Here is a 144,179-nt window from a genome sequence, read left to right as displayed (position 1 = left end):
GACTTACACAACATATTAGGTAACATATACACTCTTGGAAATGGAAAAAAGAACACATTGACACCGGTGTGTCAGACCCACCATACTTGCTCCGGACACTCCGAGAGGGCTGTACAAGCAATGATCACACGCACGGCACAGATATAAATATCTCTGGACATAGGACTTACACAACAGAAAAATATAAATGAACAACATTTACATACAAATTTATACATATTAGGTAACATATACACTCCTGGAAGTGGAAAAAAGAACACATTGACACCGGTGTGTCAGACCCACCATACTTGCTCCGGACACTCCAAGAGGGCTGTACAAGCAATGATCACACGCACGGCACAGCGGACACACCAGGAACCGCGGTGTTGGCCGTCGAATGGCGCTAGCTGCGCAGCATTTGTGCACCGCCGCCGTCAGTGTCAGCCAGTTTGCCGTGGCATACGGAGCTCCATCGCAGTCTTTAACACTGCTAGCATGCCGCGACAGCGTGGACGTGAACCGTATGTGCAGTTGACGGACTTTGAGCGAGGGCGTATAGTGGGCATGCGGGAGGCCGGGTGGACGTACCGCCGAATTGCTCAACACGTGGGGCGTGAGGTCTCCACAGTACATCGATGTTGTCGCCAGTGGTCGGCGGAAGGTGCACGTGCCCGTCGACCTGGGACCGGACCGCAGCGACGCACGGATGCACGCCAAGACCGTAGGATCCTACGCAGTGCCGTAGGGGACCGCACCGCCACTTCCCAGCAAATTAGGGACACTGTTGCTCCTGGGGTATCGGCGAGGACCATTCGCAACCGTCTCCATGAAGCTGGGCTACGGTCCCGCACACCGTTAGGCCGTCATCCGCTCACGCCCCAACATCGTGCAGCCCGCCTCCAGTGGTGTCGCGACAGGCGTGAATGGAGGGACGAATGGAGACGTGTCGTCTTCAGCGATGAGAGTCGCTTCTGCCTTGGTGCCAATGATGGTCGTATGCGTGTTTGGCGCCGTGCAGGTGAGCGCCACAATCAGGACTGCATACGACCGATGCACACAGGGCCAACACCCGTCATCATGGTGTGGGGAGCGATCTCCTACACTGGCCGTACACCACTGGTGATCGTCGAGGGGACACTGAATAGTGCACGGTACATCCAAACCGTCATCGAACCCATCGTTCTACCATTCCTAGACCGGCAAGGGAACTTGCTGTTCCAACAGGACAATGCACGTCCGCATGTATCCCGTGCCACCCAAAGTGCTCTAGAAGGTGTAAGTCAACTACCCTGGCCAGCAAGATCTCCGGATCCGTCCCCCATTGAGCATGTTTGGGACTGGATGAAGCGTCGTCTCACGCGGTGTGCACGTCCAGCACGAACGCTGGTCCAACTGAGGCGCCAGGTGGAAATGGCATGGCAAGCCGTTCCACAGGACTACATCCAGCATCTCTACGATCGTCTCCATAGGAGAATAGCAGCCTGCATTGCTGCGAACGTGGATATACACTGTACTAATGCCGACATTGTGCATGCTCTGTTGCCTGTGTCTATGTGCCTGTGGTTCTGTCAGTGTGATCATGTGATGTATCTGACCCCAGGAATGTGTCAATAAAGTTTCCCCTTCCTGGGACAATGAATTCACGGTGTTCTTATTTCAATTTCCAGGAGTGTATAATATTCATTAAAACCAAGGAAAGAAAAAGATATAAATAAACACGCCAGGGAAACTGCGTCACAGGAGGGTGATTACGGTTGTAATGGTTCTTTATTTGCGAAACCATTACCACCCGCCAACCCTATCTTTCGATACCGTAGATTAATGAATATTTTTCTGCGTAATGTCTCATGTTTTTCACTCTATTCAAACTTGGTTTCATTTTTATATGTATGTATGTCGATATTTTGAGATGTTGAAATCGATATAATATCTAGTGTGAATATCTTAGTACTTATTGTTACCTTTGAGGCTGGCTTGTGTCTTTTGGCGCGGAAGCGTACAGAGTAGTCAAGTTTTTGTGTTGGAAATGGAAAGATGAGTCTGACTTGTTGACAATGAAAAATGTTGTGAGTTTTATTAATAGCAGTAACGGCTGCGAAATTGTATGATGAAGTAATGTTTTGAATATGCGAAAGTATAAAAAGTTTAATAAATGTGAATTTTTGTGAAAAGTGAGTGTCAAGAATTATTTTCAAGTGACCATTGTTTAAAAAAGTATGAGGCACACTGCAATGAAGAACATAAATCATCAAATTAATCCTGAAAGATTGTCTTCGTAAGTTCTTCAAGTTGGCGCAATTAACATCCGAGTGCCTTTCGCACCAACAGCGGTAGTCATGCTACCTAGACAACAGTTTTAATTACGAGCCAAAGCCAGAGCGAGATCGTCGTTGGATTGCAAATACAAGGTAAATGATACTATTGTTGATTTTCCTCAGTGACTGCAATCAATTGGTGTAGCAATACTTTGTAATGTCCCCACAGCAAATACCCTCTACCACGCACCAATTAATCATTTTCAATCAAACCATCCACATTCATTCACTTGGGAAAAGTTATCTGATCTGATTTTCTCGTAATACACTCCTGGAAATTGAAATAAGAACACCGTGAATTCATTGTCCCAGGAAGGGGAAACTTTATTGACACATTCCTGGGGTCAGATACATCACATGATCACACTGACAGAACCACAGGCACATCGACACAGGCAACAGAGCATGCACAATGTCGGCACTAGTACAGTGTATATCCACCTTTCGCAGCAATGCAGGCTGCTATTCTCCCATGGAGACGATCGTAGAGATGCTGGATGTAGTCCTGTGGAACGGCTTGCCATGCCATTTCCACCTGGCGCCTCAGTTGGACCAGCGTTCATGCTGGACGTGCAGACCGCGTGAGACGACGCTTCATCCAGTCCCAAACATGCTCAATGGGGGACAGATCCGGAGATCTTGCTGGCCAGGGTAGTTGACTTACACCTTCTAGAGCACGTTGTGTGGCACGGGATACATGCGGACGTGCATTGTCCTGTTGGAACAGCAAGTTCCCTTTCCGGTCTAGGAATGGTAGAACGATGGGTTCGATGACGGTTTGGATGTACCGTGCACTATTCAGTGTCCCCTCGACGATCACCTGTGGTGTACGGCCAGTGTAGGAGATCGCTCCCCACACCATGATGCCGGGTGTTGGCCCTGTGTGCCTCGGTCGTATGCAGTCCTGATTGTGGCGCTCACCTGCACGGCGCCAAACACGCATACGACCATCATTGGCACCAAGGCAGAAGCGACAGTCATCGCTGAAGACGACACGTCTCCATTCGTCTCTCCATTCACGCCTGTCGCGACACCACTGGAGGCGGGCTGCACGATGTTGGGGCGTGAGCGGAAGACGGCCTAACGGTGTGCGGGACCGTAGCCCAGCTTCATGGAGACGGTTGCGAATGGTCCTCGCCGATACCCCAGGAGCAACAGTGTCCCTGATTTGCTGGGAAGTGGCGGTGCGGTCCCCTACGGCACTGCGTAGGATCCTACGGTCTTGGCGTGCATCCGTGCGTCGCTGCGGTCCGGTCCCAGGTCGACGGGCACGTGCACCTTCCGCCGACCACTGGCGACAACATCGATGTACTGTGGAGACCTCACGCCCCACGTGTTGAGCAATTCGGCGGTACGTCCACCCGGCCTCCCGCATGCCCACTATACGCCCTCGCTCAAAGTCCGTCAACTGCACATACGGTTCACGTCCACGCTGTCGCGGCATGCTACCAGTGTTAAAGACTGCGATGGAGCTCCGTATGCCACGGCAAACTGGCTGACACTGACGGCGGCGGTGCACAAATGCTGCGCAGCTAGCGCCATTCGACGGCCAACACCGCGGTTCCTGGTGTGTCCGCTGTGCCGTGCGTGTGATCATTGCTTGTACAGCCCTCTTGCAGTGTCCGGAGCAAGTATGGTGGGTCTGACACACCGGTGTCAATGTGTTCTTTTTTCCATTTCCAGAAGTGTATATGCCTCGACAGCTTGTCGACGCCAAAGTATTTTCTAGTGCATTTATTCTTTGAAATAAGGGAGATGCATATATACATTCTCCATGGTTGTTAGAGTGGTAACTAGGACAGCTTCTGGAGTATCTGTTGAGGGATTGACGTGTTTCTGAGAGACACACATTCTGCTTTCCTTCTCGCTAAAGCGAGACAATTAACATTTGTACCGCTAGCGGATTGTTTTGAAGAGAAAGTGATTGTAAAAGGAAAATAATTAAGGCGTGGAATCACCGGAGATCTGGACATGTAATGGAGATGGATTTAATACACGATTTCCTCCATAAATAAGGTTTGTGACTTTTTTGTTCTGGAGTGAATGAACGAATGAGTTTTTTCTGAATCATTTGTTGATCACGTTGGCCCTGTAATTAGTGGAGAAGTTTCAGCTGTGTCGAAGAGAGCCTGCAATCACTGAGTCTGTGCTAAATCGTCCAAAAAGGCTTCGTACACATCTGAAATCGCAATCTTTCTAAAAGGAACAAATTGTCCAAACGATTGATTCTCCCGACTAACTGCAGTGTTTAACAGTAATAATAAATGTAAAGAACTCTTACAGCAAGCCAGTCGCTGATTACCAAAACGAGGGACTCCACCAAAGATTCTATTTGGCTGATTCCTTTCATCACTATATCACGTAATGACATCTTATATTAAAAACTATACATAGATAAAGGAGAGAGAGAGAGAGAGCGCGCGAATGAAAATAGAGATAATACTAATAATCCTCCGTTAGTCTAATTTTTCGCCTGTCTTATCACGGATCAGCCAAGAACTGGGAGGGTCTTACTTTACTGTACAGACTTATGTATGAAGGTGAAGGTGTAAGTAGGCTGTTTATGTTTTCTTATTGGCAACGTTACGTAGCGCTCTGTACGAAAATCACTGGCTGTGATGTGCAGTCTGTGGCTAGTTTGCATTGTTGTCTGCCATTGTAGTGTTGGGCAGCGGCAGCTGGATGTGAACAGCGCGTAGCGTTGCGCAGTTGGAGGTGAGCCGCCAGCAGTGGTGGATGTGGGGAGAGAGATGGCGGAGTTTTGAAATTTGTAATACTGGATATTATGAACTGCTATGTATATTATGATTTTTAAACACTATTAAGGTAAATACATTGTTTGTTCTCTATTAAAATCTTTCATTTGCTAACTATGCCTATCAGTAGTTAGTGCCTTCCGTAGTTTGAATCTTTTATTTAGCTGGCAGTAGTGGTGCTCGCTGTATTGCAGTAGTTCGAGTAACGGAGATTTTTGGTGAGGTAAGTGATTTGTGAAAGGTATAGGTTAATGTTAGTCAGGGCCATTCTTTTGCAGGGATTTATGAAAGTCAGATTGCGTTGCGCTAAAAAAAAAATATTGTGTGTCAGTTTGAGCACAGTCATGTACAATTTTTCTAAGGGGACGTTTCAAAGGGATCTTAAAGACAACAGATACACGCCTATACAGACAAGACATTACACAGAGATAGCGGCTAGTTGCATTGATCATCTATTCTTAGATTAAAGAGACGGCAACTTATTATCCGAACATTAAAATGTTAAAACCTGACACATAAAAGACCTTTTAACTGCACAATAAAAAGATCATACTTTGAGAGCGCGACGTGATAATTTTTGAACTTATTTATTTAAATTGATTCTCACTTATTGTTCAGTCTCAGTTGCACATTTTCTTTTTAATTAAATGACATGTTTCGTTCACTCTGGATCATCAGATCTAAGTAAATGCGGCAGCAGCTCGTCTTATCTATTCAGAACCTCATGTCAAGAGTGATACAGAAGGATCTGAAGATGTCATTTAACTTTAAAAAATATGCAACAGAAAGTGAGCAGTAAAATTCAATTATTTTAAATATCAGTGCCGTTGTCGATTCTCCCCAGATGAGTTTGTTGGCTATAGTCATTTTTATTATACATCAAAGCGCTTGAGCGCCGGGGGAAATATTGGCTGAGGTGTCACAATATGGGCGAAGTTTTTCGAGTTAGTTCAACGGGAGAGACGCGAAAGGGGAGGCGGACCGCATCAGGATTGGCGGCGGCGCGCCCTCGCCGCTGCGGCGTCAGCAGCCGGGCTGCCCTGCAGTGATTGCGGGAGCTGACCTGACCCGGGGCTCCCCCACGACCGCTGGACCGCGAACACTTCTCGGTAGTCCTGCATTCCGGCGCCGAGTGGTGGTGTGACGGCGCTCGATGGACTGAAAAATTGAGTGCTGTTCTCCACTGTTAAAGGGAAAGTTTTCTGCTTCAGTGAGGAACAACTGCGGATCTCCTACACTGCTGTCGTCTCCGGCTGCGCATTAAGCACTGACAAAGAAAGGAAAAGAAGATATTGTCGCCGAAGTGCAGCCGGTCGTCCTTTACTACCACAGACTTTTCGTCTGGGGACTTGCGAAGCACCGTCAGCTGAGCGGTGGACGATTAACGTCGGCCACCCACGTCGAACACAGCGAGACACATGCGTTGCGCACATGAGTCGCGACAATAAATCCAAGAACGCCCACACTACCACCGAGAAGTGCCCTTAATGGCGAAATGAGTCTCCTACCTTTTTCTTCTTTTTCTTCTTCTTCTTATTATCATCAGCATTTGATCCATCAGTCTTCCACTGGTTTCATGCGGCCAGCGACGAATCCCTCTCCCTTGCCAACCTCTTCATCTCAAAGCAGCACTTGCAACCTACTTGCAGCCTATTTGCTGGATTTATCCCTATCTCTGCCTTCCTCTACGGTTTTTGCCCTCTGCAGCTCGTTCTAGTACGATGGACGTTATTCCCTGATGTGTTAACGCATGTCCTATCATCTTGTCCCTTTTCCATGTCAGTGTTATCCACACATTCCTTTCCTCTCCGATCTGCGCAGAACCTCCTCATTCCTTACCTTATCACTCGATGTAATTTTCCACATTCGTCTGCAGTACCACATCTCAAATGCTTCGATTCTCTTCCGTTCCTCTTTTTTCTCAGTCCATATTTTACTACCATACAATGGTTTGCTTCAAATGTAAATTCTCAGAAATTTCTTCCCCAAATCAAGGCCTATGTTTCGACTTCTCTTGGCCAGGAATACCCATTTTTTTTCATTGCTAGTCTGCTTTCAATGTCCTCTTTGCTCCATCCGTCATTGTTCATTTTGACGCCTATGAAGTAGAATTCCTTAACTTCATCTACATTTACATCTACATCTACATGACTACTCTGCAATTCACATTTAAGTGCTTGGCAGAGGGTTCGTCGAACCACAATCATACTATCTCTCTATCATTCCACTCCCGAACAGCGCACGGGAAAAACGAACACCTAAACCTTTGTGTTCGAGCTCTGATTTCTCTTATTTTATTTTGATGATCATTCCTACCTATGTAGGTTGGGCTCAACAAAATATTTTCGCATTCGGAAGAGAAAGTTGGTGACTGAAATTTCGTAAATAGATCTCGCCGCGACGAAAAACGTCTTTGCTGTAATTACTTCCATCCCAATTCGCATATCATATCTGCCACACTCTCTCCCCTACTACGTGATAATACAAAACGAGCTGCCCTTTTTTGCACCCTTTCGATGTCCTTCGTCAATCCCACCTGGTAAGGATCCCACACCGCGCAGCAATATTCTAACAGAGGACGAACGAGTGTAGTGTAAGCTGTCTCTTTAGTGGACTTGTTGCATCTTCTAAGTGTCCTGCCAATGAAACGCAACCTTTGGCTCGCCTTCCCCACTAAATTATCTATGTGGTCTTTCAAACTGAAGTGGTTCGTAATTTTAACACCCAGGTACTTAGTTGAATTGACAGCCTTGAGAATTGTACTATTTATCGAGTAATCGAATTCCAACGGATTTCTTTTGGAACTCAAGTGGATCACCTCACACTTTTCGTTATTTAGCGTCAACTGCCACCTGCCACACCATACGGCAATCTCTTCTAAATCGCTTTGCAACTGATACTGGTCTTCGGATGACTTTACTAGACGGTAAATTACAATATCATCTGCGAACAACCTAAGAGAACTGCTCAGATTGTCACCCAGGTCATTTATATAGATCAGGAACAGCAGAGGTCCCAGGACGCTTCCTTGGGGAACACCTGATATCACTTCAGTTTTATTCGATGATTTGTCGTCTATTACTACGAACTGCGACCTTCCTGACAGGAAATCACGAATCCAGTCGCACAATTGAGACGATACCCCATAGGCCCGCAGCTTGATTAGAAGTCGCTACTTCGTGACCATCAGTTCTGATGTTAATTTTCTCGCTGTTCTCATTTCTGCTATTTCTCATTACTTTCTTCTTTCTTCAATTTACTCTCAAATCATATTCTGTACTGAGCTACTTTACTGCTCAAATTACATGCTAGAGAAACCAGATTGCAATTTAACCACAGCTACTCAAAGGAGATAGGAAGGTAGAGATCTTTGCTGATGGACAACTCGTGGTTGATACATAATTTTAATTTCAACTCCAGGATAAATTTCATAATTGCACAATTACAGATCAGAATAACAGTATGAAAATTTAATTCGGACCTTTGTCCTCTTAAGAAAATATACAACTGACTTCAAGCAGAAAAACTATGTGATTGTTGAGCTTCTCTAAGGCAAATATAACTGCCAGGGCCTAGAGTTCATAAACCGAATAATTAGACTCGGGACCAGATAAACGGCGTGACGTGTAGGCCAAGGGCCTCCTTTCTCCCTCCTTTACCTCCTGGAATAAGACCTGCATGGGAAGCGTCAGTTTGTACGACCCAGTTCTTATCGAAATTCGGTACACCCAATAAGGGTAGATTAGAAAGGGTAGTCTTGAGTTCTTGGAAGGCAATTTGCTGGGCCTCACCCCAAACAAACTCCCTATCCTTCTTAGAAAGATCGTTGAGGGGAGCAGTTAATTGGGCAAAATACGTTATGAACTTTAGAAAGAGATTCACCATTCCCACAAAACGGGCGATTTTCTTCTTATTCCGTGGAGAGGGGAACACGCGCTAAACCTTAGTTCTTTCCTGATCAATGCTGACCCCCTTGGCCGAGACCAAGTGTCCCAAAAACGAAACCTGCGACCAACAAAGGGTTTGACGGTCAGCCATGCCGAACGTAAACGGGCAAAATCTTGATCCAAATGACCTATGTGATCCTATAGGGTTGGACTATAGACCACTACATCGTGAAGGTAATTATACAGACAGACAAATTTCAAATCGCCCAGAACGGCATCTAGTAAACGAGATAATACAGCTGCACCCGTGGCTAAAGCAAAGGGAACTCGATTGAATTCTAAAAGGTTCCAGTCGGTGCAAAATGCTGTGACCGACTTCGACACTTCCGATAAGGGAATCTGGTAATACCCCTGGTTGGAATCGAGGAAGGTAAGCACGGTCGCGCAAGAAAACCATGTGAAACAATTGTGAAAATCTGGAACTGGCACAGATCGAAGGACTACCTTCTTCTTAAGACGACGGTAGTATATAACACGAAAGTCCTTGTCTTGTTCTATCGGAACCAAGAAAACGGGTGCAGCATACGGCGAGGTGGATGGTCTAATTACTCCTTCCTTAAGCATTTCATTAATTTTTCGCTTTAATATCCCAATCTTCGGAGGTGGATCTATATGGCGCCTGGCGGACAGGAACACTGTCAGTCAAGATTATCTCGCACTCAAACAGTTTCGTCTCGCCTAACCGTTCGGACAATACCTCTGGGTACCGCTCTAGGATCTGTCTCAAACCCCGCACTTGCTAGGTTGAAGGATCCATTCTCACCTGCAGATTACCCAAACATTTGACACTGGTCCCCCTTCACTGATTACACGAACAAAGCGACATGACAGAATCAGGAGTAAATTTAATATGGAAATCACCGGCGCATAATCGATAACCAACATGGTACATCGCGCAAAATCGCGTCCCTATATCACGGGAAGCTTCAAATTACACTACTGGCCATTAAAATTGCTACACCAAGAAGAAATGTAGATGATAAAAGGGTATTCATTGGACAAATATATTATACTAGAACTGACATGTTATTACATTTCCACGTTATTTGGGTGCACAGATCCTGAGAAATCAGTACCCAGAACAACCACCTCTGGCCGTAATAACGGCCGTGATACGCCGGGGCATTCAGTCAACCAGAGCTTGAATGGCGTGTACAGGTACAGCTGCACATGCAGCTTCAACACGATGCCACAGTTCATCAAGAGTAGTGACTGGCGTATTGTGACGAGCCAATTGCTCGGCCACCATTGACCGCACGTTTGAAGTTGGTGAGAGATCTGGAGAATGTGCTGGCCAGGGCAGCAGTCGAACATTTTCTGTAACCAGAAAGGCCCGTTCAGGACCTGCAACATGCGGTCGTGCATTATCCTGCTGAAATGTAGGGTATCGCAGGGATCGAATGAAGGGTAGAGCCACGGGTCGTAACACATCTGAAATGTAACGTCCACTGTTCAAAGTGCCGTCAATGCGAACAAGAGGTGACCGAGACATGTAACCAATGGCACCCCATACCATCATGCCGGGTGATACGCCAGTATGGCGATGACGAATAAACGCTTCCAATGTGCGTTCACCACGATGTCGCCAAACACGAATGCGACCATCACGATGCTGTAAACAGAACCTGGATTCATCCGAAAAAATGACGTTTTGCCATTCGTGCACCCAGGTTCGTCGTTCAGTACACCATCGCAGGCGCTCCTGTCTGTGATGCAGCGTCTAGGGTAACCGCAGCCATGGTCTCCGAGCTGATAGTCCATGCTGCAGCAAACGCCGTCGAACTGTTAGTGCAGATGGTTGTTGTCTTGGAAACGTCTCCATCTGTTGACTCAGCGATCGAGACGTGGCTGCACGACCCGTTACAGCCATGCGGATAAGATGCCTGTCATCTCGACTGCTAGTGATACGAGACCGTTGGGATACAGCACGGCATTCCGTATTACCCTCCTGAACCCACCGATTCCATATTCTGCTAACAGTCATTGGATCTCGACCAACGCGACCAGCAATGTCGAGATACGATAAACCGCAATGGCGATAGGCTACAATCCGACCTTTATCAAAGTCGGAAACGTGATCGTACGCATTTCTCCTCCTTACACGAGGTATCACAACAACATTTCACGAGGCAACGCCGGTCAACTGGTGTTTGTGTATGAGAAATCGGTTGGAAACTTTCATGTCAGCACGTTGTAGGTGTCGCCACCGACGCCAAACTTGTGTGAATGCTCTGAAAAGCTAATCATTTGCATATCACAGCATCTTCTACCTATCGGTTAAATTTCGTGTCTATAGCAGGTCATCTTCGAGGTGTAGCAATTTTAATGGCCAGTAGTGTACTAGCAATGATACAGTTATGTGGCCAGGAAAACCCCGCACCTCCCCTGTCACAGGCAACTCACGGCCGTCTGCAACCCGATATCTTTGCGCAGGAGGGAGCGGTAAGGAAAATTTACACAGGTGACGGAAATCTAGATACCACGTCTGGTCAATTAGAGATACGAACTACCGGAATCAACTAAAGCACAAATCGGCTCATCTCCAATCCGAGCACAAGCATATGGCAAGGTAGAATGACTCACACCCGTAATCGCCTTACAATTCAAAGGCCAGTTACGGTCTTTGCTACCCTTGCCTCGCTTCTGGCGTCAGCTATTCGTCCTAGGGCTCCTGGACGCGGCACACGGCCGCACTAAGTGATCAGTAGCTTGGCAACCAACACGCGAGGACTATAGGACCCCCTTTCTCTATCACCACTAGAATTTTCCACGCAATTCTGTTTAATTTGGCATTTCGGACGTTGATCATCAACTAGGGAGACTTTCTACGAAATCAGTTAGCTGCTGGAACTATACCAATGAAATTACCCTCAAGCAGATGTTCAATATTATCTATTTCTGATACATGTCAAGAGCAACAACTGCAGTACGCAGTCGATCAAAGTATTGGGATTGCGTCTCATCATCTGCTTCTATCTTCCAATAGAAATCACGCTCAAACTTACTCCTAGTCGATGCGAGAGGTTTCTCTCTAAAAATTTCCGATAGAGTTCAACCAATGTTCCTTGATTCTGCAACTCCTCCGCTAAGATCTTACCAAAAGACCCTCGAGCCATTGGATACAATAAAGACAAAATTACGCAATGCTCCACCCGCAATGCATCAGTATGAACTTGTGACCGGACTAACAACCGCAACAATTCCTGAATATGATCTAAGGTCTCAATATGTAATTCTGAAATCCCTTCAAACAATCTTATAAAAGGATTGTGCAATTTGAAAAAACAATCAGGATACACAGTTTTACATTGCGCTCCCACAACTTTAACTTTACTCTGTACGACAGGCTAGCCTCGCAAACCCCCCTCACCCAAGGCAAGCGCGACGGTAGGAACTTGCAAACCACGAGCGTCACAAATAATCTGATTTGGAACTTCCTGCACTGCGTCACTGATATCAACAGTCGATAAATCCGCTAAACAGATATTATAGTGATGCCTGCACGCGGCAAATTTGCTTCTGCGTGACTTGAGAAGAGCTTAAAAAGTCGAGTGTACGACCAACGTCGTCCACCGACGCTTTAATGCCACTCACCCACATCAGGAAGGTAATCAAGATGAAGGGAGACCGGAGTATCTACCACCGCCCGAAACCGCGCCGCCAGTTCGTCAAGATTGCCCTCCACGGGCAAACCGCGTACCCGCAGCTCGTAAATTAAATGCTCGCGGCGCAAATATGAAATTCCGGGGCAGCTCCGTCCACTCATGTTGCGCAACTTCATGAAACAGCAAAACGTACTAGCTAAATTTACCAGACACTTATCACGAGTAGTGACCATCAACACTAAGGGTAAGAAGGAACCCCGCATTTATTAGTTCTACTGCCAGTTGAGCTATGTTACTGCTCAAATTACGTGCTAGAGAAACCAAGTTGCAATTTAACCACAGCTACTCAAAGGAATAGGATGCTAGGGGACCTTTGCTGCTGGAAAAACTCGTGGTTGGCGCGTAATTTTAATTTCAACTACAGACCAAGAATGAATATAACAAACAGTATTTTAAAAATAATAATTAGATTTGATTGCAAAAAGACCACAGACAGTCACCACTATAAGCAGACTATTAAGTTCATTGCTTTTGTAACCAAAATTTACACAACACTAATGGTTCAGCTTGAGTTACTTAGGAAAAGATTCGTCCGTCCCGGCGGACAGCAAGGATACTCTACTAAAGGATGGAAGCGCGGCTTATACACGGTCATTATATATATATACACTCCTGGAAATTGAAATAAGAACACCGTGAATTCATTGTCCCAGGAAGGGGAAACTTTATTGACACATTCCTGGGGTCAGATACATCACATGATCACACTGACAGAACCACAGGCACATAGACACAGGCAACAGAGCATGCACAATGTCGGCACTAGTACAGTGTATATCCACCTTTCACAGCAATGCAGGCTGCTATTCTCCCAGGGAGACGATCGTAGAGATGCTGGATGTAGTCCTGTGGAACGGCTTGCCATGCCATTTCCACCTGGCGCCTCAGCTGGACCAGCGTTCGTGCTGGACGTGCAGACCGCGTGAGACGACGCTTCATCCAGTCCCAAACATGCTCAATGGGGGACAGATCCGGAGATCTTGCTGGCCAGGGTAGTTGACTTACACCTTCTAGAGCACGTTGGGTGGCACGGGATACATGCGGACGTGCATTGTCCTGTTGGAACAGCAAGTTCCCTTGCCGGTCTAGGAATGGTAGAACGATGGGTTCGATGACGGTTTGGATGTACCATGCACTATTCAGTGTCCCCTCGACGATCACCAGTGGTGTACGGCCAGTGTAGGAGATCGCTCCCCACACCATGATGCCGGGTGTTGGCCCTGTGTGCCTCGGTCGTATGCAGTCCTGATTGTGGCGCTCACCTGCACGGCGCCAAACACGCTTACGACCATCATTGGCACCAAGGCAGAAGCGACTCTCATCGCTGAAGACGACACGTCTCCATTCGTCCCTCCATTCACGCCTGTCGCGACACCACTGGAGGCGGGCTGCACGACGTTGGGGCGTGAGCGGAAGACGGCCTAACGGTGTGCGGGACCGTAGCCCAGCTTCATGGAGACGGTTGCGAATGGTCCTCGCCGATATCCCAGGAGCAACAGTGTCCCTAATTTGCTGGGAAGTGGCGGTGCGGTCCCCTACGGCACTGCGTAGGATCCTACGGTCTTGGCGTGCATCCGTGCGTCGCTGCGGTCCGGTCCCAGGTCGACGGGCACGTGCACCTTCCGCCGACCACTGGGACAACATCGATGTACTGTGGAGACCTCACGCCCCACGTGTTGAGCAATTCGGCGGTACGTCCACCCGGCCTCCCGCATGCCCACTATACGCCCTCGCTCAAAGTCCGTCAACTGCACATACGGTTCACGTCCACGCTGTCGCGGCATGCTACCAGTGTTAAAGACTGCGATGGAGCTCCGTATGCCACGGCAAACTGGCTGACACTGACGGCGGCGGTGCACAAATGCTGCGCAGCTAGTGCCATTCGACGGCCAACACCGCGGTTCCTGGTGTGTCCGCTGTGCCGTGCGTGTGATCATTCCTTGTACAGCCCTCTCGCAGTGTCCGGAGCATGTATGGTGGGTCTGACACACCGGTGTCAATGTGTTCTTTTTTCCATTTCCAGGAGTATATATATATATATATATATATATATATATATATATATATATATATATATATAATGACTTTTGGACACTATTAAGGTAAATACATTGTTTGTTCTCTATCAAAATCTTTCATTTGCTTAGTATGCCTATCAGTAGTTAGTGCAAATAATTCACTTGGCAGACACATGCAACACTTGATTCACCTTTTTCAAGACCATGCAAGACTTACTAACTACGTTACCATCTGTAACATGACTGAAAACCAAACTGAGACATTTACCGACTAAAAGAACAATTAAAATTACACTGACTAGACAAAAGCTCGGGCCTTCATATTAAAAGAAAGTCTAAAACCAAAACTGGGTGAAGAGCACACTAATTATCATACTGCATCAAATTAACACTGCAAGGAACCTTTAAAATAGGCAGTAAGACTTTAGACTTCACAAGTTCAGTATAATGCTTAAATGATCTCCGGTAGATACAATGTGCCACCGTAAGTTTCACAATTCTTCACAAGTTAACAGCAGAATATGAATAATACGTAACTTCATGCTTCCAGTTGCGCGATGAGATGTCGAGTATGAGATGACGGACACGCCACCGTTTCGTACCCAAGGGCGGCGACTAATCAGCACCGTACACCCGGCGCGCGGCAAAACGGCGAGGACGGCGAGGACGGAAAGGCCCAGGCACAGTGGATAGCGACGAGGGCCTGCTTTCAAAACATTTTGCCTCGTTGAACGCCGACCGGAGAGAGCCCCCGGCCACACGCCAAGCCGGGAAACCAAGGTCGAACCGTCAGAGATACACGAGCAGACGTCGATATCAGCAACGCAAGTGGAGACTAACTAGCGCCAGTCGCCACGACTCATGCACTCATTAGACTATTAATTCTCTTCAGCACATCATGTAATTCTTCTTCACTTTCTCTGGGAATAGCAGTGTCATCAGCCAAACATATTGTGGGTCCTTTCACTCTGAATTTTAATTACACTCCTCAACCCTTTTTTATTTGCATAATTGCTTCTCTTATGTATAGACTGAACAGAAGGGGCGAAAAACTACATCCATGCCTTACACGCTTTTTAATCCAAGCACTTCTTTCTTGGTTATCCACTATTATCATTCCCTCCTCCTGGCTGTAGTATATATTTTATGTTGCCCGTCTCCCCACAATAGCTTGCCCCTATGAGCCAGATCGCTGGTCGATCACCAGCGATCGGCTTGTTATCCTTGGCGCGTCCCCGGGCATGATCATCTTTGCGTTTTCGGCTGGGGCGCGCGGGACGGCGAGAGGCAGTCGGTTTGGGGCGGCCGGTGAGACTGGCGCAGTTGTGGCTCGGCCGTAAGCACATGTGGTGATGTCTATTACGTTGGGGCTGTTTGCTAACAGTGAAACTCCTGCGGCGGTTACTGGTTGCCTGGAAGGCATTTCATATAAACTTTGCCAAGCCTCGCAGTGAGAGGGGAGTCCGGAGTTGGTGTTGGCCTAGATGTTTGTACAAATTGAGGTGCCTGTGTGAGAAGCACGGCGTGGGCCTGTTGGTTGCTTCGTCCTTCTGGCAGCCACAGCAAGCGGATGTTCGGCCGGAATGTCTGCAGTTTGTAGTGAGCATAGTGTGAACAAGTTCTCGTAGCATGTGCAACCAGCCTGACTCTTAGCCTGTGTTATTTGTGGGTGTCGACCCCTTGTCTGTTACTGCTTCCGGCTGTCCTGTAAGATTTCACAGCAAAACTGTGTTTTTGTGGCATTCTGTGTTTCTGGCTCAGCCTCCGCCTAGAAAGGGGAAGGATTTGGAATTCCATAATGCTGTAATTTAAACATATAAAAAAATTGTTCTTTCAGAATAAGCGCCTGTTCCTTTGGGACACTGCAGTTCAAACAGAAGTCGCGAATTAATGAAAATTAATGAGAATTTGTTAATCGTCAAATGAAGTGCATTTAATGTCTTGCTATTTTCTGGGGCACGCAGCTGTGTTATTGAACTAATTTTTAAGTGTTCTGTCGGTTGAATGACTGCTCCCCACTTCAGTGTATTTTTTAAAGTAGTATTGTAAGGTTTTTTGGATATTTGTCAGTGGGGTGTATTGATTCAATTTTGTTTTTCTCTTTCTTTTGAATTACGGTGAATTGTTTAGTTTATCTGGTTATCGGCTCAACTTGCGCTTCACGCACTAAATAAGCTGATATTGAACTTTTTTTTTTTTTAATTCCTGTTTAATGTCAGACACATTCAAATGTAACTTCATTTATGTTATTTGAAATAAATGTGTTTGATTGACCTTAATGAATTATGTGAAATCGAAGTAAGGGACCAAGTTCTTCATTAGTTCTTAAAAGTGGCGTGTGATTCGGGTTGTGAACCCCGTGCTCAGATCACCCTACTTTCCTACTTTCCTCAGAATTTCGAATATCTTCCACGGTTAGACATTGTAGAACACTTTTTCCTGGTCGAACGTGTCTTTATTTTCCTTTAATATTCTTTCCATTATCAACCACAATGTCAGGATTGCCTCAGTAGTAGTGCAATGTTCGTGTCACCCGAAAGTACAGTTATCCAAGACGGCGGCGATGACTTCATCCAAGATGGCGGCCTGTAGATTTGACAACAGCAAATGACGTCATCCAAGATGGCAGCCGTGACGTCAGGTGATGATGCAAGTGCCTTTACCCAAGATGGCGGCTTTTGGCGGGAAGTTTGAATTTTGGCGGTAAGATAGGTCAATTGGGCTACCTCCACTAACATAACTCCTCCCCTCCTCTAACCCAGAAAATGGCGGGAAGTTCAAATTCCATCAGGACAAATCAACACACCACAGCTACCTCTACTAACCAAAGAAAATGGCGGGAAATAAGTCACTTGGGCTACCTTGTGAGTGTGTGGGTTTTATTTTGTCAAGTTGCGCAATGGATTGATCCAACAAGTACCCTTTGGCTCCTGCAAGAAATAATTTCCACCTCACACTACTACAGAAGTCAGACAGATGCTCATAATGTGCCAACAAGAACTGTTTGAAAAACATTCAGCAACAAATATCTTCTGGAGTCGTCTGCTCTAAGGAAGAGACACAAAAATATTCTATATTCTTATGTAACTAGTGGATTAGTTGGGTACTGGAGTAGTGCTAGTTAGTGTAAGAAAAACAATAAACGAACGAAAAACATTATTTATTGCGATAAAATTCTGAGAAATCAGGTGAAACTTTTCTTATAAATAAATAAACAAAACTCGCTCTCGTTATGTGTTCCCACTCCAAGAGTGACAACTGAACAGCCACTTTATCTGGAAAAGTTGCAAGGGTATATCATTCGCTGTCTCCCCTCAATCCTCTGGCCCTTTGCGTCAGAAATATTCCGCCAATCAGCGTTTGGTTTAAGTCGACCAATGCAGAAAGATGTAGCATCTCAGTTAGGCATATACTGTCCTCCTGTGAGAACTTTGTATCTACGCAGTCAGTCCATCAAAAAATGTGTCTTCTGGGCATACCCACACAATGTATTGGAATTTGCTTTTAAGTCAAACACAGGTGTCGTTATCCTTTCGCTCTGGGAAAAGCTGTCCTCACTCTGGGCGGTAGTTCCGGCTGAAGTAGGTGTGCACCAACCCTTCGGAAGGGATGGGCCTCCCTAGAATGAAAATTCCTGTGGCCGTCATGTTGTGTACGTCAGCCTCCACTTTTTCAGCCTTGGTGCACACTTGCGATTTACTTATTAGATTTGCATATCACTTACATGAATTCATACAAAACTGACTCTACCTTATCGAGTTTGGGTTCGAATTAAGCGTCTTGATGTGCAGAATACGATTGTGAGGACAGAATATGTAAGAAATGAAGGTTAGGAGACCACACTACCTTACAACCTTCACTAACCCTAGTAATCCGACTGCCACCTCATCCTAGGAATTGGTGGGAAAAGGACTCGACCTGTGCTGGATAAGACGGACATAAGTCTTTGTTTTGCTTGCAGTCTTTACTTAAACAATTAGAGACAGTACCACCATCAAGTGTGTTCGGCATAAGGTCTGGAGTTCAACTGACCAAGTACGCAGTACTGTCTCCAGAGGATACTGTTGTTCCTTTCGTGACATAATCTAAGATGGCGGTCTGGGGTGGGGAAAAAATCTTTGGAAAGGGCTCAACATGTACTGGATGTAAGTCTTTATTTTGCATGCAGTACTTCCATCAAGTGTGTTCTCCACGTGATCCAGAGTCCAACTGACCCAGTACACAGTACCACCACCAGAGGGCACTGTCATCCCTTCTGTCACATAGTCCAAGATGGCGGTCTGACGCTCTGATGTGCTTGGGTCGCAATTCACAACCTACAGACCCGCAAACTACTCGTAAATTACCAAAAGAACGCATGTTAAACACTCATCAGACTCACTCACTAATCCTAAACTGTTCAAATAATTCACTACACAGCACACAGACAAGCAGACTACTCGTAAATTATCAAACACTGATGTACAGACACGAAATCAACTCGCAAATTACCGAAATAATGCATATATAAATCTCTGCCAACACGCCCACAGCGCTTAAACAGCCGAAAATAATGCACAGCACAAACACTCAGTGAACATAAAAATCGCTTTAGAACTAAAGTCAATCAGGGACTCCAATGCATGCACATATGAATGCTACTGCCAATTCTGAGCCACGCACAGGTGTCCATAAGGGATGCGCAAGTATGAGGTGGCGGTTTCCGTTTCATACTTGAAAGGGATGCTGCCACCTCATGCTTGCAGAACCCGAACTGACACATGTGTGTGGCCCAGAAGTGGCAGTGGCTCACGGCGGCGTCGATGAGTGCATGCACTGGAGCCTCTGATATGTCGTGATTGACTTTAGTTAAGCGTGTTTTATGTGCACTGAGTGTTTGTACAGTGCATTACTTTCGGATGTTTAAGCATTGTGAGCATGTTGGCAGTGATTTATATATGCATTATTTCGGTAATTTATGAACTGATTTCGTGTCTGTACATCGGTGTACTGCATTGTTATGATAATTTACGAATGGTTTGCGTGACTGTGTGCTGTGTAGTGCATTATTTGAACAGTTTGGAATTGTGAGCATGTCTGCAGAGCTTTGAACATGGGTTATTTTGATAATTTACGAGTAGTTTGCGGGTCTGTAGGCTGTGAATTGCTACCCTAAGCATGTCACAGCATGTGTTTTGTATCAGTGTAATAAATAAACTACATGAAATAGGTCCCTAAATAAACTGTTCCAAGAATAAATAAAGTACACAACTTCCTCTCTCCAGCAACCCAGCACAGGTTGAGTCATTTTTACCCCATTTCTACCCTTCCAGACCGCCATCTTAGATAACATCATGGTAGGGATGGCAGCACTCTCTGTTGGCGGTACTTTTGTAAGTGTGTGGGTATTATGTTGACGAGTTGCACAACGGATTGATCTGACAAGTACCCTTTGGCTCCTGCAAGAAGCAATTTCCACCCCGCACTACTACAGAAGTCAGACAGACGCTCCTAATGTACCAAAAAGAAATGCCTGAGACACTTTCAGCAATAAATATCTTCTGGAGTCGTCCACTGTAAGGAAAAGACACAAAATATTCTATTTTCTTACATAACTAGTGGGATACTTGGGTACTGGGTATTGCTAGTTAGTGTAAGAAAAATATTAAACGAACGGAAAATATTATTTATTGCAAAATCTGAGAAAATCAAGTGAAACTTTATTTATAAACTGATACAAAAATTTCTGGGTTCTTTTCGGAATAAGAGGTAACCTCTTATGGATAGGAATCCTGTTAATGAAATTTATAAATAAAGTGTGGGAGAGCTCTTTTATCCCTTTTCTTTAAAAATGTTATTTACTCGGTAGAATGGCTGAGAGCCGCACCTACTCAACTTGAATAATTATCCGTTTGAATTTTTCTAAGTACGGTCGAGGCTGTCGCGTGAGAAATGTAATGTAGTGATGTTAATGAAGTATGTTATTTCTCATGGAGGAAAGCTGGGGCTCGCCTACGCTGTAGCGCACAAAAGCTATCTCTCTCTATCTGGATTGACCTTCGACAATCAAACTCTCACTACGTCTTGATGAAGTCAAGGACTCCTATCTGTCTATAAATTAACTATTGGCGTAGTACACTGGTCAGGTAACCAGTCCACCGCGATGCCACTCAATGTTCGCTCGCAAGCGCTAACTAATACTCTGCCTGTGTTCACATCACACATTTAGTGTCCCGGCCAACACAGTGAAAAAACATTTAATCGTGAGCGACTCAATATACAGTGTCACTCCGATTTGCTAGCGACAGAGGTGCTCTCTCAACAATTATTTCTTTATAGCCGTTGTTTCTAGTTTCTAATTATATAATTTGTGTTTTGTTGCTAGGCAGAAATGGACTTTATAAAAATTAGTTTTCTTTGCCGTTGCCATTACGTGTCTCTGTTTTTCTTTTTCATTTTCAAAAGTTGTTTTACAATCCTTTTTTATCAAAACTCGTTAGTGTACAGTGTATTATGCCTTGGAGAGGTTATCTCTTTTCTTCAGTTAGGCTTTGCTTAAATGTTCGAAAAATTTCTGTTGTGGTACTTTGTTTTATGTATTTAGGCATTATCTTTTCTTTTGTGTCACTGTTTTTTTTTAATAATAAATTCTATCCTCGGCATTAATATTATTACCCCAAAAAAATTTTTTTGAATGTTACTTAAAGAAGAAAAATCCTGCATAAATCCTTTCCTAACTTTACATGTAAAAGAAATAAATAGACTTTCCATGAGTTTGTGAAATTATATAACTATATTAACTAAGTTTCTTTACAAAAGGTTTTAAGGTGTCTACATCTACAAATTATGGACTTAACATATATAATAAAATAATTACTTTTACAAAGAAAGAGAAGAAAAATATCATATTACAAATGTATATAATTTTCATAATCTATGCTTGTTTTAGTATAGAGAGAACTTATTTATTTATTTATTTTCGATATAGTCTTTTCGTTTTTTGCTGCTCTGTCAGTTTCTGTGTTCAACGATCCCCACTGAAGTACTGGAAGGTGTCGACTTATTTATATGGGTGTCACAAATCATGTGAGAAGCATTATAGCATGCGATGCCAAGTCTTATTTGTTGACGTTGTCATCATCAAGCGGTACTTATAACCGATGGTTGTTGGTGACTGTGGTTTACTTAATATAAAGTGATGTCCTTTTACTCCTTTACTGTCACACCTGGTGCAGTATGGCAGTTGGATGATTGTAGTAAGTTGATGATTGCCGACGACTGTCACACATTATATGTGCAATATAAAAAAAAATGGAAATGTCGTGTGGCTAGGGCCTCCTGTTGGGTAGACCTCGAATGACCACAACAACTTCTCTATTGTATATAAAGAAAGATTAATATGGAACTTGTATACCAATAAATGTATTATATTCTTTCTTATTTAATCTTTCTTTTCACTAATAATAAAGAAAGATTAAATAATATAATAAATATATTTTATACAATTATGTAAATTAATGTAATATGTTATTAATATAAAATTAACTTTATATTAAGTTAACTTAAATATTAATTAGTTAAATAATTTAATTATAGAAAATATATATAATTATATTATTATAATTAATATAATTATCTATATTAATATAATATTTTATATTTAATAATATAAATTATATTTAATATATCCAATTATAGTAATATTTAATATTAATTTACGTATTATTATATAATTTATAATACAATAACCTATTTTAAGCTAAAAACATAAGTAGCTATAATCCTAGGTAAATAAATGTATTAAAATAATCATTTAATAATAATAAAATAACATTATAGGTATTTAAATTTAATTAAATGTAATATATTAATATAAATTACTTATTATATATAATATATGTTCAAATTATCCAAACCGAGATAAATTAATTAGAAATAACCAAAATAATACATAAACAAATTTTTTAAAAAAAATTTAATTTATATATTAAATATAAATGAAGTGCCTGATTAAAGGGTTACCTTGATAGGGTAAATCAAGTAAATAAAAATTACCTTCATTAAAAATTACATAAGACAGAATTAAACTGCCTCCTTTAGTATCAAAAACTAACATGCATCATACACCTTAATGTAAAAAGGTAAGCTAACCAAGCTAATGGGTTCATACCCCATTTATAGAGGTATCAATCCTCTCCTTTTTAATGACCAACAACTCTACAAAAGTTCTCTTCCTATCAACATTAATGATAGGAACGATCCTGTCCATTTCATCAAACTCCTGATTTGGAGTTTGAATAGGACTTGAGATCAACTTACTTTCATTTATTCCGCTCCTAACAAGAAATAAAAATATAATAATAAATGAGTCATCAATTAAATATTTTATTGTCCAAGCAATAGCATCGACATTACTATTATTTTCAGTTTTGCTGATTCAAATAAAATATCCAATAGGATGAGAAACAGAATTTATTCCATCAATAATAATTAGATCTAGATTATTATTAAAGATTGGGGCTGCACCTTTTCATTTCTGATTTCCAGAAGTAACAGGAGCTTCAAGATGAAATAACTGTTTAACACTAATAACACGACAAAAAATTGCCCCAATAATGGTATTATCTTATTGTATTCAACTAAGAACTTTCATTTGAACAAATATCATCCTAAGAATTATTATTGGGGCAATAGGTGGTTTAAATCAAACATCTCTACGACAACTTCTAGCATATTCCTCAATTAGACATTTAGGGTGAATAATTAGATCCCTAACAGTTAGAGAAAACATCTGAGAACTATACTTTATTATTTACTCACTATTAAGATTAATTATGGTCTTATTATTTAAGCAAATAAATCTATTTTTTATAAACCAAATTTATTCAGCCAGAAATATAAAAACTTAAATTAAATTCATAATATTTTTATCTCTCCTATCATTAGGTGGTTTGTCACCATTCCTTGGATTTCTACCAAAATGAATTGTAATACTATCATTAATAGAAAATAACATAATAACTATTATAACCATTATGGTTGTATTAACTACAATTACACTTTACTATTATATACGTATTAGATTCTCAGCCCTAATTATGTTATACACAGAAAATTCATGATCTATAAAAATAAAGTCTCAAAAATCAAGAATTATTCTCCCTATAACAGTAATAATTTCAACAATAGGATTAATCTCAACATCAGCCTTAATCTCATTATACTAAGGACTTAAGTTAACTAAACTAATAACCTTCAAAGCTATAATTAAAAGAATAATCTTTTAGGCCTTAGTAAAATTTCACACCTCTAGAATTGCAGTCTAGAATCATAATTGAATATAAGGCCTAAAACATGGTAAGCGAGAAACATCTCATAAGTAGATTTACAGTCTACCACCTTAAATTCAGCCATCTTACTGCAAAAATGATTATTCTCAACAAACCATAAGGATATTGGTACTTTATACTTCTTATTTGGAGCGTGAGCAGGAATAGTAGGAACATCAATAAGAATGCTTATTCGTGCCGAACTTGGTCAACCAGGATCTCTAATTGGAGATGACCAAATTTATAATGTTATTATTACAGCCCACGCATTTGTAATAATTTTTTTATAGTAATACCTATTATAATTGGTGGATTTGGTAATTGACTCGTACCATTAATAATTGGTGCACCAGATATAGCATTCCCACGAATAAATAATATAAGTTTTTGATTACTACCGCCTTCACTAACCCTTCTTCTTACATCTTCTATAGTAGATAACGGTGCTGGTACAGGGTGAACAGTTTACCCCCCTCTTGCAGGAGCTATCGCACATGGAGGAGCATCTGTAGACCTGCCTATTTTCTCGCTTCACTTAGCAGGTGTATCATCTATTCTTGATGCAATAAACTTTATTACAACAGCAATTAATATACGATCAGAAAGTATAACTCTAGATCAAACACCTTTATTTGTATGATCTGTAGCTATTAAGCCCTTCTCCTCCTTTTATTGCTTCCAGTATTAGCAGGAGCTATTACTATACTATTAACAGATCGAAATTTAAATACATCATTCTTTGACCCTGCTGGAGGAGGTGACCCAATTCTATATCAACACCTATTTTGATTCTTTGGACACCCAGAAGTTTACATTTTAATTCTTCCAGGATTTGGAATCATCTCTCACATTGTATGTCAAGAAAGAGGAAAAATTGAATCATTTGGAACATTAGGTATAATTTATGCTATATTATCAATTGGACTAATAGGATTTATTGTATGAGCACATCACATATTCACAGTAGGAATAGATGTTGACACACGAGCTTACTTTACATCAGCAACAATAGTTATTGCTGTACCTACAGGAATTAAGGTATTCAGATGATTAGCTACACTATATGGAACTAAATTCAAATTCAATCCACCACTATTATGAGCTTTAGGATTTATTTTTCTATTCACAATTGGTGGGCTAACAGGATTAGTATTAGCAAATTCATCACCTGACATCGTATTACATGATACATATTATGTAGTAGCCCACTTCCATTATGTATTATCCATAGGAGCAGTATTTGCAATCATAGGAGGTGTTATTCAATGATATCCATTATTTACAGGATTAACTATAAATAATACATGATTAAAAATCCAATTTACAATCATATTTATTGGAGTAAACTTAACATTTTTCCCTCAACACTTCCTAGGACTAGCAGGAATACCACGACGATATTCAGATTATCCAGATGCATATACATCATGAAACGTAGTGTCAAGAATTGAGTCTACAATTTCTATTGTAGGAATCATTATATTCATTGTAATTATATGAGAAAGAATGGTTACAAACCGAGCAATCATATTTAGAGCTAATATAAGAAGATCAACAGAATGACTACAAAATAACCCGCCTGCAGAACACAGCTACTCAGAACTACCATTAATTTCTAGATTCTAATATGGCAGATTAGTGCAGTAGATTTAAGCTCTACAAATAAAGGTTTGACCTTTTATTAGAAAAATTCATTAATGGCAACATGATCAAATTTATCCCTTCAAGATGGAACTTCCCCATTAATGGAGCAACTATCATTCTTCCATGATCATATTATAGTCGTATTATTATTAATTACAGTAATTGTAGGTTATGCTCTAAGTTATATATTATTTATTGCCTATACAAACCGAAACATACTTCACGGACATTTAATTGAAACAATCTGAACAGCACTACCAGCAATTACACTAATTTTTATTGCACTCCCATCATTACAACTACTATATTTACTTGATGATTCAGTAGATGCAATAATCACAATTAAAACAATTGGACGACAATGATACTGAAGATATGAATATTCAGACTTTATAGACGTAGAATTTGACACTTATATAACACCAGAGCAAGACCTAGAAAACGACGGATTTCGACTTCTAGATGTAGATAACCGAACAATTCTACCAATAAATGCAGAAGTACGAGTATTAACAAGAGCATCAGACGTTCTACACTCATGAGCAGTACCTGCATTAGGGGTTAAAATTGACGCAACGCCAGGTCGACTAAACCAAGGAACATTTACAATAAACCGGCCTGGGCTGTTCTTTGGACAATGTTCAGAAATCTGTGGAGCAAACCACAGATTCATACCAATTGTAATTGAAAGAACTTCAGTAAACTTATTTATCAAGTGATTATCTAAGATAATCTAAGGAGTTAGTTAAAATATATAACATTAGAGTGTCAATCTAAAATAACTAAATAATTAGTACACCTTGAAATACATCAGATGACTGAAAGTAAGTAATGGTCTCTTAAACCAAAAAATAGTAAATTAACGACTACTTCTGATGGGGAAACTTAATCCAAATCCCTCAAATATCCCCTCTCATATGATTATCCCTATTCATTATATTTTCGGCTACATTAATTTTATTTAATCAAATGAAGTTTTTCTCATTTAAACCAAATCTTATTAAAAGAGCAGAAAAAAGAACAATTGATATAAAAAACTTAAATTGAAAATGATAACAAATTTATTTTCAACATTTGATCCATCAACTAATATCTTCAATTTATCATTAAATTGAACTAGAACATTCTTAGGATTATTATTAATCCCATCAATATTTTGACCTACACCATCACGAATTAATATTATTTGAAATAAACTAAACTTAACCTTACACAATGAATTTAAAACATTACTAGGACCAAAATCATTTAATGGAACGACATTCATCTTTATTTCAATCTTTATTATAATACTATTTAATAATTTCATAGGATTATTCCCTTACATCTTTACTAGAACAAGACATTTAGCATTAACATTCGCACTCGCTCTACCTATATGATTAAGATTTATGTTATTTGGATGAATTAATCATACCAATCACATATTTACACACCTTGTTCCTCAAGGAACACCACCTGCATTAATATCATTTATAGTATTAATTGAAACAATTAGAAATGTCATTCGGCCAGGTACACTAGCAGTACGACTAGCAGCAAATATAATTGCAGGACACTTACTATTAACATTACTAGGAAATACAGGACCAATTATAGCAATAAACTTAATTTCACTATTAATTATTGGACAAATACTTCTGTTAATTCTAGAATCAGCAGTAGCAATAATTCAAGCTTATGTTTTCTCAATTTTAAGAACTTTATATTCTAGAGAAGTATACTAAACCTATGTTAACAACTCACTCAAACCACCCATTCCACTTAGTAGATTACAGACCTTGACCATTTTGGGGGAGCAATTGGAGCAATAGTTCTAGTATCAGGACTAGCAAAATGATTTCACCTATTTAACATTAACTTATTTATAATCGGGTTTGGAATTACCTTGCTAACTATAATTCAATGATGACGAGATGTAGTACGAGAAGGAACATACCAAGGACTACATATGGGATTTGTATCAATTGGATTACGATGAGGAATAATTTTATTTATTGCATCAGAAGTACTATTCTTTGTTTCATTTTTCTGAGCATTTTTTAGAAGAAGACTAGCACCTACTATTGAACTAGGAATATTATGACCACCAATAGGAATCCAACCTTTTAATCCTATACAAATTCCATTACTTAATACAGCTATTCTTTTAGCATCAGGAGTAACAGTAACATGAGCACATCATAGTTTAATAGAATCTAATCATACTCAAGCATTACAAGGACTATTCTTCACAGTATTACTAGGACTATACTTCACTATACTTCAAGCATATGAATATTCAGAAGCACCCTTCACCATTGCAGACGCAGTTTACGGATCAACATTCTTTGTTGCAACAGGATTCCATGGACTACATGTAATTATCAGAACAATTTTCTTATCAACATGTCTACTCCGACATTCAATAAACCAATTCTCACCAAGACACCACTTTGGATTTGAAGCAGCAGCATGATACTGACACTTTGTAGACGTAGTATGATTATTTTTATACATCTCTATTTATTGATGAGGTAGATAACTGTTTTTCTAGTATAAATAGTACATTTGATTTCCAATCAAAAAGCTTGATATAAATCAAGAAAAACAATCCTAATTTTATCTACAAGAATTTTTATTAGATTTATCATTCCAATAATTGTTATAATCCTTGCAACAGCATTTTCAAAAAAATTAATTAATGACCGAGAAAAAAGATCACCATTTGAGTGTGGATTTGATCCAAAAAGATCGGCACGAATACCCTTCTCACTTCGATTTTTCTTAATTGCAGTAATTTTCTTAATTTTTGATGTAGAAATCGCACTAATCCTTCCAATTGTAATTTTTTTTAAAACTTCAGACATTATAATCTGAACAATATCAACAATATTTTTTAATATAGTATTACTAGGTGGACTATATCATGAATGAAATCAAGGAGCCTTACAATGAGCAGAATAAAGGGTTGTAGTTAAACATAACATTTGGGTTGCATTCAAAAAGTATTGATATAATCAAGCAACCTTAAATAGAATAAGAAGCGAAATATTGCAGTCAGTTTCGACCTGGAAGGCTGGTAAATAAAATACCCTTATTCTTATTAATTGAAGCCAAAAAAAGGTGTATTACTGTTAATAATATAATTGAACTATAAAGTTCCAATTAAGGAAATGTAAAGCCAATATGAAAGCTGCTAACTTTTTCTATTAGCGGTTAAACTCCGTTAACATTTCTAAAATTTATGTAGTTTAAATAAAACATTACATTTTCACCGTAAAAATAATATATGTATATTTATAAATAACTAAAACTAAAAATACTTTCTTAACATCTTCAGTGTCATGCTCTAATTATAAGCTATTTAAGTAAACGAAAAATAATACCACCAAAACAAATATTCAAAAAATAAAAGTTAAAAGATAAATCTTAAAATTAGAATCATATCAACCTTGTATATAACCAATTAAATAAATAAATAGTCTATACAAACCTTGACCACCAAATAATTCACCCCAACCATAATCAAATGATTTAGATGAATAATAACCCAATTTTAAAGGAATATATCTAATAAACTTAGTTGAAATAAAAGGTATAAACCACATAGAACCAGCAAATCTGACAAAAGAAAGTATACTTAAAGAAAATAAATTTTGAGAAAAATCAAAATTAGAAATAAGATAACCCAAATAAGCACCCAAAACAACTACAGTAATAGTTAAAACTTTAAATAATAAGGCAGGGCAATCAGATGAGGAATAGAAAAAATTAACCAAGACAAAAGACTACCACCAAAAACAGCAACAAACAATAAACCAATTACACCAAACGAAATATAATAACCCTTATCATCAAAAGAAAATCTAGAATAAAAATTATTATCACCAGATATTGAATAATAAAAAAGACGAAAAGAATAAGAAGCAGTTAAACCCGTAGAAAAGAAATAAAGAAAAAAATTAAACAATTAATTCATCTTAAACAAACCATTTCAAGAATTAAATCCTTTGAATAAAAACCTGCTAAAAATGGTATACCACACAAAGACAAACTAGAAACATTAAAACAAACTGAAGTTAAAGGCATAAAATTTATAATCGAACCTATAAAACGAATATCCTGAGAATCCTTTAAATTATGAATTATTGAACCTGCACACATAAACAATAAAGCCTTAAATAAAGCATGAGCTAATAAATGAAAAAATGCAAGTTTTGGGTAACCCATAGCCAAAATTCTTATCATTAAACCAAGTTGTCTTAAAGTAGAAAGGGCAATAATTTTCTTCAAATAAAATTCAAAATTCGCCCCCAAACCAGCCATAAATATAGTTATACAACCAATTAAAACTAAGAATCAACCACAATTATAAGTATCTAATATTGGTCTGAAACGAATTAATAAATAAACCCCAACAGTAACAAGAGTAGAAGAATGAACCAAAGCAGAAACAGGAGCAGGAGCAGCCATAGCAGCAGGAAGTCAAGAAGAAAAGGGAATTTGAGCTCTTTTAGTTATAGCTGCTAAAACAATTAATATAGTAATAATCTTTATTTCAAAAGAATTAGAAATAAAATCATAATAATAAATATAATTTCAACCACCAAAATTTAATATTCAACCAATAGAAATTAAAATAGCAACATCACCAATACGATTAGAAAGTGCAGTTAATATACCCGCACTATAAGATTTCACATTTTGGTAGTAAATAACTAAACAATAAGAAACTAAACCTAAACCATCCCATCCTTATAAAATTCTAATCAAATTAGGACTAATAATTAAAAAACCTATAGAAAGAATAAATATTAAAACAATAATAATAAAACGATTTATATTTTTTTCTCCCGATATATAATCCTCTCTATAATAAATAACCAAAGAAGAAATATACATAACAAAAGACATAAAAATAAGAGACATTCAATCCAAAATTAAAGTCATAACAACCATAGAACCGTTTAAATTAAAAAGTTCTCATTCAACAAAAACTCTATAATCAATTATTAAATAATAAATACCCAAAATAAAAATTATAGTTCTAGAAAAAAATAAAGAAAAAAACTCAAAGAACAAATAGAAAACAAATTCACGGACTAAGATGAAAAATTCATATCATTGATTCCACAAAACAACATTTTTAATTAAAATACTTAAGCAACCTAAACAAAAAAATACTCTCCCTTTAAACAAAGAATATTTAAAGGCAATCAATGTATAAGTAAAAGATTATATTCACGAAAATAACCAAGAGAACAAGTATAAACACCAGAATAATAATTACCATGCTGAGAATAAGAATATATATATAAAGTATAAACAGCTCTAAAAAAAGACAAAAAAATTAAAACAAAAAATCTAAAAGAAGATCAAGACATAATTCTATTTAATAAACTAAGTTCACCTACCAAATTTAAAGAAGGAGGGGCAGCTATATTAGACGATCTCAAAAGGAATCATCATAAAGCCATTCTCGGTATCAAATTAATTATACCCTTGTTAATTAATAATCTTTGTCTACCTAAACGCTCATAAATAATATTAGATAAACAAAATAAACCAGAAGAACACAAACCATGACCAACCATTAAAGAAAGAGAACCCATACAAACTGCCTATTGGCTTCCGTCTCGGGTTCTTCGGCCGACGTTCATCTAATGATTTTTCTGACGTTTCGCCAGCACGAGTGGCTGGCATTGTCAAAGCTTCACCCTCCATTGCCGGTGGTGAACTGGAGGCGAGCTCGCGGCCGCAGACTATATGTACCTGGCGCGCCAACGTCCGAGGGCTTCTCCACGGTCATTTCCGGTGCGGTTCTCCTCTTGCTACCTGCGACGGTCGTTCGCTGCAGTACGGGAAGCCAGGATCCGTTTACCTTAAGGCTTTCCTCCTTCTTGTTGAAACTGTTCGCGTGTTTTTGGATTTCTACAGCTTCTCTGAACAAGCGCGTGTGATAGTGCTTCTCTACAGCCAGAACTTCCGTGTCGGCGAATTTTATTGCGTGGTCGGTCTCATTCAGTGCGTGCTCTGCCACGGCCGATTTCTCCACCTGCCCCAACCTGCAATGTCGCTTATGCTCTTTGATCCTGGTGTTAATGGATCGTCCAGTCATTCCGACATAAACTTTTCCGCATGTGCAAGGTATACGGTATATTCCCGACATTGCAAGTGGGTCTCTTTTCTCCTTCGCCGATCTAAGACACTCTTTGATCTTCCTTGTCGGTTTGAAAATCGTCTTTACGCCGTGTTTGCGCAATATACGGCCGATTCTGTCCGTCACTCTGGGAATGTATGGCAGAAAGGCCGTACCCGACATTTCTTTTTCTGGTTCCTTACTTCGCCGAGTGTTTGGCTCTGTTACACTTCTAATGTAATTTGTGGAGTACCCATTGCTCCTCAGAACAGTTTCCAGGTGTTGCATTTCCCGTTTGAGGTGTTGAGGCTCACATATTCGTCCTGCTCTCTTTACGAGCGTACTAATCATGCCTCTTTTCTGGCTCGGGTGGTGGTTTGACAGTTTGTGCAGGTGTCGGTCCGTGTGTGTCGGTTTTCGATACACGCTGTGTCCCAGGTTTTCGCCGTCCCTTGTGACCAGCACATCTAGAAATGGCAGTTTCTTGTCCTTTTCTACTTCCATGGTAAATGTTATGTTGGCATGGAGGCTGTTCAAGTGTCTCAGGAATTCACCGAGCTGTTCTTCACCGTGGCTCCACACCACGAAAGTATCATCGACGTACCTGTACCACACCTTAGGTTTGCAAGTCGCCGAGTCCAGTGCCTGTGCTTCGAATTGTTCCATGAAGAAGTTGGCCACCACTGGACTGAGAGGACTACCCATGGCGACGCCTTCCAGCTGTTCGTAGAAATCGCCATTCCACGTGAAATAGCTCGTGGTGAGACATGCATGGAAGAGCTTTTGATGTCTTGCGGGAACATGGAACCGATGTGCTCCAGAGCGTCGCTGAGTGGCACTTTCGTAAATAACGAAACAACATCAAAACTGACCAGGATGTCGTTTGGCGCAAGTTTCAGTTTCTTCAGCTTCTCAATGAAGTGTCCTGAGTCCTTAATGTATGTGTCGGTCTTTCCCACGTGTGGCTGGAGCAGAGAGGCCAAGTGTTTCGCCAGTTTATACGTTGGTGAGCCAGGAGCGCTAACGATCGGTCTCAGTGGAACGTTGTTCTTATGGATCTTGGGTAATCCATACAGCCGAGGTGGTAGGGCTTCTGTGTTGCGCAGGTTTCTCTGTATGTCCGCCGGCAGAGAAGACGCCTTGATTAATCGATTCGTATTCCGAGTGATACGCTGCGTCGGATCTGCGCTTAGTTTTCGGTACGTCGTCGGATCTAATAGGTCTCGGATCTTTTGCTCATAATCTTCGGTCTTCATTACGACGGTCGCATTCCCCTTATCGGCAGGCAGTACCAATATACTCTTGTCGGCGTTGAGCTTCTTAATGGCTTGTACCTCTTCTTTCTTCAGGTTGCAAGCTGGTGGTTTTGCTCGGCGCAGTATCCTGGATGTTTCAGTGCGTATTTCCTCTGCCCTTTCACAAGGAAGGGTCCGAATGGCTGCTTCGGTGTTGGCAATGATGTCCTCCATAGGTATAGTTCTCGGAATGATAGCGAAATTCCCTCCTTTTTGAAGAACAGACACTTCTTCTTCGGTAAGTTGTCGTTCAGTGAGGTTGACCACTGTGTGTGACATGTCGGGAATCGCCTTGTCGGTCTGCTTCCGGCATCTTTCAAACTTTTTCTTTTGCCGCTCGGTGCAGCGCTCGAGTTCGTTCTGCATGCTCCTGTGAGTGATGCTGTCGATCTTGTCCCAGTCGTCTCGAAGCATTCTGCTACTTAGTTGATAGAAAATGTCCAGAAGTTCCTGATCCGTTCTTGCCAAGTCTCTCCGTGTTGTATGTATTCGCTCAGGAAGAAAAGCTCGTTCCATTCTGTCGTAGATACGATGTGCTTGGGCGGTGGTGAATAGGCGCTTGCATCTCAAGAACTTCGGTGTAGCACATTCATCTCGGCACCGTGACAGAAAGGCGAGAGAGGACATCAGTCGCGCTTTCTTCTTCCGTCGTTGGTCAAGGCGTCGGTACAATCTGCAAATCTCCTCCCCGTAGAGGCGTAATACAAAATTGTTGAGGCTTTCGTGGCCACTTGTTGACAAACTGCCTATTGGCTTCCGTCTCGGGTTCTTCGGCCGACGTTCATCTAATGATTTTTCTGACGTTTCGCCAGCACGAGTGGCTGGCATTGTCAAAGCTTCACCCTCCATTGCCGGTGGTGAACTGGAGGCGAGCTCGCGGCCGCAGACTATATGTACCTGGCGCGCCAACGTCCGAGGGCTTCTCCACGGTCATTTCCGGTGCGGTTCTCCTCTTGCTACCTGCGACGGTCGTTCGCTGCAGTACGGGAAGCCAGGATCCGTTTACCTTAAGGCTTTCCTCCTTCTTGTTGAAACTGTTCGCGTGTTTTTGGATTTCTACAGCTTCTCTGAACAAGCGCGTGTGATAGTGCTTCTCTACAGCCAGAACTTCCGTGTCGGCGAATTTTATTGCGTGGTCGGTCTCATTCAGTGCGTGCTCTGCCACGGCCGATTTCTCCACCTGCCCCAACCTGCAATGTCGCTTATGCTCTTTGATCCTGGTGTTAATGGATCGTCCAGTCATTCCGACATAAACTTTTCCGCATGTGCAAGGTATACGGTATATTCCCGACATTGCAAGTGGGTCTCTTTTCTCCTTCGCCGATCTAAGACACTCTTTGATCTTCCTTGTCGGTTTTTGATGTTGTTTCGTTATTTACGAAAGTGCCACTCAGCGACGCTCTGGAGCACATCGGTTCCATGTTCCCGCAAGACATCAAAAAGCTCTTCCATGCATGTCTCACCAGGAGCTATTTCACGTGGAATGGCGATTTCTACGAACAGCTGGAAGGCGTCGCCATGGGTAGTCCTCTCAGTCCAGTGGTGGCCAACTTCTTCATGGAACAATTCGAAGCACAGGCACTGGACTCGGCGACTTGCAAACCTAAGGTGTGGTACAGGTACGTCGATGATACTTTCGTGGTGTGGAGCCACGGTGAAGAACAGCTCGGTGAATTCCTGAGACACTTGAACAGCCTCCATGCCAACATAACATTTACCATGGAAGTAGAAAAGGACAAGAAACTGCCATTTCTAGATGTGCTGGTCACAAGGGACGGCGAAAACCTGGGACACAGCGTGTATCGAAAACCGACACACACGGACCGATACCTGCACAAACTGTCAAACCACCACCCGAGCCAGAAAAGAGGCATGATTAGTACGCTCGTAAAGAGAGCAGGACGAATATGTGAGCCTCAACACCTCAAACGGGAAATGCAACACCTGGAAACTGTTCTGAGGAGCAATGGGTACTCCACAAATTACATTAGAAGTGTAACAGAGCCAAACACTCGGCGAAGTAAGGAACCAGAAAAAGAAATGTCGGGTACGGCCTTTCTGCCATACATTCCCAGAGTGACGGACAGAATCGGCCGTATATTGCGCAAACACGGCGTAAAGACGATTTTCAAACCGACAAGGAAGATCAAAGAGTGTCTTAGATCGGCGAAGGAGAAAAGAGACCCACTTGCAATGTCGGGAATATACCGTATACCTTGCACATGCGGAAAAGTTTATGTCGGAATGACTGGACGATCCATTAACACCAGGATCAAAGAGCATAAGCGACATTGCAGGTTGGGGCAGGTGGAGAAATCGGCCGTGGCAGAGCACGCACTGAATGAGACCGACCACGCAATAAAATTCGCCGACACGGAAGTTCTGGCTGTAGAGAAGCACTATCACACGCGCTTGTTCAGAGAAGCTGTAGAAATCCAAAAACACGCGAACAGTTTCAACAAGAAGGAGGAAAGCCTTAAGGTAAACGGATCCTGGCTTCCCGTACTGCAGCGAACGACCGTCGCAGGTAGCAAGAGGAGAACCGCACCGGAAATGACCGTGGAGAAGCCCTCGGACGTTGGCGCGCCAGGTACATATAGTCTGCGGCCGCGAGCTCGCCTCCAGTTCACCACCGGCAATGGAGGGTGAAGCTTTGACAATGCCAGCCACTCGTGCTGGCGAAACGTCAGAAAAATCATTAGATGAACGTCGGCCGAAGAACCCGAGACGGAAGCCAATAGGCAGTTTGTCAACAAGTGGCCACGAAAGCCTCAACAATTTTGTAGAACCCATACAACCCCATCAATTCATAGTCATCAATCCTCCAATAACTATTCTTATATGAGCAACAGAAGAATATGCAATTAAAGACTTTAAATCAACCTGACGAAAACAAATAAATCTAACAATAACTCCACCAGACAAGCCTAAAGACAATCAAAAATAATTAAACTTTCAACCCAAATAAGAAATAAACTTCATAACACGAAAAATACCATAACCACCTAACTTTAATAAAACACCAGCAAGAATCATTCTACCTGAAATAGGGGCCTCAACATGAGCCTTAGGAAGCCATAAATGAACCAAAAATATTGGCATCTTAACTAAAAAAGCAAGAATTATAAACACATAAAATATAAAATAATAAGAACCAAAATCAACCAATAAAGGAAAATATAAAGTATTAGAAAAATCATAAACCCTAAACAACACTAATAATAAAGGCAATCTAGCAACCAGAGTATACAAAATAAAATAAACACCAGCCTGTAAACGTTCATGTTGGTAACCTCAACCTAAAATCAAAAGTAAAGTAGGAACTAATCTAGCCTCAAAAAAAAATATAAAAAGAAAGAAGACTCAATCTAGCAAACGAACAATAAAGTATAATTATTAAAATTAAGACTATAAAGACAAAAAAATTAGAATGATAAGCACTTAAATAAACTGAACCTCTAGCAGTAATTATTAAAGAACAAATTCAAAAACTAAGCAAAATCAAACTAAAAGAAAAATAATCAATACCAAAATAATAGCTAATCATATTCAATTCTGAATATGAATAAACACAAGTCATAAAAACAAAACTAGACAGAAACATTAAAGAATGAACCAACCATAAACAATTATTAACCAAACAAAGAGGGATCAAAAAAATAGTTATAAATAAATACTTTAACATAAAGATAAACCAAAAGAATTAAAAAAATCAATCCCATGAGAGCGAATTATTGAGACTAAAATAGAAAGACCTAAAGCACCTTCACAAACAGAAAAAAACCAAAAAAATAACAGGAAAAAAATAATCATAATCAAACTCAATAAGAAAAACAATAACTAGTATAAATAAAGAAAGAACAATATATTCTAATCTCAAAAGAACCATTAATAAATGCTTACGTTTAGAAGAAAAAACATAAACACCAGCAAAATAAATCAATAAAGAAGTAAAAACAGAGAATATAAACATTAGTTTTAATAGTTTTAAAAAAAACGCCGGTCTTGTAAACCGGAAATAAGTCCAGCCCCCACTTTTAAAACGTCAGAGGTGAAAAATCTTTCCATCATCGGTCCCCAAAACCGATATTTTTAATAAACTAACCCCTGAAATGATCAAAATAATAATTATATCACTATCAAACGTAATAAATATTAATTTTATTAAATTAAGACACCCAATATCAATAATGCTTTTCATTATCCTACAAACTTTTTTAGTTGGGCTAATAACAGGAACAATGATGGAAAGATATTGATTATCATATATTTTATTTTTAACGGTCTTGGTGGTATATTAGTCCTATTTATTTATATTACGAGAATTACATCAAACGAAATATTTCAACCTAAATCAATTACAATAATTATTACCTAACAGTATGAGTATTTATTATATCAACATTAATTATTTTAGATATAACAATATTTATAAACTTTTTCAAAAATACTGAAACTATAAATATTGATAATTCAATCAATTATCAAGAAATAACAATATCTTTAGAAAAACTATATAATAGACCAACATTCATTATTACGATAATAATAATAATTAATTTATTTTTATCACTATTAGCAGTTGTTAAAATCACGAATATTAACCAGGGGCCTATTCGTAAAATAAGATAATTTACTAATGAATAAACCCTTACGATTAAGACATCCTTTAATTAAAATCATTAACAACTCTTTAGTTGATTTACCTGCACCAACAAATATTTCATTTTGATGAAATTTTGGGTCCCTACTAGGGTTATGTTTGGTAATTCAAATTGTAACCGGACTATTTTTAGCTATACATTATACATCAAATATTGAAATAGCATTCAGTAGTGCAGTTCACATCTGCCGAGACGTAAATAATGGTTGAATTATTCGAACCTTACACGCAAATGGAGCGTCTATATTTTTTATTTGTATTTATTTACATGTCGGACGAGGAATTTACTACGGATCTTACATAAACATACACACCTGAATAATTGGTACAGTAATCCTATTCTTAGTTATAGCAACCGCATTTATAGGATACGTTTTACCTTGAGGTCAAATATCATTCTGAGGTGCGACAGTAATTACTAATTTATTATCAGCAATTCCATATTTAGAAACAGATCTAGTTCAATGAGTATGAGGAGGATTTGCTGTTGATAATGCAACATTAAATCAATTCTTTACATTCCATTTTGTACTACCGTTTATTATTACTGCAATGGCAGCAATTCATTTATTCTTCCTTCACCAAACAGGATCTAATAACCCATTAGGCCTAAATGGAGATATTGAAAAAATCCCATTTCACCCATACTTTACTTTCAAGGACTCTATTACATTTGTATTAATAACATCATTATTAATTATATTGTGCTTGATTAATCCTTACCTCCTAGGGGATCCAGATAATTTTGTACCTGCTAACCCATTAGTAACCCCCGTCCATATTCAACCAGAATGATATTTCTTATTTGCATATGCAATTCTACGGTCAATCCCTAATAAGCTAGGAGGTGTTATTGCATTATTCTTATCAATTAGAATCTTAATAATTTTACCATTTTATACTAAAACACCATTTCGAGGTATTCAATTCTATCCTATTAATCAGATTTTATTCTGAATTATAGTAGTTGTTGTATGCTTATTAACACGAATTGGTAAACGACCTGTTGAAGAACCTTATATTATAACAGGACAAATCTTAACAATTATCTACTTTACATACATCTTAATTAATGTACATGTTGCAAACGCATGAGATAAACTAATTAAGGAATAAGAAGTTAATTAGCTTAGGAAAAGCATATGTTTTGAAAACATAAAACTAGAAGTTTAACTTTTCTTAAAAAATTTCACTAAATAAATGAAATAAATAAAATCTTTAAACCGACAAAGAAAATAAAAAAATTTAAAGATAAAGGCAAAAAACTTTTTCAAGCTAAGTACATTAACTTATCATAACGAAAACGTGGTAATGTTCCCCGAACTCAAATCAAATCAAAGGACATAACAGCAAGCTTAATAAAAAATATAAAAGAATAAAAATCACCACCTAAAAAAAATTAAAGCTAATAATATTCTTATAAAACCAATTCTAGTATACACAGCTAAAAAACTTAAAGTAAACCCGCCTGCACCATATTCAATATTAAACCCTGAAACTAACTCAGATTCACCTTCGGCAAAGTCAAAAGGAGTACGGTTAGTTTCAGCTAAACAAGAAGCAAAACAAGCTAAAGCTAAAGGAAAAGAAATAATAATAAATCAACAATAAAGCTGGTAATTTATAAAATCAAACATGTTAAAACTACCAATTAAAATAATTAAAGATAATAAAATTAAAGCCAAACTAACTTCATATGAAATTGTTTGAGCAACAGAACGAAGAGAACCTAATAAAGAATAATTTGAATTAGAAGATCAACCAGCAATTATAACAGTATAAACACCTAATCTAGTGTAACATAAAAAAAACAAAAATCCATAAGAAAAAGAACATATATGAGTTAAGTAAGGGAAAATTACTCAAACAGCCAAGGAAATTGTTAAATTAAAAACAGGAGAAAAATAATAAAGTAAATAATTAGATATAATAGAAATTGGCTGCTCCTTACAAATTAACTTAATAGCATCACTAAAAGGTTGAGGAATTCCTAAAAAAACCTACTTTATTTGGACCCCTAAAATCTGGATATAACCTAAAACCTTATGCTCTAATAAAGTTAAAAAAGCAACACTAATTAAAACACAAATAACTAATAAAAGAAAATTCAAAATAAACATAAATAAATCATAAAGTATCAATACTATTTGTAGAAAAAATCTACATAAATGAATTCTAAATTCAACACATTAATCTGTCAAAATAGTAATTTAATTAGTATTAATCAATAAAATAAAAATATTTCAACCATATGGTCCTTTCGTACTAACATGAATTAATAATCTTAGGATAGAAACCGACCTGGCTCACGCCGGTCTGAACTCAGATCATGTAAGAATTTAATGGTCGAACCGACCTAATTACTGGGCTACTGCACCCAAAATTTTTCTTAATCCAACATCGAGGTCGCAATCTGCTTTGTCGATATGAGCTCTCAAAAACAATTATGCTGTTATCCCCAAGGTAACTTAATCTTATGATCATAAATTATGGATCAAAACAACAAACATAAATAAATGATATAATAATGAAGAGTTTATTTATTCTTCATGTCACCCCAACAAAACATCATCATTAAATATAGAAAGACAAACAAAAAACTATATAAAAATAAAATGTTAAGCTCTATAGGTTCATCTCGTCCTAAAGAAAAATTTAAGCCTTTTGACTCAAAAGTTAAATTCAAAGAGACAGTTGATTTCTCGTCAAGCCATTCATTCCAGCCACTAATTAAGAGACTAATGATCATGCTACCTTTGCACAGTCAAAATACCGCGGCTCTTTAAAAATCCGCTCAGTGAGCAGGCCAGACCTCAAAATATTTTCAAGAGGACATGTTTTTGATAAACAGGCGGAAATCAGTTTTGCCTAGTTCCTTATAATAAATTCACAAGGTATAAATTATATACAAATAAATATACTAATTCCATCATTATTACAAAAATTTTAAAATTAAATAAATAATCTTAATAAAAAAACCTAAAATAATTATAAAATCAAAATAAAAAGTAATGTAATCTTAGAGATAGCTGGTTTAAAGCTTACTATTATACTTTATAAAACAAATTATAGGTTATTAACTACAAAGCTTATCCCTTAAAAAAATAAATAAGTTAATATTTATACTTAAAAAATTAAATAAAAACAACTAACTTCAAAAAATTTAATTTTTTCTTAATAAACTAGATATCTTGGGAAACGATTAAAATCTCATTTCTATAAATAATTTAATAATAAATATGATACATTATCTATAAATTATTTATAAATCAACCCAAATCGAGACAAGTAAAGTAAATACTAAAATTTTGATAAACCCTGATACAAAAGGTACAATAAATAAAATCTACTTTTAAAAATTTAAAATAATATTTCATAAAACAATTACATTACCAATAAACTATAATTTAAAAAATCAATTCTACAAAATATACTAAGACAAAATTCGACAAAATTACTTTTATTAAATAATTACATAAACAAAAAAATAAATATAATAAAATAAATAATCAAGATATCCTGATTTGCACAGAAAAATTTTCAGTGTAAATGAAACACTTTACTAATAAGTTATATCTTGAAACTCTTACTAGATACACTTTCCAGTACATCTACTATGTTATGACTTATCTCATCTAAATTGAAGCTAAATTAAAATAATATAATAGAATAATCAATAATGAGAGCGACAGGCGATGTGTACACACCTCAGACCCAATATCAGTTAAATTAATTAAATTATTATCAAATCCACCTTCATTAATAATATTTCACCATCCAATCCGTTATAAACAAAAATCTATTGTAACCCACCTCCTCTTAACTATAAGCTGCACCTTGACCTGAAATATTTTATAATTATAAATCTTGAGAATTATAACTCCAAAAAGATTCTCTGATAACGGAGATATACAAACAAATAAATTAAGTAAAGTAAATCGTGTATTATCAATCACATGGTAGGTTCCTCTGAATGGAATGAGATACCGCCAAATTCTTTGGGTTTAAAGACCTTAACTAATAGTACCCTGGTAAATATAATTAACATTTAAAATAATAGGGTATCTAATCCTAGTTTATTATTTAAATTTCACAGATTCATAAAAAGAGCTATAAATAAATTTTAACATTTCACCTTACAAATTTATACTTTAACCCTAAAATATAAACAACTGTTTTAACCAATAATATTCACTTGTATCAATCGTAAAACCGCGGCTGCTGGCACGAATTATGCCGATACTAAATCAATTGCTAAATCCAAAATCACTTGATAATTAAATCAAATTACTGCAATATAGAACATTTAGTTTAACAAAACTTACATATAATACAAAGAAAAAGTGAATAAATAAGCATGAATAAAACTTTTGAAAACAAAATTAGAAACTTTAAAATTTATAAAATTAAGAAAAAATAAAAGATCCAAATATTTAAAGAAAAAAAAAGAAAAAAACACAATGAATGACAAAAAAAAAAGAAACGCACCCTCGAATGACCACAACAACTTCTCTATTGTATATAAATAAAGATTAATATGGACATGTATAGCAATAAATGTATTATATTCTTTCTTATTTAATCTTTCTTTTCACTAATAATAAAGAAAGATTAAATAATATAATAAATATATTTTATACAATTATGTAAATTAATGTAATATGTTATTAATATAAAATTAACTTTATATTAAGTTAACTTAAATATTAATTAGTTAAATAATTTAATTATAGAAAATATATATAATTATATTATTATAATTAATATAATTATCTATATTAATATAATATTTTATATTTAATAATATAAATTATATTTATTATATCAAATTATAATAATATTTAATATTAATTTACATATTATTATATAATTTATAATACAATAACCTATTTTAAACTAAAAACATAAGTAGCTATAATCCTAGGTAAATAAATGTATTAAAATAATCATTTAATAATACTAAAATAACATTATAGGTATTTAAATTTAATTAAATGTAATATATTAATATAAAGTATTTATTATATATAGTATATGTTCAAATTATCCAAACCGAGATAAATTAATTAGAAATAACCAAAATAATACATAAACAAATTTTTAAAACAAATTTGAATTTATATATTAAATATAAATGAAGTGCCTGATTAAAGGGTTACCTTGATAGGGTAAATCAAGTAAATAAAAATTACCTTCATTAAAAATTACATAAGACAGAATTAAACTGCCTCCTTTAGTATCAAAAACTAACGTGCATCATACACCTTAATGTAAAAAGGTAAGCTAACCAAGCTAATGGGTTCATACCCCATTTATAGAGGTATCAATCCTTTCCTTTTTAATGACCAACAACTCTACAAAAGTTCTCTTCCTATCAACATTAATGATAGGAACGATCCTGTCCATTTCATCAAACTCCTGATTTAGAGTTTGAATAGGACTTGAGATCAACTTACTTTCATTTATTCCGCTCCTAACAAGACGTCTTGGTACTCCACACCTGGTTCATGGCATGGTGATGCGGTAGGGAGAATGATGTTCATTTAGCTTAATCCATTTCTTGATAATGTTTGTTGGTACAAGATAATTATGCTGTTTGACGCTCGTCGAATTCTTTTGACTATGCAAGATTTATATTTTTAGTAATGGCTGTAGTGGTTACCATGCCCCAAAGTTCTTGGAAAGACGTTTGTAATAATTTTTAGGATAGTAGAGAAAGGTATCTTTCTATCTTCTGCCTTTCTTCGTCTTGCATCTTCTGGCCTCCTCTTCTTTCTTGCATTCTGCTGTTCTTCTTGGGCTAGGAATATGTGAATTTCAATGTAGGAGAGACATACGATTTGAAGAATCTGACTGCCTTTCCCAATATTATTTGATGAGTTTGTAGATTTTAGTATTTCTTGTACCTTCATTGTAGTCTCGTCGTATCATGATTCTCCCACGCTCGTCCATTGAGTAACAGTGTCGTGACATATGAAATGTCTGGGCTGTGCATTGTCCTCCTGAAGTACAACCTGGTTTCCCTGCATTTCCAGTATCGCGTTAGTTTTCACGTTGTTATCCTTGCCGTAAGTGCTTTCTCAACATGGCTGTACCCTCTCTGTCATCATCTCGAAGCATCTGGTGTTGAGGGAGCTGGCGATTGATGTTGGTCGTGTGGTCTCTCTGACACATAGACTTTTTTGTTTTGTTTTACAGGAGTTTATATATATATATATATATATATATATATATATATATATATATATATATATATATATATACAGGGTGTTACAAAAAAGCACGGCCAAACTTTCAGGAAACTTCCCTCACACACAAATAAAGAAAAGATGTTACGTGGACATGTGTCCGGAAACGATTAATTTCCGTGTTAGAGCTCATTTTAGTTTCGTCAGTATGTACTCCAACGTGATCAAATTGTAAATTTTCACAATCAACATGTGTGGGCTGACGAGAATCTGCACGCAATTGTGCAATGAGGTCATCAACACAGATTTTCTGTGAACGTTGGGCAAGTATTGTTGGTGATGTCTTGATTGGGCCCCATGTTCTTCCACCTACGCTCAATGGAGCACATTATCATGATTTCATACGGCATACTCTACCTGTGCTGCTAGAACGTGTGCCTTTACAAGTAAGACACAAGAAGTGGTTCATGCACGATGGAGCTCCTGCACATTTCAGTCGAAGTGTTCGTATGTTTCTCAACAGATTCGGTGATCGGTGGATTGGTAGAGGCGGACCAATTCCATGGCTTCCACGCTCTCCTGACCTCAACCCTCTTGACTTTCATTTATGGGGGCATTTGAAAGCTCTTGTCTACGCAACCCCGGCACCAAATGTAGAGACTCTTCGTGCTCGTATTGTGGACGGCTGTGATACAATACGCCATTCTGCAGGGCTGCATCAGCGCATCAGGGATTCCATGCGACATAGGGTGGATGCATGTATCCTCGCTAACGGAGGACATTTTGAACATTTCCTGTAACCAAGTGTTTGAAGTCACGCTGGTACGTTCTGTTGCTGTGTGTTTCCATTCCATGATTAATGTAATTTGAAGAGAAGTAATAAAATGAGCTCTAACATGGAAAGTAAGCATTTCCAGACACATGTCCATATAACATATTTTCTTTCTTTGTGTGTGAGGAATGTTTCCTGAAAGTTTGGCCGTACCTTTTTGTAACACCCTGTATATATATATTCTTTTATTAATTGTGTATCATTTATTGTTTGTGTGCATGTTGCAGTGTACTGAATGATGCAGGAAAATTGTTTGTCTGTTTTGTATCTATCTTTCTCTCTTTTAATTAATGTGTTCATTTGTTGATTTTTTAATTATCTTTTATTTAGTGATTAGTATAAGATATAAGATTTTTTTGCCCCTTTGTATCTTTCCTTTTCTTTTCTTTTACTGTTCTTTTCATTCGCATACTTTTAAATGACTCACTTGGTAGATGCCAATATGCTTACCTGTTTTTGGCTTCGTTAGCTCTACGGCATTTTCGTGAGCGATTCTGGAAATTATCATTGGCCCTTTATAGGCTGCAGAAAATTTACGGCATTTATTTTGGCTCTTGTGTGAAAAGTAATGACTCTTTACGAATACTTTCTGGCGTTTCTTTGTGGCAGACTTGTCTTGGGTGATCTTAAGTCTCATTGCTGCTGAGCAAATGTTCTGTAAGGCAGAACCGACGATTTGTCTGTGTTGCTTACGGGGAATCATTGGAAATTTAATGATTTCTTTTATTTTTTCTACTGGATCTCTATTTTTTAATACTGTAATTGGTGGATAAGTTGTGGTACTATGTGATGTCTCATGAATTACATCTTGAAATTCTCGTAGATATAGGTCCCAAGTACAATGGTTCTTTCTTCAAAATAATGTAACATAGTGTTCCCAAATCTTTCATAGTACATTTACGAGGATTCCTACTTGGTTTGTATTTAGAAATAAAGGTAGGTTTGATTTTTAATTTGTCTAACGCGTTTTTCCAATGCACTGATCTGTATTGAGGTCCATTGTCTGAAATGATTCTTTTCACTCTCCCAACCTGTTCTCTGAAATCCTTTTGAAATGCTTTACTAATTGTAATTCCAGTTGCTTTCTTTAAGGGTGTAAGTGTACTGTACTTTGATGCTAGTTCAATTACAATAAATATATAGGTGTAGCCTTTCCTTGTTCGTGAAATTGGACCATAGATATCGGTTGCTGCAATTTGTCTTAATTTATCAGGAATAATTGGATACACTACTGGTCTGGTCTGATATGTTACCTGTTTTGACTATATGCATTTTTTACAACATGTAAGAACGCATCGAATACGTCGCTCCACGTTTGGGATCAAAATGTCCGCTGCTGAAGTGGGTATACCAAATGTATTTATTAACAAGTTCGTCTGGGATGAATTCTAAACGTTGTGCAATATCACCATTAGGTTTAAAAATAGAGTATTGTCTTTTACTATGTAATTTTTTCTAATTTCTGTGTTTGTTCTGTCAGTATGTTTGTGTTTATTCTTTAGGAGGGCCTGATCTTTGTTTTGCTCAACAGATAAATTTTTTACGGCATTTGTGATAAAATGTTCAAATGGTACGTTTTTTAGATAATGGATAGTTCATTCTTCTTCTTCAGCGTTGATTTTCTGTTCCTCTGCGATTCCCTGAGGTGAATGACACAATGCATCGGCCAGAATATTTTCAGGTCCTGGTATGTATGTGAAAAGTCATACTCCTGCAATACTTGCATCCATCTTGCCAAACGTCCGTGTGTTAATTTAGAAGACATTAAAGACTCTAATGCTTCATGGTCTGTGTAGACTCGTGTTTTTCTGTCAAATAGAAAATACTTTTGTGCGAAGATACTTTGCTCGTGGGCTTAGTATAGAGTTGTTGGATGTCCTCCAGCGGGATACAGTGTCAAATTCTGTTCAATTGGTGCGTTGGATTGTGAAGATATCAAGATGGTCGGAGGCCCCTGCTTATAATGCTCCAAACGTTCGCAGTATGGTGACATAAGGCGAACTCGCTGGCCAATACAGGGTTTAGCAAGCACTAAAACAAGCAATAGAAAATCTCGCAGCATGCGGGTAGGCATTATCTTGCTGAAATGTAAGGCCAGGGCAACAAAACGGGACGTAAAATATCGTCGGCGTACCACTGAACTGTAGGCGTTCCGTGTATGACAACCAAAGCGGTCCTGCTATGAAAACAAGTGATATTCCAGACGATCACTTCAGGTTGTCGGGCCGTATGGCGGTTGACAGGCAATCTCACAGCTGTCTGGGACGTCACCAGATAAGTCTTCGGTCTGGAATTTCACTGACTGGAGTGGAATTGTCTTCAGTCGCGAGTCCCACTTCGAACTGAGACCCCAGGTATTGGTGGGATTGACTGTGGTCCGCCATACGGCTCGACAACCAGGAATGATGGTCTGGGCTGCCATTTCTCCTCCTTACAGCAGGACCCCTTTGGTTTCCATCCGCATCATCCTTAGAGCATAGTGGCACGCCGACGATATTCCACTCCCCTTTTTGTTGCCCTTTGTGGCATCCCATCCCGGACTTGCACAACAGTAAGATAATGCCCTCCTGCACAAGGTTGCTATCGCTTGTCTTCGTGCTTGCCAGAACCAACCTTGGCCAGCAAGGCCGAAGGATCCCTCCCCATTTTTTTTATGTCCATCCTTTTAGCAGGAGGTCTCTGGGACGATGGTCATGTACTATCATGACAAAAAATAAAAACACCTACAGCCGTCCTTATGATTTTATTTTATACTGTCGCTGCCAGTTTCAACGCTTCATTGCATCATCTTCAGGCTGTTTTTGATGCGATACAGGTTGATATGATCTCCATGCAAAACCCATTAGTTGCCTGCATTACTGGATACGCAGATAATGTGTCAGCACTCCAACCATCAACTCCCCAGTTTAGAACGTTTGTAGCATTATAGGTCGGCCACCCCAACCATCTCAGGTTTTTTAAGATCTAACGTGGGACAGAGTTTGGCACAATATCCCTCAAGAGGATATCCAACAACTCCATCAATACCAATCCGAAAAACTGCTTGCATAGTGGCCAGATTCGTACCAACGCTTATTGACTTGCTGAATTTGTGAAGTTCTTTCTCTTGAATAAATCATTCAATTTTTCTCAAACTGGCTCGTTTGTCTGAACATGTACACCATATCTGCCCATTTTGGTCCCATTGGGATAATTCCTTAGTGATGCGTCACTTTTTTTGTCTTAGAGTGTATTTCTTTCCGTGATCCATAACCTAGAACATTTGAATAGATACTCTTGCATTTCCAACCGTGTCGTTGCTTGAATGGCTTTCCCCACCTTTATTATAATCTACTCCTGTTACACTGAACTCCTGGCCACGAATTCTGATCTATATGGCTGTACAGAGATGTTACGACTCCTCATGGGCTGACATCACATTCCAACCACATGTATACCGTGTGCTACTGATTTTCCAAATTCCTGCTCAAAGTACAGTTCGAGTTCTTGAAACCATTCGCTAAGCGGTTCAGTATCCTGCATGTCAAAGGTACTGTCAATTATCTTGTTGTGACATAACTGCAATAACAAAGATCTTTTTCTATCCATTGATAGACAGTCGCTGCAAATTTCTTGAGGGAAGTTATTTTAATGCGTAGTCTTTGTTTTTTTTTTTAACTCACTACTTTCATTCTTCAGTGATAAATCAATTTCGCCCCTTGGGCGTTATCAAGCTACATCACAATTAAAAATTGTAGTTGTTTCTGCGGAATTTTGGAATATGTCATCCTGTCTACATTATAATTTCCTATTGTAATGTAACTTGATAATGCCCAAGGAGGCAAAATTATGAAATTATTAAGTAATTAAAAATTTATTGTTTCAGAATAAAGAAGCGTACACAGAAATGTAACTTCACTCAGAGAATGAAAAACTTCTTCTCGAGGCAGCCAACGTAAGAGCTGTGCACATACAAAAATTCGGCGTACTGTCTAATTATTCCAAGTCGAATGTTTCTGCAGCATATATTGCCTTTATTTGACAATAATGGTCTCTTTTAATCGGACTATCAGAAGATTTTGTAATTAATTGAAACTAGTAGTCAAGCTGTTTTCCGATCACAACGAAGAAATGAATAGTCATTCCATTTCAGTGTATTTAATTTACTTCATACAAGACAGAAGTAAAGTTTTATCAGTTTAAGTGGTTTGATCGTTTAAAATACCCGACACTTGTATTTGGGCAATTCCACTAGCGCGATGGACCTAAACATCCATAAACGAATCTGAACAATGTTGAGACAAATACGAAGATTTAAATTTTGGTATACTGCAGTTTCGAGCTCATTTCCTGTGGTTGCACAAATACTAATGAATTAAGGATGGGTCCACCTTTTTGCAAGTACAGAATTATTTACTTTAATATCAAAACATGTTTCATCGCAGCTGCGGCGTCCTCAGCAGCCTTTTTCTTTTATTTTTCTGAAATACATACACACGGATTATTTTTATGTTAGGAAATATGTTAACCTGATTTTCTGTCGTTTAATGTACATATTTGCTCTACCTTTTATTTTACATTGTCTGTGTCCTGTGTCTGCCAACCTAAATAGCCACAGGTCTAAATTAGTACATCATGTCATCTTCGAACATAAGGGATGCCGGGATACCGTCTATATTCAATTTTTGTTCATAATACAACCTTTAAAATATGTATTCCAGTAAAACTCATGGCATACAGCCCTTTTTGACTTTACCTTTGCTGGGTTTGGCTTGTTCTGAGCTGATTTGGATTTATGTGTTGAACAGATTTTTGTTGTTTATGTGTGGCTGGACAGACCTGGGATATCGTTAAAATTTTTTATAACTTAGATATAGAGACTGTGGCTAAGTAAACTTTCCCAGCGTAATAATTTGTTGCATTCATATCGGTCACCCGCCGGAACATCTCGTCATCTGTACACAATGATTTAAGTTTGAGAAAGCCTGGAGTCTACAAGAATCCCTGCCATTGCGGGAAAGTCTATATTCGATAAACAGTTCATATGGTCCAGGATCATTACGTGGAGCATCATTGCAACACTCGTTTATTTCAGCCAGAAAAATCCGCGGTGGTGGAATATTGTCTTACTCAAGAACATAAAATGTTGTACGATGAGGCACAAGTGGTTGTTGCCCTGCGTCGCGGTTTTGGGACTGTGTAGTGAAAGAAGCCATTGAAATTGAGCTATCTCACATTATAAACAGAGGTAAGGGTATCCTGTAAGTAAGAGTTGGAACCCTGTTCTGTTTGACATTAGGATGCAAGGTCCTGGTCTCGGTCTTCAAAAACTGTCAATAGTGTTTGATATCGATTTATCGTTTCCACGAGCTTTCACCACTGGTGCGCTGTTGTGCCTGTCGCTAGAGGGCAGTTATTTTGGTGCATGCGTGGTGGACCCATGGTCGGTGTATAAAGGAGCCGCCGAGGCGTGTTTAATTTCCGTCCCTACCATGTTCTATAAATCCCTCCAAATCCTCGAACGCCATGCACTCCGCCCCGCCTTCCGCATCCGCCTTCCGTTCCCAAAGCACAACCTCTACGACCTCATCCCCTTTCCCCACCTTCTCCTTTTCCTTGAACACATCAGGACACAATATATTGTCTGCCGCCTTGATCCCCCTCTCCACCCACAGCCCATTGCCGCGCCTTTACCACTGTGACCCACCCTATCTCCATCTCCACACCCTCCGCCTCCTTTCCCAACGCAACTTCCACCATCTACCACTCCCAGATGATGAGCTTCATCCTTACATCTACCTTCCTCAGGGCTCCCTCTCCTCCCCCTCCCTTCTCCTGAGTGGCTTGCCCGCCTACTCCCCCTCCCTCTCTTATGCTCCCCTACAGTGTCTCTGCACTCCCTCCTGCCTTGTCTTCCCTCTTCATCTCCTGCGCCACCTGTCTCCTGCCTCGTGGTCCACCTGCTGACGCCCCTACTCTTTTCATCCCTCCCCCTCAACTGCCACCTTGCTCTCCCCTCCTTTTCCATCCCCTCTGGCCACTTCCTCGGCAAGTCCCACCTGGCAGTTTTATTCTTCAACGTGTGTGCTCCAAGTGTGTTTAAAGTGCGTTGTTCTGCAGTGTTTTTAATACTGTTTCCAACTTTTATCCTGTGCGTGTGACATCAGTGTCTTTTTTGTGTTCTACAACTCGCCAACTGTGTTTTTTAACTTTAAGTCGACTTTTTTCATTGCGCCCCCCCCCCCATGAACGTCTCCCTGTCAGCGTATTTTTACCACCATTATCTCCCCTTACTCTGTTTTATGTCCCCCTTTTTTATCGCCTATCTATAACATTTTATTCTTGTATTAGTCGTCATGTCACTCGGCTGAAGAGCGGCGGATAATGCCGCTGACAGCCCTCCCCTGCCCCATACGCACAGTTGGCGAGTTGTAGAACACAAAAAAGACACTGATGTCACACGCACAGGTTAAAAGTTGGCCACAGTATTAAAAACACTGCAGAACAACACACTTTAAACACACTTGGAGCACACACGTTGAAGAATAAAACTGCCAGGTGGGACCTGCCGAGGAAATGGCCAGAGGGGATGGAAAAGGAGGGGAGAGCAAGGTGCAGCAGTTGAGGGGGAGGGATGAAAAGAGTAGGGGCGTCAGCAGGTGGACCACGAGGCAGGAGACAGGTGGCGCAGGAGATGAAGAGGGAAGACAAGGCAGGAGGGAGTGCAGAGACACTGTAGGGGAGCATAAGAGAGGGAGGGGGAGTAGGGGGGGCAAGCCACTCAGGAGAAGGGAGGGGGAGGAGAGGGAGCCCTGAGGAGGAGGAAGGGTAGATGTAAGGGTGAAGCTCATCAACTGGGAGTGGTAGATGGTGGAAGTTGCGTTGGGAAAGGAGGCGGAGGGTGTGGAGATGGAGATAGGGTGGGACACAATGGTAAAGGCGCGGCAATGGGCTGTGAGTGGAGAGGGGGATCAAGGCGGCAGACAATATATTGTGTCCTGATGTGTTCAAGGAAAAGGAGAAGGTGGGGAAAGGGGATGAGGTCGTAGAGGATGTGCTTTGGGAAGAGAAGGCGGATGCAGAAGGCGGGGCGGAGTGCATGGCGTTCGAGGATTTGGAGGGATTTATAGAACATGGTAGGGGCGGAAATTAAACACGCCTCGGCGGCACCTTTATACAGAGACTGCCGAAATACTGTGTCCAGATGACGAGATTTTCCTTCTGGAGCCTCGATATGAATACAATAGATATAGAGACAGTATTTGGTGGTTTGATTCTTTGAACTATTTTCTGTATCTTAACAGAGTTTACTCATTTTTTCTCGTGTTCATATATGAATACTGCGTGGTATTACGTTGTTGTGGCTAGGACACAAGATCACTGCACTTTTTAAGTTTCTTATGCGCTGTTGACTGTCATTTGCTTCAATGTTTTGTTTTGGTATGATGTCTGCGTATTTTGAATTTGCTACATTTGTTTTGATTTTGTATGTGTTTGTGTGTGTGTGTGTGTGTGTGTGTGTGTGTGTGTGTGTGCTGTACTGCTTGTTGTCTGATAGTTCGTTTAAAGTGTTGAAATGATTACATATACCCAACATCACCATAGATAAATTCAACAAAGTATGTATATATCAGCTAAGCTGTGTAAGGATGTGATTCAGTATACATCGGATAGATACGTACAAATTTCATTCTAAGTTACTCAGAACATTTAAGAGCACTGGAAACTAACAGCGTACATTCTACATTTGCAGATCACCTCATTAAAAACCACCATCACCAGCACGCCATGGCGTAAATACATTCTCAGAATCTCAAAACAAAATAATCATATTCAACATTTTTGACAGTAGGAGAAATTTACATCCAAAAAGCTATAACAAAGGACAAAAAAGTAATCAATATCAAACAGCACTCTACAACAGGAAACGAACTAACAGACAGCGTAAAATAAAATGGATAGCCATACACACACACACACACACACACACACACACACACACAAACACAAACACACAGGAAATTAAAACAAATCGAGCAAATTCAAGGTTCAGGGTGTCAAAACAAAACAAAACAATGAAACAGACGACAGTCAACAGCGCATCTGAAAGGTAAATAGTGCAACTTGTGTCCAAGCCACACCAACATAACAAGATGAAATTTTGGCATTTGATCGGGAGAAAACGTGAGTAAATGCTGTTAGAATACGAAATACAAACCAGTTAAAAATATAATGCACCATTTAGTCTTCATACCAAAGTTTCAAAAACTTTTGAACACCGTCCAGAGGTCAGGCCAACTACAAAAAAACAACGAAAACATATTCGGCATACAAATACAAATAGCTCAGGCCAAGCCGAATACAGCAAAGTTAAAACTAAAAATGAGCATATACCACGATTTTTACCGGAATATATATTTTAAAGATTCGATTGTAAACAGAAATTCAACGCAAACGATATCCTGACATCCCTTATCTTTTCAGATGACATTGTGTACTAATTTAAACCTGTAGCTGAGTTCGAATGGCAGCCACAGGACACGCACAATATAAAATCAAAGATAATACAAATATGTAACTAAAATTGCAACAAAATTAGATGTAACATGTTCCTCAATCTAAATATAATCAGTATGTAGCTATTTTAGAAAAATAAAAGAGAAAGTATTATAATAATTGTGCTCTGGTTCAGAGTTAATCATTAAAAATGTTTTCTAATGGAATTTACGAAAGCAGCAATATTATAAGGAGAGAAGAGATGTTCTGATGAGGAAAATAAAATGATAATGTTTTTAACATGACCAGCAACCGTAATTAATTACAATGTTACAAACTTCTAGCCAACTGGGTGAAACAGAACTTAAAATTCTTTAACTAGTTTTCAATGCCAACTAGAGGCGCCCTCTTCAGAAGAAACTGTTACCTAACCTAACAATATCACAGGAATGTACATTATTAGCAGGTTAGCATAGAACAAATACTTAATTTGTTAAATTGCATAACAATACTCACATGTGGTTAAAAGGGAAATATTCGCGATATCGCTCTAGTCAAGACGTTAAAACCACAACTAAAGCATTTACCACCTGGATTAATAACAGATATACTCAAAATTTTAAAACTTGCCTCTAAGGGCACTATAGTGGTGTAGGCCACGAGTAAGTAACGGCAACTGTGCGAGGAGGCCGTGCCAAATAACGACGTGAACATGATACAGATCGCGCCATCTGGTAGAAGAATTTATAAAATCTTAACAATATCTGCATGAAATTAATATAATAGTGATTAATAGACTAATAAGATGTGAATTATACAAGCAAGGGAGAGGAAAACGGTATTTAAGGGCTTACAGGGAAATGGATAAGCAACGTTAGCTGTCATCTTTTAGTAGCGGCTGTAGCCATTGAAAAAATTTATGTTACGCGACTACCGTTGTTCATTTAATATGAGGCCATCCTTCAGAGAAAAATGTTTGAAGATCCGTAAGTCTTTCCATACATTTAGTCTAAAACCTTTTCTTTCGGAGTGCAAAATTTCCGATGTCATGAATTTCCATTGGTTTGTGGCCTGTGATCAACAGGTGGTCGGCAAAGGTTGAGTTATGAATGTTAGAACCATTTTTCCCAAAAAGGTGCTCTTTGTATCTTACAGAGAAAGCGCGACCTGTTTGCCCTATGTAATAGGCTTTACATGTGTCACGAGTTCTGGAGGGGACACAGTTTTGATTTTAAATTACATATAAGGTTGCTATGTAAGCTGTTGTTAGTATAAAAGGCTACATTGCAGTTATAATTGTTCCTGAGCAACCACTGAATCCTATAAGATACTAACCCTATATACAGAATGGAAAAATATTTTTTTTCTTTAAGTCAACCTCATTACTGAGAGAAGTGCTGAGAGTAGTAATTTTGGCTTTGGCCCTATTTTTGAAAATTTTATCTACTGTAGTCGGCGTATATTCGTTATTAAGTGCAATGGGTTTTAGCAGATTTAACTCAGTTGCAAGATTTTCGGCGGAGAGTGGTGTGGAAAGGATAGTGGTGTGGAAACAGCTCTATGCATGGCTGAGTGAAAAAAGGCTTTTTTATGGGATTCAGGATGCTTTGCAGAGTCTGGTATAACTGGTCAGTGTATGTCTCTAGTTAAAGAATTTTAAGTTCTGTTTGCAACCGGTTGGCCGGGAGTTTGTAACATTGGAAAAGAAAATGGATAAAAGTTTGACTTTAAAATCGGCGTAGTTTGTTTCCGTTGTTAATATAACAGGTTGATGTATATCGGTAATAAAGGTTTGAATCGCCAAGACCTCCACGTCACCGCGACTTACAGTCTAGCACTAAAGTCTACATACACCCCCTTTTTGTAGCATGTTGCGTACAGCGTGGATGCACGGAGGTAGACGTGCAACTCTGTGTCTGTGTCCACGTCCACAATAACACAAACCAAGGTCTGCAGACCGGAATCGTGCATTGCAAGCGTGATAGATGCAACAGTGTTTGTTTACTGTGGTACAGAAGTCAACATACACTTCGGGTCTGTCGTTAGTTGCAAGAGAGACGTTGCAGTGGACACAGTGCAAGTGGTGTGTTTAGTTGATATAACAGACGTGTACAGCAATACATAATTCGATCGCGTAACATGGATTCAAAAAGAACCGAAATACCAGTGGAGGTGAGAAAAAATATTATTGAGCTCAGTAAAAAGGGATTTTCACGGCGGAAAATGGGAGAAATTGTTAGAAGGAGCCATGCAAATGTCCAAATCGTAATAAGAAATCACAAGGATCGAGAAAGTTTAGAAACAAAAGCTAGATATGGACGACCACCAAAATTATCAAACAGGAAGCGCCGCCACATCATTAGAGAAGTAAATGCGGATCCCAGAACCACAGCAACGCAGTTGGCATTAGATGTCGCAAATATTAGTGGAAATAATGTTCATACCATAACATTACGAAGACTGCTGAAGAATCACGAATTTCAAAGTAGAACAGCAGGGAAGATACTGTTCATAAGCAGAGTAAATGAACAGAAGCGTCTAGAATTTGCAACTCTGCACCGAAATAAAGGTTCCACATTTTGGAATACAGTACTTTTCACGGATGAGAGTTAAGTTTAACAACTTCCAGTGCGACGGACAGCTAAAAGTGTGGCGAAAAAGGAATGAAAGATGAGAAATCTTGTTCCATCAGTGAAGTATGGTGGTGGAAATGTTCGTGTGTGGGGTTACATGTCTGGAGCTGAAGTTGGGAATTTCGTATTTATTGAAGGTATTATGACTAAACGTAAGTATCTCACCATCTCAAAGAAGAATCTGAAGCAATCTGTGGAGAAACTGGGACTAAGAACAGATTGGGTGTTTCAACAAGATAATGACTCCAAGAATACGGACATTGTTGTAAAAGAATGGCTACATTACGATGTACCGAAACAGTTGCATTCGCCTTCCCAGCCACCAGACATCAACCCAATCTTTAGGGAGAACTAAAACGTAGGATAAAAAAATACATTAAAAGCAAAGATGATATAAAAGCAGCCTTAGTGAAAGATTGGAATAACTTTACACCTTCGTACACAAAAAATTGGACGAATTTATGCCTCGACGGTTTAAAGCTATGATCGAAGCAGTGGGTGGCAATACAAGATATTAAATTGGCCCTGAAACTGAAGAACATCACAGTGTATGTTTACTTTTGTACCAGACCGCTGTTTCATTTGTATGCTCAATATGCCAGTGTATGGAATTATTATTAATTATGCAGTGTATATATTGGTTTTTAGTTCCTGACATGACTGTTTATGTCACAGAAAGTGAATACATGATATTTTCTTGATTGATTTTGATTTCAAGTGTTATCTTTAGGGTGTATGTAGATTTTAGTGACTGACTGTAAATCAGTGCTGACAAATGCACGTTAGGAGAAGGTAGATGCAATAATTCACTTTAAATAAGAACATTTCAGGGTTTGAGTGATGTATTAACATTAAACATGTAAACATTAGAAATATCACACCTGTCAAAGCTTGCGTTTACATCGCAAGCTAAGACAGAAGGGAATGAGAGAGACAGGATCCCTCGCTAAAGAAACTAGAATCATTTCTTTCAATAGATATTATTTCACATTTGAAAAGTCACAGATAACATTTACGTAATTTTCTTACTACTTCCCGTCGTTCCATCTGTGGAACGGTCGGTTATCCAACTAATTTACAAAAAGGGATATCTCAGCATTAAAAACAGCGGATCCAACCTTAATTCATTATTTAAATTTTTCGATTGGCGATATTTTAGGGAGTTTCTGGTAGCAATGTAACACGTTACGACCAGTCGAATTTCGCATCTCTGCATGCGACACAAGAAACACGAGTGTTCCACTTTATACACGCTGCGCTGAAATGTAGCGCTAGGGCTGTTACGTCGTTTAGTTGGTCGCAACGGCCACCGCACGACCCAAGGGACTGAGCTATCGGGTCGCCGTAGTGCGACCGCAGCCAGGAGACAACAGACTGATTGCTCTCCGTCGGTGATGTATGACTATCGCATGCCGGTCCCTCCCTGCAAGAGCTACTGCAAACGCTTGTCCAGTATAGTGATGCTTAGTTGGTACAAAGTGCTGCTTCTCGTATGTCTCTTAGCTTTAAACTAAAAGGAAAAAAGTAATGAAGCACTAGAAAACTGAGTACCAGACACACGCAAAGTGACCTTATCACTGTTTACATGGACAGAGATATGTTAACTGTCTTAAATGTCGCCTATGTGATTTTCTGCTGTTTCTGTCTTCTGTTGCTTTACCTTCAGAACACTTGTGGTTAATTTTAGGTACAGGCACGATATTTTGGACACTGATCCCGCATTTTGTAGTACTTTACAGAATGTTAATTAATTTGAATTCAAATATAGCTGCTTGCTGATCATTTAGAGTAGAGACAAAATAATAGAAAACTTTTGTTTGATAACACAAATAAAAGACTACTGAACTAAATAAGCTGCAAGTTAAAAAGTAAACATTCTTCCATAGTATAGAAGGAGTTGTCCAGAAGGCCGTTTTTCAGCCTACCTTCTAATTTAGCGTTGCTATCGGGCGAGCATTTAATGGGATAACAGTAGTGATAAAACAGTTTGGTAGCAATGTTTTCCAGGTCTTTCTGAGCTAAAGTAATTTTTAATGGAAAGTTACGCACGTACCTTTTTCTTATAGTACTTTAATTAAGTATTTCATTATTCCTTTTGAGCCTGAGTAGATTATGTACAGCAAATTTGATAAGAACATATGTACTGTCAAGCTGTACTCAAAATACAAGATAATCGAGGGTGGACACCGTGTATTATCCTTATGGCACGCGTTTGTGAAAAGAACATTTTATGACTTAAGTATGAATTACCGTAGAACAGAATTCCATTTTATATAATTCTAAGAAAATAAGCAAGTATGATAACTTGTTGCAATAAAATGAAGCTGGGTTGTTCAAGACGCTCCTCAAGATATTTTTTTTTCCTATTTAAAATTCTTTCCAGTCAGTAAACGCAATAAATTTGATTATTCTGCCTTCTTTACGGTTTCCTACTTACGGTTTCAATTTTTCTCCAGTATTTAACCTTATATCAAATGTTACACCATTAAAAAATTTGAAACTTGAGTACGAAATAGTAAGCAATGCATGTGAGCAAACTTAATTATGCTGCGTTTTCTCAAAATTAGGACAGACCATTTGCAAGAAGACAGTCAGCAGTCCTTTCCAACTATTTCTTTACAATTTCCTCTGTTGCTGTATGCATATTGGGATTCATTATAATAGTTATACCTGCAAAAAGAAGTAATTCTGCTTGAAGTGTATTAAACATAACATTATTAACCTGTATGAGAAACGACACATGTAATAAGGAATCTAGCGGAACACTGCATTAATCAGGGAAACACGCCCGTTCCTAAGGTGTTGGAATGTAACGTAAGCTTTTCTGCACTCTTCTGGTAAGACGTTAGTCAGCTGTTATGTATTATAACGCCACTACATGCTTTTGGTCAGTAAAACACAAATAGTTTATCATGCAGTCGTAGCTTACATCCCTAAGATGCATATAAGAAGACTCAGGCATAAATGTACACGTAATTGATCTAACTATTTTTCAGAGGCTTCAGTTTTTAGGGGATAATCTTTATTTCAGCAATAATCATAACAGATGTCCAGATCCATTGCACTTGATACGACAGAAACATTTAGATTTTGCGTCAGTTTATTTCTTTATTTTTCTTTGTGTTTTCTATTTACACACTGCTTACTGTCCATTCCAACATATACAGCCGAAAACATCTTGAGAAAAGAACTCTAATTACTAATCAGCTGTTCGAAAAGAAGTTATGAGGACAACTGACCTCATCTTGCGCATATTAAAGTTACGTAACAACTGAGGTAAAGACTGCCACTGTGGCGGTTTACACAAGTTTATATAAATTCACTGGCTGCTTGAGAACATTCCAGATGATTCTAATCCTTACTTACAATATTTTCATAATTGAGACCATTGTTATAACAATATCACACAATTTTAGAAACTGTACTGTTATTAATACAAAATTAATACTTCCGCAAAAACAAATAAACTTCAGTTTAAAAATGGAATCCTGAAGACAAAAATGTTTGGTTGTATTCAATTTTTTTATACTATTGTTTGATAATAATTTTTTTGTTGAAAATAACTACACTCCTGGAAATTGAAATAAGAACACCGTGAATTCATTGTCCCAGGAAGGGGAAACTTTATTGACACATTCCTGGGGTCAGATACATCACATGATCACACTGACAGAACCACAGGCACATAGACACAGGCAACAGAGCATGCACAATGTCGGCACTAGTACAGTGTATATCCACCTTTCGCAGCAATGCAGGCTGCTATTCTCCCATGGAGACGATCGTAGAGATGCTGGATGTAGTCCTGTGGAACGGCTTGCCATGCCATTTCCACCTGGCGCCTCAGTTGGACCAGCGTTCGTGCTGGACGTGCAGACCGCGTGAGACGACGCTTCATCCAGTCCCAAACATGCTCAATGGGGGACAGATCCGGAGATCTTGCTGGCCAGGGTAGTTGACGTACACCTTCTAGAGCACGTTGGGTGGCACGGGATACATGCGGACGTGCATTGTTCTGTTGGAACAGCAAGTTCCCTTGCCGGTATAGGAATGGTAGAACGATGGGTTCGATGACGGTTTGGATGTACCGTGTACTATTCAGTGTCCCCTCGACGATCACCAGTGGTGTACGGCCAGTGTAGGAGATCGCTCCCCACACCATGATGCCGGGTGTTGGCCCTGTGTGCCTCGGTCGTATGCAGTCCTGATTGTGGCGCTCACCTGCACGGCGCCAAACACGCCATGTGTTGAGCAATTCGGCGGTACGTCCACCCGGCCTCCCGCATGCCCACTATACGCCCTCGCTCAAAGTCCGTCAACTGCACATACGGTTCACGTCCATGCTGTCGCGGCATGCTACCAGTGTTAAAGATTGCGATGGAGCTCCGTATGCCACGGCAAACTGGCTGACACTGACGGCGGCGGTGCACAAATGCTGCGCAGCTAGCGCCATTCGACGGCCAACACCGCGGTTCCTGGTGTGTCCGCTGTGCCGTGCGTGTTGGGTCTGACACACCGGTGTCAATGTGTTCTTTTTTCCATTTCCAGGAGTGTATTTGGTTCGTTATAGAAAAGAAAATCTACAATCAGAAATTTATTTTTTAATTCAAATTTTGAACTTTCGTCCATCCGAGGAGTCAATTTAAACTAAAGGCAAAGTAAAAAAGTCTGATCAGTATAATACTAGACAATTTTCTTGTTCCTTAAGCATTAGCTCCCACTCAATCCCATGAAAAAGTGGCATGAGTCAGGCAAGTGTCCAACAAAATCTCCATCGATGTGTGTTCAATCTCTGTCACATCTCTCTCCATTAAAAGCTGCAGTGAAACGATTACGGGAATCATGTAAACTTCTGTACTTGTATCATGTATCTTAGTTAGTGCTGAAGCCAATTTCCCAATCACGGCCATGTAAACTGCCGGAACACGCGCTATCGGTCTGTCGGCATTCCCCCTTGGCTTCGCAGGTGTAACGTCACAACATGATGGCTGAAGTACTACAGCATATCTTCGTGAAACATTTCCACATCGTTGTACGGCCGGCACTTTCCACCAATTTGACGCCTGTATAAGTTTTTCTGCGAGGAAAGCTGAAAGATGCTGTCTTTAAGGACATACCACCTACACTCGATGACATGCAACGACGTATTAGTGCGGCCTGCAAGGACGTGTCCGCTGAAATGGCAGCACGTGTGCTGCAGTCGTTCCATACCAGCCAGGAAGCGTATACTCCGCTGCCGGTGGTCATTTTAAACGCAACCTGTGATGGTCAACTTTCTCGTTACCGGACATAGCCCACATAACTAGTTTATGCGCTTCTGTTGTTCTTTAGCATGTGGCAGCACAGGTATTGTACAAATGTCGTTTCCAGAACATTTCAAAATACGATATCTAGCAAATAGCTCGCATTAGAATTCTGCAACAAACATCATTGACGTTCTAATTCAATCCACTTTCAGATTGTTAATGTGAACAGGCGTTGTTCCATTTAAAAATGTTTTCACAAAAAATACACTAAGTCTTATTGCAATCTGTTTGTTAGCTAACAAAAAATGGTTCAAATGGGCCTGAGCACTATGGGACTTAACTGCTGAGGTCATCAGTCCCTTAGAACTTAGAACTACTTACACCTAACTAACCGAAGGACATCACACACATCCATGCCCGAGGCAGGATTCGAACCTGCGACCGGAGTGGTCGCGCGGTTCCAGACTGAAGCGCCTAGAACCGCTCGGCCACTCCGGCCGGCTGCAGGGCAACAATTTAAAGGTATTTGTAACGTCACAATGTATACGTATGTATACTAGCGTCGGCGCCTATAGCTTCTACGCTCTGTGATGTCGTTGGGTGAGGTTTCCGAACACGGTTCGTATCCTCATCGTTTCTCAAGACACCTTCTACTTCCCTCGACGTTTTTCGATGTAATTTTGAAACACCCTGTATGTAAGAAGAGGAAATTTTGTCAACAAAAAACAGAATAACTGCTTTCAATAGGGCCACAGGTGGATCAACGCATTATTGACTTTCTCAATTCGTAAAGCTCTTTCTCTCGAATAAATTACACAATTTTTCTTTTTTTTTTTTTAAATTATTATCATATGTTTTGCTGTATACGTAAATCACATCTACCGATCTCCGTCGCATTCGAATTATTTCTTCATGGTGCGTATATTTCGTGTTTTATTTATTTATTATGTTTTTATTCCAGTCTGCTGTAAGCACATCTCCTACTTTACCATGTCATACTCCATCTCCTCTCCCCCCCCCCCCCCCGCCTGACCACCACCTCCGCTCCTTTCTTCTTCCTCCCTCTCTTTCTGTCTGCTCACTCTATATCCATCCCTCCTTCCCTTCTCTCTTTCTCCATCCCTTCTTTGCCCTCTCTTCACCCATCTCATCCCCCTCTCTCTGTCCATCTTCATTTATCTCCCTGTCCATCTCCTTCTCCCCTCCCACCACGCATCTCGTCTTCCCTCCTCTCTCTCTCTGTCTACTTCCTCACCTTTTTCTACTTCCATCTTGTCTCTCTCTTTCTCTCTGTCTCTGTCTTCCTCTCTCTCTCTCTCTCTCTCTCTCTCTCTCTCTCTCTCTTTCTCTGTCACACTCCAGTCCCTCCCTACCCAATCTATCTTTTCATCAAGTTCACTCTCCCCACCACATGTTGGTCTCCTCCTGTCTACATCCTCCTGCCCTTTTCTATCTGCATCTCCCCATATGTCTTTACTCCCACTCCCTGTGCCTTTGTCCATCTACTCCTTCCCCCTCTCTCCATCTCCTCAACCCTCTTTCTCTTCTACCCTCTATCATTCTCTTCCCCTCACTCTCTGGCCGTCGCCTCGTTCCCATCTGCCCATCTCTTGCTCCCTCTGTCTCTGTTCATCTCCTAATATTTCCATTCTCTGGCCATTTCCCCCTCACCCTCTCTCAGCTCTTCTCCTCCTCTCTCCCTTATCTGTGTCCCACTCCACCTTCCCCCTATCTGTTTATCTCTGGCTACACCCTTCTCTCTCCAAGTTATTACCACTACCCTAAGAGGAAGCTGCTGATTCTTATCCCCAAAGTAATTCTTTCCAGCAATAAGTACTGTGTGTACTAAGATAGATTTAAATAGATTCAGTAGTTTAGGAGGAGCTCTTTGTGGAGCAAGATTCGCCCTGCAATTTCGTTTTCAAGCAACTCAATATTTATGACTTCAAATGTGTGGTACAATAATATAATTCTGGAGGTACACTCAGTTATATATGTGAATACTGCCCGTGAAACGTGTTGCGCATAGAGTCAATAGCAAAGAAGCACTAAATCAAACTGCCCTGCATGATGCCATAGTTTTTCACGCTTCTCAGTATTTAACGTCAACATCTGAACTACGTTTTGTACAACAGTATATTTTTGTAGGTACATTCAGTGCCATATGCGTATATTGTCTGAAAAATGTTTTGTGAGTAGTTTGTAGCAAAGATGTAATAAATTTAAACATCATGCATGATGTGGCAGTTTTCACGCTTCTCAGTGTTTATAAAGTGATATGCCTTGAACTATGTGTCGTACAATGATATAATTTTGCTGAAACATTTAGGGGTGTATGTGGATGTTGTCTGCAAAATATGTCATGAATACAGTTAGTAATAAAGGAGTAACAAATTACAGTCGCATTCCTGGTGCCGTGGTCTCACTGCGTGTTTCATTTGGCAATAGGTTTGAATATAAAGAGGAAAAGTTGTTAAGAAAAATATGGGAACATTCTTCACTCGTTTACTTCGTATTTTTACTCTACACTCAAACATTGAGGCACACATCAGCTACAAATACTTTTAATGTATTTTATGGATAAATATAATATATAAGGAGGAAACATTGTTACGAAAAATCTCGAATGTTCCCGTCCGATTTTCTTCAAATTCTTAAATGATACTCTAATAAACACACACACACACACACATATATATATATATATATATATATATATATATATATATATATATATATATATAGCAAAAATCTCGACAATTTCTTGACCAACTTACTTTAGAGTTTCACAGAGCCCTCTTATATACATCTACATGTTCTTAATATGTATATAAAGCCAAAACGATGTCAGCAAAAATTTCGGTAAGTTCTTCACTAATTTACTTGTAATTCTTACAAAAAACCCTGATGAACATAGAGAGAAACATGGACTATATACTTTTTAAAATATTAATATTTATAGAATACACTATGGGAAACGTTGTTACCAGCAACTTTGTTGACAACTTTGTTAAAACTTTCATACTATACTCTAATAAACATTCGTCTGAACGTAGGCACTGTCTTTCTCTTTCTCTCTCTCTAAACGTTGTTAGCAAAAATCTTGAGAAGTTATTAACCGATTTGCTTAAAATTTTGACATGATATATTAATGAACATTTAGGCAGTCACCTTTTCAAATGCATATAATACATAAATGTAATGTGTAGTAGAAAAAGTTGTTTACGGAAATCTCAAAAGTTATTGACTGATTTACTTCAAATGCTAACACAATACCAATTAAGTTTTGGACAGAGTGCTGCTAGGAAAAATCTCGTTGCTTCAGACTTTTACATGACGCTCTAATAAACTCTCTGATACATATAGGTTACATATATTTTTTAAGCAACAGTGTCCATGTTTCCTGTGAAAACTAACGACTAGAAAGAAAATCATGTGCTGTGAAAATGTGTGGTTTCGTTTTCTTTTTTGCATTCAGATTCAACTTCTACAGCAGTGCATTTAAACCATTAGGCAATGTTATAAAAGTTCTTAGGCTTCCAAGAACAGTGTCAATTTGAATAAAATAATTTTGAGCATTAGGCCATGTCATTAGACAACACTAAAAAGGCTAAATTGTAACGGTTCGAGCGACTTGCTGCAGTCGTCTTCAGTCCTCTTAACCACACTGAAGAGGACTGCAGCAAGTCGATCGAAACGTGGGCAGTTACGTTGCTTTAGTGGTTAACTGTGACGTGGTGTAATACCCAAAATTATTTTATTCATCAGACAAATTGTTTTTTTCCATATACTGTTTCCTCGAATGTAATTTTAAACAAATTTTGTATAGACCATAGTATCCTGTTTTGTTTCTTGCTTGATGTCGCTTTTAACAGAAAACAGCACTTGGAATTTATTGCTTTTTGGCTTGTGATAAGATTACTCTAAGGGAATGAGAATAGCCCTAAACGTTGTAATACTTCACATTTACAGATTAAAACTTCACGACATACTGTCACTGAAGCTACCATCCTCACAGATCTAGCAGCCGGAAAGGTGTCTCTCACACCACTCAGAGAGAGAGAGAGAGAGAGAGAAAGGGTGGGGGGAGATGTGATGGACGGAGACGTAGGGGTAGGCTGGAAAATGAACATATGAACATAGAAAGGGTGAACGAGGAAGTGGACAGAGAGAGGAGGAGGAGGAGGAGGAGGAATAGGAGGAGGAGGGATGCAGTAAGGTAAGGGGAGGAAGTGATGGACATAGAGAGGTGGGGGGAGGAGGTGGTGGACAGAGACGGGAGAGGAAGGAGAACAGGCCATATATCCAATTCCGATACACATTTAGCAATTACGAAGCATTGCCGGTTTCGATTGTAATATCATAAGTCTGAAAGTAACGCTGTCTGTTACATTTTCACGACACTGCTGAACCGATTCGGCTGAAATTTGGTGTGGAGGTAGCTTGAACACTCAACAAGAAAAGAAGTAGAAAAAGCTGTTTACGGAAATCTCAAAAGTTATTGACTGATTTACTTCAAAAGACAAAAAAAATCTATCCGTAACAGGGTGAAGAAGGAGATGAAATATCTTTTTATGCAACAGCAAACATAAATCATGTTACAAAATTATTAAATTAGTTGCATAATATCCTTGTTGTATAATGTATTAGCTACTTCAGTATCACAATGCACATATGGGCGAAACTAACCATGCCCCTATGGATGCACCGTTTCGCAGGAACGCTGTGTATTTCACCAGCTCTAGTGTTGCGGCACAGACAGACACATGAGGGCAGATGACGTTATTGCTTGAACAATAGCTTACTTACCATCTCTCATCATAACGAAAGAAGTGATATGCGAGCACGGCCATGAATAACAACTAGTATCAGAATACGGTGGACATTACATAATATGGAAAGCTTTAATCTTTATCATTTACAACCAGTTCAACATCATCAAGCAGATGAAGGTGTATGAGTGACATTTTGTCATTGGCTAGTTGCAAATCTCCTAGTATTCCCATTAATACTGTTTATTGATGAAGCCACTTTCACTCGTGACTTTATCAGTGATACTCATAACGCATACGATGATCCAACGGAAACGTATATCTCCCTGTTGGAAAACAGTTTCAGGAACTCTGCAAATGTGTAGAATGGTCTGACAGACAACCCCATGATGTAGTCTCTCTCTAGAACTATCTTCCAGCGTTACTGGAAGAGGTCCCTTTGGCTACGAGAATGGGTATGTTCTTTTAGCGTAACGGTGTCCCTAGACGTTCTGTTCGCCAGCTGGCACATCATCTAAATCTAATATTCCCCGGGAGATGGATCGGCAGGAATGGTCATGTTTCTTCGCCTCTACAGAATTTTGCCTGTAAGGATGATTAAAAGGCGAAGTCTACAAAGGAAAATAAATCACAAGAGACGATTATGAGATGAACATGAAAGAACACCAGGACGACCAAAGAAGAGCTATACGCGATGGCAAGAGAATTCTAAAGTGTACTGAAGTCGTAGGTGTAATTTATGAAAATCAACTTTGAATTTCATCATTTGCCGCAGCTTAACATCTTCGGTAAGTATTGTTTGGGTAACATTTTAACAGTCAGATCTCTGTAATCAATAAAATCTGGAAACGCATTACAAAGAAATTTTATTCGAATGAGTCTATACTGCCACCTTCTAGAACATTTATTATTTATTCCTCCTCAGACATATTGTATCTAAACGGCCTATTATTTATATTTTTGTCATTACCATTCTGACTGGTTTCATGCTGCCCCCAACGACTTTCTTCCCTGTGGCAACACAAAACGTCATCAATTACGAGTGGGGTTTGAAAAGTCCGTGCAAAAATAAAAACTACTTACGTGTTTGGCGTAAACCTTTTTTTATTTTTCTACATAGTCTCGTTTTAGACTTATGACTTCGTCCGACGCTGTTCTAATTTGTTATACCTTCCGAATAGTAGGAATTGTCCAAGTCTGCAAAATAGCTATTACTTGCTGCAATCACGCCCTCATTTGAACAAAATCTTTATCCCACCAGCCAGCCATTTCTTCAAATTGGGGAACAAACAGTAGTCGGATGAAGCCAAGTCTGGGGAATAGGGGGGGGGGGGGGGGTGTGAAACGAGTTGTAATCCTATTTCCATTAATTTTGCGACCACAACTGCTGAGGTGTGTTCTGGTGCATTGTCGTGATGTAAAACGACTTTTTTGCAGTCCAACCGCCGGCATTTTTCTCTCAGCTCGGTTTTCAAACGGTCCAATAATGATGAGTAATATACACCTGTAATAGTTTTACCCTTTTCCAGATAGTCGATGAGGATTATCCCTTGCGAATCTCAAAAGACGGTCGCCATAACCTTTCCGGCCGAAGGAATGGTATCCGCCTTTTGTGGTGCAGATTCTCCATTGGTAACACATTGTTTAGATTGTTGTTTGGTCTCAGGAGTACAGTAACGTATCCGTATTTCATCCACAGTGACGAAACGACACTTAAAGTCGTGCAGATTCTTGCTGAACAGCTGCAAACCATGCTTGCAACACTTCACACGATTCCGTTTTTGGTCAAGCGTGAGCAGTCGCGGAACGCATCTTGCGGATAGCTTTCTAATGTCCAAATGTTTATGCAAAATATTATGTATCCGTTCATTCGAGATGCCCAGAGCACTAGCAATCTCACGCATCTTAACTCTGCTGTCATCCATCACCATATCATGGATTTTATCAATGATTTCTGGAGTCGTAACCTCCACAGGGCGTCCAGAACGTTCAGCATCACTTGTGCCCATACGGCCACTCCAGAAATTTTGAAACCACTTATAAACTGTTCTAATAGAAGGTGCAGAGTCACCGGAATGTTTATCAAGCTCCTGTTTAGTATCCTGAGGCGCTTTGCCCTTCATAAAGTAATGTTTAATCACCACACGAAATTCTTTTTCGTCCATTTTTCGACAATCACTCGACTTCCTTGATTCGCAAGAATGCCAAACACAAAGAAATAGACCAATATGGGAGAAACTTGGAGAGTGCTCTTTCCAAAGATGCTACTAACTAAACATGACCTCGACACGCGGCGGTGGTGCCATCTCTCAGACTTTGCACGGACTTTTCAAACGCCCCTCGTATTTGTTGGAAATTCACAAGTCTGGGTCTTACACTACAGTTTCTCGTTCATCGACTTGCTCTGGTACCACAGATGTCATTCCCTGATCCTTAACCAATGTCCTCTTCCTTCTTCTAGTGAACATGTACTTTTTTGTGACGATTCTGTGGAAGAATTCCTATTTTCTAATCTCATCAGTGCATTTAATTTTCCGGCAGTCTTCTTTGACATTACAACTCAAACTTTTCGAATCTCTTCTATTGCTCCTATGAAGACCAATAATCGCTTCACTTTATAACGACTGTACCTGATGCCCGAAAATGTTAATACAGAACTAACTCTTCTTTTTCATAAATAAATGTCTCATTAATGATCATTGCCAGGCTTATTATTCAGAAGAGAAGTAATCTTTAATTTAGTATTTTATTTAATATGTAAGTTCTCACAAAGAATCGTGAGAAACTGTTGGAGGAAATGAAAGTGATGCAGATCTTCACTGATGCTGCAGTAACGTCAAAGCACAAACGCGACAAAAAATAAGAGGAGGTCGCGTTATGAGCTGTTGATAGGCTGGTCGCTGCCGCGTTACCTCTGCGCCGTCTGGAAAGCCCCGAGCCCTTCTCCGCCCCCAAAGCGTGCGTGGCTCGCATTGCACCGTCTGAATACACGACACCGCCGCCCAAACACATTCCAGCGCTCTTCCTGGAGAACCGAGACCTCCTTGTCCAGTGTCGGAATGGCACAAAGGCTTCACACTCTGTACTGTCCAGAAACATTCCAAAGCCTTGTTTGTGCTTTCCCCGTCCGCTGGTTTGTACAGCGGCGTACTACTGAATCAAACACTCGAAACGCACACACTGAGATCTTTAACCATTCACTGTGTCGCGCTTTTTGTTTCTGAGGGGTAAGCTATGACTGATGTGGCCCGAGGATATTGAGATAATAAGGAAAGTTAACCAGAGTCGTTCTTCCCTTGCAACATTTGCAAAGCAATACAGGAGAGGGATTGGTGAAGACGGGGTACAGGGTAGAGTAATAGAATTGTCTTAATCTAGGAGTGTGCCTATAAGCATCTTACCCTCGATTCTTTACACATTCGAATACCGACGTACAAAACAGCTTCAAACGTCTGATTACAAATAAGTTAATACATTCCGGACTATGTGCTAAACAATGATATAACTTTTAAGGCACATTCGGTGTTATGTGGATATTGCCTGCCACGGATACTAGAGTACGCGGTAGGGTTTATGTGTACGTGCAGAAGCAAGCCGTGCTGTTGGCGTCAGAGTGAAGCCAAGCAACGTACAGTAGCACACAATTGCCATAACGTATCGTGTTGTAACTGCGTTTACGTGCGAAGAACCGGTGTGCATTTTTATTAGCGACTGGCGTCAGAGTTACGCCGTAATTATCAGTTGTGAGTTGACGATCATTTCACTCTCATTTAAGAATATGGCCGAGTCAGCCTTCAGGAATTGTGAAACGAACACCGTCGTCCAGGACCGGATGCCACAAAGGGCGCAGATTCACCACGAGATGGGGACACTCACAGGCGTCTATTGTCTATTGAGCCCTAAACGCTGTAGTGTGCGAGTGAGACAGACGAGAACCTACGTCCAAGGGAAACCCAATAGATGGCTTTTGTGGCCAAGGAGACGTAGCAGTGTTAAGTATGGCAGACCTAAGATCGGCCATAAAGGAAAACATATATGAAAACTATTTAATTCTGTAGTAGTGCACGGAGTCAAGCCACAGTAATTTTAATCTGGCATCCTCCATAAATTTTCATGGTGATCCCAATAAAACTTGTATATTGGCCATATCTATAATATTTTAGGAATCACTGTTAAAGTGAAATTAACAAGTTTTATAACAAAGACATGAGCGCTGAAATATGAACGCTTTGGTTGATCTTAACGATCGATATTTCTTATAGAAGAGCACCATTAAAATGACAAACTTTGTGAATATCAACTCTGTAACTTTATTTGTATAAAAGATATAGTAAATTTAAAGTATCAGTATTTTTAGTTGAGCATCAGATCATCATTTCCTCCACACAAAACACATTGAAGGATGACAGCATGACACCTTCTTGTTGTAAAGGTTAGTTCACTTTAGTTACTTTTGGTCTTTGTTTATTTATCAGAAAGAACACTGGTGCAGGGCTACTGGCCGCGGCATTCAAAGCTAAGAAGGAAATTGTATTGACTTTATTTCAAAGAATTTAACTTTTATTATGTAATGGATATTATTATTACTTTATTTAGAACGTGAAAGTGTTCAAGCTTTGATTATTTAAATATGTTAAAACGTAAAATAATGAAGAATAACCTGTAGCTAATCACATGGACGGCTTCAGGAAAGGGAACTGCCCTAGTCAGTTGCGTGACGATGTTCGGCGCGGCCGGCCGGTATGGCCGAGCGGTTCTAGGCGCTTCAGTCTGTAACCGCGCGACCGCTACAGTCGCAGGCTCGAATCCTGCCTCGGGCGTGGATGTGTGTGATGTCCTTAGGTTAGTTAGGTTTAAGTAGTTCTAAGTCTAGGGGACTGATGACCTCAGCAGTTAAGTCGCATAGTGCTCAGAGCCATTTGAACCATTTGTTCGGCGCGCGGGAAAACGCGGCAGCAGACGCGGAGAGAGGGACGGTTCTCGTCGAGACACCAGAGGGGACAGTGCTGGAGCAGACGCGAAAGCGGACAGTTATGGTCTCGACACCAAATAGTACAGTTCGGCTGGAAACACCAAAGTGGACAGTTCGGATGCAAGCGCGAAAGCTGACGGTCGGATTTTAGGCAGCTAGGAAGTGAAACGACTTAGAAAATTTCGCGTTATGTGGTATCGCAGGACTGTCTCTGAGCGGTGATCAGCCGCGCGCCTGGTGTGAACTCTAACTCTTCGAGTAAATAACGAGATGGAGTACTGGACTTGTGTTTCGCGATGAGATTGTGAATGATCGAACTGTGTCAAATGAATATGAGCTCGAGTGTAACAGTAACTCTAAATACGACCACTTTCACTATTAGTTTGCTTTCTGAATAAACATTATTCTTACCAAATAGCAACTGTGTAGCCTACAACATTTATGGGTCGTTAATTTAGCTACCGAAATTATTATTACTGTTGTTATATGTTATGTCAACTTTTGAATGGTTCATACAAATTCGCAAACTTGCCATCAGACAATTTAACCAAAGGTTAACGAATGTCTAATTTAGGGCGTGTAATGCGACACGTGCGGTTCAACCCCTAAACGAGTTTGGACCAAAACATTTCGGCGAAGAGAAACTGCATGTGAACCCGAACATCTATGGGATACTAGCTCGCACAGTGTATTGAGAATTTTTTAGAGTAAGTTTTTAAGTGAAAAGTAATGGTTTGCGAGTTTTAAAAGCCACAACAGACAAGAAAGTAAGTATGGAATTAACTTTCATGTATTTCATAAAAACAATGAGACTATACGAAAGTGGATAATTGTTTGTAAACATGCAGATTGGCTTTCAGTTCAATACATTTAACTGACTGGGATTGTGAAAGGGATCTGAAAAGTGACCTGTTGAATATTCCTTCTGTGGTGTCACCGCCAGACACCACACTTGCTAGGTGGTAGCCTTTAAATCGGCCGCGGTCCGTTAGTATACGTCGGACCCGCGTGTCGCCACTGTCAGTGATTGCAGACCGAGCGCCGCCACACGGCAGGTCTAGAGAGACTTCCTAGTACTCAGCCCAAGTTCTACAGCCGACTTTGCTAGAGATGGTTCACTGACAAATTACGCTCTCATTTGCCGAGACGATAGTTAGCATAGCCTTCAGCTACGTCATTTGCTATTTGTCTTGTGATGCATGTACCGTCAGACCGATGTTCACCAATTATGGATTAAAGTTAAGTATTCCAGAAGCTACGTACTTTTCTTCCTACTATAAACTCCGATAACTGTTCCAGACCTCACGCCAGCCTGCTTGAGCTTAGACGCGTGCCTTTCGGCTACCAATCATAGTGGCTTGGCTGCCTTGCCAAGCCACAACACCTTCAACGCAAGTTTAAGACTGATTCTGTTCTAACTCTACCATCCTCTGGTGTTGATTTAGGGCGTAGTAATGATCCTAATAATGTGAGAAATATTCGGGCACAAAAACGAAGCTACTGTAAAGAAGAACGTTGCCAACTAATGATGAAATTACTACTAGACAAAAAAAGGAACCTTGAAAACAATCGCTGTTATAAATGCGACAATGCATGCTTCCGCCTAAAATTATAAATTATGGAAACAGAAATGAAAGATCTCAGGCAAAAGAATTAAAATTTACAAAATCTTCTCTCTCCATACAGTGCTGAGTTACATGAAATTAAAACATGTTCAGAAAGTGAATTAGGGCTCTTTTCCTGCCTATCAACAACAAGTGGTTATGAAAGGACGATGTACTAACTGGTCACTGGGAGATATGTAAAGGCTGCGACTTTACGTCGCTTATTTTATAAAACGTTATCTTTTGCCAGAGAAGTGTTGAAATATCATCTTAGTGAAGTCACTATTAAAAAGAAGACTCCGGCAATTTATTGTTCCGCCAGGTTTTATTGATTTATGCGTCAGTGTTTCAGAACTCAAAGTTATTAACAAAATTTGAAAAAGACGTAGTTCGGAGGCTTTACACTAACATTTGACCGGCCATACAAAAAAAAAACAGTCTAATATAAAGCTTAATAATAATAACGATAATAATAATACACTAAAAAGTGGAAAGTCTCGGTTATTTCATACTTGCGTATGAGATAAACATGCGTGCGTCGTGTGTCACTAACCTCCAACGTAGTGTGGATTGGCGGGAGGATTCACAGTGACGTCACAGCTCACAACCCCCTGTGCGTGATCACTGACGTGTATTCTAGTATCCGCGCCGTCTGCAAAATGTATGTGAGTATGGTTAGTAGTATAGAAGTAATAAATAAAACATCATGTCTGGTTCTAACGCTTTGCTGCATAAACAGAGAAAATGTAGTGAATCATAATCACCTTCCATTATTTTACGAAGGGTGTCAGTGATATAAAGTTTCCAAGCGTTTGAAATTATGCGTATTGTTCAATGGAAGTCTTTCACTCTCAAACACTGAATAAATAATCTGAGCAATTTGCGTACTGCGATTTACGCTGCTTCTAGATATGTACACATTTTCTGAATTAATAGTGATCTTTTAAACATTTCATGTAATATTATACTCCAATGTGTTGGTTATGACATCACTTTAAATTTTTAAATTCGGTTAATAATTACATGAAACAGTGGTGAAATTATTCAGTACTGAAAATATAACGTCACCAGTTGTCAAATGTGTGGTATCGATAGCAACGATGCCACGGAATAGTTTCTCAAGTTGGCACTACGAGAGACGTAGACGACAGCGCCCTCTAGCCGGTGCTATCAAGGTCTACGAGCTCCGCGATTGCTTCAGCCCATTTGATCATGTGCAGCCAGCCAGGACACTTCGCTTCAGCATTGCACCTACGTGCAAAGTTATGTAATCGTTTATCACCTTGTTATCACTTTGTTTTTGCACCAGTAAACCGCGTTCTTGCAGTACCGACTTGTATTTCCTTTTCCCGTACCTACCCACGCGCCGCCTTCCAGGCGGGATACAAAAAAATTAGTGATATTTTTACTACAACGTATTTCGGGGCTACGTTATCCCATTATCAAGTGATAGAAAACAAGATAACCAATCAATAAATCACAATACTACACATACTGACAATGACATAAAAGTATTTTATCGTCCTATAGTATATAACATACCTTAAAGATTCTATGCCATTTGACACTGCCAGAGGTAAAATCCAGCAGCCAACACGCATAGTAAAACATAAAACTATTTCTAGAGCATCTCATGTTGGCGTGTTACACTCTCAAGCCAGTGCCGTAAACTAGAGGCAGCCGCTTTCACACACCTAAGATAGGACTTTACCGCGACGCCTATGTCGTAGCGCCCAACGATTCTACTGTCATAAAATCTATTAACATTATACGCCAATGTGTAGAAAATTTTAGAAACCAATACTGCACCTGTGTTGAAACGTATGCAACCATATAGAGTGACCAATGGGAAACGTAAAATATAATGCCGCTAATTCGGGTAAGCTGGAGGCTGCTTCCCAAGGAGGATATCACTAAAGTCTGCCCAGAAATGCCCCTTGGACACTTCAGTCTTCTCACTTAATTCACTAACACATTCATTTCTTAAAATCTTCACCTCCCCTAAATTTTATAACAAGTACACTGGAGCAGTTTAACGACGTCTTCCTTGAGAAGCAGCGGTCAACTTATTTGAATTAGCGACGTTAAGTTTAAAGTTTCTGTTGGTCATTTTACATGGATGCACACCTTGCAACATACGTGCAGTATTTATTGGATTTAGGATTTACTAGGGCTTGACATATACAATGTGTGGTATCATAGCCAGTCGATACCAAATAGTGGGCAATCGTTGCCTTTATGGAGGTTGGCACTTCAGGTTCAGCTGCTGTCCGACGGCAGCAGCGACAGTGACGGGCGCCGCCCAGCATCTGGCCGTAGAAGTGCCACGCCCCCTGCTCTGAGACGCCCACGCTGCCATAGATCATGTGGATAAGAGACCACCCAACTGTCGTTCTTGCCGAGTTCCGGCCCATTTGTCGAGCAGTTTCTGATCGCAGCAGTCAGGTTCGTCATAGCGCAGCTGCAGCTTACTCAACCTACTCTAAAAAAGTCGTACATCAGAAATGACCTTAAGACTTACGTTTATTTCTGTGCTGTGATTTACTTACACAGGCTTTACGAAGGATTTATACATGTATTTCCTTGAAGACTGCCTTGAACCAAAGTTGAGTGTTGTGCGAGGGGAGTTCAGTAAATAATACAAAACTTTTTTTTTTACCTGCAAGTTTCGGTTGAAACAATTTGCTGTGGGATATGATGGAATATTCCCATTTCAACTCCTATAGTTTCATTAAGTTACAGTACGTGGCGACTCTAAACGAGGCAGTCAAAATGACGTCTGTAACGGAAGTGCGTTCCAAGTAGAAAACTGTAACTGAGTTTCTTTCGGTGTGAAACCAAGGCATCGTAAACATTCGCAAGCATTTGTAGAATGTTTGTAGAGACCTGGCAGTAAATATAAACGTGTTGAGTCGTTGGGTGAGGCGACACTCATCATCGCAACAAGGTCGCGCAAACCTATCCGATCTGCCACTTGCTGTCAGGCTGCACGCAGCTGTAACTCCTGCAGTGTTGGGACGTGCAGACACTCTCATTCGAGGTGATCGACGGATCAGAATCAAATAGCTTACTCCTCAACTGGACGTCTCCGTTGGCAGTGCTGACACACTCGTAAAAAAAAAAAAGGTAAATAAAAAATAAAGGTTCAAATTACCCTGAGCACTATGGGACTTAACATCTGAGGTCATCAGTCCCCTACAACTTAGAACTACTTAAACCTAACTAACCTAAGGACATCACACACATCCATTCCCGAGGCAGGATTCGAACCTGCTACCGTAGCGGTCGCGTGGATCCAGACTGAACCGCTCGGACACATCGGCCGGCTAACACTCGTTTACCATTTGGGTACCCAAATGTGTGTGTGCACTGGGATCCACCTTGAATGTGATCCAATCTACTTTCACAAAAAAGTGTGGCATTACTTACTGAATCGCGCTCATACAGTATTTCTCTCGTGAACTGTGTTCTCCTAATCGTTTAATTACTGTTTTGACCAATTGTACTTTTGGCTACGAGATTTTGGATTTGGAACATAGGAATTAGTGAGAGGAGCGTTGCAGCAAAGTACAGTTTTTGGTACATGAAAGTGGCTGCCTGAAGTTTACAGTTGTACTTACAGAGTATAAGTCGCCACCATCAGATGTCCTACGAAAAGTTTGATGTTTGACACTGCATGTTTACTTCTGGATTTTACTTTTGACGGTGCCTAATGGCATAGAAGCTTTAACGTATGTTACGTTACAGGACGATATAAATATTTCTATATGGTTGTCAGTAAATATCTTACTGCGATTATTGATCCTTTTCTCATTTAATTGCATGAGATAATGGGATAACGAAGTCCTAAAACATGCTGTGCGCAAAATACCACACACTTGACAACTGGTGGCGCGACATTCTCATTACCGATTCACGAGGCATTTCTATGATGGCCCCACAACTGACGACTGAAATTTTTGTTTTCCTTGGAAGCCATTAGCTAGGCAACATGCGGCTGGAGTTGGATGATCGTTTTAATTGTTTATTATTATAAGTAAAGAGTATTTATTAATGTATTTGTTTTGTTTTGTTTTGAGATTCTTAATTTTACCATATCTAAAAATATATTCAATTAATTGAAGCTCATAAGCACCAATTTCAATGGATCATTTTAATGTTGAAGTCACTGATAAGCCAACATTCTGAAATTTGCATCGTGTTATGGTTTATGAAAATCTGAGGCGAAAAGTGGGAACTCTAAATACATTTCTTTACTTATATGTTCAGTAACTATGAATGCAGTGTGGTAAGTTGCTCTTATTGGACTGTTTAAACTCACTGTTAAGTTTCCCTGGATGTTTTCTTTTTTTTTTTTTGCCCCTGTAGACTAGACGTCCTTAGAAAAGATCGATCCCGTTTTGCTATTCAAAAAAGATCGTAGTATGACTTGTCGATACCACTCGACCGGCGTCTTCAGCCCGAGAACGGAAATGCAAGTTTCCATCAGACGGCGAAACATGTCACGTGGGATATGGTGGACCCAGTGGTGCGTGGCCGCTGAGCCACGCCTCCCGCCGCTCTGGTCGAGCACCGCCCTCTGCTGGCTGGAGACACACAGCCCTCTTGCACTTGGAGCCTCTTCGCTACGACTCGATCGTTCATGCTTAGTTCAGGGAACCTCTTCCTTGCCGACTCAATGGTAGCTGGACTCTGTTTCTAGCTGCATTATTTGTAATGAGTCTTCATACACTTGGAGAGACGCAAATTAAGTGAATCTTCTGTTTGCTGTGTTAACTTGTTCGCCAATCATTTATGGTCCTGTCCACCTTTCCTACAACTATAGATGCCGCCCCACTCTGTAGTCCACATCTCCTTACCATTGTGTACGAAGTCGTACACAACAGAAGTTAATGAAGGACGTTCAGTGCGAAGAATCAGACTCAGCAAGTACACACGACCGTCGTCTGGTTTTTAATGGAAGTTGGGAAGAGCATGAAAGGTAGACAACTCCTCACCACAGTTACGGTTTAACTTGTTCACAGGTCCAGGAATATTTTCTGTTACTGTCTCCAGTCAGTTGTCAGTGGTCTTGCACAAGTCCTTTTTTCGCCTTCAAAAGTACATGAGAATATGAAACCTGGCTTAACCCCCATTAAATTGAAGAGCGTTTTATTGCTGATTACGGTCACCTTACACTGGTCTGCTGCACCTAGCCAACACTGAAAAAAGTTACAGGAATATTTTCTGTTACTGTCTCCAGTCAGTTGTCAGTGGTCTTGCACAAGTCCTTTTTTCGCATTCAAAAGTACATGAGAATATGAAACGTGGCTTAACCCTCATTATCTTGAAGAGCGTTTTATTGCTGATTACGGTCACCTTACACTGGACTGCTGCAACTAGCCAACACTGAAAAAAGTTACATCAAGACCGTGAAGATTTTTCGCCTTTTTAAAGCCATATACGTGACAAAATTCGGCAAAATGAAAATAGGAGCAACACGAAAAGCGCAAATGTTGTCCGACTTTCATTTCCTCGACATAATGGTGCTCTATAGTCTCAAGAATATGTCTTTGTGAATTACCTCGTGTAGGAAAGACTCCATTTTGCTGCAATACCGATAATATCTATTTATTTTCACATGTAACGTATTGCCAGCCGGTGTGGCCGAGCGGTTCTGGGCGCTTCAGTCTGGAACCGCGCGACCGCTACGGTCGCAGGTTCGAATCGTCCCTCGGGCATGGATGTGTGTGATGTACTTAGGTTAGTTAGGTTTAAGTAGTTCTAAGTTCTAGGGGACTGATGACCTCAGAAGTTAAGTCCCATAGTGCTCAGAGCTATTTGAACCATGTAATGTATTAGCTTCATACTGCGATCAAGTTGTGCTCATTAATACATACGCTGATGCGTATCGTAAGGAAAAACGTACACGTTCAAATAATAGGATTGTCGGGTAACATGGCACCACCAATTATCCCGTCCGATTGTGAAGTTTGTTAATCACTGCCGGGCTTCGACACCACAAAATAGTCCAGTGTTTACTTGGCAATTAGCTTGCTGCCAAATTTCTGTAACATCATCCGCCTAAATGTTATCAATTCCCAACCTGCATGTTACAGAGTATTAAAAAGTATTGATTGTTTGTGGTGCTCCCAGTTACATGCTTATCCCATCAATGCTGCTCAACTCCGCTACTCATTGAATTTATACAGTTCCGCTCAACACTGAAAAACTTTCTTCTCCGCTTTGAGCCCGTCTAGCAAGGATAGTCGACCTCTTTACCGTGTGCCCGCATTCTTTTATATCTGTTAGTTGCAAAAGTTTCAACCACCCACCTGTTCCACGGTAATTGTAATTTATAAACTAGGGAAGTAACTTTACTTTCATAGAATATATAAAGCAGCGTTACAAGAAGTTAAAGCCTATAATAATAAATAAATACAAAATATTTCATGTCCAATTTTTCTAAAAAGCCAATGAAAATGTTTTTAGGCCCTTCACCACCAACTGCACACCTTGGAAGTTGAAACGTTCATACAGTAGGGATCAGGTTGGTTACCATTGTTATAAGGGGACACTGTCAGAGAGATGTTGACCACAACGATCCTTAAATTACAAGAACAGAAACTGCACGTCACCATTTCGAGTCTTGGTGTCACTTACACCTCACATTGCCAGTGTCACACAAAATGCAAACAGCCTTTTCTTACATGTTCCACGTGGTCCTACAACAATCATTTTTGTTATGAATAAGCTATGTATTTCAGTACATTATAACTTGGTACAATTACATTTTCTATGCAACAACAAATAATGATGGAATATACAGCAGCTACACAATGTAAAACCAACGGGGAATAAGTCACTGTCACAAATTAATTTGTCAAACAGTCATATCAGACAGGATATAGAAAGTTATGTGAAGACCGTTTTCACTTGTTTTTCAAAACTGTGTTAGAGGATGTAATGGTCGCCTAGTCGTAGATATTGCTAATTGCTATAATCGCACTATTTCACTCCCATTTACGGAGCTTGTTAGCACTTGATGTTAGGTTGGCGCCATTAAAATGCATTGTGTTGTGGTAATCGCTGCTACTTGCTGGATCGCTGCTGTGTCTCGATGCTGATGCTGGCTCTAAATCTGGTTGTCTAGGGTTAAAAACATGAGGTCCCGTGTTTTTTATATGCTTTTGATGATAAAGAACGAGCGAAACCAACAAATATGTAAACTTCAAATATTTATTACTCTGGTGGCCATCTTAATTCCACTGTCCACCAAAGACCATGACACAACACAAAGTAGTACTTCCTTTACATGTTCTTTGCATTGTTTATCCACCTCAAACAATAACACACAAACACACTTTACCAAAGTGACATTCCGACTGCCTCCCGACCCTTCTTGCTGCTTTATAACATTGTCAAAGAGCTACTAAAAAGAGATATAGTTTATAAGTCACATGTACATCTGTTATCATAATTTGTGCAGAAAAGTTATTAATTTGCATCGAGTGACATAATTTAACATGTTATTAAAATGACAGACAGATTTGTTGACTTGACAGAATAATTCTTTGTTACAAAAAGGCCGTTTTTTACAAGTTTGTCAATTGACTTCTCTAATTTGCATAAATAAGTAAATAACATGAATTATTAAGAATTACATTGGTTTTCGTCTAAAATAGGATTGATTTCGTGAATACTGAGTCAAACCGCTCCTAGTGGACAAATAGGTTTCACTGGGTAATTTTTATTTAAGGAGATCCAAAATACCTAAGTTGGCCACTATTTTTCGTACTTCATATTAATTATTTAAGACGAACTTAGTGTTTTTACATGATGACATTTGCTGTATCAGTGATCAAGTGATATAAACTTTTGTGTGGGTCAGTTATTCAGTATAATTTAATGGGTTGACTGTTTATAGAGACATGTTATGCAATCATTGTTAACATACACAATAACTTTTCTATAATCATAAATACTCGTTAAACTGGTTGAATTTGGAGGGTATCACATACTTCGGTACAGTAAAGCCTTTAATATGTTCCGTTACAAGGACCTAGGACTAGCACATGCTGTATACTGTACTGGAATATGCTGGAATACTTGCTGTATACAGGTTGTAACAGGTATAAGTGAGATATTTTTATATTTTGTACCTTAATATGTACACACATCAGTGTGATGGCTATCTTCTCTGCATCAATCTTCCCACAATTACGTCACAAACGCTATGACCTGATGTTTTCTGCAATGCCGTACTGCGCCACTAAGTGGACTACGCCTGTCAACAAAGACTAAACGATTTGCGTTCACGCATACATTCTTCATCATCTGACTTTCTGCCCCAGGGAAAGTAAGCATTAAAGATTTGCTTTTATCACATTTACCTGGCAATACTAACCAACCTAGAAACGTAAGACTTATGATGGCTGTAGTTAGTAGTCTCAAAATAGCGTATACACTGATGCAATGCTGCTCAGAACACCATCCTCAACTGGCAATACAAAGATATACACTTACATCCATTACACTCTGTATTTCTGCTTGTCAGCACCACAGCACAAAAATACCTGCTCATGTAGCCTTATGGCTTGTCGGACAGCGAGGTGAGCCTGACCTATATCGAATACGTGCGACGGATAGATATGGTACATAGGTCTTGTGTGTGGGTTTTAAGCGGTTATTGACATTTGTGTAGGCAAATGCTGGACTGTTCCCCAATATCTGCCAAATGAAAGAATTAAAATAAGATACCTCTGAGCCGCGCACGGCTCGTGTTCATCCCATTAATTGTTTGTCATCTTCTGTTATGGTAGTGCCACCTCGTTTTCTTATTCCATTTACTGGCGTCACTAACTTCCTGTCTTACTTGCCCATGAGTGGCAGCAGCACTGCATATCGATAAGTGCGCTGTCGTACCATCTCTGGAACGACCAATAGTATTTCCGTATTGTCGTGTGTCAGGTAGTCAGAGCGTTGGAGCCACACCAGCAGTGCAGTCGGGCACGGTGCAGGAGTCCCGGAAGGACCAGGAGTCCAGTCGGTAGGTTGGTGTGGAGTAGCAAGCAAGTCCAAGATGCGCGGTGTCGGGCTGGAGCCGCTGGCGGCGTGCACGCGCGGTTGGCGTGTGAAGTGTTGCTTGCGAGTGCTACGAAGTTCGTCGCCCACGGATCTTGGACATTAAAGTTGAGTCCTCACTTAACTTACTATCTAGCCTCAACTGTTTACATTTCTTCGTTTGATCCCGATCGTCACTTTTGGGACATTCCTGCGAGCAACAACATGTGTGTCTTTAAGTCGGCTAAGATTCCAGCCGTCTTCCTGCGGAGTTTAACTTCACTTATTTATTTCCTGTTTTTGAAGTTCACTAGCGGTATCTTCTGCCTTATGGTCGTTGACGTTCTGGTTACCTGCCCTGGTCGTTGACGAATTTTAGGCAGTGTATTCTCCTCGTCGTGTTGTTGCTGTCCAGTGCAGTGTGTACTTTGACAGCTGAGGTGTTGCTGGTCGTTGTGGGCGCCAGTATTCTGTATGTCGTGTATTGAAATCTTGTGGTCAATTTGCTGGTTGCATGGAGCGGAACTGATTTGGTTGATCGGTCGATCAGTTGTCTGTCGGTTGGGTTGCCTCCAGATTAAGAAGTTGTTGGACAGGCTTCCTGTCTCACCTTAACAGGCGTTAGTGTTACAATCCCTGGCTGACTCTTAGAAACTTCTGAGCGCCGTTCCTTGTGTGTCATGTAGTAATTTCCCTGTTTGGATTTTAGTTATTTGGTTGTGTGGCTTTCGGCCGAGTTCAATATTTCTTAAATTATTGTTCTTGTCTTGCCCTTAAGGCATGAGATTTTTATATTTTTATATGAGGCCTTCAGCTGAATTTTACTGTAGACGTTTTAAGATAATGCTTTCTGCCTTTTAGATTGAAACTCTTTCTTGGCCTTCAGCCGTTATACATATTTTGTTGATATGTGGCCTTCAGCCGAGTATTAATATCTCTTAAATTAATATTTTTGTCTTGCCCTTAAGGCGTGAGATTGTTATTCTTTATTTTATATGAAATGTTTTAAGATATGTCCTTCTGTCCTATAAATTTGAAACCTTTCTTTCTAGGGCTTAAGCCATTAAATTATTTGTTGGTGAGCGAACTTAAGCTGAGTTTTAATATCTCTTAAATTTATCTTCTTCTCTTGCCCTTAAGTCATAAGTTTGTTATGCTTTTGAATGGGACCTTCAGCCCAATTTGCATGAAATGTTTTAAGATAAGGCTTTCTGCCTTTTCTTTAAAACTCCAGCCTAGTTCTATTAAAATTAAATTGCTAAGGCCTTCAGCCAATTAGATTGAAGATTTAGAAAATATTCTTGGGTGAGACCTCCAGAAGAGCCTCATATTTCAATTTTGCTTAAGCTTTGTGTCTTGGATTTTAGATGTGGCCTTAAGCCGATCTAAAGTTAATCAAAGGACGTCGATTAAGGTTTTAAGTGTTTTGCATCCTTGTTGTAATATTTTGTGTTGATAAATAAAGTTTGTATGTTGAGTGCAACTGACAGGAATTCATTTTAGCCCCTTTCCACAACCTAATCCGCTCTGTCTTGCTAGCCCAGGTATTTCAAGCTCCCAGAGCAAAGTTTACATGATTCACAGTCAGACGCCATACATGACTTCGCTCTATTAGGTTGACTGATGACTGTGGTGACAGGAAGGGCATCTGGCCACAAAATAAAAAAAAAAATCCAAATAATGGGAACAGCAGATACTGTTCGATGGAATAAAACGCCAGGAATGATAGTACAATATCTCAAGGGTTATGGAAACTGCCATTCAATATGATTGCTTACGGCCAACGATGCTTCCACTATGACTGCGCGGATTCAGTAAGGTCTCTGACTTCATGGAGTATGTTCTTATACTCCTACGAGGTTGCTGGCAGTGGCAGCTTACCGGCGAATCCCAGAAATATCCACTAAAGTCACTCAATAAAATCCTTCAAGGTGATGTGGCAGTACACCCAGGAGATTCACTACATTCACAATATCACAGTGAAATTCTCACCTAGTAATATACTCTCTGTATGTCCACCATTTCAGAGATGGTTGCAGAACTCGAATGTTCGATAGAGAATGTCAAATGAAACACCCTTCAACCGTCTATTTTCCAAACTTATTTTATTTTATCACCAGTTTCAGAGATTTAATACGCCATCTTTGGGCCCCCGACTATCATGTAGGAAGATTCCACCTCGGTTATGGTCAAAACAGGGGCCACCAATACTGGTATTAGTAGATTTCTACTTGCTTTAGAGACACTTCAGTCATTATCTGCCAATGAGTCGGCAGATGACGGTTGAGGTGATCGCTATAGCAAGCAGAAATCTACTAATACCAGTATTGCTGACCCCTGTTTTGACTAGAACCGAGGTGGACTCCTCCTACACGTCGCTCACGGGCCTGAGGATAGCGTAGTAACTCGTCGAAACTGGTAGCCAAATGAAAAGTTTGGAAACTAGACGACTGAAAGGCATTTCATTTGACACCTTACTTTTGTATCCGTTTCAGTCACAGTGAACTGTCAGAAACTTGGGTAACCACCTTTCGTAGTGCGCACTCTTTCGAGATGCGCAGGAAGAGGGTCAATGAGTTTCTGGAAGGTACCGATTGGGATATGGTGCCATGTCGACTCTAGTGGTGTGTGCAGCTGCGTAGGTTTCTCAGTTGAGGATCCATGGAGGGGACAGCCAGACCAAAGTGGTCTCACATATTATCGATTGTATTTGATCCGGAAAGTTTGGTGACCAGGAAGTACGATAAACTCATCCTGGTGTTCTTTGACCCGCGCACGTACTCTGCAAGCCGTGTGACACGCTGCATTGTCATGCTGGTAGATGCTATTGTGGCGAGGAAGAACCAAGCTGTATATAGGGATGAATATGGTCTCTTGGATAGATACATACTTTTGTTGATCCACTGTGCCATTCCTAGTGACGAGATTACGCAGGGAATGCTACGAAAACATTGCCCAGACCATACTGTCCCCTCCACCGTTCTGGACCCGGTCGATGATTGTTTCAGGGCCGTAGAAGCCAATGGCCATCTGACTGATGAAGCATAAAACGTGATTCATCTGAAAAGTCCACCTTTTGCAACTCAATGGACGTCCAGATACGGTACTGGTGTGCCAGTTTCAGCCTTCGTCGCCGATGAACCGCACTCAGCATGGGTGAATGAAGCAGGCGCCTTCTGTGGAGGCACAAACGCAGCAAAATTCACTGAACAATTGTTGAGGAGACTCCCTTTGGTAGCCCCTTGTTAATCTGTATGGTATGTTTCTTAACAGTTGCACGTGTATTCTCCAGAACCCCTTTGCAACCGCTTTCTACCCCTGCCATCTATGGCCCCTGGTGCACCAAAGTTGCCTGAGCGCCGATTTTCGGTAGCGCCATTTTGCCATGCACAATATGCATTAACCACGGCGGCACGCGAACAATTTACAGACCTACTCGTTTCGGAAATGTTTCCACCCTTGGCCAGAAAGCCAATGACCATGCCCTTTTGGAGATCAGATAAATTGCTCCGATTCCGTATTTCAACAACGACTGCACTGTTGTCCGCGTCCCCAGTGACATGCTTTACATACCCTCCACTGCTAGTGCTGCCACCTGTCGTCTGTGAGTGGTAGTTGCATGTTGACGTCGAACATAGGCGGTGGTTACATTAATTTCATACATAGTTCAGAAACTCAGTTCTGTTCGTAGAAGTGTAGCCGCACGTAACAAGGTAACATCGGCCATCTCACTATAATACAACAAAGAGAAACGACTTTAGTACATCTGTGAGGTTTCAGGGACAGGGTACAGGTATGTATATGCGTGACATCACACAATTAACGTCTAATATTGTGTGAGAAGGCTGACCAACAACACAAGAAATACTGTTCTGTCACTAAGTGTCCAAAAATGGTGGGCTAACCGACACTGTTCTTAAGCAAAATGAAAATGATAATCTCTTCACTGGCTACATTTTACCGAATTAACTCAGAACTCAACTAAGGTCTATTGTGAACTAAAATGTGGTAAAGTCCCACTTTTCCAATAGCTAATACAAAGTAAACCTATGTTCGCACGCGCATACTCAACCTCTCGTACATAAACAGATACAAATATATATTTACCGTAATGTTGTATGTTACTAGGTAGGTAAAATGGATAATGCCTTGATCAAGGTAGAGTTACTGAGCATTAATGCCACTAGAGCAAATTTTCCTGGATGGAGCAATAAATGTTTGACCTGTTGTGAAACTCTTGAAAGTCTGTTAAACAATCAGTGCATAATCAGTTGTAACTGAGATGAAACTTTAATGTGAAATAGCTACAACGAAGTTCCTAGGAAACAAAGTATTCCTACAAGACTTTTATGCAGTAATGTAACCAAAATGACAGCGAGTAATATCTTAACTTTCACACCAGAACACAATTATTTAGTTTTATTATTAACTATCTGAATAGTTGACGAAGATCTGATGTGCTTTACCGTTAACAATATTGAAATATGGTCAGAGGCATATTATCAAATTCGCATATACACATTCAGCTGCTCATAATTATGAAAACGTCTGCCTAAAAATATAAGGTGATCCTCTCATCTCATTTGTCACTGCTGCAACAGAAGATGCTGGCTGAATCTGCAGTGCAACGCACGTTTTGCTGAACCAAAGGAAGCTGGCAGTATGGAAATCTGTCCCAAATGCAGGCATTGTAAACTGTAAAAGAATATTTTCTTCCACAATAGCGACTCCAAAAAATTATCCTATGGCATGAAAGGTACCAAAACACTTCGGTAGGTACAGTATTTGCTTGAGTCTAGTGCATAATTATGTAAGACATACACACAGTTTTTCTGGCAACAACAGACACCAATATCCACAATTTATTTAGCTAGCATAGCGTCAATTTATTCATCTTTCCACTTTGAAACTAAGTCGTTGCTTAGGCTCACAATAAATGCTGTGATAAATGATGGACTATCATTTCTATTTACAAAGTCCAGTCCTCTTTTTGCAAGTAAGTAGTAAGTGTGTATGTTGGATGTACTCACGGATAATTTACTGAGAAAATCCTACCCACCCACAAAGAAAGATATAATACATAATCTTTATTTTTAGCTCTCTTCAATCCATTGTACTTTAGTTAAATATCACCATCTTCAAAACATTCAAAGTCCGATTCACTTATTACTTAATTAAACCAGTCTGTCAAAATAATTTTAAATTATTATCAAGCTCGATACAAATCTTGTTTCCATATCTAGTATTTATGTATTCACATCCCGTAATGCAATACAATATATTTTCTGCTAGCTCACCAGTCTTTATAAACAAATTAGAATTGCCTGCATTATTTATCCTCTTCAGTAGAGAATTAATTTATACAGAATAAAAAATAACAAAATTAAAAATTTTCACTCAGAATTCTATAATGAGCACCAAATGTTAAACTTTCCTTATCATATATGACTATGTAGGCAGCTGCATCTTTCGGAATTTTATCATTAAAAATGGCAAGTAATTTAATTGTAGTTTTCTGTGCGGTAAGCACATTCATTCTCCTAGACATATTTATAACAAAAACATGATAATTCTCAATAAAACTGAAGAGATTTACTTTGACATCCTCATTCAATTGAGTGACTCTCCTAAATTCGAAGAATGCGTCATATACTTTCAGATGATTATTTGGTGGATCAAGATTCCACAATTCTTGAGGAGAAATTTCATTTCTTCCATTTTTAAATAGATATTTTGTAATTTAACATGATCGAATAAAAAAGAATCAATTAGTTGATTAATTTTTTGATTATTTTGGAAAACAACGAAAATAATGTAAGGCACATGAAATTTTGAAGAATTATAGTAATTAGTAATATCTAGTTCAAAATTTCTTTTTCCTTCTAATCCAGCTATTTCAACTGTTTGGGACTGAAAGAAAGTAATTGGAATTTTGGATGTTTGAATCTGTCTTCTTCTAGGTTTGGTGAGTATTCTGGTTCATAGTTTATGACAGGAACACGAATTTCCACAGATTCTACTACAATTTTACATTCTTTTGGAAGTGTATCTTTTATTTTAATTTCAGCATCGTTTTTGTCAGCCCATCTAAGAATAGCATCTCCAGCACTTTAACTCCAAGTAAAAATTACTGTTAAATCTCCTTCCCACATCACTTCTTTATAATCTTTGAAAAATTTACCAAAAAAAATCTAGTGGAAAAAGTATTTCACTTTTCTTAATTTTTATCTTACCATTATCAAGGATATGACCTTCCATAGTTAACTCATAGGATATAGTGGAATTTAATCTCATAAGGACAGATGAAGAAATGAATGGATGTTCCATTCAAGACAAAATATTGTTTCCTTTCTTTATAGTGATAACCTCAAACAACTTTGCCACACAGTTGCCCATTAATTTTGTTTTTGGATTTTCCATCATATGATGTATAATCTGTACCATCAGCTACAATAATACTAAAACTAATCTATAGTTGTGTATGAATTAGATGAACCCATACATCTCCAATATTTATATTAATCTATGGGTTCTTATTAGGGACATTTAGATTATTTTTAGTCTTCTCATTCAGAGGAAATGAGTAAAACTGATAACTCTCGATTTTGTTCATGATGTAATAACAATAAAATTTATTAAGACATTTCTAAAACAACTGTTACATAAGCACCATTAAAGCCAATCAATTGTCATTTTCATCAATATAGATATTTCTAAATTTTGAATTGGTTCAAAAATTGGAATATGTAGTGGATAATGTTGTTTGTGAATTATCAGCCCACTAAATTCTGCATTAGGTGTGAAAGAGGCAATTATGTTAGTTTCTTGATGGAAACGATCAGTATGCTTCACAAACATCCCATCAGCCCAACTAAAATTTATATTTATTAATTCAGACAGAATAATTTTAGAAACATCATTAGCAACAGTCTTTTCATTAGCTCTAACAATTTTGTTACTAAATCCAAGCACACTTGCAACAGTATCTTTTACATCCATATATAACTTAACATTACACTCAATCTGCTTTAATGTGAATATTAGGGTTTTGTGAATGAATAAATTTTTGCAAGTTTTTCAAACTACACTGACCATTTGTAATTTCTGTCGTCTCTCCATCACAATATAGTTTGTTAATTTCTTATATAATATTTGGAGGTAAAAAAATTGAATAAAAACCAACCAGTGCAACATTACTAAATCTGTCGAATAAATAAGTCTAATTATTGGAAAAAAGACGTTAGTTAATAGTTTTGTGCACTTTATAGACGCTAGTTATGAGAAATTATTACAAATATTTCATAATATTAAGTCATTTCATTGCATTCTGCTTTCGTAAAATGTAGAGGAAGGGTTTGTACCTTTGGCATATATTTTTTAATGTCACAGTAGATGCAGTAACTGGGCTTGTGATGTACTTATTTAACGATTTCATTACTTGTCTCATTTCCCATCAAATAAATCACAATACATAGTACATTTATTAAAGTTCTGTGCTATAGAGATAATTTTTCTAAATATTGTGTTTGTGGCTCAGGGTACAATGTTGTCTTGTACCATACACCACAGCGCAAAATAAATTGGCAAGTCACATATTTTGAATAGACATAATTGAACATAAACACAAGACTAATAATGTAAACATCCAATTTCTCTGGTTAACAGATTAGGCCTAAAATTCATCTTACAAACATTTAGAAGCAGCAAATCACTTATTTTTTTAAACCTATGAAGCATTTCTATATTGCTAACATTCGTTGCTTATTGTAAATATGTATTACAGAGTACTTGAGCTGTGACTATGGCACAATATCACCAATTGGTTCTAAGTGCAATTTTCCTTCCACTTCGGTAAATTGTTAACATAGTGTCAAATAATAATGCGGTGGGAAAATTCAAAGCATGATTGTTAAGATAAATGTTTATTATAAATATTAAGCAGTAATTCTTAAATGTATTTGTTCATATAAACATGGAATAATATGGAATAAAGAACAGAAAAAAATATTTTTAGGTGAAAAGAAAAAGCAACCTGTGCACAGGAAACTGAATTAATTGCAGCTTGCTCCTTGCTCCTTTTGTGTGGAAAAGGCTGAAGTTATAGAGTAAAGACCAGAAATAAAATATTGACTCAAGGCATATTCCAGCAAAGGCACAAGCCTGTACCGTACACCATTCCACATCTCAAATACACCTCTCGGCGGGATGCAGCGGTGCATATTATAAATTAAGGCACCATGATGCGTTGTTCTGTGTGCTTGTGAAGGCTGATCTGTGGAAGCACTGTAGGGATTTTGAAATGGTTTTCGCTAATAGGCTAAACGGGAAGAAAGATTTGTGTACAATTTAGTACCGTTACGACAGACAGTTCATTCGGCTGTAGATGCTTAGAGCCGGAGCTGGTAGCTAGTTCAACACAATTGTAGTAGAATATAATCCGAAGAGAAATTACCCAGTCACAACTACTTTTTTCTTTGATGGCATAATATTATCGCTGTTTTTATATTTTTTTCTCTTGTTCTTTGGGTGCTTCTATGTTGTCACATTCTTCGATACGTGGACCGTCTATTCAAGAAAATAAAAGGCTGTTTGTTTTTATACGATAGGCGTTTCCCATTCTTCTACTTACGAAGCATTCTCTGTGGCCTGTAATACTAGTCTGTTTTATGCATATACTGAATGAGTTTCTAGATATATTAGTACGTCACAGTTTTCCGTAATTATCTTATTTTCAGGTAAGAAGCAACTAATTTGCACCTTGTTGTCCTCCGTACTCTAGGATGTTAGATTTTCAGTGTCTGAGATCATATTTCATATTTTTTCAGAAATATCTTTGTTGTTTGTGTGTGTTTACTGTTTATAACAGTGTTTCCTAGCTTTTCGTTTGGGTTATCGTACCAGTAAGCAGTAATAGGGTAATATTATACTGATGTTTCAGTACTCCTTAAGCTATCTGGAGCATCTGTAATTAGAGATAATTTGAGCTACAGTGCTTATTTCAGTGACATTATGCAGCGTAAGCTAACGTAGCACGAACTACATTGCACTTTGTTGAAGTTAGCCAATGTGGGCGGTTTCCGGTCACCAGCTGGTTGAGTCCTCTGAGGGCGAAGCGCTGTCTTCATCCTCCGCGCATAGAGGAACTTGGTGCTAATTTCACGCTAGCTGCCTTTGGTGAGATATTGCTTTCGTGGCCGGCTAACGCTAGGAAGATGCCGCGTTAGGGAGGAAGGACGCCCCACCGGAGAGGACGTACCCAAAAAAGGCGTCTCAACTCTCCACGGCTCACCTTCCACGTCAGAGAAGTTCATCTGGGTAGAAGGAAACATTCTTACTGCATTGACTCTGTTCGATTTGTTCTACATCTACATCTACATCTACATCCATACTCCGCAAGCCACCTGACGGTGTGTGGCGGAGGGTACCTTGAGTACCTCTATCGGTTCTCCCTTCTATTCCAGTGTCGTATTGTTCGTGGAAAGGATTCTCGGTATGCATCAGCGTGGGCTCTATTCTCTCTGATTTTATCCTCATGGTCTCTTCGCGAGATATACGTAGGAGAGAGCAATATACTGCTTGACTCTTCGGTGAAGGTTATGTTCTCGAAACTTTAACAAAAGCCCGTACCGAGCTACTGAGCGTCTCTCCTGCAGTGTCTTCCACTTCCCGTGCGGAAAAAGTTAGGAACCCTCACTAGCAATGATAATCTCAGAAACAGGTATAGTACGGTAAGCTAAGATCTCCCTAGTTTCAGAGGATTCCTAACCTGGTCTACCTGCATTGTTACAAGCAACGAAAGCTACAGTTAGCCATCCGTTACCCAAACTAGAGGAAGAAGAAACTTTCATTAAAGAAAAATTTAACCTCGCACCATAAAATAAAGTAGGTCCATTAATAAGAACAAATTGAGTAGTTTTACCAACTCCTCTCGTTTCGTTCTTTTTACCCTTCCCAGAAGATGTCGAAGCACCAAGAGTGGCGTCCACATTGACAAGTGATTTGTAAACCAGCATTCGCCGGTGACGACGACCTGTTTCTGAGATTATCATTGCTAGTGAGGGTTCCTACCTTTTTCCGCACAATTATCATCTCCGTAACGCTTTCGCGATTACTAAATGATCCTTAACGAAGCGCGCTGCTCTCCGTTGGATCTTCTCTATCTCTTCTATCAACCCTATGTGGTACGGATCCCACACTGCTGAGCAGTATTCAAGCAGTGGACGAACAAGCGTACTGTAACCTACTTCCTTTGTTTTCGGATTGCATTTCCTTAGGATTCTTCCAATGAATCTCAGTCTGGCATCTGCTTTACCGACGATCAACTTTATATGATCATTCCATTTTAAATCACTCCTGATGCGTACTCCCAGATAATTTATGGAATTAACTGCTTCCAGTTGCTGACCTGCTATTTTGTAGCTAAATGATAAGGGATCTATCTTTCTATGTATTCGCAGCACTTTACACTTGTCTACATTGAGATTCAATTGCCATTCCCTGCACCATGCGTCAATTTGCTGCAGATCCTCTTGCATTTCAGTACAATTTTCCATTGTTACAACCTCTCGATACACCACAGCATCATCTGCAAAAAGCCTCAGTGAACTTCCGATGTCATCCATAAGGTCACTTATGTATATTGTGAATAGCAACGGTCCTATGACACTCCCCTGCGGCACACCTGAAATCGCTCTTACTTCGGAAGACTTCTCTCCATTGAGAATGACATGCTGCGTTCTGTTATCTAGGAACTCTTCAATCCAATCACACAATTGGTCTGATAGTCCATATGCTCTTACTTTGTTAATTAAACGACTGTGGGGAACTATATCAAACGACTTGCGGAAGTCAAGAAACACGGCATCTACCTGTGAACCCGTGTCTGTGGCCCTCTGAGTCTCGTGGAGCAATAGCGCGAGCTGGGTTTCACACGACCGTCTTTTTCGAAACCCATGCTGATTCCTACAGAGTAGATTTCTAGTCTCCAGAAAAGTCATTATACTCGAACATAATACGTGTTCCAAAATTATACAACTGATCGACGTTAGAGATATAGGTCTATAGTTCTGCACGTCTGTTCAACGCCCCTTCTTGATAACGGGGATGACCTGTGCCCTTTTCCAATACTTTGGAACGCTACGCTCTTCTAGAGACCTACTGTACTCTGCTGCAAGAAGGGGGGCAAGTTCCTTCGCGTACTCTGTGTAAAATCGAACTGGTATCCCATCAGGTCCAGCGGCCTTTCCTCTTCTGAGCGATTTTAATTGTTTCTCTATCCCTCTGTTGTCTATTGCGATATCTACCATTTTGTAATCTGTGCGACAATCTAGAGAAGGAACTACAGTGCAGTCTTCGTCTGTGAAACAGCTTTGGAAAAAGACATTTAGTACTTTGGCCTTTAGTCTGTCATCCTCTGTTTCAGTACCATTTTGGTCACAGAGTGTCTGGACATTTTGTTTTGTTCCACCTACCGGTTTGACATAAGACCAAAATTTCTTAGGATTTTCTGCCAAGTCAGTACATAGAACTTTACTTTCGAATTCATTGAACGCCTCTCGCATAGCCCTCCTCACACTACATTTCGCTTCGCGTAATTTTTGTTTGTCTGCAAGGTTTTTGGTTATGTTTATGTTTGCTGTGAAGTTCCCTTTCCTTCCGCAGCAGTTTTCTAACTCGGTTGTTGTACCACGGTGATTTATTTGTTTGTGTCTCGAGCGTCTGGAGAATTAGCCCAGTTTTTTGCTATATGGACGTAAAAAACCGTTCAAAAACCGAACTCTGGTTGCCGGTGTACAAGGGCGACTTCAATTCCTTGTGCGGATGCTTTAGTAATACTGTGGACCGAAGCCCACTACAGTTACGGCAGCGCATAGGTGGGTAGTCACAGTTCTTGCACTGATCAATGGTCGTCACAGTGTTGCGAACGATAGATAATGAGATGTGAGAAAACGAAAGTAACGAATATCTTTTTCTGGTTCTTCGTCTTGCATTAGATGCTATCGGTCTGCAGGGTGTTTTGCTTTATACTAATACCATATGAATTACTAAATAATGTTTTTGTGCTGAATTATTTCATCGCGCAGATTCCAATGACGGACGCTACTAACAAAATACGTACATGTTACAATATTTTAGCTAAACGAAGAACTACTCTATTTCCTATAGTAGCGTAAGGAGAAGTTCCCATGGTCATTACTTCCATTTTCTGAAATACAGCTTGTGATCCTTCGTAGTAATGTTACGAGTCTAGCTATGTAGCTATGAAGGGAATATTTAACACACACACACACACACACACACACACACACACACACACACACACACACACACACTGTTATGTTATCTGTTATCTCTTTTGCACATGTTAACAATACTGTTAAATAGCAGAGCTCTCTTTAACGATTTACAAACTCCTACGCTTACATACATTAATTCTTTACTAATATTCAGGCCTACCAAAATGAGGTGTGATTGAAATTTTAACAATGCGATTGAAACTGTCAAAATCCAATGCAATAAAGTGATTCCCATGCAGACTGTGCTACACTTATTATGGAAAAGTCTGCCATTTTGTTGTTATTGTTTGTTATTCTTAAAAATTGTGGGAATATCTATGAGTGCTTGCGGAAAAGTAATGCTCCGAATTTTGTATTCTGTTCTCAATATCGATTGAGCTATTACATGTCATACACGTTACTCGATAGACATTCAAGCTCCGTTGAAGCAAGCTGCAACCCACTGCCACTGAGGGCTCCGAATTGTAACGTTTAACATGGTGCTCTATAGCGTAATTATGTGTGTGCGTGAGAAACAATGTTTTATATTAGAGTTTCTAACCACAGGAAACGTGCCTCCAATTGAAATCCTTAGAAGAATGAAATCTGTGTACAGTGATGATCATATCGACATCGGTAAAGTGCGACACTGTGTTGTTATGCCCATAATCTAGGAAATGGTGGTGCTAACTTTCACTTGTGTGCAAGAGCCAGTGACTGCTGATACGCCCAAATCTCCCCCACGTGTTCATCTCCTCCAATTTGCTGATGACACCGCCTTCCTGGCCCTTTATCCTACCCTTCAATGGTCCCAACGTACACTGCAAACCCACCTTGACCAGCTCACCACCTGGTGCAACCAGTGGCTCCTTCGTATCAACCCCTCTAAGATCCAGGTGATTATCAGAGGCCACATCACCCGCTCCTTCCGTCTCCATGATTTCTATTAAACGATTTATGGTCGTCCTATCCACCTCACTCCTACCTTAAAATACCTTGGCCTCACCCTTGGCTGCCACCTCACCTGGACTCCCCATCTACTTACAGTCCAACACAAAGCCCACAAAAGACTTTACCATCTGAAACTCCTGTCTGGCCAGACATGGGTATCGCATCCTTCCACAATCCTTCACACCTACAAATTCTTGATCTGCCCTATCCTTTGTTATGCCGGCGTCACTTGGATTTCTGCCTCACCTAGATTCTATAAAGCACTCTGCCTCGCCTTTTGTATCTGCCTTCCGTCCCCCACGTGCATACCCTACGACCTCATCCCCTTCCCCAACCTTCTTCTTTTACTTGAACACATCTGCACTCTGTATATCATCTGCCAACTCGCCCCCCCCTCCCACCCCCTGGTGTCGCCATTCCTCTCCACCCCAGTCCATTGGCACACCTTTACTGTCGTGTCCCACCCTCTCTCCACCTCCTGTACCACCACAACTTCCAGCACCTACCCATCCCAGATGATAAGCTTCCTACCAACTCTAACCCCACCTTCCTACTCCTCAGATCTCCTTTCCCCTTCCCTTCCCCTGAGTGGTTCTCGCCCTCCTACACCCCTCCATGCCCCCTTCTGTGTCTCTGCACTCCCTTCTGCCTTCTCTTCCATCTCCTGCCTCATGGTGCGCCTCCTGCCCCCTTTATCTTCTTTCCTGCAACCCCCCCCCCCCCCAGCCCCTCACTGCACCACTGCACATTCCTCCCTTTTTGCCTCCAGTCCCTCGGCAGGTTCCTATCAGTTTTTATTCTTCATGAGTGTTCCATCATTTCCAGTGGGTTTGTTTTTTATCTGTCTCACTCTGCATGATTTTTATACTGTGGCCAACTTTAAACTTCTGTTTGACTCCAGTAATTTTAAGTGCGCAACGAATTGCCAGCATTGTTCTTTTAACTTTATGTCGACTAGAATAAGATTTTCACTCTGCAGCGGAGTGTGCGCTGATATGAAACTTCCTGACAGATTAAAACTGTGTGCCCGACCGAGACTCGAACTCGGGACCTTTGTCTTTCACGGGCAAGTGCTCTACCATCTGAGCTGCCGAAGCACGACTCACGCCCGGTCCTCACAGCTTTACTTCTGCCAGTATCTCGTCTCCTACCTTCCAAACTTTTCAGAAGCTCTCCTGCGAATCTTGCAGGCCTAGCACTCCTGAAAGAAAGGATATTGCGGAGACATGGCTTAGCCACAGCCTGGGGGATGTTTCCAGCTCAGATGGTAGAGCACTTGCCCGTGAAAGGCAAAGGTCCCGAGTTCGAGTCTCGGCCGGGCACACAGTTTTAATCTTGCAGGAAGTTTTTTATGTCGACTTGTTAGCTGTCCCCCAGTGCATGTCCCTGTATTAGAGTACATTCTAACTCCCTTTTTATGTAAGAGATCCCCTTTCATGTATTTTCATAAAGCCATTTGGCTGAAGAGCGGTGGACAGTGCTGCTGCCAGCCCTCCCCTGCCCATATGGGGCAGGGGCATGAAATTACAATGAAGGAAAAAAAAAACAGAGCCGCGATCGGGTTAGTGAACTCATCAAAGAAAATCGTCCGATAACACAGACACAGTTCTCAGGTGAATATAGCACACCACAAGTAGCGTGTACGGGCCATCATTGGGGAACCATGGCGCAACTGTTGTACAGAAAACTGCTGCACGGTGGGATTCTCGAATGCTCACTCGCTACACAAAACAGAGGGTACTGAACATAATTAAGTAATTTCATTTTGAGCGTGAGGGTTATGGATTCGTTAATAACGTTGTGACAGGTGATGAAAACTGGGAACGCATTTTGACCCCGCAAACAAGAGAGCAACAATGTAGTTCCGCCGCAAAGGACCACTGGTGGCGTATTAGTCGAAGACCATGCCATGAGCGCACAAAGTCATGCTCACAGTGTTCTGGGATTTTCAAGGTATGTTGTATTTGGAATTCATGCCTAAAGGCACACTACGAAAACCCTCAGAAAACTGAAAGCACGAATTCGAGGAGTTCGTCCACACATGGAGGACCCTTTCCTTCATCATGACAATGCAAGACCACACACGAGTCCGTCGACATCTACAATAATCCGACACCTTGGGTTCAGTGTGCATGAGGTTGTGCCTCCATCAACAAAGTCAAACATTTGACAGAGACGGTATCAACAAACGAGTCTCTCGTTGCGAGAAGTGTGTTCGTCGATGGGGTGACTACGTAGAGAAATAAATATGTACAAATGAAGAATGAATATGCAGAATGTTCATAAATCCACTGGAAGAGGGTATACGCTACTTTCATATATGGAGTACGGAAAGATGATTTCTAACTGGTTCTGTAAGCGCTATAATAGTCTAATCTCATAATCCAGGTCTCTACAGATGCTACAGATAGAATATTCTTGGAATATGCACTTCATACTGCTTCTTCGAAATTTTTATACAGGCTTTCGAGGGGAATGAGGCGTACGTCTGCACTCGTCTGCTAGACCATATGTTTGCGTTTCTTGAGGTGGATTTGTGAACGTTTAAAACAAGTTACTAAACTTTGTACTATTTTTAAATCTTTTTAAGATATGAAAATATTTACGTAGATTTTTTCCAGTCGTACTTCATTAGAGCTACACCACGTATTCAAAAGTATCCTGACACCCTCAAAAACATACGTTTTTCATATTAGGTGCATTGTGCTGCCATCTACTGCCAGGTACTCCATATCGGCGACCTCAGTAGTCATTGGACATAGTGAGAGAGCAGAATAGGGAACTCAGCAGAACTCACGGACTTCGAACGTGGTCACTTGTGTCATACGTCTGTACGCGAGATCTCCACACTCCTAAACATCCGTAGGTCCACAGTTTCCGATGTGATAGTGAACTGGAAACGTGAAGGGCCATGTACAACACAAAAGAGTACAGGCCGACCTCGTCTGTTGACTGACAGAGACCGCAGACAATTGAAGAGGGTCGTAATGTGTAATAGGTGGACATCCATCCATACCGTGACACAGGAATTCCAAACAGCATCGGGATCCACTGCAAGTACTATGACAGGCGGGAGGTGAGAAATCTTGGATTTCATGGTCGAGCGGCTACTCATAAGCCACACATCACGCCGGTAAATGCCAAACTACGCATGACTTGTTGTAAGGAGCGTAAACATTTAACTATGGAACATTGAAAAAACGTTGTGTGGAGTGACGAATCACGGTACACAATGTGGAGATGCGATGGCAGGCTGTGGGTATGGCGAATGCCCAGTGAACATCATCTCCGAGCGTGTGTACTGCCAACATTAAAATTCGGAGGCGGTGGTGTTATGGTGTGGTCGTGTTTTTTATGGAGGGGGCCTGGCACCCCTTGTTGTTTTGCGTGGCAATATCAAAGCAGAGGCGTGCACTTATGTTTTAGTCACCTTCTAGCTTCCCATTGTTGAAGAGGAATTCGGGGATGGCGACTGCATCTTTTAACACGAGCGAGCACCTGTTCACAATGCATGGCCTGAGGTGGAGTGGTTACACGACGATAACATCCCTGTAATGGAGTGGCCTGCACACAGTTTTGACCTGAATTATACAGAACACCTCTGGGATGTTTTGGAACGCCGACTTCGTGCCAGGCCTCACCGATCGACATCGATACCTCTTCTCAGTGCAGCACTCCGTGAAGAATGGGCTGCCATTCCCCAAGAAACCTACCAGCACCTGATTGAACGTGTGCCTGCGAGAGTGGAAGCTGTCATCAACACCATGTTGATTCCAGCATTACCGATGGAGGGCGCTACGAACTCGTAACTCACTTTCAGCTAGGTGTGCGGATACTCTTGATCAAATCTCCGAAAAGTCTGTTATTACTACTGAAATTATGTTCCAGGCCATTACTGTACAAAATGTACCTCCCTAGGACAATCCTACATTCGTCGATGACGCTCCATCCACGATAACAGGCTGCGACTTCCTCACCAAGAAATTCTCCATACAGTCACAAATTACGTTTGATATTCCATATGGTCGTAGTTTCTTTAATAAGCGTTGGTGTTTTACTGAGTCAAATGCTTTTGGGAAATCACGAAATACTACATTCCATTGACTGTGTTGATCCATGGCTGTCAGACGTCATGTGGGAGAAGGCCGAGATGGGTTTAGCCCGATCGAAGTTTCCCGGAATTCACGTTGGCTGGCATGGCAAATGTCAGTCTATTGGGGATACTTCATTAAGTGTAAGCTCAGAATATATTCCGGTACCGTTCTCATAGACGGATGTGACCTATGCTTACTTCCATGTCACTCAGTACAGTTTTTTTGGATGAGGGAAGGTATATTACTGCAGCAAGTATAACAGACAGCCAACCAGTTACAATTAATGTTGGTTTTCAAATAACATTTACCATAGTTCCGACGGATTTAAACCTGTCTTCCTCAAAAGGACAACCAAACTTCACATTAGCAATCAGTCACTAAAGCTGTCTCCACGTGACAAGTATAGGCAACGGACCGTACGTCCATGTGTAAAAATTAATGCCCGTAGAATCAAGGGCTTGTCTTATCAGTAAAACCAATCCCTTAAAATATCACACTATGTCATTAACTACAGTTTAGTCGTCATGTTGCTGTTAACATGGTCTGTTATTTTAAGAGATTGGTTTTACTGATGTGACGAACCCAAGATTCTAGGGGCCTTAATTTTTACATATCGACACACAGACCGTTGCTGATACTTTTCATGCGAAGACATCTTCACTGACTGGTTTCTAATGTGAATTTTGTTTGTTCATCTGAGGAAGACGGGTTTAAAACCGTCGGAATCATGGTAAAGGTTATTTGAAAATCACGATTTATTGTAACTGTTTGGCTGTCTGTTATACCTGCTGTTCTGTAACTGTTGCTGTGTTGCAGCCATGTTCAAAATATTGACGTATATTATTGTTAAGAGAGGCTAACTGAGCTGGAAACTGTACATAAATTCCGACAGCGATAGCATCTGGCGCTAGTGCCTTCTACAGTACACATCTTTTCAATAGAGCGAGAATTAAAATAGATCAGTACTTCTGCATCTTCCGTTGTAAAGAAACGATTGAAAAAGAAATTCTACATATCTGCCTTTAGAATTTTTGGCGCCTCGCTGGAACTTCGCCGTCTGTAACTGGTATTCGTTGTAATAACCAGAAACAGACTAAGTTTCCAGAACTGGTGCCCGGAGCAGCGGTATCTGTCATCAGCTTGTTGATGACGTAGAGCTGGTGCCAGATGCTTATGTTGTACCGTTGCTCCTCTCCTAAATTCTTACTTTAAGAAAGAGAAAAAGTTCCTGCCGTGAAGTGAAACTGCGTTGGACACACTAACCGCGCAAGTTACTGTTTACGGAAGGTTGTATAAACCGCCAAGGTAAATTATAGTAAACTGCACTAGGTTGTTCCCTAAATGAGCAAGTGGAGACTTACTTACCTCGTATCTTCTTAAGCTGTCTCAATGTCCCCTCGAATTTCTTCTAACATGGGAGCTGAAAGAGAAGTTTGTAGTGACTTTTAGGAATGCTGCCACGACGGTACAATAATGTCTCAACACGTGGGAAGCCACCTCACTTATTAATACAGACTAACATGAAGAAAAAAATGATCACAGCGAATCCAGTCTAACCCATTAGTAGTGATAACGATAGCGAGCTCTTAAGGCCCCCGTACTCAATCAAACTTATTTGATGATTCGTTATAATCTATCCATACACGATCCAACAAGTTTTTCAGTGAAGACCGCACCCACAGATATTCGATCTTGAGCATCGTGGACCAACTCGTTATACACCTCCTCTCGCACAAGCATGCGACTAAGCGCATCGGCAGCTTGGTTATCAGTGGTCTTTATGTGTGAAACCTCAAAGCGAAACTCCGACTTTCTGAGGGCTCACCAAGCTGTTCTGGGTCGCACCAACACTCAGTTCGATGCTTGGTTCCCCATTTCCGAGAAGAAAGGTTTGTGGTTCAAAGTAGAACTTAAACCTCTCCAAACCAAATAATACTGTCAATGCTACCGACTTGTAAATGGAACACTTGCCCTCAGCTCTTGACAAAGATCGGGAGGTATACAACACCGGTCTTCTCTCCCCGTGACTTTCTTTCAGCAACAGCAGCAGTACATAAATTGTATGTACCGCTTTGCAAGATAAATTGTTCATCAGTGTTAAGTACAACCACGACCCGATCAGTATCCAACGTGGTTTTAAGAGCATCAAAGGATGCTTGTAGGGTAGGGCCCCATAAAAGTTGTTGACCCTACCCACTCAGGCGATTTAGGCTCGCCGCTGCCAAATTGAGCTTTGAGTGTTCGACTGTGAGTTCAGCTTCCTGTAGACGTCAAGTACAAACTATTTTATGTCTATTTTATTTTTTTCGAATTCGTCTCATGTGCCAACCTCTTCATATTAGAGCAGCAGTTGCAACCTACCTCAACTGTATGCTGGACGTATTCCAATCTCTGTCTTCCTCCACGGTTTGTACCATCTAAAGGCCACTCTAGTACAATGGAAGCTATTCTCTGATGTCGTAAAACATGTCCTATCACCATTATCTTCTTTGTCAGTGTTTTCCATATATCCCTTTCGTTGACAATCCGGAGGGGAAGCTCTTCATTTCTTATCTTATCAACCAGCCTAATTTTCAACATTCTTATGTAGCACCACTTTTCAAATCCTTCTTCGATTCTATTCTGTTCCGGTTTTTTCACAGTCCATGTTCCACCGCCATACAGTGCTGCGCTTCTAATGTACTTTCTCAGAAATTTCTTCCTCAAAATAAGGTCTAGACTTCTTTTGGCCTTTTTGGCAGTGGTAGTTTGCTTTTCCATGTTCTCCTTGCTCCATCCATCATGGGTTATTTTGCTACCTAGGTAGCAGAATTCCTTTTCTTCATCACCACCAAATCTAATGTTAAGTTTATCAGTATTCTCATTTCTGCTGCGTCTCATTACTTTCGTCTTCCTTCGATTTACTCTGTCCACATTCTGTATTCATTAGACTGTTCATTCCATTAAACAGATCTTCTTCCCTTTCACAGAGGAGAGGAATTTCATGCTCTGATTTTATCACTGTTAGCTTCTTACCCTGAACTTTAATCCCAATTCTTGGACCTTCCTCTTATTTCCGTCACTGCTTCATCAATCTACAGACTGGAAGGTAGGGGCATAAGATTTAAACCCTCTCCTACACCCTTTTTATTCTGGGCACTTTGTTCTTGGTCTACCAGTCTTACTGTTTCCTCCTGGTTCTTACGCATATTGGACTAGTATATTACACCTGTTTTTCTCAGAATTTCCGATAGCTTTCACTATTTAACGTTGCCAAAGCTTTTTACAGATCGACAAATCCTATGAACACGTCTTAATTTTTCTTCAACTTGCTTCAATTATCAAGCGCAACATCAGAATTGCCCCTCTGATGCCTTAACCCCCGCTAAAGCCAAACTGATCGTCATCTAACAGATCCTAAAGTTCCTTTTTTATTCTTTTGTATATTATTCTTGACAGCAACTTGGACGCATGAGCTGTTAAGCTAATGGTGCGGTAATTCTAGCACTTGTCGGCTCTCGCTCTTTTCGAAACCGTCTGGATGGTGTTCATCCGAAAGTCTGGTATACCGTCAGTCTCATGTATTCTACACACCAGCGTGAATATTCGTTTTCTTGTCGCTCGCCCAAATGTTTTCAGAAATTCCGATGGTACGTTATATGTTCCTTCTGCCTTACATGATCTTAAGTCTTCCAAAGCTCTTTCACATTCTCATTCTACTATTGGATTCCCTATCTCTTCCTTGTTGACTCCTGTTTCTTATTCTTCTATCGCGTCATCAGACAAGTCCCCCCCCCCTCCCTCATAGTCATTCAAAATACTCGTTCAACGTATCCGTCCCTCCTATGCATTTAACAGTGAAATTCCCAGTGCACTTATAATGCTACCGCCCTAGCCTTTAATTTCACCAAAGGTTGTTTTGACTTTTCTGTTTGCTAAGTCAGTCCTTCCGATAATCATTTCATTTTTAATTCCTCCACATTTTCATGTAACAATTTCGCCTTAGGCTCCCAGGACTACCTGTTTATTTCATTGCTAAGTAACTAGTGTTTCTGTATCTGTTAATTTCCCGGAACATTTTTTTACTTGCTTCTTTCGTCGATGAATTGACTGTTTCTTCTGTTATCCATCGTTTCTTCGCAGTTACCTTCCATGTACTTAAAATTTTCTTTCCAACTTCTGTAATTACTATTTTTAGAGATTTCCATTCCTTTTCAATTGACTGGATACTGGGCTACTCACAGTTTCATTATCTATACCTCCAGAGAAGTTCAGGCTATCTTTTCATTACTTAGTAATTTCTGTCTATTAAACTTTACCCTACTCTTCATCATTATTATGTTGCTAGCTAAGTCTCCTCCTGGAAACGTCTTACAATCCAATATCCGATTTTGGAATATGTACCTGACCATATTGTAATTTAACTGAAATCTCCCCGAACTCCCGGTCTTGTCCAAATATATCTCCTGCTTTTGCGATTCTTGAACAGAATATTCGCCATTACTGGGTTTAAATTTATTGCAGACCTCTGTCTCTTCTCTCTCATTCCTACTAAGAAGCCCATACTCTTCTTAATATGTTCTCCTACTCCTTCCCCTGCAACTAATCGAGTCCCGCACTGCTATTAAATTTGCGTCTACCTTTACATACCGAATTACCCTTTCAGTATATTCACACACTTCTGCTTGCGACATCTCATGTACATCTGAACTATTGTTGTCATCATTGGTTTGCTGTCGATACTGATGGGAATAGCCCGATCCCGGAACTGTTCAAAACTACTCACTTCCTTCCCTACCTTACCATTTATAACGATTCCTACTACCGTTGTACTATTTTCTGCTGCTGCTGATATTACCCTATATTCGTCTGACCAGAATTCTATGTCTTCTTTCCATTTCACTTCTTGACCCCTAATATATCTAAATTGAATCTTAGCACTTCTCTTTTCCGATTTTCCAGCTTCCTTATCGCTTCCAAGAGGGAACAATAAGAGTGGAAGACCAAGATCTAAATGTTCGGAGTACGGAGTGATCGGATTAAAAAGGTTATAAGACAGGAATGTAGTTTTTCGCCGCTACTGCTCAATCTTTACATCAAACAAGCAATGATGGAAATAAAAGAAAGGTTCAGGAGTCGAATTAAAATTCAAGGTGAAAGGGCACGAATGATACTATCCGCTGATAATATTGCTATACCAAGTGAAGAAGAATTACAGGATATGCTGAATGGAATGAACAATCTAATGAATACCGAATATGTATTGACTGTAAACCGAAGAAAGACGAAAGTAATGTGAAGGAGCAGAAATGGGAACAGAGAGAAACTTAACATCACGATTGATGGTCACGACGTAGACGAAGTTAAGGAATGCTGATATCTAGGCAGCAAAATAATCAATGACGGACGGAGCAAGGAGGACATAAAAAGGAGACTATTACTGGCAAAGCGGGCATTCCTGGCCAAGAGTAGTCTACTAGTATCAAACATAGGCCTTAATTTCAGGAAGAAATTTCTGAGAATGTACGTTTCGAGCACAGAATTGTGTTGTATGAAACATGGACTATGGGGAAACCAGAACACGACAGAATGTAAGTACTTGAGATGTGGTGCTACAAAAGAATGTTCAAATTAGGTGGACTGATAAGGTATCCAATGACGAGGTTCTCCGGAGAATCGACATGGAATTCAATTTATGGAAAACACTGAAATAAGAAGGAACAGGTGGTAGGACAGTTGTTAAGTTATAACGGAATAACGTCCATGGTATTAGAGAGAGCTGTAGAGGGTGAAAGCTGTATAGGAAGATTGAGATTGGCATAGATTCAGGAGCCGGCCGCGGTGGCCCAGCGGTTTCTAGGCGCTTCAGTTTGGAACTGCGCGACTGCTACGGTCGCACGTTCGACTCCCGCCTCGGGCATGGATGTGTGTCATGTCCTTAGGTTAGTTAGGTAGTTCTAAGTTCTAGGGAACTGATGACCTCAGATGTTGTCCCATAGTGCTCAGAGCCATTTGAGCCATAGATTCAGGAAATAATTGAGGACGTAGGGGCAGCTGCTACAATGAAGAGGTTGGCACAGGAAAGCAATTCCTGCATTTTTTTCCTTTTTTTCTTTTGATTCATCAGTCTTCTGACTGGTTTGGTGCGGTCCGCCAAGAAATTCTCTCCTGTGCCAAACTCTTCATCTCAGAGTAGCACTAGTAACCTACATCCTCACTTATTTGCTGGATATATTCCAGTGTCTGTCTTCCTCTACAGTTTTTTACCTCTACAGCTCCATCTACTGCCATGGACGTCGTTCCCTGATGTCTTAACAGATGTCCTGTTATCCTGCCTGTTCTCCTTATCAGTGATTTCCAAAAGATTACTCCCCTCTGCGATTCTGCGCAGAACCTCCTCATTCCTTAAGTTATCAGTCGATTTAATTTTCGACATTTGCCTGCAGCACAATACCTCAAATGTTTCGATTCTCTTCTGTTCCGGTTTTCCCACAGTCCATGTTTCACTACTATACAATGTTCTGCTCCAAACGTACATTCTCAGAAATGTCTTCCTCAAATTCAGGACTATCTTTGATAATAGTAGAATTCTCTTGGCCAGGAACGCCCATTTTGTTAGAGTTAAATATGCTTTTGATGTCCTCCTTGCTCCATCGTTACTGATTATTTTTCTGTCTGTTCTTTAACTTCATCTACATCGCGATCATTAATCATGATGTTAAATTTCTCGCTGTTCACATTTCTACTACTTCTCATTACTTTCGTGTTTCTTCGATTTACTCTTAGTCCAACTTCTGTACTCATTAGACTGTTCGTTCCATTCTGCAGATCATGTAATTCTTCTTCACTTTCACTCAGGATAGCAGTGTCATCAGTGAGTCATATCACTGATATCCTTTCACCTTGAATTTTAATCCCACTTTCTTTCATTTCAATCATTACTTCTTCGATATATAGATTGAACAGTAGACTCGAAAGACTACATCTCTGTCTCACGCCATTTTAATTCGAGCACTTCTTTCTTGGCCTTCCACTCTTATATTCCCTATAGCTTACCCCTATTTTTCTCAGAATTTCGAACATCTTGCATCCCAGGGACAAGAGAGTGCCCTTAACCTCCGCCCGCTCCTCCGCCATCTTTGACAAGGCTGTTGGTAGGATGAGTGTGCCTTACTATGCTGGAAGTTTCGGCCGCCAAACATGATTATTAATCAAAATTTAAGAGGTGCCAGGGTTCTAAACCGGGACCGAGGACGCTTTGATTAATTATGAAAGACCTCCCCTTTTTTTAAAAATGTCATTTTGTTTGTTACTGTTCGTCACATTTGTTCGAGGCGGGCGTCCCATGACACCCGTTGAAATTCATTGTTGTTTCATTTACTCAGTTTTTTTTTATTACAGAGAGAAAATAAACCTCTAACCGAAAATGCTGGGCAAACGTGTCGGCTTCCCTAGAGCACGGATGCTTCACCAGTTCGTGCCTAGTCACATGAAACCAGTCAGAAGACTGATAACTCGAAACAACATAAACTTAAAAAATGGAGAACCACGTACAGCTTCCGACGTTTCAACTCATAGAACGTTTCTCTTCAGTTGATTATTCAATCTTTTTCTTTTTCTCGTGGTCACCAGTCCCTTGGGAGTCTCCTGGCAGAAATCTGGATGGGGGACTAGTCCGGAAACTTTTGACACTTTTCAATTACAGGCCACATGTCCTGTGGACATACTTCACGTCTCTTCAACGGAGTGATTTCCATTGCCTTCTGCATTCTCATGCCGATGTTCATGGCTGATTCTTCCGCCTTTTAGGGAGCAGTTTCCCACCCCAAAGGCAAGAGAGTGCCCTGAACCTTTGCCCCCTCCTCCACCCTCTTTGACAAAGCCGTGGGCGGCACGAGGGTGACTTCTTACACCGGAAGTCTTCGGCTCTCATTGTTTATGATTTTTATTTAAAACTTAAGCAGTGGCAAGATTCGATCCCGAGATACAGGACGTTTTGGTTAGGAGTCTAAGGCACTACCGCGACACCACGGGCGGAACGTTTAAGAACTCGCTGCAACTTACAAATTACAGGTAAAGGCAAGTCGCCAACAAACACATAATCAGACGCTAGGAATGGCAGTAAATAAGGTTTTAAGGCTTACTGCGTAAATACCAATACAAATTAGAATTTTAAGGCAGTCGACCACAATCACGTCTGAAGGCCTTACACGCCAGAGACGGCAATAATATAAAAAATTTTGAAACCTGCTGTAAAACAGCAAATACAATAGCAAAAGTTAATTAAAAAAAAAAGCAACTGGTCCAGATGGTGCTCCAGGAATCGACCTCTGAGAATGTCCGCAACAAACACTTTCACGAGCGATGAGATAGGCAGCCAAGAGTTGCATTCACTTCACAAGACGGTAGCTCAGACTAGTGGCAGTCTAACGAATGACTTATGATAATCTTGCTGAAGCTACCTGGCGCCCGATAAATCAAATGCAACGATGGAACAATACGCCAAAGCCAGAACCAGTGGTCTGCACTACATCCCCAGAATACTGTGTTTAGAACTGGAACGAGAAAGGACTACCACCAGAGTAGTAGAAACACCCACAGGCCACTGCTTGAACTTAACAAATCGTAACAAGTTGAACACAGTATATAGTAATCAGGAGACGAGGAACGCTAATCAGATCCGCCTTCCCCAAGCACTCCACTCGCTGTTCTTTGCCTCGGCGACACTACGAGCTACAAGTCACTGGAGAACCATGAGATATCACAATGGTGGAGGTTTCTCTACTTGGATTGAAATGCACTCACCTTAAAGCTTGCTGGATCCGGTTTACGACAAGGTCGTGCACCCTCGTGACCACAGCCCTTCCATCCGTCAGTCCATACGTGCCGCCAGCGGCCCTGGCGTTTTCTCGCACTGTGCGGACCTGGCTCCTCCTCAGTCCCCAATCGAGCTGGCCCACTCACACGACCTGGAAAAACATCGACATCGCCCCAAAGGTAGGGCAACAGTTACCACAAATCGATAACCGCCGCTGCTGCCACTAGCGGACAGACAATGCTTGCGAAACCGAGTGGTTCCAGTCAACACTAGAAGAAGACAACCAACCGCAACCATTCTAACTAAACGATACCTTCTGGCCTGCAACAGAGGGCGAAAACCTACAAACAGCACCAATGTGCGCTGGAGCACAGCTCAGTTTGACTATAATTCACCACGTCATCTAAGTAATTGTAAACAAAATTAAAATTTAGGTCTCCCAGCACGGAATCCAACTGTTCAAGAAGCTGTCACTAGGTAGGACTCTTCAGCAAGCGGCACCTGATGTAAAGACTGATTTAGATCCATCACAGTGAAATAGTGAGCACGAGAGAACTATGTGAAAGGGTTACGCAGATCCTACAATGATACTGAAGCCAAAACTACTTTCTGATTGAGCATGTGAGAATTGACTACCGGGAGATACCCTTCACCATTATTTTTTGTCACCAAAAAACATAGGTGCGGCGTAGGGGGTACTGATGGTCTTATCACACTCTCGGCTAGAAGGCTTGTTAATGATTTTACGCATTTTTTTTCATTTTGAGAATCACCAGTGATTGAGAGGCTGATGAACGGAAATAGAAGCAGTTAATTATGTCTTGTAGCTGATCTTGTCGGTTAATTTCATTTAATTTGTCAGCCCATCACGATATTCGCTGAGGAGTGATATCAAAGGGACACACCTCTCACCACATACCCACCCATCTAGCTATGTTTACAGAAAAAGTAGCACACATTAGGTCAAAATTTAAAAGTAATCACTTTTTCTACACAATTTAACACGCAGCCTGTGTATTCTAAAAAAAATCTTATCCCATCTGTTCCGGCGCAACATCAAGCGCCGGCAATTGGGCTCGAAACGTAACAGCAGAGAAGGCTGTGAGACGACGTCAGCCAATAGCCCGCTACCAACGCACCACGACAGGAGTGGCCTCTATCCGAAGAGAATATAAGTGCTGCTCCAGCTAGCTTCGCATCTCAAAGTCCTTCCTATGACATCATCTATAATACAGATTCCTACACCTTCCACTCCTCATCCAGTGTGCCCCAAGGTTCCGTCCTCTCCCCTCTTCTCTACCTTTTTTATACGGAGGACATGCCGCCGCCTTAACCCCCCATACACCTTCTCCAATACGCTGATGAAACCACCTTCCTTGTCCTCGCCCCCAGCCTGCAACGATCACAGCTCCTTCTCCAATCCCATCTTGACCAGTTCACCACCTGGTGCAACGAGTGGCGGCTCAAGGTCAATCCTTCCATAACCCAGGCAATCAATGTAGGCAAAACCACCTCCTCATTCCATCTCGTTGCTTTTTGTATCACTGTCTACGGCCGTCCTATCAACCTCATCCCCACCCTCAAGTACCTTGGCGTCACCCTTGACCATCGCCTTTCCTGGACCCCACATCACTGGAAAGGCATGCTCCTGACTCTGTCTCCTCAAACTCCCCTCCGGCCACACATGGGGTTTGGGACCCTCCACTGCCCTCCAGACTTATAAGTCCCTCATCCACCCCATCCTCTGTTGTGCCCATCCCACCTGGATTTCTGCCCCTCCTACCTACTACAAGTCCCTTCAAATCCTGGAACACGATGCGCTCTGCGTCGCCTATCGCATCTGCCTCCCATCCCCCATGTGGCTCCTCCACGACTTAATTCCTTTCCCACTCCTCCTCCTCTTCCTTGAACGGATATGGATCCTTTACACCTCCTGTAAACTTGAACCCCCTCACCCGCTTGTCTCTCCCGCCCCTTCTCACTGCAATCCACTGCCACACTTGTACTCCTGCATCCCACCTGTTCTTCATCTTACCTCCCTCCATACCATTACACAAGGTGGCTTCTGCCAACTCCCCCTCCCAGATGATTCCCTCGTTCCCTCCATCTACTCCTCCTATCAGATTTGATCCTTCCGTTTCCTCCTCCTGAGTTTTTCCTCCTGGGCTCCTTCTTTCCCATCTCTCCCTCCTAACTTCCTTCCTCCTCCTCTCTCCCTTTCCTCCCTCCCCCCCCCCCGAGCTTCCACACCCAACCCTATCCTCTACCCTCCCCCTCACTTCTTATATCCCACTGGCGTCCTCCCCTCCTCCCCACCTCCCTCCTACCCTCCCCTATTCCCTGTGGCAGCCCCCCCCCTTTTTTCGTGCAATAGTGTGTGTAGTGCGTCGAAGACCATCGTTAGTGTTCTCTGTGCAGTGTTTCTCCGTTCCAGTACGTATGGAAGTGAAACATGGGTGATTAAAAACAGTTTGGACAAGAAGAGAATGAAGCTTTTGATATGTGCTGTTCTTGATTCGAAGTCTGGATTATTTACTTCGTCTTCTTTGGTGAAAGGATGTCGGAATGCTGTGTTTAGTAACACTACTTTGGCAGCTCTGTCGTCGATAGCAATTGTATTGCTACTGCGTAGAGAAGGGACTGATTGTGTCTTGCCGCTAGCAATACTTTGCATACGATCGGAATATGAATTATATTAAGGTAATGGTAGTCGGCATCAAAGTGGGATTCATCTGAGGCAGCACTCATCTTTAGCTGTTGTTTCCACTGTTCAAAACATTCCTACCCGTTGCTTACCGCTTGAGGCAAAGCGGAGGATCACACCTGTAGATAACTCCCGTCCGCTGCTGTTGAGTTCATGAGATTTTATGGAACTCTGTTACCCAGAATTCCGTTGATTAAGCAGAGCCTTCTTTCGAACATTTCACCACTATCGCCAGCGTGCAGTGTATGAATAGCCTGCTCGTCGCATGGCTTCATATGCAGTCAGCTTTTATAGTACACTATTCTGTAGCTTCAGGAACATCGCATTTGCTTATTGCTGATGTTGTGGATATCGTTGGCTTCTATTAAAACGCATCTTGCACACGCTAGCAATTTCATCTGAAGCACGGGAATGAGCAGTGTTTTCCCTTTGCGAGCGCAACCAACTTTACGAATTTTTTATGCCAGCCGTAAATTCGTTTACGACGATCTGGCCATCTGTTGAACCGAAAGCGGATTTCATGTAGCTCGTCTACAATTGATTCACCCCTCTCAAATTGCAGCACAGAAAATAACCTTACCTATGCGTGTAACAATTCGCTATAAACGGATGCAGCGTCCCTGTATGGCATTGTCTCTGTATGACATTTGCTGCAAATAAAGATAGGGTGAAACATGGTTTTCCTTTGGAATAGCGTTGACTTAAAACAACTGAAGTGGGTTACCAGTGACAAATAGGAAGTTATAGTTTCTTTAGCAGTTTTAAGTTTCGATGCCGCTGCAAGTCCGCAAAGGTGCTATTGATTACCATGTTTGATTATTCAGTCTTTCCAATGTTGATCTCCATCTCATTCTATTGTAAAATAGATGCAAAGAACGATAGCGTCAGTATAAGTGAAATACGAAAGTATCGTTATTTGGCTGTGTAGATCGTTTAAGGATATCTCAATCGGTAAAAACGGAACTCTTATACAATCACATTGTTGTACATCTGTCTGTCTCTCCGACTGTTAGAACCCTTTTTCTCAGGAAAGCTTTGATGTATGGTGTCGAAATTTACGTGACAAACGTACGTCTTGGGTTGCTTGAACGAGCAAAAAATTGAAGCTTCTAAATTAATACAATCAAAAGGTAAGACAATTTATGTCACGTATTTTAATATTCGCCGGCTCACTATTAATAACTATAGGGTACTTCAGGTCGACCTAGAATCACGAAAGTAAGCCCAAAACCAAAGTATCATAGTACAACTAAAATAAAAAGTTCGAAAATTGTTAATCTGTAATTATATTACACGAAACAAGTTCGCTTTTTTTATTTTTGTCTTTTCTTGTCTTTTTCTGTGGTTAAGCGGAACCCATAGTCTAGGGGTAGCGTCTTTGATTGGTAATCATAAAAACATCTTCGGTCCCCTGCTCGAACCCCATCACCACTTAAATTTTGAATAAAAAACTTCATCAATAGCGGATGAAGACTTCCGACATAACAAGTCACCCTTATTCAGCGAACGGACTTGTCAAAGAGGGCAGAGTAGCGGTGATGATGATGATGATTTGTGGAGCGCTCAACTGCGCAGTTATCGCACCCGTACAAATTCCCAACCTTTGCTCAGTCCGATCTCACCACTTTCACGAGTGATGATGACAACACACACACCCAGTCATCTCGAGGCAGGTGAAAATTCCTGACCCCGCCGGGAATCGAACCCGGGACCCCGTGCTCGGGAATCGAGAACGCGACCGCGAGACCACGAACTGCGGACGGCAGAAGACCGGTCAGAGGTTCAGGACACCCTCTTGCCCTTGAGATGGGAAACTGCCCCTGAGGTGGACGAATCAGCAATGACCAATGGTATGAGGATGCTGAAGGCAATGGAAACCATTGCATTAAAGATAGGTAATATGCATCCACAAAACATGTGGCCTGTATTTGAAATTGGTACAAGATTTCAGACTAGTCCATTTGGATCTTCAGGAGGGGACAGCCAAGTAGGAGGCGATCATGAGACAGAGACTGAATATGAGTCGGGGTGAGGAATGTCAGTAGTTTGAATACGGTTGGGAAGCTAGAAGATCTGAAAATGGAAATGCTAATCCTCAGTCTAGATATCGTGGGCGTCAGTAGAATGAAATCGAAAGAAGACAAGGATTTCTGGTCAGATGAGTATAGCGTAATATTAACAGCAGCAGAAAATGTTATAACAAGAGTAGGATTCATTATGAATAGGAAGGTGGGGCAGAGAGAGAGTTTCTCTGAACATGTCAGTGATAGGGTTTTTCTCATCAGAACTGACAGAAAACTTGCACCAACAGTGATAGTCCAAGTATACAAGCTGAAGATAAAGAGATATGAAAAGTATAGGAGTATAATTAAAGGTTAATTCAGTACATAAAGGAAGACGAAAATCTAATAGTCATGGGGGACTGGAATGCAGTTATAGGGAAAGGAGTAGAACAAATGGTTACGGGAGACTGTGGGCTAGATAATAAGAATGGGAGAAGAGAAAGACTAATTGAGTTCTGCAATACATTTCAGCTAGTAATAGCGAATACTCCGTTGAAAGATCACAAGAGGAGGGGGTGTACTTGGAAAAGGCTGGGAGACGCGAAAAGATTTCAGTTACATTGTATCATCCTCAGACAGAGATTCCAAAATCAGATACTGGATTGTAAGGCGTACCCAGGAGCAGATAAATGCTCAGATCAAAATTTAGTAGTAATAAAGAGTAAGATGAAGTTTAAGAGACTAATCAGGAAGAACAATTCCACTACTAAACGGATAGGTGGAGACAGTACACTGAAGGCCTCCATGAGAGGCAATAGTTGTCTGATAAAGTGATAGAAGAAGAAACAGGAATTGTGTAGAAGATATAGGGGATCCAGTATTAGAATTATCGGAATTCAAAGCAGCTTTGGTAGACTTAAGATGGAATAAGGAAAAAGGAATGGATAATGTTCCACCAGAATTTCTGAAATCATTGAAGAAAGTAACAACAAAGCAACTATACACGTTGGTGTGTAGAATGTATTGGAAAGGCCATATACCATCTGACTTTCATAAAAGCATCATCCACACAATTGCGCAGATTGTAAGAGCCGAAAAGAGCGAGAATTATCGCCAATCAGCTTAACAGCTCCCACATCCTAGTTGCTGACAAGAATAGTATATAGAAGAATGTAAAAGAAAATTGAGGATATGTTAGATGACGATCAATTTGGCTTTGGGAAAGGGAAAAGCGTCAGACAGGCAGTTCTGATGTTGCAGCTGATAATGGAAGCAAGACTAAAGAACGGATTTGTCGACCTGGAAAAAGCGTTCGACAATGTAAAATGTTGCAAGATGTGTGAAATTCTGAGAAATATAGCAGTAAGCTATAGGAAAAGACGAGTAATATACAATATGCAAGTGGGAGCAATAAGAATGAACGAACTACTCGGATTAAAAAGGGTGTAAGACAGGGATGTAACCTTTCGACCCTGCTCTTCAACTGTATACTTTGAAGAAGCAATGATGGAACTAAAATAAATCTTCAAGACAAGTTGGGTTGGGTTGTTTTTGGGGGAGGAGACCAGACAGCGAGATCATCGGTTCTCATCGGAATAGGGAAGGAAGAGGAAGGAAGTCGGCCGTGTCCTTTCAAAGGAACTATCCCGGCATTTGCCTGGAGCGATTTAGGGAGATCACGGAAAACCTGAATCAGGATGGCTGGACGCGGGATTGAACCGTCGTCCTCCCGAATGCGAATCCAGTTCAAGAAAGGGATTAAAATTCAAGGTGAATTGATATCAGTGGTAATATTCACTGATGACTTTGCTATCGTCAGTGGAGGTAAAGAAGAATTACTGTATCTGTTGAACTGAATCAAAACTCTAAGGACTAGAGAATATGGGCTGCGAGTAAACCGAAGAAAGACGAAAGTAATGAGAAGTATCAGAAATGAGAATACTGAGAAACTTAACATCAGCATTGTTGATCACGTAGAGGACGATGTTTAAATTGTGCTACCTAAGCAGCAATATAAACACTGATGGACGGAGCAAGGCCAACATAAAAAGCCGACTTGCACTTGCAAAAAGGTCATTCCTGGCCAAAAGTTTATAATTAGTACCAAATGTAGGCGTTGATTTGAGCTACAAATTTCTCAGAATGTACTATTGGAGCATAGCATTTTACATGGATTGTGGGAAAATCGTAAATGTGCGGAATCGAAGCATTTGAGATGTGATGCTACAGAAGAACGATGTAAATTATGTGGTCCCGATGAGGTAATGAATGGTGAGGTTCTCTGCAGAATCATCAAGGAAAGGAATATGTGGAAAACTCTGACAAAAAGATGGCACAGGATAACAAGACATCTGTTAAAAGAATAACTTCAGTACTAATAAATGGGTGTGTAGAGGATAAAAGCTGTAGAGCAAGACAGAGATTGGAATGCATCCAGCAAATAATTGACGACGTAGGCTGCAAGTGGTATTCCCAACTGAAAGGGTTGGTACAGGGGAGGAAATCAAGACAGAGGGTATCAGACTGGTCAGAAAACTACTAATTACAACCTTTTATGGGAGTGATGAACCGTTAACGCAATCGCTTTCGCGGCATTCGGGCGGCCGGCAAATGCGGCTGCTGTGAGCGCTTCGCGGGTGACGGGAGATGCGCAATAAATGTAGTACGATTTGTCGCTTCAATTAGTTCAAACATACATAACATTAATACTGAAAAGATAACTAAATTATTAAGCAAGGAAATGCTGGAATTGTCTCCCTTTCTTGTTCAAGTACTAGGAAATTGCTCATACACTCTGAAGTTCCCTCTGAGAAATGGCAACAATTTCTTGATGAATGTTAGTTTTAAGTTCATCTAAAGTGTTTGGATGCGTACACTTTCTGTTTTAGTGTCTCCGCAGAGATAAAAACCGCGGGGAGCTAAATCATGGCAATGTAGAGGTCATATGTTTTTTGTGACAGATCTACCTTGAAGTGCGCTACGAATTTTCTGTAATGAGAAATTTGCTTTATGGGCCGCTGCAGAGTCTTGCTGGAAGGTCGCAGAAGCACGTGTTCTCTCATTTAGCTGGTCAAAACACAGCCACAAAACATTTTCCACGTATCTCTCACTATTAATTGTTTGCTGGAAAATCATAGGACCGATGGTTCTCTCACCGCTAATAGCGCCCCATACTCCTATTTTCTGATCATGTATGCGTTCCTAGTGTATTAGGTTTCAAAATTCCAATAACATATGTTTTGTGAACTAACGTATCCGCTCAGGTGGATCCATGATTCGTCCGAAAAAAAGTTATGTGAGGGTCAATTTCTCTGTTAGGCAGTGTATTGAAAATTCAGTCACTAAACCGCAACCTTTTTGCAGCGTGACTCTTGCTGTAACTTCAGTAACTTTGTAGCCTTTTGGACAGAGCCATAGCAAATTCCCATTTGCTGAGAAAGACGTCGAACTGATTTTCTAGGAGACCTTTTCACAGCTTGCCCAAAGTTATCGAGAGTTTCTTCTGTGTGTACAGTACACGGTTGACTATATTTGCTGTCAGGAACGCTTCCTGTTTCGCGAAATTTATTTATCAATCGGTGATCTTATTCCAGAAGGGAACTTGAACACTGGTAAATCAAACCAGATGTTCAAATGTGTGAGAAAACTTATGGGACTTAACTGCTAAGGTCATCAGTCCCTAAGCTTATACACTACTTAACCTAAATTATCCTAAGGACAAACACACACACCCATGCCCGAGGGAGGACTCGAACCTCCGCCGGGATCAGCCGCACAGTCCATGACTGCGGCGCCTTAGATCGCTCGGCTAATCCCGCGCGGCACTGGTAAATCCCTCTAGTAATAACCTTACTGCATGCGCTAATTCTGTAACACGTATGAATCACACGTGGATCCTCTTTCGCCAATAGAATACATGTATATCGCAATTTCACTTGAAACTCTTTCATTCAATACACTGTATTGCGGCGCCTAAGAAACATATGCTGCCTGTGCAAACAAAGGCTTCGCAGCGGAGGGGAAGTGTACTCCCCGCCGGTGCTGCCGCCTGCTGGCTGCCGGGTGGGCAGCAAAAACCTCGCCAGGAGGTTGTGTTAAGGATCGATTATCTTACATTTATTGTCATGCTTCGAATGGATAGATAACTATGAGCTTCCCTATGGAAAGCCACGTTCCCCATCCATGTCTGGGTCCATGTGTTAACTGTTATGCATCCTTGTAGCTCAAACATGTGTTACAGCCATAATGAAAAAAAATCTGGTAACAGACAGTTTCCTTTAGGTACATGAAACGTGGAATACTGAAGAGAATAAGGTATTGCGAATGCTCAGCTGTAGGAAATGGCTTTCAATGAACAAGACGAATAGTGAGCCTGTGCTAGCAGAAGCTAAACTTGTAAGTAGGCTGTATATGTTTTCTTATTGACAACGTTACGTAGCGCTCTGTATGAAAATCACTGGCTGTGCTGTGTGCAGTCTGTGGCTAGTTTGCATTGTTGTCTGCCATTGTAGTGTTGGGCAGCTGGATGTGAACAGCGCGTAGCGTTGCGCAGTTGGAGGTGAGCCGCCAGCAGTGGTGGATGTGGGGAGAGAGATGGCGGAGTTTTGAAATTTGTAAGTAGGCTGTATATGTTTTCTTATTGGCAACGTTTCGTAGCGCTCTGTATGAAAATCACTGGCTGTGCTGTGTGCAGTCTGTGGCTAGTTCGCACTGTTGTCTGCCATTGTAGTGTTGGGCAGCTGGATGTGAACAGCGCGTAACGTTGCGCAGTTGGAGGTGAGCCGCCAGCAGTGGTGGATGTGGGGAGGGAGATGACGGAGTTTTGAAATTTGTAAGACTGGATGTCAGGAACTGCTATGAATATTATGACTTTTCAACACTATTAAGGTAAATACATTGTTTGTTCTCTATCAAAATCTTTCATTTGTTAACTATGCCTATCAGTAGTTAGTGCCTTCAGCAGTTTGAATCTTTTATTTAGCTGGCAGTAGTGGCGCTCGCTGTATTGCAGTAGTTAGAGTAACCAAAATTTTTGTGAGGTAAGTGATTTGTGAAACGTATAGGTTAATGTTAGTCAGGGCCATTCTTTCGTAGTTATTACTGAAAGTCAGACTGTGTTGCACTAAAAATATTGTGTGTCACTTTAGTGAATGTCTGAGTACGTTCAGTTTTGCTCAGCTGTTTGAAAAGCAAATAATGTAAGAGGTTTATCAGCAAAGTAATTCACAAATTTTTCTAAGGGGACGTTTCAAACTTTTATTCCTAATGTATGGGAAAGTGTAGTCAAGGCATTTATTCAGCAGTTATTACGAAACGGATGATGACGTTGATGATGATTACAACGTGATTATAATGCGATTACTACTTTCAGTTTCTTCTGTAATCTGGGTTACATTTTCTAGTATCCATGGCCCCCTTCTACGTCTACCCTATTCCACTCTCGCCAGTTCTTGGAGGATTATTTTCGACACCTAGGCTCCTGTCTGCTAAACGGGGGCTGAGAGGCGGCCTCTGCAAGGCTCCGAGTACTGCAGATAAACCTGGGGCGTGACTCCTGACTGCAAATCTTCGACGTCAACGAATGCATTTTGGAGATCAATACGTAGAACTGGAGGCCGCCCGAGTCTATACGTCGACTGTCAGCCTGTGACGTAACAGCCGCCACCTGTCACTTTAATGTGCTAGTGGGACTGTCAGTGGTGCGGACGCCGGCCTTCCGCTTCTTATGAGCCGCTGCTTCGCGAGCCCAGATGTGGCACGAGTTTTGGTAGACAATCTTGTACTACTGCCTAATAAATGAGATATTGTCAATGATGGTTTCCTGACACTCGAACCTAACTACACTACTGGCCATTAAAATTGCTACACCATGAAGAAATGCAGATGATAAACGGCTATTCATTGGACAAATATATTATACTAGAACTGACATGTGATTACATTTTCACGCAATTTGGGTGCATAGAACCTGAGAAATCAGTACCCAGAGCAACCACCTCTGGCCATAATAAAAGCCTTGATGTAGTGGACTGACAAGACAGCCAGTCCACAGTGACGGATAACCGAAAGGCACGCGTACACACACGCCGACTGGCGTGAAGTCTGGAACAGGATACGTAATGAATGCTAATAAGAAAAGTACGTAGCTTCTATAATACTTAACTTTACTTCATCCTTGTGGTACATCGCTCTTGATAATACAAATGAGACTCTCTCCAGATATGGTTAATGGCGCCTTGCTAGGTCGTAGCCATGGACTTAGCTGAAGGCTATTCTGTCTCTCGGCAAATGAGATAAAGGCTTCGTCAGTGTAGTCGCTAGCAAAGTCGTCGTACAACTGGGGCGAGTGCTAGTCCGCCTCTCTAGACCTGCCATGTGGTGGCGCTAGGTCTGCAAATACTGACAGTGGCGACACGCGGGTCCGACATGTACTAATGGACTGCGGCCGATTTAAAGCTACCACCTAGCAAGTGTGGTGTCTGGCGGTGACACCACACTTGATACGCCGGGGCATTGAGTCAAACAGAGCTTGAATGGCGTGTACAGGTACAGCTGCCCATGCTGCTTGAACACGATACCACAGTTCATCAAGAGTAGTGACTGGCGTATTGTGACGAGCCAGTTGCTCGGCCACCATTGACCAGACGTTTTTAGTTGGTGAGAGATCTGGAGAATGTGCTGGCCAGGGCAGCAGTCGAACATTTTCTGTATCTAGAAAGACCCGTACAGGACCTGTAACATGCGGTCGTGCATTATCCTGCTGAAATGTAGGGTTTCGCAGGGATCTAATGAAGGGTAGAGCCACGGGTCGTAACACATCTGAAATGTAACGTCCACTGTTCAAAGTGCCGTCAATGCGAACAAGAGGTGACCGAGACGTGTAACCAATGGCACCCCATACCATCACGCCGTGTGATACGCCAGTATGGCGATGACGAATACACGCTTCCAATGTGCGTTCACCGCGATGTTGCCAAACACGGATGCGACCATCATGACGCTGTAAACAGAACCTGGATTCATCCGAAAAAATTACGTTTTGCCATTCGTGCACCCAGGTTCGTCGTTGAGTACACCATCGCAGGCGCTTCTGTCTGTGATGCAGCGTCAAGGGTAACCGCAGCCATGGTCTCCGAGCTGATAGTTCATGCTGCTGCAAACGTCGTCGAACTGTTCGTGCAGATGGTTGTTGTCTTGCAAACGTCCCCATCTCTTGACTCAGGAATCGAGACGTGGCTGCATGATCCGTCACAGCCATGCGGATAAGATGCCTGTCATTTAGATTGCTAGTGATACAAGGCCGTTGGGATCAAGCACGGCGTTCCGTATTACCCTACTGAACCCACCGATTCCATATTCTGCTAACAGTCATTGGATCTCGACCAACGTGAGCAGCAATGTCGCGATACGAGAAACCACAATCGCGATAGCCTATGATCTGACCTTTATCAAAGTCGGAAACATGATGGTACGCATTTGTCCTCCTTACACGAGGCATCACAACATCGTTTCACCAGGCAACGCCGGTCAACTGCTGTTTGTGTATGAGAAATCGGTTGAAAACTTTCCTCATGTCAGCACTGGCGCCAACCTTGTGTGAATTCTCTGAGAAGCTAATCATTTGCATATCACAGCATCTCCTTCCTGTCGGTTAAATTTCGCGTCTGTAGCTTGTCATCTTCGTGGTATAGCAATTTTAATGGCCAGTAGTGTACGTCCTCTCCACTACATCCAGTCTGGCTCTCTCCTGAAGACTGTAGGAGTGTGGAACTGCGTCTTGTAGAACCTTTGTCTGCACACGGTTTGACAGTGTCACTAGCGGTAGTCTATCGATGAGCTAGGCCTTTCTGGTGAAAGGTATTGGATGCTGCCCACCATGCAGGCAATAGACGGGGCACTGAACTGGTCCTATTCCTAGCCTCTATGCAGAGGCAGGTAAGTCGCCTCTAAACGTACGACGGTAACTCCTCATGGTGCCACAGTTACAGAATATGAGGCACATCCCCGACCATCACATTGTCGGTAGCGGAGCTTCTTGTCGGCATTATATCGGAGGGTCGTGAGCACATTCGGTTTTCACCGAAGGATCAAAGCAAGGGCACACTGTCCGGTATTCTGTTATCTCCCCACGTGTTATCATTAAATTTCGTTCCAGTCAACTTGTCGGTGTACTATGCTCAGCTCTTGGAGGTCAAGAAGGCGTTGGTGGAAAGAAGTTTGGTGTCTGTATGGACTGTCTCATTGCTCTGAAGACTGTTCAGCAAATGTTCCTAGGAGAGTTGAGATCGTTCAGGACACCATCTACCTCCTGCACGGGCGGAAGATAGAGGTGGCCTTTTGTTTGCTTCCAGGACACTCGGGAATCGAGGGGAATGAGGAAGGTGACAGAACAGGGAAGCAGCCTCCCAGGAAAATATCACATTTCACTTTAACATATCCCTACAGAGGGACGTGTCGTGAGTGTTGTGTGAGTGGGAAAGACAGAGGCTGCGAGTAGCTAACAAGAAACATCGTTCGGTGAAACCGACTATTCGACCGTAGCGCACTTCCTTTCGAACTCTGCAAAGGGACGCTCACTGCCCAAGGGCGCATGCTTCTATCTTGCAGCATGAAGACGCAAGGGAATGCAGTGTTTGCGACATCACACTCACGGACCACCATTTCATGAGTAATACGAAGTGCGAGAGCAAAATATGATTGGAGCATAAACTCGAGTTGCAAACGATATTAAAGTCAGGTACGAGATACTTTTCAACCATTTATATTCATCTACATCTACGTGATTACTCTGATATTCAAAAATGGTTCAAATGGCTCTGAGCACTATGCGACTTAACTTCTGAGGTCATCAGTCGCCTAGAACTTAGAACTAATTAAACCTAACTAACCTAAGGACATCACACACATCCATGCCCGAGGCAGGATTCGAAACTGCGACCGTAGCGGTCGCTCGGTTCCAGACTGTAGCGCCTAGAACCGCACGGCCACTCCGGCCGGCACTCTGATATTCACAATAAAGCGCCTAGTACAGGATTTTCTCTGCCTCGTGATGACTGGGTGTTCTGTGGTGTCCTTAGGTTAGTTAGGTTTAAGTATTTCTAAGTTCTAGGGGACTGATGACCAAAGATGATAAGTCCCATAGTGCTCAGAGCCATTTGAACCATTTGAACCTACCACAGGGTTTAATGAACCACTTTCATGCTGTCTCTCTACCGTTCCAGTCTCGAACGGCACGCGGGAAAACGTGCACTTACATTTTTCCGTGCGACCCCTGATTTCTCTTATTTTATCGTGATGATCATTTCTCCCTATGGAGGTCGGTGCCAACAGGATGTATTCGCAATCGGAGGAGAAAACTGGTGATTGAAATTTCATGAGGTGATCCCGTCGCAACGAAAAACGCCTTTCTTTTAATGGTTGCCACTCCAATTCACGTATCATGTCTGCGACACTATCTCCTATATTTCGCGATAACACAAAACGAGCTCAGTCCCACCCGATGCGGATCCCATACCGCACAACAATACTCCAGAATAGGGAGGACAAGCGTAGTGTAAGCAGTCTCTTTGGTAGACCTGTTGCACCTTCTAAGTGCTCTGCCAATGAATCGCAGTCTTTCGTTTGCTCTACCCACAATATTATCTATGTGATCGTTCCAATTTAGGTTATTTGTAATAGTAATGCCTAAGTATTTAGTTGAATTTACAGCCCTCAGATTTGCGTGACTTATCGCGTAATCGAAATATAGCTGATTTCTTTTAGTACTCATGTGAATAACTTCGCACTTTTCTTTATTCAGGGTCAATTGCCACTTTTTGCATCATACAGATATATTATCTAAATCATTTTGCAAGTCGTTTTGATAATCAGATGACTTTACAAGACGGTAAATGACAGCATCATCTGGAAAGAATCTAAGACGGCTACTCAGATTGTCTCCTATGTTGTTAATATAGATCAGGAACACTAGAGGGCCTGTAACACTTCCTTGGGGAACGCCGGATATTACTTCTGTTTTACTCGATGACTTTCCGTCTATTACTACGAACTGTGACCTTTCTGACAGGAAATCACGAATCGAGTCGCACAACTGAGGCGATACTCCGTAGGCACGCAGTTTGATTAGAAGACGCTTGTGAGGAACGGTGTCGAAAGCCTTCTGGAAATCTAAAAATATGGAATCAATTTGACATCCCCTGTCGATAGGACTAATTACTTCATGAGTATAAAGAGCTACAGTCTATTCACCGAGAGCTGGGACGAAACATAAACAGTGTCACGTGAGCGACTACGCTCGTTTCCAGAGAAAGCATTCGGTGTTCACGTGATACGTAGGGGTGTGGAAAATACTTGGCGCACGCTTTGCAGCTGGTGGCGTTCGGCTGGCTGCCGAGTTGTCACAGCGGACCGTGAGAAACCTGGGCTACAATGTACGAAATAAATTTAACAATAATGTTAATATAATGTTAAACTGAGTTCATTCTGTCGAAGCAGATTTATTTTCATTCAGGTTGCTAATAAAACGCTCCATTAAAACACAATTAATTGTTATTTTTAATAACAATACCAGTAATAATAATGAGAAAGGACGAAAGGAGGTTCACTCTGTCGAACTTGAACTGTTTTCATTGAGATTTATAACAAACCGCTCCTCTCTCTCCTCTATAATGCAGTATAATTTCCACATTTGAGTTTCCACTTTTTCTACAACATGGAGGACGCACTTGTTCCAATCCTCTGCAGTCACTGTTCTCACTGCTTCTTCTAGCAGTACTTTAACTTCCGGCATTTTGTATGTTTTCCTTTTCGCTGCAACATAGCCTTTGATTCTGGCCCACACTAACTCGATGGTGTTTAATTCACAGTGGAACGGAGGAATTATGAGAACTGTTTTCCCTGCATTATTCGCCATTTCATCTATTGCGTATTCGTTGTGCGCTGTTCTGTGATTTTTAACTATATCTAAAAGTTCTTTCTTCAACATACCGTCTTCGAAATCGATGTTTTTAGATTTTAGCCACTCTGATATTTCGTGCTTATAGGGATTCGCATTGGGAACTTTTTCTTTTCTCCGAGAATAGTACGGCGCGTTATCAATAACAATAACTGCATTTTCCTGAAGCCGAGGAAGAACATCTTGAAACCACTTCTCGAAGGTTTCGGCGCACATCGCCTCATGATAATCTCCACTTTTCTTGGATTCGAAAGTCGACAAACATCCTTCAACGAACCCTGCTTTGCTGCCAATGTGTACGATAATCAGACGTTTCCCTTTACCTGATGGGCGCTTGCTTCCGGTGGATAACCCGGGCAGAAACGCTCGTTTTGAGGAATTTATAGTGTCATCTACCCAGACGTTAAGTTCAGGTATGTCCTGCGTTCATCCACGTCTCGTCCAAATAGTAAATGGGTCTGCCTACATCTCTCAACCGTTTAATGGTTCGAAGATAACGCCGCCTCCATAAAAAGATGTCATCCCTGTCTATTAGCATGCTATCGCGCGCACGCCGGACATATATGAAATTCATTTCTCTCAATAACTTATAAAATGTAGTTCTCCGAAAATTGGCCAGATCTGCATCTTCGTTCACGACTGTAACCACTTTGTCAATTGATGGCAATTCATTACGAAAAAAAAAAATTCGTGTACTTTCCTTCGTATCGCATTTCTATCGAAGTCATCAACATTTTCAGAAAGTCTGTCGTAATTTTCCTTTCTTGGTAGACTTCAAAGAGTATGTGTCCTTCTACTCACTTATCACACGATACACTGAAGAACGTCCAACACCTGTATCTGCAGCTGTTTTCGAAACAATATCACTCATCGACTGCTCTGGATGTAAAAGTTCCGTTTTATACACATTAAGGACCATGTGCTTCTCAGAAGAACTTAATGATTAATTTTTTGCTCGCTTCTTTGGTGGACTCGAAACTGTCACGTCGACCTCGCTCGCTGAATCCGTGGATGACATAATAAGGACAGCCGTATGTGATGCTAATGAAATAAATGAATATATAAAATAAGAAACCATGTGATGCTATTGGATGCGCACATAAACAGTGAATGCTCAGCGTGACTACAAACACATATACTTACTCTAATAATCAACAACTAGTCTTTCAAGCGTCTTTACAGATGTACTTTAAGATATCCTGAAATACCTGCTTTACAACACTCACTAACGAGCTCACACATGCAACTGAGGCGGCCACACTGACTGAGCGCCGCGCCTGCGAACCGCACAATGTATCGTTCATAAAGGACAAACGGTTGCACCCATCACATTCGAACGAACTACAAAATTAAATTCATATCTTTCTGAAACTTTTCTCACTTACACCCCCACAAAAGAATTTAAAGGGAAAAAGTTTGTCGCTTACTATATTTCGGATGATGATTTGGTAAAAGTTCTATATCAGACGTGAGATTTTAATTCATTGTTTCACTATTACTGACTCTATCGGGCAGAAAATTTGCAGACGTCACCAACATATAGCACTGAAGGCAATTATAAAATTATTTTGCTGTGCGACACACAGTTCAGGAGATATGGCGTGATAAATACAGAGTAACACGAAAAAACAACTGTTCCTGAAAGCTTAAATATTTCTCTTTTTGAGTGACAATAAATTTTAATGTAATGTAAATAAAGGTGTCGGAAGGTAGTTCTCGGATCACTTTATCATGTTCAGGTGCCAAATTATAAAAAACACAACTTTAATTTTTTAATTTCTGACGCCCCAGCCTTGTACAACCCTCGACGGCAGCGCTGTGGTCACGCGCCTTGCCGTGTTTACAGTACGTCTCTTGTTTCGGTGAATGGAGTATAGTTGTGTTTCACAACAACGATATTTTCTGAATCCGTGCTGACTATGTGTCAATATATCGTTTTCTTTGAGGTACTTCATAATGTTCGAATACAGTATATGTTCTAAAACCCTACTGCAAATCGACGTTAGTGATATAGGCCTGTAATTCAGCGGATTACTCCTACTTCCCTGTTTTGGTATTGGTGTGACTTGAGCAATTTTCCAGTCTTTAGGTACGTATCTTTCTGTGAGCGAGTGGTTGTATATAATTGCTAAATATGTAGCTATTTTATCAGCATACTCTGAGAGGACTCTGAATGGTATACATCTGGACCGGAGGCCTTCCCTTTATTAGGTGATTTAAGGTGCTTTGTTACACCGAGAATATCTACTTGTATGTTTCTCATCTTGGCAGTTGTTCTTGATTGGAATTCAGGAATATTTACTTCGTATTCTTTGGTCTTATCATAAAAATAGGCACTGGGAGTTAGACCATCGGATTTGCTTTTCAGATTCGTTTAAAACTCAATAGTGGCCGAAAAATGAGACGACTATTGATCTAACATAAAGGCTTAGGAACGCTGAGATTAAAACTGTTAAGTAATGGGAGTGACAGTATGTATGGAAAGTGACCTCCCTCCTCGGAAACACGCACACAGATTCATACACGCCCCGCAGGCAGTACTATAAGAGACAAAATGAACAGCCGGCCGCGGTGGCCGTGCGGTTCTGGCGCTGCAGTCCGGAACCGCGGGACTGCTACGGTCGCAGGTTCGAATCCTGCCTCGGGCATGGGTGTGTGTGATGTCCTTAGGTTAGTTAGGTTTAAGTAGTTCTAAGTTCTAGGGGACTTATGACCTAAGATGTTGAGTCCCATAGTGCTCAGAGCCATTTGAGCCAACAAAATGAACACGAATAATATGCGAAATAAAGAGGAGTGACTGTACAGTCTTAGACACAAAAACTGACCACCGGCTGGCCGTCACAGAGACTAAGTCCAAGTCGTTCACTTAAGGTGGCCAATAAAACCGACCGCCTCTGACAACGTGAAGTCCGGCCTTCTGTACAATCTGGCGACACTGTAAGATGCGGAAGTGTCAGAACGAAGTGTTGTCTACTTTCAAAAGACTGTCATGCTGTGTGAGCCCGTGATCTAGTGGTGATCGTCGTGCATTCTAAACTTACAGTCACGTGTTCGCGTCCAACTATATCTCCCTTTTCTTTACCATATTTCGGCCTCGTCTGAAGTTATGTGTCTGATTGAACATCGAAGATGATTCGCTTCACATTCTACCCAATAGTAAAAACAAATACTTCCAGAAACAACTCCGCAGGACAGCTCGTGGCTGCATCGCTTAAGCTCAAGCATTTCCTTGCGCTGCAGTGGCTTCCGGCCACCAGCTAGACGCCAAACCGCCGCCTGGAATCGGGCGCCACCCAGGTGAACACGGAGCGACGCTGTCAGTTTTGTGTCAACTGTCATTTTCAAATTTGAAGTTCTAGTTACATCTTGAAATTAAGCATTGGATTTTGCATACTTGAAAATCATTAACTACGGTGTAGCGTTTGAAAATTGGGTCGTAGGTGTAAAAAGGTGTAACATCTGCAACCCAATATTTACTTTTGGTACAATAGAGGGGTGGATACAGAGGAGACAGTTGGAAAGATTTCAACTGTGTGTGGAGTGAGTCTTTTTGGGAAAAATTCGCCAGAAAAAGATATTCTTGTTTCACAAAGATCGTTCTAGCATGAATGATTTTCCACATTAAGGAAGTCTTTACCAGTGATATAAGTGTTGGATTACCATTTAACCATCATGTGACATTTGCATTCAACAAGCAAGTTTCAGAAGTCTTGTTTAGGATTACTGCCCTAATTCGAAATAACCAAACTCAATGGAGTGACAATTACTGCAGTTTTGCTTGAACGTCATCAGGTCGCTCATTGAACATTCCTATGCAATACTGTAACTGGTGACGAGTTATGATGCCTTTATAGTTAACTTCCTAAGAAGAAATGAACGGCTGAACCCTACCAAAAGACGTAATCTGGAGCAAAAAGTAGTGTGAACGTAATATTTTCCATCTGATAGGTCTAAAAGTGTATTTTGCACTACGAATTCTCCCCCAAGGGTGCGTCCATCACAGCTGGAATTTGTTGCCGACAATTGAGACACTTTTCGGTCTCAGTGTAAGAAAATCGACCGACAAAACCACCTCAGGTGTGCTACTGCACCATAACCCACTGTGTTGAGTTCATAAACAAAACTATTCAGGAGATTGATAGGGAAGTCACCTCTCAGGCACTTGTCCCTCTGATCGTATACTCGTAAACGTTTACTTTTCCCGCTCTTTATCGGTCAACCGTCAAGGCAATTCATTTCTAGACGAAAATGCTCTTCAAACTACGCTGGTTTAATGCCATCGTTAGAACCATTAGGTTTCTACATGCGTAGGATTTGTAATCTACTTTAGCATTGTCAGATTGTTTTAGATATTGTGAAAGAATATACAGTTGCTGATTAACTTCTCTTTGATGATTACTATTGTGTTCAGTAAACTAATGGGAAACGCAATTAAAATATTCGCTTTACTAATACAAGTTAAATTCAACTTACTACAGAACCATCACGACAGCAGTCTACCTTTATAAAGCATTAAGTGCCTCTAAGAATACTGTGCATATTTTAACAAGAATAGTGGGATATTACCGTCGTCTGACTTCGAAAAGTTCTGTATTTACTTCATGTCCTGTATCATACTCAAGTATTATGAAAATGTGGCAGTTCAGAGACAAAATTATGTATTCACAACAACAAAAATATGCCGGCAGAAAACGAAATTGGCGTTATGACTTTTGCAGTACTGTAAGGTTTTCGCTCTGACACTTAGGTGTACTGAAAGCGGCAAGACGAATTTTACTCGAGCGTTGTGTTACGATCCCCTTATTGAGTTTCTATCTGTCTGCTTGTAGCTCAACTACAGAAGAACTAAAAAAACCGCTTTCAGCAAGTCACGACAGGCGAATGAAAGCAGCTCGCAACTGGTAGGCAAGCACGTTACCTCGTAGCTAGCGAGGATATGCGCCATATGTGTCTTACTTATTGGCCCAGTAGCCGCTATGGCAGATAAATCGCAACATAAGAGACGAGAGTAGTTGTATTAGCCGTGTGGAACCATTTCCGTTGGCTCAAAAGTGTTAACTTATATCCTTATATCACATCTCAAGAGAAAATCACTCACATTATTCAATTGAAATGACACGATAACAGCCGGCCGGTGTGGCCGTGAGGTTCTAGGCGCTACAGTCTGGAACCGCGTGACCGCTACGGTCGCAGGTTCGAATCCTGCCTCGGACATGGATGTGTGTGATGTCCTTAGGTTCGTTAGGTTTAAGTAGTTCTAAGTTCTAGGGGACTGATGACCACAGATGTTAAGTCCCATAGTGCTCAGAGCCATTTGAACATTTTTGACACGATAATATCAAATGAATTTAGTAGGATAGTTCAGTGTCATCCAGGAAGTAGCTAGTCGGTCACAGAGATGCCAAACATATTCTGCATCGTTGCCAAGTTTCAGTTATACTACCAGGAAGGATACCAGCTGATGTGTTCTGTGAGTGACCTCGGAAGTGACTATAGCTTCGTCTCAAAGTTGTGGGTGGCTAGGGCCGGAATATCCTCATTATATGTCAATGAGTCTTATTCGTATTTCAGTAAATAGGTTTAGGGACTAGAGTGTTGGGTTGTTTGGGGAAGGAGACCAGACAGTGAGGTCAGCGGATTAGTAAAGGACGGGGAAGGAAGTCTGCCGTGCCCTTTCAAATAACCAACCCGGCATTTGCCTGAAGAGATTTAGGGAAATCACGGAAAACCTAAATCAGGATGGCCGGACGCGGGATTGAACTGTCGTCCTCCCGAATGCGAGTCCGAGTGTAATTACTTGTAATACATCGATGCACTGACTGAAAACGAAACGTCATAAATTAATAATTGCGACAATTACTTGTGTTTTACTGTCTTAATCGGACAGAAACCTTGAAAGCGCATTCACCAGACGCGATTCACAATTTCGGAGCTTCTCCAGTGGTTGAGTTGGCAACGTACCTTTGCTATACAATATTGTTATTGAGATCACTGTCACTGGCTCACCCGCCAGAAGACAGGCATGACCTGGCTTCTTGTTGTCAGTTTTTCTGACGGATATTCTGCCGTTACTCGAAACGTGAAGACTTAAGGTGAATTCGAATATTCCATACGGCGAAAATTTGATGTTTCTATTCTAACATCGAAAAAGTTGTTACAATAAGCGGCAGAAAAACGCCTTTGAACCAACAATTAATAATGCATTCATAATTAATGGAATCTGACAAACTCCATCCGTTATCTGATAATTGCAAAAAACTACTTTTTTCATCTGCACAGCTCCGCAGTACGAACTCCTATACTTAATTTCGCTGTGACTATTTTCAATGACAGTAGAGGATGAGCAAAACCATCTCACTTGCAAAATACTTTTCCAGCCGGATTTGAATCTTTGGGAACAGTTGCAGTAGCACATCCAGTGAGGTATCAAGAATATGAGCAATCACTCATTACTGTAGTATAGGCTAGGATAGAAAGAAGCAGGTTTCCCACGAAGAAAACTATGAGAGACACTGCAATCAACGTATAAAGTAACCATCTCGCAAACGTAAATTTTCCAAATCGCTGTCATTTATTAAACATTAATTGTTCAGAAAATTACAACTATATCTAGGGAAACTAGGTTAATGCAGCTCCAGTTCGTCGCTATCACTGAGTTGCCAAACATCTTCCTAATAGCACTTAAGATAAAAATGTATGTATGTGTGTGTGTGTGTGTGTGTGTGTGTGTGTGTGTATGGTGCCTGTTCTTTCGACACTATGAATAAAGTGACAGCCTTGTTAATAAATTAAATATCGGAGGAGAGATGTTCAGCCTGTCACAGGGCGTTAAAATGCAGCTACGGCGGCAGATGAATATTTGTGCCTGACCAGGTTCGAACCCGGATTCGTGGTGTCTTTTCTTTTGGACATGTCTGATAGAACAGACACCACTCATGTATGCATATGCAGGGCGTTCAAGGAGGAATAGTGGGCATTTTAGCAGGTAGTAGTATAGACGAATTGCATAAAAAAATCCATATAAATATGTCCATTTTTTATTGAGCTCAGAGATACAACTGTTAATACGCAACCATAACAGACTCAGAGCAAAGGAAAATGACTTTCAAATGTGATTTTCAAACATTGCCCCACCAACTTCCATTTACTTTTGGCAGCTGTTGATGACACCACGTGTAGCTCTTCTAAGGTCATCTTTGCGTTCTTTTATGAACGCTGCACTATTCATAATCCGAACGATCAAATCGGCTCTTGGGTTTTCTTTTTTTTTGTAGACTTCGCCTTTCAACCATCCCCACAGGCAAAAATCCAAAGTGATAAGGTCCAGGGACCTTGGTGGCCAAGAAAAGTGACCACATTTACTGATCCATCTTCCTGGAAATATTAGGTTTGGATGATGTGTCACTTGATGACTAGAATGTGCAGGAGCCCCGTCAAATTGGAGGAACATAACGCATTCTTGTAACCAAAGGAACCTCTTCCAATAATGCTGGAAGCTCATTTTCCAGAAAGTGTATACAACGGGGTTCCATAAGGACCAACAAAGGAAACGGAAATTCATTGAACCCAGCTGTATGTTCTGAATAAAAATTGTACACATGTTATATGGTTTTTTACTACAATTTGTCTATACTACCACCTCCTACAATATTTACTATTCCTCATGAAACATCCTGTACAATTATTCAGGTCTCAACGGGCTATCGAAAGCTTTCAGTGCTAGACTCACGTTATCGTCCGAACCCTCGCGGAAATATAGTGTAGCTGCAAGCGAGTGGAATACTTGACAGGGGGTGGAGCGGGAGGGGGGGGGGGGGCGGTTGCCTTGTATGTGGTATGCGGCAAAAAAGATGGGTATTTGCGTCTGACCAGGAACGTACGTAGACAGGCCCTGCAGGCAGGTTGGCAGTTGTGTCACGACAGTGCAATGGTCAGCGCGTCTCCGTCGTAAGCAGGAGGTCTAGATTCGAACCCCAGTTGGGCACAAATATTCATCTACGGGATTTGCTGCATTTCAACGCCCTGTGAAAGTGTGGACGTCTATCCTTCGATATTTAAGATGCAATTGTTTTTTGAGGCAATGCTGGTGATTTGCGAACATATGTCATAGCATCAATGTAACGGGATGTAAACGGAACCCATTCCTTGGTCATTGCTTTGTGATGGCGCTAACTCATGTCATGTACATGCAAATAAGATTGTAGCGCATATTTAGTGAAATAACGAATGGTCAATATAAAAGTATTTACGAACAGTAGAAGCTGGATTGCAGCGAGCTGATTACTTAATCAAGTGCAACATAGAGTACCTGTATAGTGAGTCTTTTCAGCTGCAAAGCTGACGGTAATGTTTGTCAAGCAATTCACGGCAGAATTAACGCAATACCCGCATGATGTTCTCTGTAGTCATACTGTATCATTGTCAGCTCTTGAATAGAGTAATATGTTCGTTAAATCAGATTACTCAAGCTGATGCCAAATAAAAAGAAGCGACGACGCCACCACACTATCTTCACTTAGGTAGTCAGAGCTACATTATGTGCACCATCATTAACGTTACTGTAAGCAGTTTGACAGCATAACACCACCACATCCACTGACAACCTGTACCATTATCATCACACGGTTGTTACTCGCAATGATTACAAGTTGCTGATGTTTGTCAAGAATAGCGGAAAGCGCCTCATGCATGTGAAGTTCCATTTGCATTACACCTAGGACAGAGAGAATCCTAAATAACAGTAAGAGGTTACCCAGTGAAGGGAAGAGTGCACGTATGGTCTCGAGTTCTTGCAGTTTGATATAAATGTAGTTCTCGATGGTTTCACACTAAAGGGTTGTTTTGACTGTCGGAATACTCATATAGGAATTATCAAAGTGCAATTGCTAGAACACTCAACTACCTTAATAACACCTCATTTTGGATTGAATATGATTCGGAAAGCGACGTTAATTTGACGTTTCCATCTGCCTCCTGTCCGCCCCCGGTAGCTGAGTGGTCGGCGCGACGGACTGTCAATCCAAAGGGCCCGGGTTCGATTCGCGGCTGGGTCGGAGATTTTCTCCGCTCAGGGACTGGGTGTTGTGTTGTCCTAATCATCATCATTTCATCCCCATAGACGCACAAGTCGCCGAAGTGGTGTCAAATCGAAAGACTTGCACCAGGCGAGCGGTCTACCCGACGGGAGGCCCTCGTCACACGACATTTCATTCCATCTGTCTCCTGATGACTTACTGAATGAAATCTGAAGTGCAATCACTGTTGCCTGTAGCATGTATTCTGTAAAGTGTTGTGACAGCTGTCAGTCACTGCTGAATACAGACCTGTGCAAATACCTTCACTGCAGTAGGGCAACTCGTTTTGTTGCAGTTTTCCATACCGTAATTAGCACAATTACATAAGGATCATTCTGCTTAGGAACTTGACGCCCCAAAGTCCTTAAATAAGAATCTGTGGGCTGTAGTAATGCATGAAAGGAAACAGACATTTGGACAAAAGAACGGATAGGTTGCTGCGTTTTGTGCCGGCCGCGGTGTCCGTGCGGTTCTGGCGCTGCAGTCCGGAACCGCGGGACTGCTACGGTCGCAGGTTCGAATCCTGCCTCGGGCATGGATGTGTGTGATGTCCTTAGGTTAGTTAGGTTTAAGTAGTTCTAAGTTCTAGGGGACTGATGACCTAAGATGTTCAGTCCCTTAGTGCTAAGAGCCATTTGAACCTGCGTTTTGCATTTCCGATAGGGCCTACGATAAGAATCTGGTGACATATTATTCATCAGAACCCTAAAATGTTTATTTTTTACTTCATACTAAAACAAAATCTGTGACATGAGAAGAGGAAATTATTTACATTCTTCTCAGAAACTTTAGTTTTTGTGTTTGTTTTCTCACTTCATACTAAAACAAGGCCGTTGATATTAGAGGAGGAAATGAAGTATACGCTTTCAAGACATAATATTTCCTTGTGTGACACTACAGCATGCATGAAAGCTCTGCAGTTAATTTTTGTGTGTTGGATAAATTTTGATATCACCTCACGTTACTTTGTGAGTAGGTTTCTATTTTCTTGGATTCAAACAGAGTGGACATTTCATACCCGTTTCAAATGTCCCATGGTACATGTGAGTAGAGTCTCACGTTGGTTACTATAAGAATGTATAGGCAGTAATGTCCTCTCACTCCAGTCAGAGCCAAGGTGATTTCTTTCCGTTCATGGTGAAGCGTCTACTGCAGTGTCCACGCTCACCCAATCACGGTGGCATTCGGCACTGCTAATAGCTGCACTTGTCGCGCGTCGCGACAAGGGCAGACTGCCTCTGCTAACGATTTTATGGAGTTAATACATCTTACTTACTTAACGTAATATGCAGGACATGGATTGGGTAATAATTCAGTTTTTAATAACTATCCATTGGGTTAAATTCCTTTACAGCTATATTTGATGCAGTATTTATTGTTTCTTGTCCCTCTAATGTTAATTGTATTGATTCAGATTATGCGTGAACAGGAAAGCACATACACACACGCGCACGCACGCACACACACACACACACACACATACACACACACACACACACACACACACACACACACACACACACACACAGTCATTGATTACAGTGACTGACGACTGCTGTCTGCTGAACAACACATGCGCCAATCAATTACGCAGATACACTGCGAATGGAGGGTGTCTCAACTGTTGGCAAAAAATTCCAGCTTTGATGGGCACACCTCTGGGGAAGAATTCGTAATGCAAAACACACTTTTGGAGCTATCAGATGGAAAATATTATGTTCTCTCTGCTATTTTCTCCAGTTTACGTCTTTTGGTAGTGCTCAGCGTTTCATTTCTTCTTAGGAAGTTAACGACAAAGGCATCATAACTCGCCATCAGTTACAGTATTGCATAGGAATGTTCAATGAGCCACCTGATGACGTTCAAGCAAAACTGTAGTAATTGTCACTCCATTGAGTTTTGTTGTTTCGAATTAGAGCATGCAGTCCTCTACACCAGACTTCTGAACCTTGCAACACTTATATCAGTAGTCGAGACTTCCTTAACGTGGAAAATCATTGATGCCAGATCTATCTTTGTTAAAACAAGTATACCTTATTCTGGCGTATTTTTCCCAAAAACACTCGCTCCACACACAGTTGCCGGCCGCGGTGGCCGTGCGGTTCTAGGCGCTGCAGTCCGGAACCGCGGCGCTGCTACGGTCGCAGGTTCGTATCCTGCCTCGGGAATGGATGTGTGTGATGTCCTTAGCTTAGTTAGGTTTAAGTAGTTCTAAGTTCTAGGGGACTGATGACCTAAGATGTTAAGTCCCATAGTGCTCCGAGCCATTTGAACCATTTTGAACCACACACAGTTCAAATGTTTCCAACTGCCTACTCTCCATTCACCCGTCTATTATACCAAAAGTAAATATTGTGTTGCAGATGTTACACCTTTTTGCTCCTGCGACTGAATTTTGCAGCCACGCGGGATTAGCCGAGCGGTCTTAGGCGCTGCAGTCATGGAGTGAGCGGCTTGTCCCGGCGGAGGTTCGAGTCCTCCCTCGGCCATGGGTGTGTGTGTGTTTGTCCTTAGGACAATTTCGGTTAGGTAGTGTGTAACCTTAGGGAGTGATGACCTTAGCAGTTAAGTCCCATAAGATTTCACACACATTCGAACATTTTTTTTTTTTTAATTTTGCAACGCTTAACCGCAGTTTATGATTTTCAAGTATGCAAAATCCAATGCATAACTGCAAGATGATAACTAGAACATCAACTTAGAAAATTACGATACATACACTGACAGCGTCGCGCCGCGTTCACCTGGGTGGCGCCCGATTACAGGCGGCGGGTGGCGTCTGGCCGGTGGCCGGGTAGCCGCTGCAGCGTTAGGAAATGCTTGAGCGTATACTGTTCTGATCGCGAAGCAGCCACGAGCTGTCCTGCGGAATTGTTTCTGGAAGTCTTTGTTTTTACTGGTGGGTAGAATGTGAAGCGAATTGTCTTCTGTGTTCAATCAGACTCATAACTTTAGACGAGGGCCGAAATAAAGAAAAGGGAGATATAGTTGGACGCAAACACGTGACTATAAGTTTAGAATGCACGATGATTACCACTAGACCACGGGTTCACACAGCATGGGAATCTCTCGGAAGTAGACAACACGTCCTCCTGACACTTCCGCATCTTACAGTGTTGCCAGATTGTGCAGAAAGCCGGACTTCGCGTTGTCAGGGCCGGTCAGTTTTATTGGCCACCTTAAGTGAACGACCCGGACGTGTTAGTCTCTGTCACGGTCGGTCGGCGGTCAGTTTTTATGTCTAAGACTGTACATATATTTTTGGATGGGATCCGACCTTAGCAAAACACAATTTTGTTTTTTATCCCAAACATTTCTTACTGCAGTTGCAGCTTCATAAGTGAGTCTTTTATGTTATGGCTGTTAAACATAAAGAATGTTCTTCACAGTGCTTGTGCATGTAACTATTAGTTATTAAATCGTAATTACAGACAAAAGAGCTTCAATCTCAAGATAATTAAGAGTGACTGTGTTCAGTACTCACAATCAGATGAAATTATTGTTTGGTATCATAGTTGAAGCTAGTGTTTTTCAGAAGAAGGGGAGTTAGTTATTTGCAGTTACTTGTTTCAATAGTCGGTCTTTTAAATGCAGTATCGCGGTCGTCACACTGCCTGCGATGTGTGCAGTAAATTCACAAAAATAAAAACAGATAACTCTATTGGTTTGCTGCGGAATGAAATACGCAGAATAACTCATTTGCCGCTTGCGTTTAACTGCCAAAGCGGCGGCAAAACTCGTTTGATTTAGGGGTAATGCGACGTCATTTGATCAATATATTACAAGCAAGGGTAGTTTACATTTTTTCGCTTGGTTTTCGTTTTCCAGAAAACAGTGTTTTAAACTCAACACAGAGACCACATATTCTGTGTTTTCAGGCAGTAATTACTCGTCCTGTCGTCTCAATAAATAACATTAAAAAACTGTTCTTGCTAATACTTCTTTTTCGCTGGTGCTACGGCACTGAAGATTCTGTTACTGAAACCCCTTTGATGTTAATTGCAAACAGACGCGCGGTGTAGAGAATCGTATTAATGAAACAGTGGAACAAATGAATTATGGGACCTGTTTATGCCTTTTGCTGGTCCTATGAAAGAAAACAGAATAGCAGTATGAAATTGGAAAACGTTATTTCGAAATTTCTGTAACGAAATTATATCTCCAATGGCAGTATTTTATGTAGCAAACAACGTCATACTGAACCTTCGCTAATTCTCATTTCTTAAAACACAAGTAACATAATGTTGTTCTTTTTGTGCAAGTAATCACTTCCGTGGTTAAATTTGGCGAGTCTTATTTACTGAACTGCACTTGTGTGACGGTGGCGGCCATAGCAAGGGTTCCCAATGGCTGATGTTTCACCCAATGAATTATACACCAGATCATCTTCTAGAGCAGAACAGAATTTGCTTCATATATTGTAGGCAATGCAATGAAACTCAAACGCGTTCAGGAAGTCTTTGTATCTTTCTGCGAAATTAAAAACAAAGATGTAAACATGAAGAGAGCAAATGGTATTGCACTCCTAAATACAGTGGAGAAAATGGATAGGTGGAAAGAGTTAACGAGGCTCGTTACGGCGTAGACGAACTGTATGATGTAGTAGAAGAAGAAATGAGCGTCGTTTTGGAAGACATAGGGGATCCAGTACTAAAGTTTGACAGAGTTTTGAATAACCAAAAATCAAATAAGGGTAAAAAGATGGCATTCCCTTGGAATTTTTAAAACTGTTGGAGGGAAACGGCAATTAAAGAAAAGGAAGGGAAGGTGAAGGTACCAGAGAGGCAATTGTGAAGCAGTGCTTGATAATGGAAGCAAGAGGTTACAGAAATTAAGACGCCTTCAAGCCAGTTGAACACCTAGAAAAAGAGTCCGAAAGCAGAAAATGGTGCAAGATGTGCGGAACCCTCAAGAAAATAGAAGGGAGGGGCGATCAAAATACACTACTGGCCATTAAAATTGCTACACCACGAAGATGACGTGCTACACACGCAAAATTTAACCGACAGGAAGAAGATGCTGGGATATGCAAATGATTAGCTTTTCAGAGCATTCACAGGGCTGGCGCCGGTGGCGACATGAAACATTCCTCACACACAAATAAAGAAAAGATGTTATGTGGACATGTGTCCGGAAACGCTTAATTTCCATGTTAGAGCTCATTTTACTTTCGTCAGTATGTACTGTACTTCCTTGATTCACCGCCAGTTGGCCCAACTGAAGGAAGGTAATGTTTACTTCGGTGCTTGTGTTGACATGCGACTCATTGCTCTACAGTACTAGCATCAAGCACATCAGTACGTAGCATCAACAGGTTAGTGTTTATCACGAACGTGGTTTTACAGTCAGTGCAAAGTTTACAAATTCGGAGTTGGCAGATGCTCATTTGATGTATGAATTACCACGGGGCAATAGCCGTGGCGCGGTACGTTTGTATCGAGACAGATTTCCAGAACGAAGGTGTCCCGACAGGAAGACGTTCGAAGCAATTTATCGGCGTCTTAGGGAGCACGGAACATTCCAGCCTATGACTCGCGACTGGGGAAGACCTAGAACGACAAGGACACCTGCAATGGACGAGGCAATTCTTCGTGCAGTTGACGATAACCCTAATGTCAGCGTCAGAGAAGTTGCTGCTGTACAAGGTAACGTTGAACACGTCTCTGCATGGACAGTGCTACGGGAGAACCAGTTGTTTCCATACCATGTACAGCGTGTGCAGGCACTATCAGCAGCTGATTGGCCTCTACGGGTACACTTCTGCGACTGGTTCATCCAACAATGTGTCAATCCTCATTTCAGTGCAAATGTTCTCTTTACGGATGAGGCTTCATTCCAACATGGTGAAACTGAAAATTTCCACGATCAACATGTGTGAGCTGATGAGAATCCGCACGCAATTGTGCAATCACATCATCAACACAGATTTTCTGTGAACGTTTGGGCAGGCATTGTTGGTGCTGTCTTGATTGGGCCCCACGTTCTTCCAACTACGCTCAATGGAGCACGTTATCATGACTTCATACGGGATACTCTACCTGTGCTGCTAGAACATGTGCCTTTACAAGTACGACACAACATGTGGTTCATGCACGATGGAGCTCGTGCACATTTCAGACGAAGTATTCGTACGCTTCTCAACAACAGATTTGGTGACCGATGGATTGGTAGAGGCGGACCAATTCCGTGGCCTCCACGATCTCCTGACCTCAACCCTCTTGACTTTCATTTATGGGGGCATTTGAAAGCTCTTGTCTACGCAACACCGGTACCAAATGTAGAGACTCTTCGTGATCGTATAGTGGACGGCTGTGATACAATATACCATACTCCAGAGGTGCGTCAGCGCATCAGGGATTCCATGCAACGGAGGGTGGATGCATGTATCCTCGCTAACGGAGGACATTTTGAACATTTCCTGTAACAAAGTGTTTGAAGTCACGCTGGTACGTTCTGTTGCTGTGTGTTTCCATTCCATGATTAATGTGATTTGAAGAGAAGTAATAAAACGAGCTCTAACATGGAAAGTAAGCGTTTCCGGACACATGTCCACATAACATATTTTCTTTCTTTGTGTGAGGAATGTTTCCTGAAAGTTTGGCCGTACCTTTTTGTAACATCCTGTATACAACGTGCGGACTTGAGGAAAGTTTCCAACCGATTTCTCATACACAAATAGCAGTTGACCGGCGTTTCCTGATGAAACAGTGCTGTGATGCCTCGTGTAAGGAGGAGAAATGTGTACCATCACGTTTCCGACATTGATAAAGGTCGGATTGTCGCCTATCGCGATTGCGATTTATCGTATCGCGACGTTGCTGCTCGCGTTGGTCGAGACCCAATGACTGTTAGCAGAATATGGAATCGGTGGGATCAGGATGGTAATATGGAACGCCGTGCTGGATCCCAACGGCCTCGTATCACTAGCAGTCGTGATGACAGGCATCTTATCCGCATGGCTGTAACGGATCGTGCAGCCACGTCTCGATCCCTGAGTCAACAGATGGGGACGTTTGCAAGACAACAACAATCTACACGAACAGTTCCACGTCGTTTGCAGCAGCATGACTATCACTAGGAGACCATGGCTGCGGGTACCCTTGACGCTGCATCAAAGACAAGAGCGCCTGCGAAGGTGTACTCAACGACGAACCTGGGTGCATGAATGGCAAGGATGAATCCAGGTTCTGTTTACAGCATCATGATGGTTGCATCCGTGTTTGGCGACATCGCGGTGAACGTAAATTGGAAGCGTTTATTCGTCATCACCGTACTGGCGTATCACCCGGTGTGATGGTATGGGGTGCCATTGGTTACATGTCTCGGTCACCTCTTGTTCGCACTGACGGCACTTTGAACAGTGGATGTTACATTTCAGATGTGTTACGACCCGTGGCTCTACCCTTCATTCGATCCCTGCGATACCCTACATTTCATCAGGATAATGCACGACCGCATGTTGCAGGTCCTGAACGGGCCTTTCTGGATACAGAAAATGTTCGACTGCTGCCCTGGCCAGCACATTCTCCAGATCTCTCACCAATTGCAAACATCTGGTCAATGGTGGCCGAGCGACTGGTTCGTCACAATACGCCAGTCACTACTCTTGATGAATTGTGGTATCGTGTTGGAGCTGCATGGGCAACTGTACCTGTACACGCCATCCAAGCTCTGCTTGGCTCAATGCCTAGGCTTATCGAGGCCATTATTACGGCCAGGGGTGGTTGTTCTGGGTTCTGATTTCTCAGGATCTATGCACCAAAACTGTGTGAAAATGTAATCACATGTCAATTCTAGTATAATATATTTGTCTAATCAATATCCGTTTATCGTCTGCATTTCTCCTTGGTGAAGCAATTTTAATGGCCAGTAGTGTATTTTATATCACCTGTCTTTCTCTGTAGCTTATTTCTATTTTTCTCAGCATTTCAAACATCTTACACCATTTCACATTGTCTAAAGCGATTTCCAGGTCGACAAATCGTATGAACACATCTTTATTTTTCTTCGATGTTGCTTCCATTGTTGTTATCGTGGTCTTCAGTCGGAAGACTCGTTTGATGCAGCTCTCCATTCTATACTACCCTGTGGAAGCCTCTTTAACTCCGAATAGCTGTTGCAACCTACATCCATCTCAATCTGCTTACCGTATTCATCTCTTGGTCTCCCTCTACGATTTTTATCCCTCCCCACACACTTCCTTGAAAAACTAAATTGGTAATCCCTTGATGTCTCAGAATGTGTCCTAGCAACGGATTCCTTCATCTGGATAGGTTCCGTCACAAATTTCTTTTCTCTTCTCCCTAATTCGATTCAGTGTCCGCTCATTAGTTGCATTATCTAGCCATCTACCTTCAACATTCTTCTGCAGCACAAAATATCAGAAACTTGTGTTCTCTTCGTGTCTAAAATCTTTATCGTTCTTGTTTTACTTCCATATATGGCTACACTCAGTACAAATATTTTCACAAAAGACTTACTTAACAAATTTCTCTTCTTCAGAAACGCTCTTCTTGCCATTGCCAGTTTACATTCTATATCCCATCGACTTTGGCCATCATCAGTTATTTTGCTGCTCAAATAACTACTTCCAGTCTCCCATTTTCAAATTCCCGGATTATCGACTGATTTAATCCGACTACATTCCCTTTTCCTTGTGTTCCTTTTGTCGACGTTCATTTTATATCCTCCTTTCAAGACACTGTACATTCTGTTCAACTACTTTCCCAAGTCATTTGTAATATTATTGGATTTCAGATACTTTGCAAATGAAATATTTGTTATAAAAGGAAGGAACTGCCATCGGGCTGTAGTTCGTAAAGATATTAAGCATCACAGCGCATGTGTAAAGAAACGAAATGCTTTGCAATGTGCGCGTACACCAAGACGCGCGTCCAGAGTTAAAATATTTCAAATAAACACTATGACCCATTGAGCGCAGATATTTAAATCATTGCCACACCGCTCGATAGCAATAAGCTGCGAAACAATTGATAGAACAATCTATCATTTGTTAAGAAATGGTCTAGAGACTTCATTACCTTTTTACGGTTGGTCACCGGTTTGTTGAGACGTGTTGTGTAGCACCGCTACACGTTTTATTTTATTTAGTGTCAAAACGATGTAAATCACCAATCAAAACGCTTCGGTAAACCGTGTGACGCTAAAAAAGTACTTATGCGCACGCCAGAACATTTAATTTGTGAGAAATCTCGGACATACAAAAGCAGCGATTGTTGAAGTGCTCCATGTGTGAGAGAAACATAAAAACGTAAGTTTTGTATTCATTGTATATTTGTTATTGTCTATTGTTCTTTGAGAATATATTGATGCTACACTTTACAGAAAATCTCTGCTTATTATTTTCTTTAAACTCAATATGATTTTTCAATGTATGTAAGCTTTGTTAAAGGTTCGCTCTTCCTCGCGGTATCTCGATTGTATTCGGTCGGACATTAATGTGTTCAATTTCCGATCGGATAACTTTTTACAAAATTTCACTGTTTTGCATTCATTTCCATTTTTTATTATTATTCAAATAGGTCCCTTAGGTATTTTGACCGAAGATTCTGATTGCGTGAAGGCAATCCGGGTCAAAGGTTAGTCACGAAACCACCTTCGCTCAATCAAACCTTACGTCTCCTGAACACAATCGAGAACCGACAAATCGGCGATAATACATTAATTTTTCTTTCTTCCAAGTCGTACCAAAAACGGCAAAGCAGAACTGCCGTTAGTACGGAATCTAGTATTATAGGTTGCATTCTTTATCTTCTAGGCAAACATTGCCAGGCATTATCATCATTACTGTTATATATGATAGAAAGTGTGTGAATAGCAAAATCTATAACATTAGACTTTGACGTAATTACAGCGTCATCGGCAAACGTAAAAGTTTTTGATTTTTATTTCAGAACTTTAATTCCTACTCCACTACTAATTTGTTTCCTTTACTGCTTGCTCGATGCACAGACTGAATATCATCGGAGAAATGCTACAACCCTGTCTCACTCCCTTCTTAATCACTGCTTCTGTTTCATGTCCCTCAACTCTTATAACTGCCGTCTGTACGAGCTGTAAATAGTCTTTCGCTCCTCCACTTTATCCCCGCTACTTTCAGAACTTCAAAGGGAATACTCGAGTCAACATGGTCAAAAGCCTTCTCTAAGTCTACAAATGTTATAGACGTAGGTTTGCTTTAATTTAACGTACCTTCTAAGATAGGTCGTAGGGTCAGTATTGCCTCGCATGTTCCCACATTTCTCTGGAATCCAAACTTATTTTCCGGGAAGTCGGCTTTTATCTGTAAAGAATTCGTGTTACTATTTCGCAACCATAACTCATCGCAAAGATACTTCGGTGATCTTCCCATCTGTCGGCACCTGCTTTCTTTGCAATAGGGATTATCATATTCTTCTTGAAGTCTGAGAGTATTTGGCCAGTGTCATGTACCTTGCACCGCAGATGGAAGAGTCTTATTGTTCTGGCCTAACCACAAGCGCCGGAACGAAGCTGCCAGTGGTGCGCGGAATTGGACCGCGCCGCGCCAAGACCGACACCTGGAAGAAGTGAATATAAACGCCGCCCTGCCACCCTCGGCCGCTCAGATCGGCCCAGTCTGCAACGGGATTAGTGCTCTGCAACGGGATTAGTGCTACGCTATACGTTTGTCGTGATCCGTATCAAGTGCTTACTTGGACTATGTGTATATGAAGAAATTTGCTGTTTTCATGTCGCCTCTCGCTAGCGACATTTGCTGTATAAAAGTTAAGTATTGTCAATTGCTTTATAGAAATAAAACTGCTAATATTATTTGGTCGAATTGTTGTATAGCATTCCGAGATCGACTCATTCTTTATCACCCTATAAGCAACGATTGGGCAAGACCCCATACTTATCATGGCTGTCAATTGTTTTGACGAAACGACGTCTACTCGCAGGGCCTTAAGTTTTTCATAGCTCTATCAGATTCTTTTCGTAATATCATATCTCTCACCTCATCTTTATCTACGTCCTCTTCCATTTGTATGACATTGCCTTCAAGCTCATGTTCCTTGTGTAGACCTCCTTTATACTCCTTACCTCCCACTATACCTTTTGTTCTTTGGACCAGTTTTCGATCTGAGATTTTGGTATTCAAACAGCTGTTTTTCTTTTCTCCAAAGGCGTCTTTAATTTTCAGTTAGGCTGTATGTATCTTTGCACTAGTGATATATACTTCTGAATCCTTACGTTTGTATTTTAGCCATTCCTGCTTAGCCATTTTGCACTTCCTGTCGATCTCATTTAAAAATTTTTTTTATTCCCTTTCGCCTGCTTGATTTGCAGTACTTAATATTTTCTATTTTCATCAGGTTAACTAAATATCTCTTGTGTTAACGAAGGGTTTTTACTAGACCTTGTGTTTTTACCTAATTGATCCTCTTCTGCCTTCTACTATATTCTACCCATTCGTTTTATACTATATTTCTTTCCCCTGTTTTAGTCAATCGTTGCCTAATGCTCTCTCGGAGACTCTCAAAACAGTTCATAATCATTAAATTGTGGTGAAAATCCACACCTGCCTTTGCCAATGTCTTATGACTTGAAATCTGAATCTGAAATCTCTGTTTCATCATTATACAATCAATCTGAAAAATTCCAGTATATCCATGTCCCTACTAGTATACCAATTTCTGTCATGATTCTTAAACCAAGTGTTACCGATGATTAAATTATGCTCTGTGCAAAAATTTACCAGGTGGTTTTCTATTTTATTGCTTTCCCTCAATTCATATTCACCTACTATTTTTCTTTCGCTTTCGTTTCCTACTATCTATATCTAGTCCCCTATAACAAATTTTCGAGTC

Source organism: Schistocerca cancellata, chromosome 1 (assembly GCF_023864275.1).
Source record: "Schistocerca cancellata isolate TAMUIC-IGC-003103 chromosome 1, iqSchCanc2.1, whole genome shotgun sequence".
Taxonomy (NCBI): Eukaryota; Metazoa; Arthropoda; class Insecta; order Orthoptera; family Acrididae; genus Schistocerca; species Schistocerca cancellata.
Note: the sequence above shows the minus strand (reverse complement) of the source record.